Source organism: Lissotriton helveticus, chromosome 3_1, assembly GCF_964261635.1.
Source record: "Lissotriton helveticus chromosome 3_1, aLisHel1.1, whole genome shotgun sequence".
Taxonomy (NCBI): domain Eukaryota; kingdom Metazoa; phylum Chordata; class Amphibia; order Caudata; family Salamandridae; genus Lissotriton; species Lissotriton helveticus.
In genome coordinates this window covers 841798564-841942742 of record NC_136061.1, presented here as the reverse complement: position 1 = coordinate 841942742, position 144179 = coordinate 841798564, and the positions used below count along the sequence as shown (strand labels likewise).

The 144179-nt window shown below is 46.8% G+C and overlaps 1 protein-coding gene across 1 annotated transcript; it reads left to right on the top strand.

The window, feature by feature from the left end:
* Window positions 1–60946: 60946 nt before the first annotated feature.
* TMEM35B (transmembrane protein 35B) lies at window positions 60947–122174 on the top strand. Its single transcript, XM_078681126.1, has 3 exons — window positions 60947–61345; window positions 85588–85768; window positions 120869–122174. The coding sequence occupies exons 1-3, from the start codon at window positions 61238–61240 to the stop codon at window positions 120997–120999; spliced, it is 420 nt and encodes a 139-aa protein (XP_078537252.1). The 5' UTR covers window positions 60947–61237; the 3' UTR covers window positions 121000–122174.
* The last annotated feature ends 22005 nt before the right edge of the window (window positions 122175–144179 follow it).

Below are 144179 nucleotides of genomic sequence, written 5' to 3'. Positions count from 1 at the left end.
ACCTGATGTAACCACTTCAACATAAGGTCCACTCTGGTCTACTGGAACTGACACTACTCCCTCACTTTGTCCTTGGCTGTCCTAGTTATCATTATAACCAGAACTCTCACCTTCGACATAGTAATCCTCAACATAATACTGGGCAGACTGACCACTCGGAACATTCTGTCTGTCAAAATAATTCGCAGAATTCTGTAGGGAAGAGGAACGCTCAGTCTGAGAGATCACACCACGTCCCCTACCCCTAGGAGCTTGCTGAAAACTACCACGACCTCTTTGACCAGATACACCATTCGCACGCTGTAACAAAGCCGGGCAACTATTCTTGTAATGACCTTCCTCTCTGCAATAAGCACACTGATTAGGGCCAGGAAAGAATCGCTGTACATAAGGCTTCTGTAACAATCTCTGAAATTGTGGAGGTTGCTGAAACTGAGGCTGATTCTGACGAGGCGGATAAGCTTGCTGCAAAAGAACTTTTGTCTTTAACTCTTTAGTTTTTTTCTCCACTTTATCCTTCTCATCTTTATCCCTATTCTCGTAATATTGTGCAGTAGCCAATATCTGGGCCGAAGAAGAGACAGCCCATGAACTCTCAGAGTCCTTTAACTTATTAGAAAGTTCAGGAAGCAAATTAAAGACAAATTTATCCACAAACAACCTTTGACCACCCTCCGTACTCATATCCTGACCACTATGATCAATAAACGTCTCTTCAAACCTAGTGAAGAAATCAGATACACTCTCGTCTTTCTTCTGCTTACATGCTGCTAACTTATCCCAATTCACTCGTAAAGCGGGCATCATTGTTTTCATCAAATTAATAATTCTACCTGGTAATTCTGAAACTAGAGGTTCAGGTTTAGCACCTCCCTCCTGTCTACCATCTGCAGCAATAATATTCGCCCAGGTATCACCTAATTCTTGCGCATGATTTTCATGACGAATCTTCTCCCACAAGGGTTGAGGGACTACATTACCCATCAACATATCGATGTCAGCTAAATTCATAATACACGCTTCAACTGTCTGGGACAACTCCTTGTAATAACCAGCAGGATTCTTACGAGGGTCAGGTAAGGTCTGCTTAAGAGCCAAGACCTCTGCTCTCTTCCAAGGGACATGTACCCATACTCGCTGAAAATGAGCCGGAGCGGCAACAATACCCTGATTTACATTTGCCTGAACTGCTTCTTTCCATACTGGAGGAACTTCTCTCATAGGGTACTGTTTCACTTTCCTCCTAACAGAGGAATCAGGTTCATACAATGTCTGAGGCGGAAGTCTAGATCTGAAAGCAAGTATTGTCTCTACGGCATCTGTAACATCAGATTCCACTATTATCCCTTTGGCAAAATCTGACTGAACATCGAGCACATCCTGCGGAATCGGACCCAACTCATTATCTTCCCATTCCTGACGCAGAAAAGTACACATTACATCAAAAACATACCGTTGCTTAGGCGGTTCCCACTGAAAGAAAACATCCATAACTGCTGGCAAATTATACCTCGAAGCATTTAAAATCCACCTACGAGCCAACAAATCCAACACTGTCCGTTCTTCAGAACTAGGAAGCTGACTACGACTCTGCTTACGTTCCGAAACAGGGGTCATATTCAGTGACCCAAACAATGGTGACAACAAATTAGAAACAGTCTCTGTCATTCGTTTTCGAACAGAAGGAGAAGAAGCAGACATAAGAACAGGAGAATAAGTATTCTGAGGCAAGGAAGGTGTAGGGACAAGAACAGTAGAAATCGAAGATGCAGAAGCAGAAGGCAAAGGAGTTTGAGGCAAAGCTGATAACAAAACTGGCGACCCTAGAATGGGCTGCGTAGGAGGAGGCAAAACCATCTGTGGAGCACCAGGTGGCTGAACAACAGCAGGAGGTTGAACAAAGGGTGGAACAACCGGGGGTAATTGAGGCGCAGTAGCACCCTGCACATAGGGAGGAGGCAATCTCAGTAAATGAGAGATCAAAGGATCTTTTTCAGGGTCTTCCATCACTTTCGGAGGAGAAGACGGCAAGGCCGGATAACATTTATCTATGGCCATGCAACGCTGTCTATCTAAGACTTCACTCGCACGCTCTTCTCCATCTTCCTTAAACTGTCTAGCAGCTTGTAGTACTGACATATTTTTATCTTTCCTATCTCTCTTTGCTTGCTTAATTTCTCTCTGTTTGGCTTCCTTACGCCAAAGGCGGAAAGAGTCAAACATTGCCGGCCGGGCTTTCTTCTTAAATAGCTTAATTTCTAGATTGTCCAAAATCTCTGTTTCAAAACTACCATGTGGGGGCCATTGTAAAACACCATCTTTTTTAGTGTAGCAGACCCATACTTCATTATAAGTAATAGGGCCTACTCCATGTTTTGAGTACAATTCATAAGTCGGAGTTCCAACCGGAGGTATCGGACATGAATCCTCCAATCGGGAATCCCTGTTACTACCACAAACAAACCAATTACCAATTTTACCAAAACTAGGCATCTTGCTCACTAGTCTGGTTTCAAACTTCAAAGGGAATCAAAAAAAATGATATACTTTGTAAATATACAAGCCCTTCGGCTTTGGATACTGCAGCAGCCAAATCAAAACCAATCAAATCAAAACCAAGTAACCAGACAAAGCCGTGGGAGCGACCCACTTATACTTAACTAAATATCTGTCACGCCACCAGAAGACAGTCTATCGTCTCGCTTTACAGACATCAATCGGAGGGTCCAAGACAAGGCGACAGTCAGGGCAGCAGTCCTTCGCAGCCGTTGGAAAGCGGGAAGCCTCGCAGAAAAGTCCTTTGGTCCACGCCGACATGCAGGGGTCGATGAAGTGGGGGCCCTCCTCCAGAATTTCCTCACGTGGCTCCTCGCAAACTTCGGGCTTGGACCGGTACCACTGAAGTCGCCCCACGTTGGGCGCCAACTGAAGAACCGGGTTTTCAAGTACCCAGCGGCGTCAGGGACACGCCCAGAGTCCTCTAGGTCCCCTTGCCTTGGTATACAGAGACACGGAATACTTCTTGGTGGCGTCAGAGATTAAATGTATTAGCTGCAGCTAGTAGCAGAAATCCCAGTAATACAGCACGATGTACAACTCAAGAAACTGCTCAATTTTACTAAGGCGAGACATCCCTATTTATACACAAAAAGGTACATTTAAAATGCACACCCCTGCACCAAAATTCAACCAATAGAAAGTACATGACATCACACAGCATCATATAGTAAAGCTCATTTTACAGTGTCCCAACCCACAAGTTAATATTTAGGCATATCTAAAATATTAATCTGAAAAGCCCACACAAACCTTTAATTGAAAGCGTAACCCTTGAAATGAAGGAACAATAAAAAAAAGTAGTTTCAGATAATATGCAAGATTAAGAAAGACGTAAAGAAACTTTAAAAGTTAACAAATGTCTTGAATAGTGATTGGAAAAAGTAAATAACGATCTTGCAGGGAAATTGGCTTGGCAGGGTCAATTCCTAGGTGAAAGGCCAGCTTCTAAAATTAACTCCAGCGCACAAAGAAAATCCCTGGTTAATGTGTACATGTGATTAACAACAGGTCAGATTGCTTGGCTCACAAACTAACTTCTGAAGCCTACATAGAAAGCAACACTAGATGGCAGTCACGACACATAGCAAAAACCCAAGTTTCAGAAGAGAAAGTCTTTGAGGAAAGAATACATTTAGATGTTGTTTAAGATCAAGGAAACTTAATGGTTAACAAGGTCCTAATCAGTAATTGGAAAACTCAGTCAACCATCAGCTAGGGAAATTAGTTTTACAGAAAGGTCAGTTACAGTTGAAAAGGGTTACTCTCTGCAGTTCATTCAGAGACACAGAAACCCAAATTAATATATGCACGAAAAGCCACTTGTTCGCTGGGCCCACAGCACTGGCCTACGTAAGGGCAAGATTAAAATGCAGACAGGTTTGAGAATTTCAGAACCACAAAGGGGGTGGTGATGAACAGAGTGTCTGAATTAAGCAGACCACTCTTACCCAGTCCAAAGATCAGGGCTTGATCCATCACCGTTATTTAGCTCACTGCCCCATCCCAGCTCAGAACCTGACTATATGCAAATTAGTCTGTCCCTGGCCCAGTGCATCATGGGAACAGGGCAGACCAAACTACCAAGCCAATTCTTCACCAGAAAGGAGACAAGCTACCGGGGACCGGTTTCTGGCATTTCAGCCTCGTCGGCCCGGCTTGCTTGAATCCTGATGGAGCAGTGAGCAAGGGACTCATGTCTGAGTATACCCTGCCACACCTATAGTGGCCAAAAACGATTCAGAAAAGGGGGTGGTGATGAACAGAGTGTCTGAATTAAGCAGACCACTCTTACCCAGTCCAAAGATCAGGGCTTGATCCATCACCGTTATTCCTTCCCAGTGTAAGAATTGGCTTGGTAGTTTGGTTTGCCCTGTTCCCATCATGCACTGGGACAGGAACAGACTAATTTGCATACAGCCAGGTTCTGAACTGGGATGGTGCAGTGAGCTAAAAAACGGTGTTGGATCTAGCCCTGATCTCTTGACTGGGTGAGAGTATTCTGCTTAATTCAGAAACTCTGTCCATCACCACCCCTTGTTGTTAAATATTCCAAATTGATAAAGCATGTTTGCATTACTGCTGCTGCCATATCTGATGTGCCATTTCTGGTAGTCTTACATGGGGGGGCCACTAATGTAAACTTGGCTCCCTTGTGCGGTCACCATTACTACACAAGCATTTGCAATGCAATAGGTCTCGCAGTAGTGAAAGTTTGAGCTACTGGCGTTGCAGCTAATAAGAGAGCCGGCGTGGTGACACAAACACACATGGGTGTGTATGATAACACACTCACGTGGCACACCTCGTGTGTGGGCGACATTCTTGCAGGGGTGGGGGATTCCTTTGCATGTGGGGGGGGAGGCAGGCACCGGTGGGTGGGGGGGGGCTTGTCGCCTTGGAGTGCGGGTTTGGCTCCAACCCGCACGCATATGGTTTGGCTCCAACCCGCACGGCTAAGGAGAGGATTCAGGGAGCTGCTGGTGTCCCTCGTGCAGCGGTTAGAAGCCCAGTCTTCATGCCCTCAGCCTTTCATCCTTCTAAGGCCCGTAAGACCGGTTGCAGTTCCGGGTCAGCCGTGGCACCCACAGGCGCCCGAGAGGCGGGGAGGGGGGTTGAGCACGGTCGGGGTAGGGCGGAAAGGGTGTTATGGCGGGAGAAGTGCGGGGAGGGCCAAGGGTTGTTTGTGCAGGTGGCACAGAGCAGTGGTCACCTTCCAAGGAAGCAGGGTATGACACCTGGGTGGGGGGGAGGGGAGGGGGACGATTGGGGCAGAGAGCAGATGCAGTTCCTCTGAGGTGTGGGGGGAGGTTATTGGTTTAAGGTGTGGGTGTCGTGGAACATTTGAGGGGTGGTGGAGATGCGTGCTGCAGCGTGGTCATGCAGGGGGTTTGTGGCTGGGCCGTCAGGATTGACGGGGGCGTAGGGATGTGATTTGGAGTATTGGAGGGCAAAGAGCGGTATACAAGTGCAGGGGACGGTGGGGTGTGGCTACACCCAATGTTTGGCCCGGGTGCCATCTTACAGGCCCAGGAGTAGCGCGCATGCAGGACGGCATTGCCCCCAGCTCGAGGTATGTCCGGCAGTGGGAGTGAAGCAAGGTGTGGGAGATGGTGTGGGTTAATAGTGGGGCTGGTGTGTTGGTGCTGGCCTGGTGGTGGAGGTTTGCAATTCGTGGTGGGCATGCTGGGCACGGAGGGAGACAGGACTGCAGGAGATATGTGTGGGCAGGTGCACATCCTGGGGTTGGAGGACGGGTGTTGTGGTGCTTGTCACGGGCTTGGGCATGCAAGGGGATCGGTCTGGCAGGGTTGAGTTGGTTCCAGAGGGTAGGTGCAAGCTGGTTGCAGTGAAGTGGAGAGCTGCTAGTGGAGCCGTCAAGGCGCTGGTTACAGGAGTCGGTGTCAGCCCAACGCACACAAGGTGCACTCAGCCCCAGCATAGGGTGGGACTTATCCCTGGACCCGAGCAGCGGGAAGGAGGGGGTCGAGGGAGCTGACGTACAGTGATGCAGTACAGCCCCCTGTGGGAATGCACATACTGTAAAATGACAGCCTGCTTCATGGTTTCTCTCCACTGTTCAACAGTTTTTGTTCCCCAACTTTCTGTGTTCAAAGAGGCGGCAGTTTAAGACTTTACCTATTTATTTCTCAACTGTAATCCATTCTCTCTATGAAGTGTTTGCGCGTGCCCCTCTTGTGCTGGGAAGCATCAAAACTATAACCGGTTTCGACGGAACCTATCTCTCCCTCACCAAGCCCATGTCTCACCACGCAGCTGACAGACCCCCTGCATTTAGCCTACAAAGTAGTTACAACGCACGGTCACTCACCTTCCCAAGTAACGAACCCTCATCACCCTCTGGCAGATGACTTTACACCCCCCCTGGTTCAGAAAAAAAAACCACTCGACTGATTGATCATCAGTCGCTCCCCCACCTTACCCCAGGTATGACCTCTCACCTATGAGGTCATAAGTCTTTCTCACCTTGCAGGAGTCACAGCACCTCCTCCGGAATGGCGGGAGCCTGCATGACTGAAGCCTATCGGACACACACAGGACAGGCTAAGACTCCGGTAGGCGCTCGAGGGCATAACTCAAAGACGCCCCGGCTAGTGGGGGGGCTCGGTGGGGTTAAAGGGGCGGGGCCAGTGCAAGTTAGGGGAAAGGACGCGAGCCGTTTGGTTGAGCTGTTGTTCTCACTCTCAGGGCGGCTTTTCAAAGTGTTTGACAGAGGGGTGGTGCATTAAGTCTAATCTTTTGGCGAAAGCGCGACTGAAAACAGATTGGTATAACCCACATGCAGTGTTTCCTGCTGTAGGTTAACTTCTCATGCATGCTTTTATCCACCAACATAGTGCATGCTGGTACTTGTGTTTACTTTATGCGCCGCATTTTCCTAATTAGAATGAGCTAGCTTCGAGAACTAGTGTCTGGTTAGCGTTCATCACATCTTCCCCTAGGAGCGTGCGTGTGTCTCGTGCAACTGCCGTACAAAAAGGGATGCAGCCATGAAGATATACAGTAGCGCAGTAAACGCTGTTTAGTGATTACAGAACATTCAACACACACACATTGAGCTCCCTCCCGAATAGTGTACTGCCATACGCAGCCCTCTGGTGCAGTGGACAGTTAGGTCTCGCTTGAGACAGCTGTTGCTTTAGTTTACAGGGGTTAGAGTCCGCCCGTTAGTCAGCACGTGCCTGCTTCACTTCCGCTTTGTGTGTTTGTCCTCCCCTTAGAGCGTTAACGAAGTACTGCTACCTTGCAGCACACAGTGTCCTTCCACTGTTCGTGTACTTTCAGAGGTACTTTTTCAGTTGATTGACTGAAGGCGGTAGAGGAATTCCAATATCCACCACCCCAAACCAGAAATTTGCTTCAAACTAGGGGGAGTAAAAATAACATACACTCAAATAGTTTTTATAATGGGTCAATGGCAAAGCTAGAATCCTTTGGCAAAGCAAATGCTTTAGAACAAGTCGGCCTGGAGTGCGCCTTGGAAGAGACGCGGAAGGGGAGGAGCGTGACGCCGTGAGCGTGCACGTTGGTGTTCCCTGCTTCTCGCGCGTTCACAGACCGGTGTCTGCTCGTGCACCGGTCTGTATCACTTAGGGAGGCAACACGACGACAATAAGGCTCGCTAGCGGCAGCGCTTCGCGCTGCAACGCTAGGCGAGCCCTAAAAAGAACTTCCATTATAACTTCCTGCCAAAAGAAGCCTCAATTAAAACAGGTGGGACCTGGATATCTTTGGCATGTATTATATCATATGGAACACTCATCTGAGCCCGGAAAATCATTGAGATTATCTGCTCAACATCCTCTTCAGTTTGAATCCGAAATTGTTCTTTCTGCTGTACTATATTGTACAGATACCTCCCACTTTCTTCTTGTCTTCTGAAAAGTTTGCTGTGATGATCCTGACCCCAAACTTTTTTCTCTTCACTGCTAATAGGTTTGTCCATTCTCAGATCCTGGAGAAGAACGGGCACCTTCCCTCGACTCTACCTTTTTATCTCCATGATTATGTAAAAGAATAAGAACATCATGCATCAGAGGATTGATAATTCTCTGCAGCTCTTACTTCTCTCCTAACTCTCAGGTTATGTTCTGCTTGCTCTTCATTGTTACGATAAAGTGTTTCTTTTTAAAACAGACCCGGGGATTTTGCAATCTCCTCATGGGATCGTGCAATCTCCTCATCTGGCTTCCTGTCTTTTAGAAAATATTCATTCTCTGCCCTAATTTCTAACTATGGTCTGTGTGGTCTTACCCCTAGGGTGTATCTCACCATGGAAAGAAATATTTAAGTTATTATCTTTGGCAACTCCCCACTTACTGATCGTGTGGAGTAGCAGCTCAGCATTGCTTTTAATACTAGCGAGAACTATCTCAGGCACTGTGCTGATGTTACTTATGAGCTTCATTTCTAATTTTATACAAGCTAATTCTCCACGTTCTTCCTGTATTTGTTTCAATACCTCTACCAATACCGCAATTGAAGGCATGCCATGTGTAGTGATGTATAGGGTAGCAAATACGTTTCCTCATGACTGACACTGTTGCACCATAAGCATAGGCAAACACACCTTTAATATTCAGTTTTTATCCTGTGGGGTATAGTGAAGGAATATCACCTCTAAGTGATAAATCTTCCTTGCTCACCAAACTGCTATTTCTCTTCCATTCTGTTCGGCTTTGGCCAGGCAACACACTACTATAACATTTATTGTGTGCAGATGTTTGTGTATCTTCTGTTTAAGTGCCTCGGTGCTACAGTATATACTGTCACAATTGGCTGTGTATATTTATGACAACTGCTAGCATCTCCTTAGCATCTGCTATGGGAAGCTGACAGCAGTCAGGGTGCGGTGTATATCTAGCTAAGGCTTGCTATGTCTGTCCTGGCAATGTGAGTGGCTATGAAAGGCGCAGTCTGTATTACATGTGGTAGTTTACCCTGAAACAAGTTTAAGGTCAGGTTTTGAGTTTGGTGGACAGGTACTCCATCATAAATATGATGAATATCCCACCCATCTTATTAATGTGCACTTTATCCTGTGGCACATGTAATAAGGCAATCAGGATATCTGTCTAACTCGAGGCTCTAAGGGTCAGATGTAGGTAGCAAATTAGCGATCGCAAACGCAGAAATTCGCAGAATTTCCATGTTTCGCTAATACACCATGTGAAATGTCGAGGCAGAAACACCGAATCGCTAAATAAGGAATCGCTAAAAACAACGGAAAACAACAGGCTTCACCCAAACACCATCCTGGACCTGATACAGGACCTGCACCCAATCCAGGAGCACCGGACACCAAGGGAGCAAGCAATACCTCCACATGTACAGGTACTCTGTTGCCTGCACCTACTAGTATCCGGCAGTTACCAGGGGGTAATAGCTGTGGCAGGTGGAGTCTCACAGAGTTGCCTGTCACGTTTTTTCAATACATTCTTGGATGCCATGTTGCAAAGGTTGCCACACTATATCCAATTCCTCAGCACACAGGCAGAACTGCATAAGACAAAGATGGACTTTTATCAGAAGGCCCAGTTCCCACATGTCATAGGGTGCATTGACGAGACACATATACCAATCTGCCCGCCCCCCCCCCCCCTGCGACTGAGTACATCTACCGCAACCACAAATCCACACATTCAATCAATGTACAGGTCATATGTGACGCTTCTCACATCATCACCGACATAGTTGCAAAATTCCCAGGGAGCTCACATGATTCCTACATCTTCAGGAACAGTGGGGTCTATACCCGTCTTGTTGGGGGTGAATTTGGAGAAGGATACCTGCTAGGTAAATCCATGAGACACACCCTGATGCAGTGGCGGTTTCTCTTTACGGGCGTCGGGGCTCCGCTCCGTTACATACGGCAATAATAATGCTGAATGCTCATTTATTTGTTTTCATTTAAAAAGATGCCCCCTTTTTGTAATTTAACTTATTTTATGTTGCACACGGAGCACTGTCAGGCAGACACTGTCTGCACTACTCACCATCGACACCAGCATTGTCCAAGTAGCATTGTGGACACAGACAGTCATCACGTGATTGTTTGTTTTCTCCCCGAGCGGGCTGAAAGAAATCTAAGTGTTTGTCGGGCAGACAACCTCGCATCCCTGAAGGCTAAGATGTCATCAGCTCGGCAAAAACTTAGATTCAAAGCCCAGTCTCCACCCCCTGATGGAGTGGAGGTGAAGTTTGCCCCGGGCGTTTTAAATGCAAACCCGGGATAACAAAATCTCCACGTCAATCACGGAGTGAGGAGCCTTGTCACCCCACCCTTTCCCAACTCTTTACAGGGCGTGGGTGGGACACCCCTGGGACGATTCGGGAAAGGGTGTGGCAGTCAGGGACCCAAGGATGGAGTCACCGCAGACTCAACCTCTTGTGAGTGAGCCTGCTTCCCGCATGACTTGACGCCATTTTTTACATACTTCTGCGCAGCGTGACTGACTGCATGTTTGTTGGTCGAGGCAGCAGTATGAATTACTGCTGGGAGGCTGCAGCAGCTAGTCAATGGGCACAAAAGGTTGCTGTCAGGAGAGGGACCTGTGCTGTGCACATCATGACGGTGTGCAGAGTCTGCAGGCAGTGTTATGTGAACTCGAGCAGTTCACCACCATCCGGTAAGGCCCAGGCCCATTTTTTCACTTCACTTTATGATTTATTTTACAAAGGAAAGCAAGAGGTGTGCCATCATATGTAAGCACCGGGACTGTTGCATTTCTTCCTCCATAACTATAGTGATTATATTAGCAAGTTTCTGTGTTTCCTGTTTTTTCCAGTCTCGGTTTTCATGACACTGGGAACTTTCCCAGGAGTCTGAACGTGACAAAGTTATGGGCTTACAGGTGCATGGTTTGCTGATGCACACTGGAGAGACAGTAAGGATGAATAAACATGAAGTTGTTCTGCTCCTGTTTGTATGGATTATAGAAAGTTTTGATTGGATAACTCAATCTGTGTAGACTCATAGGAGTTATAGAGGATGAAGTCAGTTTTCGTTGTTAGTGGCTGCTGTGAATAAGGTAGCAAGGCTGGGGACACCATAATATTTGCGTTGTATGCCTTTAATAAAATCAAGTCTTTCTTTTACTGCCATAGCTAGGAAAATCTCTTTTATTGATAATAAAAAATATATTGATACTTGAGCTCAAATCTGGGACTGTGTGTACTTGAAGTGAACATGGCAACCACTTAACTACAGAAACCTGAGGACTGGGCATTACAGACTGTTGATAAACTGTTTTTATGCGGTGAAGCAGGTGTATAGTCGGTCATACAGCACATTCTGTGTTTTCACCACCTTCATTACTGTTCTAAGTCCTGCCTGTTGATGGGAAGCAGTATTATAAATGTACAATCTGACATCTATGTTCTCCACCATACCAAGCAGACCCTTTTTTAACGTTGATCTACCAGTCTTCTGTGTGCTTGTTAGCTGCAAGGCCTTTGTTTATCATACATGTTCTAGGTTCAGCTTTTAAACACGGTAAATAGTCAGATTTAGAGCTAAGTACTTGACTTTTCCATTTGCCACCAAAGGAGATGCTTTTCTGCCTCGCTTATGAAAGGCTTAAATCTTTAAAAAGACCGCCCTTCGCACCTTGTCACCTTGGTTTTAGAGTTTGCGAAAATTTTCACACCTTCACTGCCAGCTACGTTTACATGGCTGCTTTCTTTTAATTTCTCGACCCTATCCTCTCTGTATAATCACTTTTCTCTCACTTGGACTCTTTTATTTCACAAATTAATCGTGCATTCTCTCTTTGCACTTCTTTATTTCACTCTTTAATTTCCTTTTATGTGCACAGTAGAAGGAAGCAGTGTAATGCTCTCTACGTAATACGTCCCTTCTTTATATAGGAGCCACTGAAGCAGCAATACAACTACGTCATGTACTTAAGGTGGCTCCTCCAATCGTGTGACATCTGCATTGTCAGACGAAACTTTGCTCTCATTTGCATAACCACTTTCCCACACCCAGCCTCTTGGCTGATGGACGTCTCTGTATCTCTGAGCGTCGGAGGTGGGAAGAGGGAGAAGGGAGAGAAAGACAAAGGACATAGCCTGTGAGAGAGTGATGAGAGAAAAAAGGAGAGGTGAGCAGAGAAAGGGCTATCGGACCTTTCAGTACCCCTAAAGCAGATTAAGGTGTGACCAATATTGATATCTTGAGATCCATTTAAGGGACCCTTATGCATGGTTTTTCAAAAAAATTTCTTAGAGGGGAGCCAGAAGGTTTCTTGTCAAAGCTCATTCTGAAGAGAACACGTTAGCGTTCAAAGGACTAACTTGTAATTCTATATGTTAAAGTTCGATACGTACAACCCTTGTCCTATCTATGTTAAGTTTGCAAAGTGGTAAGAGATGCGATCATCTTCTTTGCATTCTGATAAGCGTAGTCCTGTTGATTCCATTTGGAAATCAGGACTAGAAGTCCTAAAATGCAAAGGATAACGCCGAGTAGATGAGCTACTCACGCAAGGATCTTGAAAATGAAAGAATCGTGGAGCATCTGGTAAATCCTGGAGTGGAGCGTCTCAGAGTTTGGAATGGATCTCCCTTGCGCTTCGGCATGACAAGCACAGAGCAGTAATAATAGGGAACGGATCTGTGCCATTTATCACTTGAGGAGCGCACACCTGACTGACTGAGTAAAGTGAGCTGCAGAGAACAGGCAGCGGACTTGAGCTATATCAATGCATATCAATGAGACATAATTGGTGTTAAGTGAACTCGAGCAGTTAAAACAACCAGCCGGTAAGGCCCAGGCCCATTTTTTCACTTCACTTTATGATTTTACAAAGGTATACAAGTGGTGTGCCGTGTGCCGTCATGTGTCTGCACCGGGACTTGCTCTCTTCGACGCGCACATGACCCCTGCCGTCTACCCTTCAAAACCATTCTAGCAATTCCTGTGTCTCTGCTGGTGATCCCAATATCCACTTCAGAATACATGAGAAATGGTCAGAATGTGAGGGAGTGCCTCACGCGTTTTCACCCGTTTAAAAAATTGGGACAATTGTTGCCCTAGACCATGGTTTAGGGGGATCAGCACAGCTCGCACTCCGAAGCACATTTACCAGTATTAGGGCCCAAAGTGCCAAAGTATCCTTAAAAGGGTCAACAGGCACCCATCTGGTACCAGTGCTTTGTTGCTTGGGAATCTATTTAGAGCCGATTATGTTCCCAAGGGAGATTGTTGGCTCTTCTGCACCTCCTAGGCCAATTGAATCCTCAATGGCGATAATCTCAATGGGTTCCAATTTATTAGAATCATAGAAATTCGTAAAGTGTTTGACCCATACATGTTTAGGAATGGTCCCATCTATGCTAATTGCTGAGCTACTTGAAAAGAAAGGTGCATTGGCTTCCTTCCAAAATTGAGACGCATCATTCCTTGCACAGGCAACAATAAGCTGCTCCTAAGCCTCCCTTCTGATCTCCGCTTTCCTTAACCTAATGACTTCTTTATAGAGCGTCCTACAGTTTCTAATTTCTAGCAAAACCCTCAGCAAGCTTTTTAGAGCTTGTATGAGGCTGCTTTGAGCTGGTGAGCATGACTTATCAAACCATTTATTGTGCCTCTGGCATGGTGTTGCTTAAATAATGTTAATTTTAATTGCTCAGTTGGCTTCTTACAAATTTGGCAAAGGCCCCTAGTACCAACCCCAGATCGGGTTCAGCACTGAGATAAAGCTCAAAGTGCTCCCTCTGATTCTCCACAAGCTGGGCTAAGAAGACCTTTGGTTCGTTGTCCCTCCATTTACGGCGCACACCCCTATTTCTCATATATTCGATGTGGCAAACCATCCCATTCATGGACACCAAGGGCGGCCGTAGGTTAAGTCCTAAAACAAGTGGGTTATGGTCATTTAGAACACTCTTTACAATTTAAACCTACACACCTTTCTATCCCAAGCCTTAGATAGTATGATAAAATCAATTAAGGACGTCCTTCCTCTACCCGTGTACGTTACGTGACTCAGGATTTCTTTTGCAACTAAATCAATACCGGGTATGAGGTCATGTGTCTTCAAGAGCCTATTCAATTTGTCACCACATGGGTTATGATCAAAATGTGAGAGGCCACAAAATTCATTGTCCACTAGTAGGATTCCTGCTTCTCCCACTGCACATGCCCCGAGGAGTGTGAGAGGCAAAAAGAGCCCATTCTGCCACTGAGAGTTCAGCATTTACAAGCCTGTACAGTTAACATAAAAAGTTGGCCAGCACTTAGAATTTGTTTGTGATATTTTTTTCTGCTGCTACTTTTCAGGAGAAATTCTTCTGTAACACACATTACAGCTGTGAAATTGTGGCTTCTAGAAGCAGTTACTTAGACAAGGCTATGAATAGACCTAGGCGTCCAGCTCTTGACTTCCGCCACATCTGCACCTTCCTTTATCAATCCAGTCACACCCAGGCACTTGTCCATAACTATTTAGCCATCCATGTACGCTCCCACTCTAAGGCATCCATTGACGCATTATTACAGACACTGGTGCATTAATACATTCACCAGTGTGTGTCTGTGCACGGTCAGTGGCCCCATTGTGTTGTGTCCATACTTTCCTCAATGCACCAGACTTAAACTCGTAACAAAATGGCATAATGTTCTGGGACTTGAAATTTGACTTTCCCTGATCCCAGCATAGCCATGACAATGCAACCTCTCCCCAGATTTCTCTGTTTCATGGAGCTGGGGAAGCCTTTGTTTTCTCTGCCCTCAAAATGGGGAGATAAGGGCAAGCATCCATCTTTTCACACATTCATCTTTTCATCCATGCGCACATGCTTTCATCTTTCCAGCTAAGCACTCGCTCACACGCATGCATTTACACCCTCTCCCTTCAGCCCGCCAAACCCTTAGTAGCCAAATAGTCCCATTCCCCCAATGCAAGGACCTAGGCATTGCCATTCATCTGTTATGTTTAGATCTTGCCTACAGATGCATTTTAGCTGTCTGTGCGTAAAAGACATTCTGTGAACCATATCAAAAACTTCCAGTGGACTTTGTGCCAGCCCATTGCTAATCATTAGTTGCCTGTCTAATTGCTTGTTTGCTTGCTTCTTTCTTGATGTCTTTTCTTCCTCTCGTGTTTGTCATTCCCCTGGAAAATAGCTTCTTTACAATCCCTTTGACTGGATGACATCTATCCTTCCACTGCTTACATTCATATAACTACTTTTTTACGTCTCAGCCTACCAAACCGCATAGCTGTCTGGTTTGCTAAAGGCATTGGGGCCATTCAGAAAGTTGACCCAGGAATGCATTCCGCCCCTTGCTTACCATTAGCTGTGTGGTTTGTAACTCTCATTTTCTGTGTGCTGGCTTTGTTTTAGGCTGTCGGGATTGTCCCTTCCATTACCAAAAGCTTGTATACAGTGACACAAACTCGCTTTCTGTAAACAAGCTTTTAAATCTTGTTCTTATCTTGTCACATTTGCTGTGCAATCAAAGACAGAGAAAAAATGTTAGTCTGTGTCTTCTAGGGAGCTTTGTGTTTATTTTTCTTTCTCTAATTTACCATTTGAATCCATTTTTTTCAAAATGTTCTTGCAGGGGGAGAACCCCCACCCCCCTGCACCCTCCTTTTCCAGTTCGGGGGAATTGGCTGAGTATGATCAAAATAAGTCATAAATTAACCTAAACAACACAAAGGTTAAAGTAATGTTATAGTCAAGTATGACAATAAGATCTTAGTTTATGTTAAGATAAACCTAGAAATTCACTAAAAACAACAAAGTTTAAAGTGACGTTATAGTTAGGTGTTAAAATAAGATAAAAAATAATGTTTAAAAAAGAAAAGATGAGGGGATTTCATTGGCGAGCTGGACCCTCGGACCGGCTCTTCCTTTACACGGATGACCTGCTGGTTTACCAAGGCCAGTCCCAGAATACAGGCCCACTCATTCTTATATTTCTACACTGTTTGGGCAGATGTCAGGTCTGAAAATAAACAGGCTGAAATCAAGCTTTTGTTCACTTGGAGGTGTCTCAGATACCCCCACGTGGAGGAATTCTGGCATTGAAGAATGTATATGCCATTATCATTATCCAGCAAATAGCAAGGTCCCAACCCTCCTCTCCTGGATGCCCTACAGAGAGGCTTAGCCTATTGCAACCTGCTCTCCTTATCCCTAGTGGACCGTAAGTCATTCACTAAAGTGAAATCCCTTCCCAATCTATTATACTCCTTATGACATTATCCCTCTGGCCTCCATCCTTCTTTCGGAAGGGTGGCACTTTGATTCATAGTTTTCTGTGGGAGATTAAAGTCTCCTATAGTGACCATGGGGAAATGTTACAAAAAACTCTTCGATGTAGGGTTGGGGCAGATGGACTACAGATCCTCCACACCTGGTCACCGTCAACCACTGGCACTATAGGGTGACTGCACACTTGCCACTTAGAGATGGGTGATTGACAAATGTTGCCCCTGCACTATTTCTGCTTGGGGCTGTGTTCCCAAGGACATGCCAGCTGCCGCTCAATTGGCAATCCACATTCTACATAACTCTTTATGCTTGATTTAGTGGCACAACAACCTCAAAGTGGAAACCCCTTTCCGGGTGGGAACTAAGCTTGCAGATGTTTCTTCTCTGGAGGGATTCGGGAAATAATTTGCCATAGGAATATTGCAGCTTAATGATGTGGTGTCACAATAGTACCTATGCCCATTTACAGGGCTCCAAGCAGATCATGCCCTGCACAGGTCACACAGTTCTACTCATATCTCCAACTCCGGCCCGCCTTCACCCCACACATCAAGGAAGTAGGTGGAATAGTGGACTTCAACCCACTAGAGTCTTGAGAGAGTATCCTGCACCAGTCCTAGCATCCTGGGCAGCCACTGGAATTAGAAATGTTCATTTGATACTGTTAAAATTGCTTGCTATATTCCCAGCTTTGGAGTGTGTATATTTTATAAATTGTTCTGAAAATATACACTTGGCTCCAATTTTACTATATTTTATTGGAAGAGACTCCACTTTACCCCAAAGACTCATTTGAACGTGTAAGCTTAGTTGCTTGGAAAGACTGGGATCACATTTTTACAAAGGCAGATTTTGCTTAACAATCTGGCACTCAAAGCTGCTTGAAACCCATTTGGATTTTTGACAAGATCGTTTTTTTCCGCCCCTATCATAGTCTCTTCATTTTCTGATTGTGCAGTATGTGGACAGTTGTCTGCAGGCTGTTTTCTTAGTCGGTCGGTCTTTGTGGGAGGCCGAGTGAAACCATTGACTAGGATAACTAGTTCTACTGCTTCGGTTATTGGATATGGGTCAATGTCTCCGAGGTCCAGTGTGTGGAACATGCATTTTCTCTTGATTGTGCTCGATGCAGTCTCTCTCCCAGTGTTGATGTGTTCTTTCTTATCTGCAAGGGTGGTCTGGCCTTTAATCTAAGTGAACCACTGCCTGGTTGGCCAGCTCACTACAGGCTCCTGAGATGTGCCCTGGTTTTTCAGGGCAGTTTTACTGCTTGTCACTGGGTTTCTCTCCAGTCACTCAAGCTTACTTTTTCCAAGCCTCCACTACTCCTTACCTTTCCAGACTTGCAAGCCCTCTCCCTCTGCTGGAAATCCAGGTGTAATATATGAGGTGAGCAGAACAGAGAAATATCCATCTCTGCTACTGCCAAAGTGGCAAGGCATTAGAGAATGAGGCCCAGATTTTTCATATTTTCAGACAGCGTAATGCTGAGAGCCGCCTTGCTGCGCAGCTTGAAAGTGAAAGGGCGGGAATGTGCCATATATAGCATTATACGGTGAATTCCTGTCCTTTCCATGCACTGGTGCACAATGTGCTGCCGTGAGCTAATGCAGACCACCTGGCACCATGGTGCAAGAATGACTGCGCTATAGACAAGATTGTTATTGTGCAGCAAGACACACCTCCGTGCACAAAAACAATCCTCTGAGGCATTTTCCTCCTTCTATGTTTGCTGCATCACACGTAGAAAGAAGTAAAAACAAGAAGAAATAAAGATCTCTCTAATCGTTACTCCTCCTCTGGGGGACATAGCATTTTGCCCCATTCCCAAGTCTATCATTAATGATGAATTTGGGAATGCGCTAAAATCCATGGATGGATGCGTGGGAAACCCCACACTCTACCCATTGAACATCTGTGGGCAGAGAAATACAAGGCAGCAATTTGCACTGCACTACATTGCTCGAGACATATCTAGTCATGCAGGGCCCCCAAAGGTGGCCTTGTGTAACTTGATAAATCTGACTTTAGTGTTGCATCACCCTTGCGCCGCCTTGTGATGCAACACTGTGATAAATATAGTCTCCAATATCTGCGGAAGCTGTCCAAGCTTCCCCTTGCACACAGCCACATGTCTTATAGACGCACTGGCCATTAACAAGGTCACTTACTGTAAGAGTCTCTTGGTTAGCATGCTGCAGTCTGGGCTTAGTCTTGCATTACTGTCTATATAAACCATGTCCTGATGAAACTATATGTTAAATACATTTTGTTGTGTCTTCTGAATAACCAAATACAGTCACACTCCTGTCCCTTGGAAATTACTTTATGAAGCTTTCTACTATGCTTCGCTTCTTTGTTTCAATTACTCACAGTAAAAATCTCATGACTCACATTAGTCTTTAACCAACCGCAACATAAGTTTGTTTCATCTCCATTTGTAACTTTGTGTGAATCTTTGGGGGTATAAATGTATATTGGTTTGTTTTAGCAACAATGTGATTGTATTGCTCTTTATTAACAACACTAAAGGTAAACACGTTTTTAAACCTCTATTGTGCAAAAAGACTTCTGTGTGGCAGCTCCACAACCCTGCTCAGAGCCTTAAACCCTCACCCCCAGAAGAGGGAAAGCCTTGTGGAGTGTTTTTTTCATGCAGTTTTAAAAAGCACATACTCAAACCCGAAAGTATTGGAGTGCTTTACCAGAGCACCAGCTATATTACACAAGGACAGATTCATTTTTAGGTTTCGACTGGGGAACGGAGCGTAAGCTCCGCCCCCAGAGAAAACTGTAGTTTCCAGTAAGGACTCTTGAATACGCCCCTCTGTTCGATTGGCTAGCTCCATAAATGGAGGCTAGCCATTGGAACAGAGAGGCGTCCGTCATGGCCGGACCAGATTCGGGGGCGTTCCCGAGAATTTTTGGCTTTTGGCTACGTCATGCTACGTCAGCCAAAAGCCGGGAACGCCCCCGAATCTGGTCCGGCCGGGCTGTGCTTGCAGCTGTCCTGCCTTCCTCCGTGTCCCTCCTCCCGCCGTCCCCCCTCCCGCTCTCCGTGTGGTCCTGCCTTCCTCGCCGTGCTTGCTCCTGTCCTGCCTTCCTCCGTGTCCCTCCTCCCGCCGTCCCCCCTCCCGCTGTCCTTTACCCCCCCCCGCCGCTGCTGTCCGTGTGCCCTTCCGTCGATGTGACCCTTAGCACCTGCGTTTGAAAACTGCTGGACCCGGCCCACTTAAAGCCCCTCGTAACAGTGGTATATGCGCATTAGCAGTGAAGGCACATGACACCTGACCTGTGACTAAGCAACAATTTCCAAATATCTGACTTCTGGATGGGGCTTCGTGTGCTACCGAGACTTTCCGTGCAGCATGTGCCAGACGAGACCATGACCCAGAGCGGGGCAGGGTTTAGGGAGGGAGGCAGAGGCGGCAACAAAGAGCCAGATATCTGCTCACACGGGTAGAGGGAGGCTATACTGCACATGGGTACGGAGCCGCAAGACCAGAGTGAGGCTGAGGATGGCGTTCCACGCTGCCTGTTTAAGGGGGCGTGCAGTGTACTCATATCCCCCTACGTGTAAAGCTGCCTGTGAAGGAGCGTAGCACATGGCCCTAGAGCTTAGTTAGCCCGCAGCACACCAGGGTCGCTGTGTATTTTCTGCTCTTTGTTGTCACCAGTCGCCACCGACCAGGGAGGGGTGGGTGCTGGGTTAGTGTAGTCACGTGCGGGAGGCAGGTTGGTGACGTGAGGCGGGCACTCCTGGCTATGGCGTAACGGAGGAGGCGGGTGGGCTCCTCAGTGTAAACACGCTCTCTGCTCCTGCTTGCAGCTCATCGTGACACCGTGCTGTTCCCTGATCCACCGCGCTAGAAAGAAAGCTTCATGCGTGGCTGTGCGAGGACGACTATGTTCTGCTGCCACAATAGCAAGCTTCCCAGTCGTGCTGAGCCTACGCGACTCTAGTAGCTGTCATCTTCCTCGTGTCAGCATTACAATAGGCAGGTGTATTTGCCCAACTGACTGTATCTGGCATGCTGGGACTTGTAGTTTTATTTTTGCTCTATAATTAGTTCTAGCTATAATTCCCAACATGCTTTGTGGTTACCTGCAAGAACAGCACAATCATAAGTTTTCCCCCTCGACGTTGGGGAAGTTGCCAACAGTGGAGTGGACTTATCATACCCGACTTGACATACACATTACGCATGTTTATATATTATTTCAATTTTTTTGACAAATCACTGACTTAACACTAACGTTCTATTTCTAGGTTTTCAGAATATTTTCCTACCCTGTCATTAACATGATTAACAATGGAAACAACCCCTAACCCGCTGTCCGTGTGCCCTTCCACCCCAAGGAGGTGAACTAAAGGGAATATGAGAGCAGTCTAAGAGAGCAGGGTTAATTTGTAGGCAGAGAGCACTCCAGCCCTCATCGCCTTGTTTTCATCCCCCTTCCCACTCTCTGGTACAGTACCCAGCTCCCCTCGAGGGCTGGTATTCATTCCCCACCCCCGTCATACAGTAGCCTTATCTCAGATCACTTCCCTCCTTTCAAGTTCCCCATTGGACTCTGGTTTTCTCCTCTCTCTGTAACTTGACCTCCCCTATGAATAAGGGATTTATTAACACCTCATTAACTTTCCACTAAAACTTTCACTCCCCCCTCCCACTCACCCACCTGCCAGCGGCCCCTCCCCTCTCTCTCCCTTTCACTGACCAGCTCCTCTTTTCTCTTACATTGTCCCCTACCCTCCCCCCTCTGCCCTGCTCACCACCAATCACAAAGTCGCCCTTCTCCGCCTGCTTGAGGTCGGATAGGGTCCAGGGAAAAAATCCTTTCTTTCAACTGAACTTGAGCAAAGTTCACCAAACCTCTCATGCTTCTGGCTCTTGCCTGGTCCTCCCAGAGGTGCAACCTCAGGATATATTTCCTGATTGCACTTTCTTTCAGCCAGTACCTGCTCTGACGTGGAATGTGAAGTCCTTCCATCAACGAGACAACGTCACATGGTTTGGCGTTGTGCCGTGTGCAGAGTGGTTGGTCTTTGGTTAAATCACCGTCCTGCCTGTCTGGGATTGGAGAGGAGATAGTCTTGTCCTCCATCTCTCTCTCTCTCCTTCCTGTCCTCTCCTCCTCTAGCCCTCCTTCTCCTTCCTGCCCTCCCTCTCCTACCTGCCGCCCTCTCCTTTCTGCCCTCTCTCACACACTCCTACCTTCCCTCCTGCCCTCCCACTCCTTCTTGCCCTCCCTCTCCTTTCTGCCTCTTTTCCTTCCTGCCCTCCCTCTCTCTCCTGCCCTCTCTTCTTTTTGATCTCTCTTCCTTCATCCTTCTTACTCCTGCTCTCCTTAACTTCTATATCTATCACTTCTTCTCTTGCACTCAGTCTCCATCTCTCTCCCTCTTGCCCTCTCTTTCTTACTCTCTCCTTCTTGCCCTCTCACTCCTGTCTTCTCTCACACTCCTGGCTTCACTAACATGCTAACATGCTTTATGAAATAACTTGTATTCTAATTCACTGTGCATCTGCAACTAATTGCATTATAAATGCAATCCCTATTTCTGTGTAAAGTAAAACGCATCAACGTTTTACACATAATTCAAAGAAGTTAGAAAAGACCATTTGTCAAAAGCAATACCAAAAGCTCAAACTTTAACAAAGGCGAAACCATTGCATTGTAAATGCTTGTTAAGTCTTGCTATGGCAGCGCTTGCTCTGTCGATGCGGGACATGCAGTAGTCAGGATATGGGCTTTAAAAGCTCCGCCCATTTTCAAGGACTCCCCTTTTACTAGTGTTGTTACTCAGAGCTTGTGAGCACTATTTCTTTCTTTAAGCTGGGGCACTCGAGACCAGTGCTTGAGGTTTACAGAGTCTTGTTGCAAACAGGGCCATAAATCTTGCCACATTTGCTGTGCATTCAAAGACTGAGGTCTGTTTTGACTGCATCTGGCCCCTCCTCCCTCCTGCCTTTGAAACGCACTGCATGGAGTCACGGTCTCTGCCTTCTTATGGCTGCTGCTGCCTCAGTCTCAGGGCTTAACAAGCATTTGCAATGCAATAGGTCTTGCATTTGCAAGAGTTTGAGCTATTGGGATTGTAAATGACTATGCCTTCTAATTATGTGTTTTGAAAACCTGCAAGCGGTGCATAAATACACAGTTTGTACTTATAGTTGTTGCTTACGAGAAGCAATGATGGCAGTTACTGCACCTCGCAACTCATTTACACGGTCTTGGATTGATTAAATGCTGAGTTTAACCCTTGCTGTTGATTCTTCTTACCAGGGCTGAAAGTGGGCCAGGCTTTTTTGGGTCTCAGACCCAGCAGCATTTAAAAACAGGGCTTTCAAATGGTCCCCTTTCGGGCCCTGTATTCATGTCCTTAACTTTACAAGCAAAAACAAAATACTGATTGATTTCTTGAACATTGAATGTCAAAAACATGAAGGTAATCCATTTTGTTACTATTTACATTTCATGTGCTTTAATTAATCTTGAATTCCCTAAGAGTGTTTGTGTTTTCCAGGATGTTGTTTTGCGATAATTGTTTTTCTTGCACAATAGGCATGTTAATATTCTATAGTAAATACTTCGAACTGAGTAGCCTCCTGGTGCCTATAATGGACCACGACTGAGAGCTCTGGAGTTGAGGCCAGTGGTGGCTTACACATATCAGGGGTGGCGAGACAGTGTTGTGGTAGAAAGAAAAAAATACACGTACCTGTTTACAGCATCTCTCCTCCATTGTTTCTCTGCGTCTCTTCCGGCTGGAAGGGAAGCAGGAAGCACACAGGCTCCCCTAAGCCAATCACGATGCTGCTGTCAGCAGCGTCTTGATTGGTCTGAGTGCCGTGGTTCAGCCCTCAGATAGGCAGTGGGAGCCTGTGCATGTTCTCCACCCAGGCTGTGCATTACAGCTTGTGGAGAACATGCACAGTGTGTATGACTGTGTGACCAGCCCAAGACAACTGGCCAAACCGTCATGCGCACTGACAGAGTGCACGCACCACTCTCCCTTTGCTCTGTGAGCAGAGCAGCCCAGCCCAGCCCCGCCCTGAAAAACTGCTTCAGCAGGGAAAAATAAAATTATAACAACATTGTGTTATTATAACTTTATTTTAACTTTTTTACACTGCTGAAAAGCAGTGGGGCGATGCTTCTCCACCTTAGCGGAGAAGCCGCACTGATTGAACTCCCACGTTGTGTGTTTGGGGGTTGGTAAAGTCAAGGAGATGCAATGGAGTACATGCAGGTGAGAGTGAAAAGGGTGTGCTGAACAGGAAAGAGATGAGATATGCAGAAAGAGGATTTCAAAAAGATGTGTTGAGAAAGTGGACTTATTCTCTAACAAAGACTGCAGCGGAAAGTGTTGCGTAGGAAAGAATGTGAGTGATTGAGACAATCTGTTGAGTATGGCACCTTCCACATGCCTCAGTAATGTTTAATTCACAGTCTCAATTTCAGAATTGAAACCTTTTCAATATTATTTACAACAAAATAATTTATCTTAAACACCTAACAACCATAGGCAAAGCCGATAGACCTGACTTATTTTAGGTATATGCCAGTTTTTGTGTTATATATTTGGATGCAATAACAGAAAGATCAAAAAGGCACCAAAATACTGATCGAGTGGCACTCCATGGCAAGCACAGAATTTTAATGAGCATGTTTAGGCGATGCCCTTAATTATATTGGCTATGCCCATTTCAGGGTCCTCCCCCTATTTTATCCCACTTTAAGCCCCTCTTATAACCTTAATGCAGAGCAGACATCTGTAATAGTCCAACGAATTTTGTGAGCTGTGCATCAGATACTGCTCTTTTTTCCAAGTACTTATAGGTATGTCCTGCATTAAAATTGAGAAAATCAAATCTACAGACAATGATCGGGTCCCAGGTTAGTAACTGACTCAGGGCGGAATACCCCTCACATGCCCCCTCCCCAAGAAATATTTATTTTGACCCATGGGGCCATTTTATTTAAATATGTGGATATATGGATATATGCATATATGTATCTTCAAAAATCCCACCAAGGCTGCCAAACACTTGAAGCGGGTGCCTCCATCGTGGGAGGTGGGATTCCATGTACAGTAAGCAAAAAACAAAAGTCGGAACACTCCCGGGATGTCCAAATACTTTTAATTGAAGCTCCACACAGAGGTTTTTCGGTGCAATACCTTTCTCAATGTTTGTGGATTTCAACTGACATGAAGAATTCTCACAATTTAAACCCATTGAACGATTCAATAATAAATAAAACAATACCAGAACGACAAATATTCAATCATTAGAACTGGAAATATGCAGTTTTCAATATTTTTGTGAAAATAGCACCTAACAGCATAAAGCGCTACTCGCTGTCATCTTGCCGCTTGCCGGGGTAAAGTCAAAAGTTCAGGTCAACTCTGCTGGAGTGCGGGTCTAATACAAGGACCAGGTTAGTTCCGCTGAAAAGTTACCTTCAAAGTCTGGCACGAAGACTATCTTTCTCATTGGAGGAGGCCAAATGGAGCAGGCTGAGCATTGCTGACAGACATCTGGCCACCAAATCTTTTCTCTTTCCCTCGTACAAAAATTCTGAACCACACTGTATATACTGCACAATTGTTTACCACTAAGCACATATGTCACATGATCACTCTGTATATGTAAATATTTCACCCATTGTAAACAGCCTTAATCTACTGCCGAAGTGAACATACATGAAATGATTTAATTCTGATAAATATGAGCAGTAGATACGTACATACAGTGTTATGGTCGTTATTTTGAGCTGAACCTCTGTGTTCAGGCGTGGGTGAGATTCATGCCCAAAATTGCCAGGGGTATTCCGTATGCGACACTCAGTGCACTGATAAGTAACCTATGAGAACCTGACAGAACCACTTTTTGTTTATGAACAAAACCAGACCAGCAACAAAAGGCACAAATCTGGGGGGTGACACTGACAAAAGGATCAAATCCAACATGTCACCACAGGGAACTATTACCCCATTGGTTAGAGAGTGGCCAGGAGATGCCTCGGCTCACAGGCTGGTGACAGACATAAATGTGGCACCCCAGTACCCTCATCGGACCTCTGATGGACATGAGTAATTTTCAGAAGAGGACTGCCTTGCTGTCTAAAGACCGGAGAAGACTTGTCCTGATTTCCTTGTATTTAGGACCCCGGGAGGGATTTTAAGTGTCATAAGCTGACCTCCTGGGACAAAACAAGCTTCAAGGGTCCTTTTTTCTGCAAAAGCTGACCAATTCCAAGTGGGCCTGTCCAGGACCCTACTGCTGGCCTCTGCTGTAGTGAGTCTTGACTCCACCAAGTGTTGTCTCTCTGGTCCTGGACCCATGGCTGTGGGCTGAGATCAAAGTGTATTACTCCCTGCCTAACCCTAATACCTGGGACTTGGAAACTTTTTGCCAACTTTTTGCAGGGAGATCCATGCAGAGACAGGGTCCAGCCTTCCAAGCCAATCTGACAAAGGTGCATCGCTGCTGGGCCTGAATTCACCCGTAGCTCCCAGTACATTTTTCTCCTCAGCAGCAAATCCTTTTCAGCATTACCCCTCGATGCTTGAATCTGTTGACGTGGAGCCCTCTTCAGCTACAGCCTGCAGTCTTGCCCCACTGTGGAAATCTGAATTCCAGAAAAGTTTCTACGTCTGAATGTAGAAAGTTTCACTAGTGTCACCGTCTAAGGGAATCTGATTGACGTCTAGGACTTTTTGGGCACAAAACCTGAACTTTTCCCACCTTTGTCTACGGCTACATCAAGACCTCACCCTCCAGTGATCCATTGTCGAGGAGTCGGTCTTCGGCTACAGCCTTCTGCCTTTCACCGCAAAAGACTTTCTACCTCTAAAAAAGTGCAAAGATAATGTTTTGACCTGCAGGCTTTTTATAATACACGCTCCAATGCAGTTGGTCTTAACTTTAATGCTTAATTGCCAGTGCCCAAAGCTCTGCTCAGAAGCCCAGCCTTTAAATGTCAGTGCACCCAATGCTGGTCGTTATTCCACCCCAAACCTCTGTAATCCATTACCAGACACACCGCCCCTTTATCTCTTGCTTGCAGATTCCCGATTCCTCCCTTTGTGACGGGTTTTTCATCTTTTACTTCCTCCTATATTTCTTTTTCCCTGATGCACAGGTTTGGTTACAGAGTGATGCTAGGTTAGATAGGTCCATATAAAAGCAGTATCCACCTTTATATATGTTGCCAACAGGAAGACACCTGTACCACTCAATAACACTTTGTAGGCCTCCCTTTAGCTGTCTGGTTGCAAGAGATCTCTTCTGGAGTATCCCAAAAACGTGCAGTGGCCTTAGACATTGATCATTGCATCCCATTGATTGGCTTCAATGCCACACTTAATTCCCTGGTTCTTGCTTATTACGTATGTCCCTCTCTTGAAGCTTAGGGGCACATGCATCAATATTGTATTTTGCGATTCCTTAATTGCGAAAAATAAGGAATCACAATTAAGGAATTGCAAACTGCAATGCATCAAGAAATCGCTATAAAATTAGCAATTTCTTAAAATTCCTTAATTGCGATTCTCTAATTGAGAATCGCAATTAAGGAATACCTCCCCATCCATTCCTATGGGCCTAGAGGCCCATAGGAATGAATGGAAATACATTCTTAATTTGCAATTCACCATTAGAAATTCGCAAATTAAGAATGCAATTTCAAGGGTGCAGGGGTGTCCACAGGACACCCTGTTGCACCCCTGAAATATGCTTAGAAGTACATTTTGCACACTCACATGCCCCAAGGGCATGTGTGTGTGTAAAAGTGCATTTTTCAAAGTTTTCGCAAATTACCATGAAGGTCAACTTCATGGTAATTTGCTCCCCTTATTTGCGAATTCGCAAATTTTTAGAGTTTGATGCATTGCATTTGAGGAATCTCAATTTGAGATTCCTTAAATGCAATCGCAATTTAAGAAATCGCAATTTTGCGATTTCTTAAATTGCGAAAATTACAAAAATGTTAATGCATCCCAAAAATGGAAATTGCATTCGCAAACGGACGAATTTTGCGATTCGCACCATTTGCGAATGCAATTTCCTTTGATGCATGTGCCCCTTAATAACTTCACCATGCTTTTGATTGGGTAGCATGTATGCTTCCACTGATTGGGAACTAATTTTTAATTTTTTTTAAGCACTCTATCAGAGTGCATCTGTTTTCCAGCTGTCTCCTTCGTATGCTTTTCCTCCATGACTACTAACCGACCCCCATGCTCCATGTTGCTGCCTCCCTCGTCTGCTCCGTCTCCCCTCGTTCCTTCTCCGTTCTCCCCACCCAGCATTATCTTTATTTCACCCCCTCCCACTCTTTGTTGCCCCCTTTGACCTGCTCCTCTGTTGTTTGCCCACCCCTTACTGTCCTTTTAATGTTTATTTTTTACGTATCTTCGGGGGCCTAGCAGCTCCCATGTGGTACCGGAGCACTCTCCTTGCACAAATGTGATTTAGTGAAATTGAAAATATGTTTTTATTTACCGCGCCAAATGGTGCCTGCCATCTTGGATCGGTAAATAAAATATACATAATTGTTGCCACATCATTCAGAAGGCATGTGTAGTATGGTGGCAAATGCGCGGGCATACGTGCGTCATCAGGCATGTGCGTGACTACCAAATGATGTGGGCACCAGTAGCGTCATGACATGTACATGCTATACACCTATTGCGCCATGATGCATTCTTTTAATCGTTTTTTGCCTACCTTACACAGCATCACCGGAAAGCATTGAGCATTTTACTCATACTGTAGAGCATCGTCAAAAAGCATTGGCAAAGCCAATAGGTCCCAAATGTGATGCAAACAGTGACACTGCAGGACCAACATCTAAAGCCATACTTGTCATCAGGGGGTAAGTGCCTGTTATAAGATGCTGTGTGAAACCTGCAGGTCAAGAGCTTGAAGATATTCCTCCTGGATTGGCCTTTATTTTAGAAGGGGTAAACTGAGTATCATTGAACTGGGCAATAACACCCATTATTACTTGTCACTGATGATTTAATTTGTGTGTGATTGTGATCAAATCAAATCAACACTATAACACATGAGAAATACAACTAGTGTGTGCACAATCACACAGTTGCTGCACGTGTTCCCATTTCTCCTTTTCAGCCTCTCTAAAGTAAAACATTTTTTAATAGCTGCATTGTGCTGGACAGTTTCTGCTTCTCAGGTACTCCCTCCCAGTCACCAAGTGAACACACGTTGGCCAGTTCTGCACAGCTCATGTTCACAGTGCAAAGGGCTGTGCAAGGCACTTTCATCCAGAAATGATCAATGCAAACTGGACAAATAGTGGAGATTTGAATCGAATTGCACTAGAAATAAAAATGTGGAAGTTAATGCTACATTAAACTCTGGGGAAATGTGGAAACTGGCTTAATAATGCTGTGTTGCATGTAGGAGAAATGTGAAAAGGGTTAATAATATTCGGTTCATACTAGGGAAAATGTCGAAACTGTTTTAGCAATGTGATTACACAAGCAGGGGAAAGGTGAAACTAGCTTTATAATTGTGGAATGCATATTATATTCTGATTAACAGTTGAAATGTGTTTAGTAGCAGTATTTTACAAATGAGAGAAACAGTACTGTTTTATAAACGGAAGGAAGAGAAATGCCCATTAAAGGGCCATTGGGCCGAAGGGATCATGACGGGATATATACCTTTTGAAGTTGGAGGGCAGGGTCTTCATACCAGGATCAGGAGCCATGCAGATATGAGGTAACTTCTTAATTTCATGTTAGGCCCAAAGTTTACAGCAACAATAAGTATGTCCAGTCCCTGTCTCCAGCTCACACTGCAGACCACAGACCAACATTCTATCACATCATTCACTCCCAGCATTCCAGGCACCAGGTCAGATATCCAGGAAGTGGGCACACGCAGCATACTGCATTAACTTAATGGGCAACTCTGCTGCCTGTGGCCTGTGCTTGCGAGGTGGGTAAGCCAAGGAGGGTGTGCATCCTTTAACAGTTGCAGCATCCTGGGCATGCCCTGAAATCAGAATTTATTTTCCTTGCTAACTAAATGCTTATCTCTCAGCATTTTAGCCAACAGAGTTCATAAATGATGCTGTGTACTGCAATGTTTGGCCTCAGTTCAATGTTTTCTTGGAAGCAAGTTTGTTTCCTCCAAGACTTCTCAGACCATGGATTCACTTGCTTGGAACAATATGGGGCTCGTAGCATATTTTCATTAAGGCTGCTATCCTTTCCTATTCCAGCCTTGACTGCTGCTTGTCTACTTTATCTTTTTCCCCCAAAATAGTTGTGTATTTTATGCTATGTGTTTTTATAGCATGGTGTTTGCTACTTCCATAGCCTAGTCACTCCACTAAGTATGCAATATGCGGACTGTTGTCTGCTTTTTTAGGGCTCGCCTGCTGTGCGCATGCGCATAGCTGGGGAAGCTCTATAGGGTCTTAAACAGACTTTAAACAGACTTTACCCAACTTGGCGATTTGGTGCTGTGCCCGTGGCTTTTAGGTCAATGCGCTTGCGCATTGACCTAAAATGCGCGTGCACATCACCAAATCGCCGTCTGTTCCCTCAGCCGCATCCTCCCACACCATTGAAGTGCTCACTTCAAAGGCCCCTGCTGCTTAACACCCTCTCCCCACTCCGCCCCCTCCCCGCCATGTCGCATTTCTCCTCCCCCCTCCCCACAGCAATGCCCTCCGTCTGTTAGCAGTGTTAGCGAAAACGAGCATACTTCAGTGGTGTATCGTGTCATGTTTATCTAATCTCTGTAGTTGTGCACCCTAGTCCGGAAGCATCTGCACTGTGGTGCGTGTGTTAAACCTAAACTCTTTTTGTGTTATTGTTGAATATGGATAAAGCTGGGCAGTCGTCACTTCATTAGGCTCCACCGGATGGTATTTTTTTTCTTTTCTTGATTTGGTATTTTTAGCAGCTGTCAACGTCACCTTTAATTAGCACGGTGATTTGTTCAAACTGCACATGCGCCTAGGTATTTACATTATTTAACAGTCACGTCACTGCGTTTGCTGCAATGTTAAGTAAACATGTGAGCAGCAAAATGCTATAATAAATATATTAAATAAAATCACCAATAAGGCACGTGCCACTGGCGTTTCATTACAGAGCTTACTTGTGCCATAAAGAGAGCAAGAACGTGAGCGAAGTCCCTCCTCTCTACACAGCAACACTACTACATGTTGGCATGTGTGTATCTCGCCCCAACAATAATGCGTCAGGTGTAAGATGCGTACTGCTTTCTTTCGGCCCCATTAATAGCGTCGCTGAGACGTGAATGAAGAGTAAGCGTGAGTGGCACCTTCACGGCAGCTCTTCGTTACTTTTCCAAAGTGCGCTGCGGTAATACGGAATCAGAGATGGGGGATTTCCTCTTTACATTGTGGCCGGGTATTGAGAGCATAGGGCTGGTGGGAACCAAACGGAAATACGCAAAATATGATGCGATTGTTATTCAATGTTGTTCCTCATTCATTAGTCCACACTTAAAAGGCAATGATGTTAAAAAAAAAATCTACAAATGTATAGATAAATATGCAGCTGGGTATTAACCGTACAGGCAACTATTGCCACAATATTTCGAAAATGTCTGAACATTTTGGGGAATAACTGGGTGGATACCTCGTTTCTGGCAGATTTTACTGCAGGTTGCCCCTGGCAGTACGAAATAGTCAGAATTTGTTCAATTAATATCTCAAACCTTTCGTTTTATCTGGACCCCCCTGGTATTCGGTAGCTCCTGGCAATTCTCAGGAATTGTTTCAGTGCTCTAACTTACACTGCAGTGTATTTAGCAAAGTTTGACTAATCCAATAGGGGTCTTTTTAAAGGAGGTGCAATATCCCTGTGGGTTTTGTTGGGGCCAAGTTTGGGAACTCATGAAGGGAATCACGAATATTGAGCTACCTCAATTGGCACATATAACACCTTTGGCCCACCTATCTTGAGGAGGATAAATAAGTAGCCCCAGTCCACCACCTCATCCACCACCGCCACATCCACCACCATCACTTCCACCACCACATCCACCACCACTTTCACCACATCCACAACCACCACATCCACCACATCCACATCCACCATCACCACCACATCCACCATCACATCCACCACCCCCACCACCACCACCACATCCACCATCACATCCACCTCCACCATCACATCCACCTCCACCATGACATCCACTGCCACATCCACCACATCCACCACCACATCCACCACATCTACCACCACCGCATGCACCACCACCACCACACCCACCACCACTACATCCACCACCACATCCACTACAACCACCACCACCGCATCCACCACCGCATTCACCACCGCATCCACCACCACATACACCATCACATCCACCACTTCCACCGCATCCACCACCACCACATCCACCACCACCACCACCACATCCACCACCACCACATCCACCACCACCACATCCACCACCACCACATTCACCACCACCACATCCACCACCACATCCACCACCACATCCACCACCACATCCACCACCACCTCATCCACCACCGCATCCACCACCACTACATCCACCACACCCACCACCATCACTTCCACCACCACCGCATCCACCATCACCACCACATCCACCACCACCACCACATCCACCACCACATCCACCACCACATCCACCACCACATCCACCACCACATCCACCACCACCTCCACATCCACCATGAAATCCACCACCACATCCACCACCACATCCACCACCACATCCACCACCACATCCACCACCACATCCACCACCACCTCCACATCCACCATGAAATCCACCACCACATCCACCACCACATCCACCACCACATCCACCACCACATCCACCACCACATCCACCACCACATCCACCATCACCTCCACATCCACCATGAAATCCACCACCACATCCACCACCACATCCACCACCACATCCACCACCACATCCACCACCACCACATCCACCACCACATCCACCACCACATCCACCACCACCACCACATCCACCACCGCATCCACCACCACCACCACCACATCCACCACCGCATCCACCACCACCACATCCACCAGCACATCCACCACCTCATCCACTACCGCATCCACCACCACCACATCCACCACACCCACCACCATCACTTCCACCACCACATCCACCACCACTTTCACCACATCCACAACCACCACATCCACCACCACCACATCCACCACATCACCACTACCTCCACCACATCCACCCCACATCCACCACCATCACCACCACATCCACCACCACCATATCCCCCAGATCCACCACCACCACATCTATATCTGTGTGTGTGTAGGTGCAAATGCAATGTTCTTGGATTTTCGTCACAATAAAATACACTGAACATAATCTTCACAAAAGTTATTTACAACCGTTTAAGCTATTGCCATTATAAATTACAATAACTTTTATTTAAGTATGAATTATTTACAAAATTAAAAGCCATTGTCATTTGTAATATCAAGACATCTGTCACGTAAATACAACACACATTGCATTACAAATGCTATAGGTGTCACATTTGCAAAAGTTAAAACTATTGACATTGTAACTGACAAAGCTATTAATTTTGCTACTTTCAAAACCAACACATAAATAAAAAAGTGTCATTTACAATACCAATAGCTCAAACTTTCCTAATGCGAGACCTATTGCATTTCCAATGCTTGTTTGTTTTATCCCAGTGGATAGGCATCTGTAGGTGTTTTAGGTCTTACATCCATCCACTAAAACAGTGTGATTGCGATACACAGACCTTGTGTTTCTGTTAGGGGGTACGTGTCAATGTCAACCAGACCCAGTACGTGAAACCTGAATTTCTTCCCTGTGGTCAGTATAGTTTCTTTCCCAGGGTTGGTGTGTTCTCTATCTGTGAGACATTGTAGTGTCTGCAGGGGGGTTTGGTCAATAACCTTAGTGGATAAATCCCCAGTTGGTTGGATACTGAGCAGTATCTGGTGGATTGGGGTGGCTTGAGTGCACATCACTGGATGACTCTTCAATCACTCTAGCGTACTTCTTCCAAGACTGAAATGCTCTGTATTCCAGCCCCTGCTGATTCTTACCCATCCAAGACAACTCAACCCGGACACTCTCAAGCCCTCCTCCTCTGTTGAAAATTTAGGTTTTAATGTTTAAGGCGAGTGGAACCTAGAAAAATGCATCCCTACTAGTGCCGCAGCAACTAGGTACCTGAAAATGAATATCTTCAAAAGCTGTCCAAACCTCCTCTTGCACACAGCCATGAGTCTTACAGAATCCCAGTTCACTCAAAAACTATTTAGTGTAATAGCCTCTTGATCAGATTGCATCTTATATGCTGAGACAAATATGCTCTTGCACCCCTGGACAAAGTAATTCATTGTTCCATTTACACACCACTCAATCTCGTCGTACACTCCCACCACACTTTTCTGTCTCCAAGTGGACTGGCTCTCATCCAAACACAGGGTACTTTGCAAAGTATACTGCTTTTTTTCAGGAAGCATGCACTTTGCATATAAAAGACTCTTGCCATACCAGCTGGCGACTGGTTCATACAGAAAATATTTCCCTGAGAGACGTTTAGTGCTTGAACCAGTCTCTTGCTGGCATTGTGCAAGACTTTTTAGGTCAAGCCTGGGCAGCGCATGCGCTGCTCGGCGATGCATGATGTATTGTGGTAGGGACTTGAAGATCCGTCCACATTTTTCATTGGCGTGTGTCATTGTCCACTGTAAACTGTGGCTGTTCATTGGTCAAAAGCTGTAGTAGTCTCTCCTTAGTACTGCCTTGTCTCATTTAATAACCTCCCACGACGACAACCTCTGTTACGTGTGCTGTTGCTCGGTAGGCTTTAATTACAGCCTCAAGCACTATTTTCTCAATTAGCTTTGTCCTGCCTGCTGTTGCATGCAGGACATGCTCTCTCTCGAACACTGTATTTTTATAGCATGTATTTGCAATGCAATAGGTCTCGCATTTGCGAGAGTTTAAGCTATTTGGCAGTGTAAATGGCAATGCATTTTTATTTATCTTTTTTAAAAACAACACATAAATAAAAAGCATTGTCATTTACAATGCCAATAGCTAAAACTCTCATAAATGCGAGACCTATTGCATTGCAAATGCTAGTTTACACAAGGTGTATGCTTGTTAAAATAAGACACGCGAGATTCTGACAAACCACATTTTGCTCTAAAAGTGTACATTTCGCAAACTGTTCATAGAATTGTGTAAGGAGTCCGGCTGGCCTATAGAACAATCAGGCAGTGCCTAGGGGCTAATCTGAAAGGTCAGTACGTGAAAGCAGTTTTTTGGCTGCTTGTTGGCCTGGTTTATGGTTTGCCGGGACGGATCCAGCTCAAATCCATGCAGGCTTTCATAGTACTTATACAGCGTGTTTTACAGTTCAAACCTTCATTAACTTGCAAACATGGACCACTTTTTTAGCTTTTTAATTCACTAATGGTGATGGCTTTTATTTTGGTGGCAGAGGTCTATTTCTGGCCCAGTCTGACTCTTAATTTTGTGAAATAAAATGTGCAATTTCACACACCCCTGATTGGAACTCCCTTCACAACATACCCAGGGCCACAAAATTACTACTAATTATCAAAATCACCTTGAAGTGCTGTCCATATTGCGCATGCCCTTGTGAAACTGTATTTTAGATGCATTTGTCGCCCTCTCTTGTGGATTACCAATTACTACTTACTATCCTACCACTGAGGGATTGCTTTGTATGTTACTTTGTATTAAGTCTCACTTTTTTCGCAACTCCTTGCACGTATATATCTCAATACTTGTACTTCTTAGACCACCCACTATATACGATCCTTACACCTCTATTTGTAACTTTGTACAAATGTTTCTGGTACGAAGGGTTCATGCTGTGTCCTAGCAGGAATGTAACAATATCCCTCCTGATAAACAGTGCTAAAGGTCAATATGTTTCTAAATCGGTGGTGTGCATCCAACTTTGTGTGCTGCAGCTCCTCACCCCCAGCCACCATGTAAACAAAGCCAGCCAGGATACAGGCTCTTCTGCACAGCACATGCTCAGTGTGCAGGCTGTATGAAAGACATACTGCCTGGCCAAATAAGCAGCGCTTAATTTGTAAAAAAGAAAAAAAGGAGTGCCATGGCCCTCGTCAGGAGGCCACCACAGATTGCACCACCCATTGCCCTGCCAGCGCTGCCAATGACAGTACCTACACAATCTCCTAACCATCTCACAGCTACAAGTGGGGCATTTCAGACTGATCGAGGCCCCCAAAGCTATAAGAATGGCTTGGGTGGCTGGTATTAGTTGCTTTTAATGTATAATGAATTAATAAACACTGTTGTTCTGCTCGTCTTTTAATTGCAGAAACAGCGCCAACAAGTGGCAGCTGGCTTATGTGCTGGTGTTGACAATTAAGTGCCGGTGCCGAGCATTGGAAACCAGCGGCTCAAATTAAGCACTGCAAATAAGGCAGCTGACCCTGGCCTCTAGAGGCATCCCAGTCGTCTCCTGCCTCGCTGTCTCAATGTAGCAAGTGGTACAAGGGCAGACTGCCCTTTAACGTAATCTAGGTGGTGCAAGGGGCCCTGTTGCTTTAAGGCCAGTCACCTTCTGGTTCCTGGTCTCTTCGCTTTAGCAGTGTTCACATTTATCCTCATGAGCATCTCTAAAGGTATAAACATGTTTCTAAAGCTGTATTTAGCAAAGCACCTACTGTATCCCACCCCCTCTTCCTTTTACCATGGAAACACACATGGGCCCCTAGGACTCCCCGCTTCACAGCTCTTGTTCATAATGTTCAGGGCTGCTATCAAGTTTCATCCAGTCTAGGTTTTAGATCTGCATTCTGGAACTTATAGTCAAGATGTTATATGAATAAAACAAGCTGGCTGTCTCTCACTGCTCCCCGACCACCCCCCAACATGGATTTTGTTTGGTACTCCCAGAGTCCCAGCTCTCCAGATGTCTGTTGGAAAGTGGGTTATTAGTAGCGGTAAATACAGTAGCGGCCGGTATGCTGGATGAGTGGTGGTGGTGGTGGGTGGACGGGAGGGAGTGAGGCAGGGAAAGGGTCGCAGGTGATAAAAATAAAACAATTAATTTTTTTTTTTTAAACGTACCTGCATCCGGCTGCGTCGCTCTCTTCTGCTCCTCTTCTCCAGGTGACACAGGCGACCAGAATGCCCTACGGCCAATCCTGAAGCTGCTGTCAAACATGAGAGCAGCTTCATGATTGGCCTGAGCACCCTCAATTTGTGCTCAAGGACAGACTGTGAGTCTGAGCCTGCTGTTTCCAACCCAGCTGTGTTGCTGGGTTGGAGAGAGCTTTCAGTGCGCATGACAGTTGGGCTGAACTGAGACGGCTTGCCAAACCGTCATGCGCAGTGACGGGAGTGCACAACCACTCCCCTCAGAGCCTGTCTTCCCCTAGGCCCGCCCCCAAGACTCAGCAGGAAAGGACAAACAAAACAAGTTTTTATTATCATTTTATTTTCACTTTCCTGACATTTTTTTTTTGGGGGGGGACGTTCCTCTGCCATAGTGGAGGAGCTGCATCTGGGGAAATGTGTATTGACCACTGGCAATAAGGCCACTAACACAGTCTAGGGTTCCGTATAGGTCTCAATAAATTATTCCTGTGCTCAACCCTGGGTGGCTTAGCTGTGAGTAGGCATTCATACCTTAGGAGACAGGTGAGTAAAGAATTTCAAAACACCAATTCAGTAAATAATTAAGACACAACACCCAATAAAAAATCCCACACTAATTTATAAAAATAGGAAATATTTTAATCTTTAAAATGACACCAAAACGATAAAAATTAAATGTAGGGAACCTCAGATATTATTTTTTAAAGATTTAGCACTATATAGCATTTAGAAACCTATAGCGCCACTCTGAGACAACTGGTCGCGCTTGACCAGAACAAAGGCAATGTTTCAGGCCAACTGGATGGAGCCCTGCTCATATACCCCCCGGAGTAGTCCTCGTCGAGATTTTCCCTTCGGACTTAGGAACTTTTCTGGAGCTTTTTCTGCCGGGGTCCCTCGATGCTCTTCACCAGTCTGGATTCAGTGAGGGTTCTCCAGCTTGTTTTCCAGGGAGCTCCCGGTCAAACTCTGAAAGACAGACCTCTAGAGCTTTTCAGCAGGACGAACCAGCAGGACAGGCTAGCTCGTGGTTGAAGGTGGCGGGCTTGGCTCTCGAGGTTGAGTTGCCACCTTATGGAGCTTTTTTCCAAAGTTGCTCCTAACTACCGGAACTTTTTCCTGAAGTTCCTCTTGAGGGTCCAAAGTGTCCAAAACACAATCCAAGGGTCTGGAATCTCCAAGATGGTCTTTGAAAGGTTGTAACCACAATTTCCACTTTGCACCTGGACAAACCCCTTACAAATCCACTAGACGCACTCCAGGCAGGGGCTTCTTAGTGGTGATGATCCAGGTGGGCTCTGTTAACCTGCAGCTGAAAGGAAGTCCACTCGTTATTCCTCTTGAAGCAAGGTACATCCAAAGGCTTGTAATTCCAGATTGGCAAGCCTTCTTCTTCTTTTAGTTTCAAGCAGCAGATCTGAGAGACTCTGCTCCTCTTACAAATGTATTCAGTGTTCTCTGGGGTCAAGCAGGAGAGCACTCTTGTCCAGTGAGGTGCAGGGCAACACCCCAGAGCATGACCACTTCCTCCAAAGTGTATGATCTTCTCCCGGAAAGCACTAGTCCTCCAAAATTTAGTATGGCTGAAATTTCAGCAGAGGAGCAAGAACTAGTTAAACTAGCCTCCAATATGGCTAATTTCCACAGCTCTTCTCCCCCTACCATCTGCAAATTTCTGCCTTAAGCCTGCCACCTGGCTGGATCAGAGCGGTTGGGGAGTAGATGGTCCTGGCAATCCCTGCCTGTCCAATCTCCCTTTGAAGCTCCATGTTTTACAACCCCTCCCCCTGGCATTCCTGTGTAGCTGAGCTCTCTCTACCAGATAGCCTCAACCTGGGTGAGCCACTTATCACTTCATCAAAGCAGCCTGGCTAATCCTGTTAACTCTGACCAATCAGCGAAGATGGCAAAAAGGCTGAATTTTGGCTTACAGACAGGAAAGTCTGGCATATTGCCACAATGGCATATTGTTGGATTTATCAATACCATTATCCAAAGTCCTTCAATTGTATTTATTTAATTCTTAGTGATAGTTATCCATTCATACACTATTGCCATGTTATCCTATGGGGCTAGGCTACAATGGGGGAAATGAAATGTGCAATTTCTGCATAATCAGGGTATTTAAAACCTATTTTATAAGGACCCTGCTTACAGTTACATGAACCCTCATCACTGGGTCACCTAGGTAAGACTTTAGGGATCCTCAATATGCAAAATAATGTATATCCTCACTCCACAGGGCTCCTAGCACCAAAGTCAATTTTGGGAGGCACATTACTACAATGGGGAAAGTGAAATATGCAATGTCTTTATCCCCAGGGTGTATAAAACACATTTTATTGTGGCCCTCCTCATAATGACATGACCCCCCCCCCCCTACCCCTGGGACACCTAGGAGTACCTACAATGCCAAAATATTGTAGTTTATCACTTTTTAAGTGCCCCTGCCAACAAAACCGACTTCGGGCACACAGGGCTGCTTTTAAAATGACCTTGGGCTTTCAGCGGTGCACGCATGCATATGCAACAAAGGCTGCTAGCCTCTAAACTGCCATGCCCTATTATGTACTAGGGACCTAAAGGTAGTTTTTATCCCCTTGCCCTATTATGTTCTAGGGACTTATTGGGTAGGTCATGCCAATCATAGGTGTGCCCTAACACATAGTGTACCCTAATGCATGTGTGTGTTTTCACTGTGTGATCAATATATCACTGGCCCTGGGCCTGCCCAGCAGAGCCCAGGGTACTTTCAGAGTCAGAAAACCAGCATCCTGGGGTCTCTAATTGGTCAAAACGTGTGTGGTGGGATACAGCAGACAAGTCCTGATCTCTAACACAGTCCCTCACCTAAAAAGCAAACAATCTTTCTCTACCCATGAATGTCTGCTGTTCAGTTTTTAACCCCTTGCGTGCTTATGACGAGCTGAGCTCGTCATGAGGCACAGTGGAGCTGTGCTCATGACGAGCTGAGCTCGTGATAACGACCGCGGACGGCCCACGCGGGGCTAACTCCCCACCTGTGCAAGCGTTCCATGGCAGTGGGCGGAGTCGTGACGAGCTCAGCTCGTCATGAGCACAGCTCCACTGTGCAGCACGACGAGCTGGGCTCGTCACAAGCACTGCGGCGCCGCGCGCAGCCCCTCTACCCCGCACCACAGGGGAATTAGCCCCACGTGGAAGGGGTTAACCGAGTCTCAGTTGCTCTATCTCCCTTTATTCATCAATATCAGGTATTTTGCTCATACCACGTTTTCTTTGTTATGATGATGTTTTAGATTTACTGCCGAGATTCTCGTTTTGTTTTTCTTCTCTGTTTCACCTTGCATTGTGTAGTGCTCTAAAGCCCTTCAGGAATGATTGTGCGAAATAAAACAGTTTAAATAAATAAAATGAATTCAAGTCACAGAATGCATTTTTAAAATCTAGTCGTCCTCAGCTACCCACTCCTGCATTTTCGAAACTTGTTTTAAAATGTTTTATATATAAATATATAAATGCCACTCGTGGAGCCTAATTACCGCCAAGACTGCTGTTTGCCCGTTTCCCCTGCTACAGGAGTAGCATAGCTCTCTGTGACAGTGCTGCTGAGTGATTTGCACCAACGCGAGGCCGCAGAGGAGGACGAGGCGCCGGCCCCGGGACTGCGAGGACCAGCAACCACCATCTACAGCTGGTCCTCTTCCCGTGAGCGCCGCGCCCCCTTCCAGTGCCCCGCCCCCAGCCGAGCACTACAACTGCTCGCGGCACCCGCTTCGCGGGTGCCACTCGTGGAGCCTAATTACCGCCAAGACTGCTGTTTGCCCGTTTCCCCTGCTACAGGAGTAGCATAGCTCTCTGTGACAGTGCTGCTGAGTGATTTGCACCAACGCGAGGCCGCAGAGGAGGACGAGGCCCGGCCCCGGGACTGCGAGGACCAGCAACCACCATCTACAGCTGGTCCTCTTCCCGTGAGCGCCGCGCCCCCTTCCAGTGCCCCGCCCCCAGCCGAGCACTACAACTGCTCGCGGCACCTGCTTCGCGGGTGCCACTCGTGGAGCCTAATTACCGCCAAGACTGCTGTTTGCCCGTTTCCCCTGCTACAGGAGTAGCATAGCTCTCTGTGACAGTGCTGCTGAGTGATTTGCACCAACGCGAGGCCGCAGAGGAGGACGAGGCGCCGGCCCCGGGACTGCGAGGACCAGCAACCACCATCTACAGCTGGTCCTCTTCCCGTGAGCGCCGCGCCCCCTTCCAGTGCCCCGCCCCCAGCAGAGCACTACAACTGCTCGCGGCACCCGCTTCGCGGGTGCCACTCGTGGAGCCTAATTACCGCCAAGACTGCTGTTTGCCCGTTTCCCCTGCTACAGGAGTAGCATAGCTCTCTGTGACAGTGCTGCTGAGTGATTTGCACCAACGCGAGGCCGCAGAGGAGGACGAGGCGCCGGCCCCGGGACTGCGAGGACCAGCAACCACCATCTACAGCTGGTCCTCTTCCCGTGAGCGCCGCGCCCCCTTCCAGTGCCCCGCCCCCAGCCGAGCACTACAACTGCTCGCGGCACCCGGTTCGCGGGTGCCACTCGTGGAGCCTAATTACCGCCAAGACTGCTGTTTGCCCGTTTCCCCTGCTACAGGAGTAGCATAGCTCTCTGTGACAGTGCTGCTGAGTGATTTGCACCAACGCGAGGCCGCAGAGGAGGACGAGGCGCCGGCCCCGGGACTGCGAGGACCAGCAACCACCATCTACAGCTGGTCCTCTTCCCGTGAGCGCCGCGCCCCCTTCCAGTGCCCCGCCCCCATAACCTCGCATCTGCCATAAACGCCACCTTGACCGCGCATCGCGGGACGCGCGCGGGGCGAACACCGGGGCAAGACTGGGCAAAGAGCGGGCCGTTTGAGGCCGTTCGAGGACTGAGAGACTGGGCTGGGCCACACCCCCTGTAAGTAGCCATTAACATTATACAAACACTTATTACTGCGTATTTTATCCTTATTTATATCCACAAGAACATTTCCTATTTTCCCGAGTTTTAATCTGACAGAATGGTAGTTACAAGAGGGAAAAAGACCTTAGCTCTAGGGAGTGTCGGAAGCCTAGTGGGCCCCATGGACGAGTTTATTACAAAAGCAAATACGTTCATCGACCAAAGCATTTCCCTTATGGAAAACAGAGTCTCACTAGACCTAGAATTTGCCAAAAGGTCATCCCTGGGAAACTTAGCTCAAGCTAGAACCCCTGTGTCAAAAACCAACACAAAGGCACTAGGGAACGCATGCGAAGGCAGACGCAGCCTCCCAAACAACGTAGATCTCTCAGTATCAGAGCTCATAGATTCTCCTTTGGGCTCAGAACTAGAAAAGACTCCTGAGCTACCTCCCCAATCACCCACTCAAATACCATCAATGGAGGATACTCACGCTAGAGGTAGGAGGGAAGGAGCAATTAGTAAAAACACCTCTACTAAAACAAACTCTACCACATCGATAACAGCTCCTACCCTTATCCCACCACCACTCGACCTTAAGAGGAGCTGGAGAAAGCAAAACTCATTTTGATCTCCCCCCCGAGGCTGCTCTTTACGTAGCGGTAATGATCGGAGTTCCCGAATTAGCTCCTAATACGGTGGAACCTCCATGGTCCTTAAAAAATAAAGTACACCATTGGCTACAGACAAATCGTCCTATGCCACCAAATTGCCATGGAAGGATCTCCTCCTTACGTAGGACCCCGTGGGTGGGGAAAGGCACCAAACAGTTTTCAGGGGACTGTATTATTATTACTTTTGAAGATCCCTGGGCGGCAGACTATATTAGCTCTTGGGACCAACCCAACGAAATTGGAGGTATTAGAATCAAGCCTCTCTCCTTTTTCTACCCCTTTATACAGACCACAAGTAGTAACTTCTTTGAGGACCCAGTTCCCCCCTGGATAGAACGACCTCAGCGCCAACACACAGCTTATGAGACTAGACACTACGTTCCCCCTCCACCCCGAGAGCAGGAACACCCTTGGTATACAATAAATCCACGACATCACGGATCAAATTGGGGAGATTGGGGATACCAACAGCAGAGGATGCCCCGTAGAGAGCCGTCCAGATGGGAATCCTGGTATAACATCCCTGTGGCAAACAGATATAGTTCCCTGGAAATGGTAGACTGACCATCAACAGACACAGAACACACTAACACTACCCTCCCAGTTTCCCCTCCGCCAAGAAACATTACTGCAAAGAGTTTACCAACCATAGTTCCAAAACCCAATCTCCTCGCAATACCCCTCCTATTCTGGAACGTGGCAGGCCTGCGATCTAAGATCGAAGACCCTGTGGCTGTGAATTTCCTAGATCAAGGCAAAATCATCTGTCTTCAAGAGACCTGGATAACCTCAGAGGTCCATCTACTGGGGTACAAAACCTACTCCTCCCCAGCTACTAGTAGTGTAATAGGCAGACCCAAAGGAGGACTAATAACTTATATTGCCAACACCTTATCCCGCTTAAAAGTGACTAATCTTTTCACCGATCCTAATTGCCAGATACTCTCTCTCTCCTTTGCAAAAAAAGATACTACCATCATTCTTGTTAATTCTTACAACAATTTATCGGAAAATGACTTTCTGACCTTTGTTGAAAACATGCAGGAGAGATTAGGATGTCTATTACAGCGGGAGACTACCTCCGAACTGACTCATCTTCTCTGGGGAGGCGATTTTAACCTCCATCCATGTACAACAGCAGCCTCCAAACAGTGTGGGTTTGTGGATGAACAGGAAGTTTCACTAGCCCACTTCGCCCACAACAAATCCGGTAAAGCCATGAATAATATTCTCTCAGAGTTTGATCTAGTGATTGCTAATTCACGAAAGGCGGAAGAACACCAGTTCGACCCAACCTATGTGGGCAGAGGCCACCAGACTACAGTGGACTACATTCTGCTCTCTCAAGGGCTCACCACAATGGTCACAGACCATAAAGTGTTGGCAAACACACTAAGTGATCACTATGCTTTAAGGATAGAACTCCATCTACCAGAACACAAATCCAAGACCCCTCATATAGCCAAAGCTCTCACACAAGAAAGCCTGCAGTTGGGGAAACACAATGGCTACTCCATCAAATGGGAGAAGATCGACCCACAAAAACTCACGAAAAAATTAGTGAACCAGACATACTTGAATATCATTAATTGCCTGGACCTAGTGTGGAAAAGTAAATTTTGCCATGTTCTGTGTCCCTACGCCTCATCCATCATATGTTATGTGTGCATGAACAATATGCATATGTTATTCCCCATGTCTGATTAATGACGCAATTACAGTTGTGTCCACCTCTGGTATGTCAGTTTCCAGTCCTCGTGAATACTACGAATATCAGGCCTATGTAAAGTTATATTGCCACGTTTCCCAGTGTGCACGTTATTTCATTATAAAGTTCCCGTTTCCAGGCCTCAACAGGGCCCGGACCCTAGATTCAGCTCCAGTCTCCTGAAAGCCTCGCTGAGGAGCGATACAGCCCCCACCTGTATCCTCGATCCTTCACTTACTTCCTGCCTCGCAGTGCCCGGTGCAGCTTGGCTCTGCCTCTGAGTCTGCCAAGAGTGTGTTATGTTTCCAGCTATCAGTTCAGTCCTTCTTCTCTGCATTCCTAAGCTACTGAACTGCATCAATAGTTTCCGTCATTGTCTAGCCTATACGGCTCCACGTTAGAGAAATACTGTATTTAAATGGTCATTTAGTATTCTTCATCACGCACTACATGTAGAATAATGCATGCTCCAGTCTTAGAGTCAGTTAGCTTTTCCCCTCATGACTTCTAGTTTATATCAACATGTTCCCTAAACATCAGATACCAGATAGGGTTCAGGCACATGTCGCTCCGACCCTCCAGACTCAAGTCTCTGCTCCTAGCACAGAGTTCGTAGCCCCCAGCTTCTCCTAGTAACACGTCATTGCCAGTTTACGCGCACCATTAGGTTAGAGGTCCCGGCTCCTTAGGTAGCCCCCTCCTATGTTTCCGCCCCATTCATGACATATTCTGTTACGTTTGCACCACATGTCTATGTATACGCCCAGTTACACCCACTTTTACTGTTATCTTTCGCGACTGCTACGCGTCACGCCTTCTGTTCCACCCACTGCTACGCCTACTGCAATGTAATGCTATGTGTTCGCGCTATGTATATATGCCTGTGTATTGTTATGAAAAGTTAGCGCGCTCATCCCAGACCCAACCCCGGCAGCTGCCGGGCCACTCTAGCCCTGCCATTCTGTTCCTATGCAGGTTGTCCTGATCCTGTCCTTTATGCTGTAATAAACCTGCAGAAACTCCTACTACCTCGAATCTTGACTCTTATTTATTGAGCTATCTGTTATGCTATATGCCTAGTCAAAAATAGGGTATTATTTATTTATTTACCACATAATGGCGCCCGAACAGGGACTTGCCCTTTCCCCACGCGTCGGTGAAGCCACGCCGACCCCCTGACCCTCTGCAGTCGTGACGGAACCATACCGTGCACTGGCAGATATTTCTGCTTCAAGTATCCCTCAGGCCCACGGAGGAGACGGAGGAGGCGGTCCAGCATCCAAACGAGACGGTGGAGGAACGCGGCGAGTCCCGACCAGAGCCCAAGCCGAGAGTCCAAGGTCCGAGGTATCCGGAGGCCCACCCGTAACTGAAGTCCGAAGTCCGTCGTCATAGCAGTCCAGTCCGTCCAAGGCCTTCCGTTCCGTGCTGCCCGGTGAGTACCATTGCTGGGGTAGTATCTAGACAGGACCAATCTAAATTGACTCCTGGTCCGTGGGTTGGTGGTGCCCAGACTCACAAACGAAGTGTTCACCTAGGTGGATACGGGTCTTGATGCGTTCCTTTATGGGACCGGTATGTTCCGTACTGTTACAGCAGTGCATCCAGTAATTCTAGTCTGTTCCGTTCTCGAGAAAATTCTTGTATTTTCTGCTCTCAGTATTCCAGGTAATATTCTGTTCAAACTGTTATTTATAATGTTCTTCATGTATTGTAATGTTGTGGTATGAGTGTGACGTGATTTCGTGTTTATTGTGTATTGTATTGTGTCCAGATTACAGTTCAGTCATGCCTATATTTTCCAAGTTACGTCAGTTAAAAACTAGAAAGGGTCTGCTGGAAGCAGCAGTTCCTGTTCCGCCTAGGGACAGTCCAGGTCATTTTATGTATCAGAAACATGGCATAAGCGCCATATTGTATCTAGATTTATGGGTAGAGTATACCAAACAGTTAGAAGAAAAGTATAGATGGCCCGTATCGGGTACATGGGATGCCGAATGTATCATGCGAGTAGAAGAAGCATTATGGAAAAAGAAAGCCAGACAGTCACAGAAAGATGCCATCGAGTTATGGCGTAAAGAAGCGCATAGAAGAACCGAAAAGGAAGTCAGAAAGTCAGAGTTAAGTAGAGAATCCCAGGAACGAGCCCAAGAAAGAGAATTAATCGAGATAGGTGAACAAGTCAAAGCCGAACAGTCAGACAGACAGAGGCATGCCCTTATTAAGGGTATGTATCCTCTTCTTGTCGAGGGCTTGCCAAAAGCGACCCCAGAGGCATCCAGTAATTTCCCGCCACCATTAGTTCCGACCAAGCTACGTCACAAACAGACCGCAGCTGATATTTTTATTTCGTCCTATTTGGACGACACAGTCCCAGAATATGCAAATCCTGTTCGCACTCCGCCAGTCCCTGTAAATCAGGCACTTCCCGCTCTTCCAGACACCGGAGTACCTGCTACGGTACCCCCGGTCCAGCCAGCATTTCAACTTCCCGCTCCGCCACGAAGAATGTCCGTCGATGATTCTAGTTTAGGGGCCGCAGGAGGAGGTCCTCCTCAAACCCCGCCGCCACACAAGCGTTTAACGTTAGCCGAATTACATGCACAAGCATCACAGCGTACGCCTAGATATCAGTCTGTTGCAGAAATAAGAAAATCCCTTGCCGAATGTTGCTATGATCCAGTCCCAGGCGAGGATAATATGGTTTTATATTCATTCCGCGTAAGAAAAGTGGCCGAGTATCTAGTCACCTTACCGAATATGAAAGAAGATCTAGACAGAATATATCGTTTCATCCGTACAGGGGATGATCCGGAAAGTATTAGCGAGACTATGTCTCAAAGGAAAGCCGAGATCCAGCTCATGATATTAAAGTTCCTGATCAATTGTCTAATAAGAGAACAAGACTACCCGTCTAAAGATTCCGCCGAAATGAGAATCCTGACAAGGTGGAGTGATAATATAGCCGAGGGTAAGCACAAGACCGTCGGTGCTATGGAAAGTATGTACAAGAAAATCCGTAAAGAGGTAATAAAGATACACGAACAACGTAAAGCAGCACAAGTAAGCGAGAAAGAAAGTATCTCTGATCCTGAAGAGGAAGACGAGAATCCCGCCAGAATAGCGTATGTAGGAAAATCTAGATTTCCAGATCGCCATTTACGCCTAGAACACAAGTCTATTTTTCATCATTCAGCACCAGAACAAGGTTCTCTAGAACAAGTATTTCAAGCTACCGATCACATTCTGAAATCACGAATCGGTTATAGTGAATTAAGTACCATGCACGAACAAGAACTAGCCCGATCAGCAGTCCGATGGATTACTGATTCTACCACTTTTCCAGACGAAATAGTGGCACAAATGTTTCTGAAACTGCCCCCAGCCGAGCAGCGACTGGTGGGTATGTATATGATTCAGCACCTCATTACTCTGTATGAGGGTCAACACTCTGATCCAGGTCCGTTACATGATGTTCTGAACGAGTTACTCCAGTATAAGTGGAGAGGTCTAGGTACCGATTTAATTAGTGTCATTCTAGAACAGCGCCACAAATATAGAACGTTTCTGAACCCGCATTTTGTTCATGTCTCACCCCCAGAAAGTAAACCGTTTTACATAGACAGACAGAATCCGTTACGAGAAGTCCACCCAGTCAGAGGGACGGGTGGCGAAATGCAACGAGTGTTTGTATACACTCCAATATCAAAGATGGAACTTCTTGAAATGAAGAAATTAATTCCCTGTCATGACAAAGATCCAGCGGGGTTCCATAGAGAATTAAAAGACATGCTCCGTATGGGAGAATATACTTACCCAGATATCATTAAAATGTTAAAGGTCCTGTTGCCCGCAGGGGTATATGAAAAGCTAAAGGAAAAAGAATGGGAGGTGGGAGAGAAAAAGATAGATTGGGCCGCTCTAGAAGCTGAAGACAAGGCACGAGTACCAGGTACCGGTCTTGGAGATAAATGTAAAGAATTACCAGAATTATTGATTCAAGTTTTACCCAGATTATTGACAACGAGAAAGGAAGACTGGGATGCAATCTCAGCCTGTAGACAGAAACAAGATGAAGATATTAGTGATTTTTATTCTAGGTTTGAAAAATGTTTCAGTATCAACAGTGGTCTCAAGACAAGTAGTGAGTCATACCCTCACCTTTTCGTTACTAAATTAGTCGAGAATTCAAGTCCACAAATTAAAAATCGAGTTTTGAAAGTCGAAAGCACCTGGCAAGCAAATACCCCGTCCCAGATGCTCCAGATGCTTCAGTATCACCAGAATAGAATCAGGGAAGAGCAAGAACACGAAAGAAAACGTATGAAAGATACGAAAATGAAAGTGCTAGTTGCACAATCTGTTCCTCAAGACAGTCAGAAGAGGGGTCCGAATCAAGCCAGTCATCCTGCAGCTCCCGTTAAAGGGAACTGCAATTATTGTAAACAGCCAGGTCATTTTATAAACGAGTGTGCAGTTCTGAAACATAACATAGCTACTGGTAAGACTAAAGAAAGACCACGTCCGCCTAGACAAGAACAAGTTTCACAGATTCCTCAGTCACAGAATGCACAACAGACAGTTACAGTACCGCAGCCTATTGCTGCAACACAGCATGTCACATCACAGATGTACCAGTATGCACAGTCCGAGTATCCAGAGTATCAGCCATATTCATGAAACAGCCTAGAGAGGGAGGTAGGCTTGCCTCTCATCGAGATACCTGTAGATCAAGAAGGTCCCTATGTTCACAGTCAAGTATTAGGGAAAGACAGAAAGTTTTTGATCGATACAGGGGCAAGTAGGACCACAATTAGTCATGCCGAAGTTCCAGGGGCTCCGCTCTCAGGCTCAAGAAATGTTTCCCTTGGATTTTCAGGAAAACCAATAGTTAATGAGATTTCAAAGCCAGTTACTCTAGAAGTAGGTCCATTGTCCCGTACTACTGATCTGTTACTTACTAAGTCATGTCCAGAAAATCTGTTAGGCATTAAGACACTGAAAGAATTAGGTGCAGTTATTTGCTGTTCCCCAGAGGGAATACGTCTGTTCCTACGTGACTTTAAGGGTCACTATGTATTACGAGATTTTGATTCAAGACTGTCTAAAGTTCCGCAGCATCTATGGGCGCAAGGTCCAACTGATGTAGGTTATATGCAAATCACACCCTATCGTGTGACTCTCAAGCCAGGTGTAGTGTTACCACGAATCAGACAGTACAGATTGCCACCTGAGGCTGTAGCAGCCTTATCCAAAATTATTGACGAGCTCATGGCTCAAGGAGTAGTTGTAGAAACTGACTCCAATGTATGTAATTCTCCGATCATTCCAGTCATGAAACGTACTGATCCAAATGCACCCCCAGTATATCGATTAGTGATTGATTTACGAGAGCTTAATAAATGTATTATTCCTCAGTACCCAGTTGTCCCAGATATCTCTTCCCTATTGACAGCCATTGATTCCGAAGCCACGTTCTTCACTGTCATAGACCTCAAGAATGCATTTTTTAGTGTTCCAATTCATCCAGACAGCCAGTTTCTTTTTGGATTTTGTTTAAATGGAAGGAGCTATATGTTTACACGCGCTCCTCAAGGTTTCACAGAAAGCCCTAGTATTTACAGTCAAGCACTCAAGAGACAACTAGACAATATTCACATGCCAACTGACACTGCCCTGCTCCAGTATGTCGATGATCTACTGATCACAGCCCGTTCTGAACGTGCATGCGAGCGAGCATCCCTTACAGTTCTGTATTTCCTAGCCGAAATGGGGCACAAGGTGTCCCCTTCGAAGCTTCAATTCTGTGTCCAGCAAGTGGTATACTTAGGACACTTACTGTCCAAGAGGGGTAGGCAGTTGACACCAGACCGTATCCAGTTAATAGCGAGTCTTCCCCAGCCCAGAACCCAGAAGGAGGTACGTGCCTTTATCAGCCTTACTTCTTATTGCAGACAATGGATTCCCCAGTATGCATTTCTAGCCAAGTCACTGATACAGTTAACGACACAGGAGGCAGCCGTATCGACTGTCCTCCCTTGGACATCTGAACATACACTGAGTTTCAACGAGTTAAAGAAAGCTTTATGCCAAGCTCCAGTTCTAGCTACACCGAACTACAGTAAGCCTTTTACACTTTTTGTTACTGAACGCGAAGGTACAGCATTATCTGTTCTCACACAAGATCAAGCAGGACAATACAAGCCCTGTGCTTATTTTTCGAGCACATTAGATCCAGTCGCCCAGGCGTTGCCTGCGTGCCTCAAGTCAGTTGCAGCCACAGCACTAGCTATCAGACAAAGTGATTCCATAGTTTTAGGACATTCCCTGACAGTACAAGTTCCACATTCAGTAGAAGTTCTTTTAAACCGAACACAAACTCAGCACTTGACAATTGCACGTTTAACAGGTTATGAATTGACACTGTTCCAGCCACACATAGAAATTAGACGCTGCAACGTCCTGAATCCTGCTACACTGTTACCATCAGTTAATTCAAATCCAGCCACACATGACTGTGTGGAAGTAGTTAACATTACGACAAAGCCAAGACAAGACCTGACAGACATTCCGTTACCAGACCCCGACCTGACACTTTATGTGGATGGTTCATGTATGAGAACTAGTACAGGAGAACTAGTCGCCGCGTATGCAGTGACTACTGACACTGAAGTTATTGAAACACACCGTATTGATACCCTGTCCGCTCAAGCAGCAGAGCTAGTCGCTCTGACACAAGCCTGTATACATGCCAAGAACCTGAAAGTTAATGTTTACACGGATTCACGTTACGCATTCGGAGTTGTACACGACTTCGGAGTGCTCTGGCAGGAGAGAGGTTTCATGACTTCTCATGGAACCAAGATTCAGCATGGTCTCCTTATTCAAGCCCTGTTAGATGCCATACATTTACCGACATCCATTGCCATCATGAAATGCAAAGCACATACGAAAGTTACTGACATTATTTCCCAAGGTAATGATCTAGCAGATCGCACAGCCAAGCTTACAGCACAGAATCCAGACATTCCAGTTAACATAATACATACTCCAGATCCGATTACATGCATGACAGTTAAGGACCCTACTCAAGATGTCATAGATATCCAGTTACATGCTACTCCCGATGAAATCAAGAAATGGTCTGAACAAGGAGGGGTCCAGACAGATCAAGGATGGTTAACGAAGGGTAGAGCCACATGGTTTCTCCCCGACTCTATGGTTCAAGTCATTATTACTACCGCACATAGTCCAGCACATTTAGGAGAAAAAGCTATGTTAGACAGTATCCAGAACATTTGGTTCAACAAGCATTTACGAGCTGCAGCCAAGCAGAAAGTCCGTACCTGTATGATATGTTGTCAGTTTAATCCAGGTAAAAGTGTCCCGGTGGAACAAGGTGGTTTCCAGCCCCCTGACCACCCTTTTGAGGTCCTCCAGATGGATTATATTCAGATGGAGCGATGTCGAGGTTTCAAGTATGTCCTTGTAGTTGTATGCGCTTTGTCCAGGTGGACAGAAGCATATCCGGTCCCAGATTACACAGCCGCGACCACTGCTAAGCAGTTGGTTCGTGAATTTTTCCCTAGATATGGACTCCCTAGAGTCGTATATTCTGATAACGGTCAGCCATTCTCATCTGAACTCATGAAGCACGTTTCCCTGTTGTTAGGGTACCAGTGGAAGTTCCATTGTGTACGCCATCCTGAAGCAGCCGGTCTAGTCGAGAGACATAATCAGACTCTGAAAATCCGCATTGCCAAAGTTTGTAAAGAAAAGGGTGTGGACTGGCTAGTAGCTCTGCCAGTCGCTTTGTTTTATATGCGTATGGTCGCACATTCCAGATCAGGTCTGTCCCCGTATGAGGTCGTATTCGGCCGCCCCCCTAATATGTGGGGTACTCCTAGACCCCGAAGTATTACCGATGTTTCATGTAATATGCTGACAGATTACCTAGCTTCCTTGATGTCTGCCCTCAACTCATGTCGTTCACAGGTTGCTGCCGCATTTCCAGACAATACCGAGGTGGCACCGCATGAAATCGTTCCAGGTTCCCTAGTGATGGTCCGGAATTTTGACCGATCAAGTCCGCTGGAGCCTCGTTGGAAGGAGCCCCGTCAGGTCCTCCTCACCACCCGTACAGCCGTCAAGTTGGAAGGCAGAAAAGGATGGATCCACCTTTCTCATATTAAACTTTTTAAAGGATTGAAATCCGTTTCTAAAAACATTTCCCAGGATTCGAAAGATTGCCAGAACATTGTTTTAAAGGACTGTCCCGCAAAAGACATTACTACAACCCCTCCCTGGTTAGAGAAAACTCCGCAGCAGGAGTATAAGTTAAAACTAAGGTCTAGTAAAATAAGTCAGTCAGTTTGATTGTATAAGTCCTCCCCTAGGTGAAACGGTTAGACTGTTTCTGACATGTATAAAATAGACCCCCATAGTGAGAGAGTCAGTCGAAGTTCAATTCAATGTATCGTTTTTCTGAGTTTCGTATTATTCATCAGCATTTTGATTTCCTGCACCAGCTATGCGTTCTATCTGTATTTTCCAGTTCCTCATGTAAATATGTCTGCTAATGCTACAGTAGAGCACACGTTTAGTGATCTGCCTCCTCACGAATATTCATACCGCCTCGCTATGCGCAACAACACATTTATCCGTATGTTACATTACTCACACCAGACCAGCAATGCCACTAATTGTTGGGTGTGTGGTCGACTCCCCCCTTTCCAGACACCGAAGGGAGTTCTGCCACTCTTTCCTTATCCTTTTTCACATAATGGTTCGTGTGGAGCATGGTCCACGCTAACGTCATCCTCAACAGATATGTCTTTTCTTAACAGTACATGTTTTTCAGACAAGCAAGGTTTCCCCCACAGAACAGGTTTAGATCTAGAAAATGAAGTGTATAATTTAGGTAATTATTCGTCGAATTTTATGGTCCTGAATGTTCAGTCTGATACTACTCCAGGCTTACCTGCTATTTCAGTACTACCTGTCAAAGGCGAATTATGTGTCCGTAGTTATGGTTCTGTACATGTAGGACATAGTGAATGTACTACTGTTATCCAGTATAGTGACAGTGGGAAATCTGTTTTCAAAGCTTCACGTCATTCTTATTTTATTTGTGGCCAAACCGCATATGTCCGTCTGCCCCTCGATTGGGAGGGAACCTGTTACATTGCTTTCCTACTGCCACCTGTTTTCCTAGCCCCATCTGATTATCACAGAAACACACATCTAGTACACATTAGACATAGAAGGGAGTCCCCAATTGTCGATTATACTGAAACTACTCTAGAACAGTATACAGATTTCAATAAAGGTTTCTTCTTCTTTGTAGGACCTGTCCAGAATAGTAAACTGATCCGTAGGTTAACAAGAACCCTTGAAGCTGTAGTAAATGAGACTGCCTCTGCTCTAGGTAACCTAACCGAAGAACAATCTGCTATGAGATTTGTCGTTTTGCAAAATCGTCTCGTCCTTGACGTCATACTGGCCGATAGGGGCGGGGCCTGTAGAGTCATCGGATCTAGTTGCTGCATTTTCATTCCAAATAACGCGCCGTCTGTTTATTCAGCTATAACCAGACTCCATAAAATTGCCCATCTGTTACATCAAGATCCAGGCACCTGGACATGGTCCGGTTGGTTCTGGAATATAATTTCCGCATGGGGATGGAAAGTCCTGTCCTTTCTAGGTATTGCAGTAGCGATCATATTTAGCTGCTGCCTCTGTATACAATGTGGCCCTGCGATTTGCGGCATTTGCGCTACCTCTTGTATTCCTAGTCCCAAGCCCCGTTCTAAATCCCGTTCCAAGACAATTCGAGACGAGCAAATGGTACTGTATGAAATGATAGATGGTATCATGAATATTGATGTTTCCTGATGGAAACGTAGTGACAAGGAGGGAATGTGGAAAAGTAAATTTTGCCATGTTCTGTGTCCCTACGCCTCATCCATCATATGTTATGTGTGCATGAACAATATGCATATGTTATTCCCCATGTCTGATTAATGACGCAATTACAGTTGTGTCCACCTCTGGTATGTCAGTTTCCAGTCCTCGTGAATACTACGAATATCAGGCCTATGTAAAGTTATATTGCCACGTTTCCCAGTGTGCACGTTATTTCATTATAAAGTTCCCGTTTCCAGGCCTCAACAGGGCCCGGACCCTAGATTCAGCTCCAGTCTCCTGAAAGCCTCGCTGAGGAGCGATACAGCCCCCACCTGTATCCTCGATCCTTCACTTACTTCCTGCCTCGCAGTGCCCGGTGCAGCTTGGCTCTGCCTCTGAGTCTGCCAAGAGTGTGTTATGTTTCCAGCTATCAGTTCAGTCCTTCTTCTCTGCATTCCTAAGCTACTGAACTGCATCAATAGTTTCCGTCATTGTCTAGCCTATACGGCTCCACGTTAGAGAAATACTGTAGTTAAATGGTCATTTAGTATTCTTCATCACGCACTACATGTAGAATAATGCATGCTCCAGTCTTAGAGTCAGTTAGCTTTTCCCCTCATGACTTCTAGTTTATATCAACATGTTCCCTAAACATCAGATACCAGATAGGGTTCAGGCACATGTCGCTCCGACCCTCCAGACTCAAGTCTCTGCTCCTAGCACAGAGTTCGTAGCCCCCAGCTTCTCCTAGTAACACGTCATTGCCAGTTTACGCGCACCATTAGGTTAGAGGTCCCGGCTCCTTAGGTAGCCCCCTCCTATGTTTCCGCCCCATTCATGACATATTCTGTTACGTTTGCACCACATGTCTATGTATACGCCCAGTTACACCCACTTTTACTGTTATCTTTCGCGACTGCTACGCGTCACGCCTTCTGTTCCACCCACTGCTACGCCTACTGCAATGTAATGCTATGTGTTCGCGCTATGTATATATGCCTGTGTATTGTTATGAAAAGTTAGCGCGCTCATCCCAGACCCAACCCCGGCAGCTGCCGGGCCACTCTAGCCCTGCCATTCTGTTCCTATGCAGGTTGTCCTGATCCTGTCCTTTATGCTGTAATAAACCTGCAGAAACTCCTACTACCTCGAATCTTGACTCTTATTTATTGAGCTATCTGTTATGCTATATGCCTAGTCAAAAATAGGGTATTATTTATTTATTTACCACACTAGAAACAAATCATGCAGAGATCCTCTCAAACTTTGGAGAAATTCTGGCCGTGGCCAAGGAGTTGCTCACGGGGAAAGTAACAAATAAACACCTTAAAAAAAAAAGGATGGTTCGATCACAACTGTACGAGGGCCCTAACCGACTTAAAAACTGCCCTTCATAAAAAACCTAGGGATGTGGGCCTCATCCAACGCCTGAGAAGGCAATACAAAAATGATCGTAGGGCAAGACTACAGCAAATGAAAGAGAAATTGTGGAAAGATCTAGACAAGAGCTCCTCATCAAAAAACAGCAAGGACTTTTGGAGAACGGTCAGATCCCCATACCTACTAGATAATAACTCTCCCAAGATAGAGGTGGCCATTGATGAGGGAACTTGGATAGCTCATTTCGGAAATATATTCAAAACCTCCGAAATCACAGACCATCGATCAAGTCATAACAACGAGGTACAATATCCAATCCCAATATCTTTTGACATCACGGAAATCTTGGTTGCCTTGGAAAGAAGTAAGACAGGTAAAGCCCCGGGCCCCGATGGCGTCCCGGTCGATCTTTTCAAATGCAATCAAGATCTTTGGGCACCCATCCTCACAAGAGTCTGCACAGCCGCAGTTAGCGAAGGCATTTTAGATTCCTGGACAAGATCAGTTATGGTCCCCATCTTCAAAAAGGGGGATCGCCAGGATCCGAAGTGCTACCGCCCTATTTCGCTTTTGGACTCTCTTGGCAAAGTAGTGGGGAGGGTCATTCTGGAGAGACTCCAACAGTGGAGTGAGGACAATGCCATCATTTCGGATCTTCAATTCGGCTTCAGAGAAGGCCTTGGGACAGTAGAGCAGGCACTCAATCTTAGTCTTATAATGGCTAAATACATGCACGCCAAGAAAACCACGGTCTACATGGTCTATGTAGACCTGTCTGCCGCCTTTGACTGTGTTTCACACTCCAAACTATGGGCGGTCTTAAGAGAAATGGGTATGGAGCCCTCCCTGTTGGATCTCTTGAGAGAGCTGTATTCTGGGGCCTCGGCGAGAGTTCGCTTTGGAAAGAGTGGTGAGCTGACGGAGTCGTTTGGGGTGGAGCGGGGCGTTAGGCAGGGCTGTGTCCTGGCCCCCCTTCTCTTCTCACTCTACACAAACGGCCTGGAGGAAGAGATGTTGAGGGGGGCTCAGGACATCTCAAAACTGAAACAGAGACCAATCCCAGCGCTCCTATACGCGGATGACGCTGTCATCCTGGCCCGAACTCCTCGTGAACTCCAGTACTCACTCAACAGATATACCTCATTCATGAGCTCACTGGACCTAAAGGTCAATGTAAAGAAAACTTTTGTCATGATTACGGGGGGGGGGGCAAAGAAAGACACAAAAAATATCTTTCTCGACAACCAACCTCTTAAGACGACCACCCAATACCCATATCTTGGGATCATGATAGACCACAAGCTAACATGGAAACCAGCTGTGGATAATAGATGTCATCTCTTTAAGCGCTCAACAGCGGCCTTGCAGTCTTTTTCACGGAAATTGGGAAGGAGGCGTCCAGTAGAACTCCTGAGAATCTACAAAGCTAAGTGCCAGGCTATCGCTCTCTACGGAGCAGGAATTTGGGGCCACACGGAGGTTGGCGCCCTCCAAAAAATTGAAAATAAATTCATTAGATTTCTTCTTGCCACCCCGAAGGGCGCATCAACTTACGCCTCCCACATGGAACTTGGAATTCCCTATCTCCAGGATCTTATCAAAATTCAACCCTTGTTGCTGTGGAGACGTATTTGGGTATCGGCCACAAACACACTAACTCAATTGGCCGTGACCGATACAATGTCACTCGACCATTCCTCTAGTTTGAAATGGCTACGTTACATTAGATCCTTCTTTATTGACCTCGGGCTTGAACAATTTTACCTTCAACCAGCGGCGATTGCATCTCTCCCAAAAAAGGAGCTCAAAGAACTTGCTCTACGACATTTGGAAACATTAAGGCTGTCCGCTGATGCTGCAAAACCATCAGTGATTCAGGCGAATATAGTCCAGCAAACCTTTGGTATTCAACAATATCTTACCTTAGAGACCAAACTATACGAGAGGATGCTGTTGACCAGGCTTAGACTGAACCTTTTTTTCAGACTGGTCGCGTTTCCTACAAATAAGGCCTGGGAACAAAGCTTGCCCCCATGTCCTTGCGATGGGACAGCTATTCAATCAAATATCCACGTTTTTATGTTCTGTAAATTTTACCATCCTCACAGAAAACGTTGGATCCTCCCGATATGCAGGAGGTGGGGTCTTAGACAGTGCCGACCGGCCTTTTATCGTCTGCAATCCTTAGAGTCTGAAGAACTCTGTTATTTAGTCCTAAACTTTTTAAAGTGTATCATGAATCATAGAAAAAACCTTTAGTTATATGTATAAGAAAAAACAATGACTTTTAAAAAATTCAAATGCCCTCGTTTTAACGCATGTCTATTGTATTAACAGTATTTTTTATTGCTGAAATCGTTGTCTTTTATGGTTTTCTCTGTGATTAACCGAATAAAGAATTTATTATTATTATTATAAAATGTTTTCAAGGGTGCTTTTGCTTTCTAGTTTAGTCCTACCAGTCAGCTAATGCATCAAAACTGCTTCTCGAGCAAACCCTGAGTTATATGAAACCACGTGCTCACGATTTTGCCATACAGCAGGTGCATTAAACTACGAGCTACTAAGATATAAAAAAAAATCGCAATCTACCCCCACATATAATGGATACCGTCTTAAAGTTGTGGCACAATGGTCAGAGCTGCCGACTTTGGAGCTAGGAAACCAGGTTCAAGTCTGGGTGTTGGCTCAACATCCTGTGATTCTGGGAAAATCACTTAATCTCCCGGTGCCTACCAAAAATAACTGGTGCTTCGTGTCCAACTCTCGCTATATAAAACTGCAACAAACCCCCCCCCCCCAAAAAAAAGAGATATATATATATATATATATAAAAAATATATATATATATATATATATATATATATATATATATATATATATATATATATCCAAAACTATTGCAGGAACCCTTTCGGGGAACAGCCACACTCGAAATGGATCCAAATTCTTTACTCTTCAGCTTGCTGGCAGGTTTTCAACACTGGTGTCCTCACAAGAATGCTGCCAAACGCGTTTCGAGAGCCCAGGCTCTCTTCGTCAGTGGCAAAGTTCATTAGTCTCTGAAGCTGCCCCATATGTAATGAGTCCCCGCCCCCTGGGCGTGTGCAATCAGGGCGGCGTTTCTGGGCTCTGTAGTCCTATTTTCTGGAAGAGGGGCTTTTTGCTTGAGGTAATGCTGAATAAAAACCCCAGTGGGTGTGAAAGTACATCTATGCTGTCTGCCTGCCCTGCTTCTCAGTTGAAGACGGAGTGTGATGGGGCACCCCTGCAGAGCCCCAGCACGTTTCGTGTCCATGGTAGTCCTCTTACAGTGTCAACTGTTTTGAAGCGTGCTTTAATGTAACAAATTCTTTATGTTTAAGACTGAGCTACTTATACGCCGACGCGGCTCGTAAGAAAACGATACGCCTTCTCTCGCTACAGTCGTTGTGGCCTTACATGATAAGATTTGGGACCAGTAGAGAGTCTGATTAAGAGACCTAAAGAGTGAAAATTATGTTTGTCACATTCTAAGCGCTAAAACGAGATGTTTTAAGTAGGTGAAAAGCAGAGCCTGGCACGAGAAGCTGCACTTCACGATTTTACACGTCAAGGTGCGGAGAGACAGCGATCGCACCTGGGTTGGCGGACGGGCTCGCTCTTCCGAGTTGGAGGAGGAGAGGGCGAGGCTCTCAAAATGGCGGGCGGCACTACGCCGGGGGACTCCCCTGACTGCTGCGGCCGCTGGAGGTAGGGTTGCGTCCTGCGCTACCCCAGCTTGTCGAGACTCTCACCGCAGCAGCTGGCATCATTTCCACTAGTTTTCATTTCGGTGGAGACCCCCACCGAGGGAATCCTCCCAGCGCCTGCCTGACTCTAAGATGGCGGTCGGCGGCGATTCTCGGATAGCGATCGCCGCTTCCACTGGCTCGCCCCAACTTCTCCCTGGCTTCCTGCTAATCCTGCGGCCCCCTCTTGGATTTTTGGCCTGCCTCCTGACCTGCTGCCAGTTTGGGGCCACTGCCAGTGCTGGATTGCCTTGTGGCCCTGCTACACGGGCCAGATCCCCGGACCACTCACCCCTCCCCCCCCACATGGCACCAGGGTTCTGAATGTTGCCGGGAGCCGCTGCTCCCGGAATCCACACCGCCTGCGGTTGAATGCACACACAACCCACCGGCTGCCGTGCAGCGCCTCACGGCCAACGCGTGACCGCACCAACAGCGTCAACATGGCCTTCACCACCTGGCGCACTCTCACCCCCACCGTGATGGCTGACTGCAAGCTCTCCAAGATGGTGACGCGCCTGCGGCTGGCCTCCAGCTTCATCTCCCACCTTCACTCCTGGACTTCTTGACTTTTGCTTTGTCCTGACCGACACTTTGTTGCTGTTTTCGGATAGTTTCTCTGGGCTCTAGCCCTCCTCCCATTCCCCCGTCCTTTTACCCTTTTCCCCGTGGAAGATCCTCAAATGTTCCCTCCCTTTTCTGCTTCCCCCTCTCTCCATACCCTTCCACCCCTCCCACCCTCCCTTTGTGCTGTGACTGTATATTGTATTCACTATAATCAATGGTATTTGCCTTAGACCTTGCACCGTATACCATTCCTATGTGACCCTTAGAGTTTTTCCAGTCATATCCCCTCCCTATGTATATAGAGATAACTCTAATCACTAGTATATGCAGTAGACCTTTGTATTCTCTACCATTCCTATGTGACCATTAGAGTATATCCGGTCTTATCCCTTCCTATGTATATAGAGATAACTCTAATGACTAGTCTCCTATGTGACTTTTAGAGTATATCCATGTGTATCCCTTCCCTATGTATATAGAGATACCTCTAATCACTGGAACATGCAGTAGTCCGCTATGCTCTCTTCCATTCCTATGTGACTTTTAGAGTATATCCAGTCTTACCCCTTCCCTATGTATATAGAGATAACTCTAATCACTAGTCTATGCAGGAGTCCGCTGTGCTCTCTACCATTCCTCTGTGACTCTTAGAGTATATCCATGTGTATCCCCTCCCTAAGTATATAGAGGTATCATTAGTATATGCCTAGAGTTTATCCATTTGTATCTCCTCCTGTGTGACCTTATCTCTTGTACATTTGCAATTTTTTCTGTTTGTACCTTTTTAAAACGCATGTAATCCTAAGTCTGTATGTTTTCAACTGGTTCTTATGTAAGTCAAAAATGTTGCAAATTTGTTCTTCCGATTGTAACCTTCATGCCTTATGGTTGTAACTGGGTCCTATGTAAAGCGCTCTGACACCTTCGGGTAAAGTTCGCGCTATATAAAATTGCATAAATAAACCTCGGTTCTGCCTCAAAGCAGCAGGCTGTATCCCCACGACCGGGACGGCCGTTACATCAAATCCAAAACTGTTGCAGGAACCCTTTCGGGGAACAGCCACACACGAAATGGATCCAAATCCTTTACTCTTCAGCTTGCTGGCAGGTTTTCAACACTGGTGTCCTCACAAGAATGCTGCCAAACGCGTTTCGAGAGCCCAGGCTCTCTTTGTCAGTGGCTGTCAGTGGCAAAGTTCATTAGTCTCTGAAGCTGCCCCATATGTAATGAGTCCCCGCCCCTTACAGCGAGAGCTACAGATATTGGAACTGGGGAACCAGGTCGAGTCGCGGTTTAGGCTCAATATCTATCCTGTTATTCTAGACAAATCACGTAATCTCACTGTGTCTAAAAATGCACGTGATTTGTGTAATACAACTGGTGCTCACATAGCGCTCCGATAATCTCCAATCGAGTTTGCGCTATATTGATGAAGAAACCACACCACGCAGAAGGCGCTAGTTAATGTTGCTGCCGCCCTCTCCCGGGGACCAATGGAAGGCACATGCCTGAACCACATTGTGACACCCCAAAGGGGAAGGACCAAGCGGCCCCTCCCTCCCTGGTACATGCAGTGAAGTCTTCGAACCGTGGTCAGTTGCACGTCCAGCGCCAGGGACCCTGAACTCAAAGCCCAGCTGAGATACCCCAGCCACAGCGCCAAGAAGGCAGCCGTCAGGCCACGAGGGTGCAGGCACCGCAGACAGGAAGCTCAACGCCCACCCCTTTCCCGAGAGGACAGCGGATCAAGCCTCCAGGCAGGAGCTGCTCTAACCTCCCTGCTGCAGCCGAAGCCCCTCCCTGGCTGGACCCCTCCCTGCAGCAGCCGCCATGGCCCTGCTCTACACTGTCATCAGGGTGCTGCTGGGGGTCTTCTTCCTGCTCGCGGGGGCGGTGAAACTGACGGATCACATCTCCGCAGAGATGACCCAGCAGCTGGTGAGTGGAGGGGTGTTGTAATGACGACAGGGGGTCTGCAGCCGATGGGTGTGCCGTGGGGGCGTGGCAGTGTCCCTCCTCGTGGGACTTTTAAAATGCAATTGGCAGCTCTTTCGTTTGCTGGCCTCTCCGAGGGGGCGAGCGTGCTTCAGACATGTTGATCGTGTGTTTTTTAAGTGACTTTTTCCCCTTTAACGCATTTACATCTTAATCCTGCGGGGCTGTATGTCTGTATATTTTTGTCGTGGGGCGGGGCATTAGTTTTTCCCCGCATTTGTTTCAAGGCCGTTATTCTTTCTGGTTTCCCAATTCCCCCATCTGTGCCTCGGTCTTGGCCTGCGTTCCGATCGCTCCTCCTGCCTGTGTTTGAACGGAGCGCTCCGCCGCCCCCACACCTCTTTCCTGGCCGCGCTTCTTGGCTCGATAGCGGGAGGGTCGTAAGGGAGGCGGCGCTGGCTGCTCGAGTCTACCAGTGAGCGTGAGGCTGAACCATGCCGCGCTGCCAGAGCTCGAACACGCCCCCCCATCCACACCCATAAACAAGCTGCCAAGGGTTCAGATTGCTTGTGTGAGATTTTTATAATTTCAGTGTAATTCTGAGTGACATTCAACGACTGTGAGGGACTCTTTCTCGCGGTCAAAAATCAAGCAATGAAGACGAGGGGAACACAAATGTGAGAAATGACACCCTCATTGGATGATCAGACTACATAAGAATGGCATAAAGGTCAGATGTGGCAGGCAACCGGGGACATTGCTACAGTTTTTCTGAATAATCTCACTATGATTACAACTGTGCTCTATGGCGCCCTTTTGGATAGTATTCAATAAGAACTTTAAGATGAGCACTGCAACTTGGCTTAGGAGTTTCATGATGAACCTTGAAGCAGCCACACGCTCCAGAGCAGTGCGTGGTTTGCACTGACATGAGTGCTTAGGAGGCGCACTCGTCCCGCTGCCTCAGCGCCCGTGGTGTCAGAGAGGGGCTATAAATGCGTGACTTAGCATTTTAATGCGGTGATGTGGACCACCACATTAAAAAGCATTAGTCTAACGCTCGATGCATGTTACTTGGCAGGGCTGAACCGATCCATGACAATGCATACATCAGAGCAAACTCAGCAGTTTCTTCCTCACTCGAATGGGTACTTTAAACTTTTTCAGGTGGTGCCCTCACAACTAACTGGTGCCACAATCTGCAGGGGGGGCACTAACGTCGACCCTAACCCCTCACAAAAAAATCAAACTGTTCAAGGACAAGAGGGACCGACCAGGTGCAGAGTTGGTCTCTTCTAGACTTACCCAGTCACTCAGTGTTGGAATGTGCGGCCTCAGGCCAGAGTTGGTATCTGTACTCGAGCCAGAGCTGGTCTCTATAGGCAAATATGGCCCGGTGCCTAGCGATACAATCTGCTGCTGAGGGTCAGGGCTGAGCCCTGCCAGTAGAGGCTACGGCAGGTCTACAGGCGACCATCCAGTGGCAGCCTGGCAAGAAGTGCTATTTGGCTGCAGAGTTTTGTTCTATAATGTTCTGAGGTGCGTATTGGCAACCGTGGTAACTCGTGCAGCCAAGAGGCAGTGCTGGGCTTCAGGAGACCTACGGTGCAGTGTTGGCCCAGAGCTGAGGTCTAGAAGCCTGGGCAGGTGCCTTGTGCGACCTAGAGCCACACAAATGGAGGCTACTGCATGTGCCCAGGGCAGGAGAGTGGCGCCTAAGCCTACAGGTGCGATTTAGGAGACCAATCTAGTAGCCCAGTGATCTGAAGTAAAGCCTTGGCCAGAGGAGAAGCCATAGCACCTGCCCAGAGTGCTACAGCAACAAATGATGGATGGAATGCTGAGTAAATCAAACATTCGCCCCCAGTCAAGAGATCTTGGTTAACTCCATTGTTCTTATGATCACTGCACCACCCCAGTTTAGACCCAGCCATATGCAAATCAGTCTTGACCCTGCTCCTCATGCGAATAGTCCAGTCTGAGCTGCCAAGCCGGGTCCTCACTGGACAGGAAACAAGCCTGTTTTCCCCATGCTGCTGGAGTCAAGCTGTGTATGAAAAAATAAGGGACACTACTCACACAGAACCAGGGTACTTTACAGTTTAACAGAAAACAATGGTCCCTGTGGACAATCAGTCAATGATAGTTAATACATTTGAGCACAATCACAATAATTGAAGGCAAGGAGATGTCGGAAAGAGAAAAGGCCTATAACACGAATTTGGTATGAAATTCCGTTGTTTTATATAATGTAAACACATTATTTTAAATCCAGTGCATGGTGTCCCACGTGATGTGAAACCTATATTTCAAGGTTGGGACTGGTTGTGACATAAAAACAAGGTTTCACGAAAAATTTATAAAAGCAACCATTAAATCAATACATAAGTGCTCGCAGCCTACATATTCAATAATAGTAGCTGACAAATGGTCGCTTCACTTAGTCGATGACGTTTCGACCCACTTGACAATGTGGGGGTCTCATTAGGACCTAGCAATGTAGGGCCACCTGGGGATGACTGTCAGATAACGTGGTGTGCACAGTGTGGAGGTGAAAAGGAAAGAGGGTACTCACATACTGCCCAGCTGGGCGCCTATATTGGGTAGGGTACTGCAGTCAGGATGGTTTACGGTAGAAAGCCTTAATAAGCTGAAAAGGGTGATAAGTGTTGTCATGAATTTCGGTGGTAAACGGGCTGGTTTCTAAGTGAGCCTCACAAGAACATGACAACAATCTTTCTATTAGTTACCCGGTGTGGAGATGGTAATTGAATATGGCGGGCTTCCAAGTTCAGCTGCGGAGATGAATCACGCTCGCCTTGAGGAGAGAACTGCACCGGTCTGTCTCTCCTTGCCTTAAATTATTGTGATTGTGCTAATATGTATTAAGTATCATTGGCCGATTGTCTACAGGAACCATTGTTTTCTGTTAAGCTGGAGTCAAGCTATCCTGGCTGATGAGGGGTGATGACTCGAAACCGGTCCTAGGATGCTTGTTTCCGAATCTGGGAGGCCTGGCCTGGCAGTTCGGTCTGGACGGTACCCATGGGGAGCAGGGTCAAGACTGATTTGTATATGGCTGGGTTTAAACTGGAATGTTATGGAGAGCAAAAAAAGATGCATTTGGGCACAGATCTCTGTACTGTGGTGAATGTTTGACATTGTTCAGCATTCTATCCATCAATTGTTCTTTTTGCAGTGTCAGAGTGGGCAGCATTGATCCAGACCTGGGTACTAGGAGGCCCTGGCTGTTTGTGGCCATGCTTGGCACCCAGGGTACATACTGCCTGAATTTTTGTGAACGTAAAATAAAGTAGGATTTTTGTGCTGGCGGAGTTTTGAAAATAGTCACAAGAGATCGAACGGTTTAATAGTTCACCAGGGGGGCAGTTGACAGGGTTGGACCAAAGATTACGGTTCTCCCAGAAAACACCAGACGCCAGAGTATGACACAATGTGGCTGTGAGTCTGGCCTGCAGTGAACCTGCTGTTCGCCATGTGAGATTCACGACCAATGAATGAAGGTCCAGTTGTCTGATAAAGCCGGGCAAAGGTCGCCAGACACATCCAGGCCACTAACGTGGCAGAGCACAGCCTGCCATAGACCAGAGGGCACTGCTCAGAATAGCGATTATCAAGATGAGAGAGATTACTAGGTTAATGTCTCTGCTGTGGACATCTCTGTAGTGTGCAGGCTGTTTGACAGTGTGTCCGACTCGACATTTCAACCTTCACATGCCAATAAAATATTACTGTTGAGAAATAACCACCAAGCCAAAACACTGTTGTGGCACCCCAGTGCAATTTGGTTGCTCCATTTAAATAATTGCAGGTGATGCCACGTACGCTTTGAGATGCTAATCTCAATTTATTTTTTACACCTCCCTACATTCTGCACAATCTCCTACGGCCAGGACATGAGGTGTTTCCTGTATCACCCTCACTACTCTATTTACATTGTACACCACCTTCACACTGCACCCCTTTCATTCTCACACCATCAACTACACCCCATTAAACGTACTTCATACAGTACCACCTACTCTGTACATCAACTAAGCCCTACTCAACAAACTAAAGCATCCATGCCACGACACAATATTAAATGTTATTGTACTTTAAAGTAAGGCTTCATAAACCCCATAACCAAAAGAAACGCAGAGCTTAATTTAGAGTTCGGCAGATGTGATATCTTTTCCAACTCGTCAAACTGTTAATCAGGCACCCCCACTCCTTTTTAGGTTTCGCCCTGGCCAGGGTGAAATCTTATGTCCTACAGTATGGGGCTTAGTCCCGCCTCTGTCTTCCATTGGCTAGCTCCATAAATGGAGGCTAGTCATTGGAAGAGATTGGCTGTCAATCACGCTTTCCCCGTGAAAACGCGATTCGGGGGCGTTTCCGTGTCTTTTTTAAGTCCCGCCCTCTCCTCTTCCCATTGGCTGGAATTTTACCTTTCAGCCAATGGGAAGGGGAGAGCACGAAAAACACGTAAACACGCCCCCGAATCCCTCCCCCGAATCCCAAAAATGACCTTGTTTTTTTTTTTTTAGACCGAGTTTGTGTGCGAGTCGTTCTTTCAGATCGTGCCCTGGAAACAGTTTGTATACGTTTATTATAACTGTCATATGCTTGGATTGCCGTGTTTGTTTTTATTTGTATTGCCGCGGTGTGTAGAAGCGCCTTGGGCGCATGTTTTATAAATGCGCTCTTTAAAGAGTTTTAACTCGGTTTTGAAGCTTGCTCAGAGCCTTCGGCTCAGCTGCACCTGTTCCCGCTCGTCTTGTTGAAAGGTGTGATTAGCATGGACCCCCACTTCCTGCTTGGCTAAGGATCACTCTGAGGGGGGTGGACGCAGGCCCACCAGGGCCCCACTCCTTTGATTATTAACTTCCTGGCCCTTCACGCCGCCTGCCTCTGTGCCGTGGGTCCAGAGATGTCTCCAGGAGGTGGGAGGCAGCCCGCTGACCCGAGACCAGGAGAGCTCAGGGAGAGAGAGGCTGCCAGAGGGGAGACTGCCGGGGAGAGACTGAGAGACACCAAAGAACAGGCGAACCTGCCATGGAGAGATAGGCAGGGCCGAGGTGCCAACCACAAGGAGGGAGGGAGTACGGGGCAACGGGAGAGAGGGACAAAGACTCAGCGGGGAGGGACTGCCATGTGGGGTTAGAGGAATGACAGGGGCGGAGGAATCCGCAAGGCGCTGGGCGGAGAAGTGCAACATACGAGACCAAACTCATACGTGAGACAGGAGGAGGAGGACTAGCAGGCAAGATGGAGTGCAGGACTGAACAGTGACGAGCGCACGGGTCAAGGGCAAAGGTGAAAGGATCACAGCACATGGCAAGGGTGAACTCAGGGGCGGAAGGTTAGAGGGGTGAAAGAAAGTACTGATCAGGGGGCCGAGAGCAAGGGAGTACAAGCAGGGCTGGAAGTGTAGCGAGGTCTCCGCACAGGGACACAGGCGCCTGAATTACTATGCAGGGTTAGAGGTGAGAGTGTGAGAGTATTGGGACAGATTAAGGGGGTCAGGGTGCAGGCGCGAGATCAAGGCGGAGATGTAATGGTGTTGGAGTGCGAGGGGAAGTTGTAAATGTGGGGATGAAAGTGACAGATGGGCTAAGTGGTCAAGAATGCTTGTTGTCAATTGTACCATGATGACGCCTCGGCCCGGTTGGTTAGTCCTGCTGGCATGTTCCCTTGTTCTCGCTGGGCATCCCTGTAGGGCTCGCTGCATACATGACGACGTTCAGTCTGCAGTCCTCGTGCTCCGAGCCCCAACCCTTGAACCCCCTCCCGCGCTGCCCCCGCCCAGGGGACGGCGGGCAAGCAGCCCGGCAACGCTGCTCCCTATACGCATCCGCGCCTGGTACGTCCCGGCGGAGAGCGCCCGGCTGAGCCCAGAGACCGCCGTCCGGCTGCAGGCCGCCGTGGAGGAGGCCATCTCCAGGATGCGTGCGTGTGTTAACAGGCAAGCCCGTAAATTAATCACACGTGCACGCTCTCCACAATTACATGTTGGCCATGAATTAACCCTCCCGTCCAGCTAATTTTACCGCTGAATGTTTGTTCCAGTACATGTTCTTATATTACCCTTTAAACGTGTGTGTATTATCGGGACACGAGTGGCACAAGGATTTAGAAGGCTTGATTCCGGTCGGAGCCGTGATTCGTGAAACGTGCAAGAGCCCCGGAGAGTGCTGTGCGCCCCGAGCCTGCCCCCAGCACTTCGCTGAGGCAGACGCCGGGGTTTTATGCACGATCGTGCAGAATGCGAGCCCTCCACGTGCAGTAAACATCAGCGTGAAGTGAAAAGCCACTGACATAACATAACTCCCTTTATCATAAATGGTGCTGCGAGTATACCGACATGTAGGATTATTTAATTAACCAAATAAAATGTTGTAGCGATGACATTAAAGAATTAGTTTTAAAAAATATGCTCGTGCATCGGGTCCACGTCTTGGCTCGTTATGCGTGATATATAAATAGTTATTATCTTTAAGGTGAGATGAAAGAACAATAAATTATAAGGCGGTAGAGCGGATGTTAAGACCCAGACCTGAACCGTTAATTTGAGCTAAAAGTGGCGTGGGCAGCCCCTTCTCATCGGGGCGTGGAACTGGAGAGGCGGTTAAACCGAAAGTGAAAGCACAGTTTGGGGTCCCGCTTTCCTCGCGCCCCCTGAGTGTCCGTTTCCACAATAAAGAGGGCTGTTCAGTGGACACCCACGCCTTCACCTAATCCTTGCACTACAATTTCTGTTCATTAGAGAAGGAGCGCTCCGGGTGAGGAATCTTAATGAAGCACGGGGGAGGGGTGGGGAGGAGCGGAGACTTTTGTGTGCGCGCACAGTTGTTGTAATAAACACCTCATAAATGTATTACTAACGTTAAAAGGATAATGTTCAGTTTTTGGTTTTTTTACCATGGTATAGCAGCATTGATGTGAGAAACACTTTTAGTGCCTCAGAATTCATTTAACTATTACCGGCTTACAGAGAGAACCCCATCTCTAGGCACGCGGGCTTTAATGTGCTTTCACTCTGTGTGTGTGTGTGTGTGTGTGTGTGTGGTTCTGTGTGTGTGTGGGTGCAAATGCAACAGGTCACGCATTTGCGAGAGATTAATCTATTGGCATTGTAAATGACGATGCCATTTATTTATCGATTTTCAAAAATAACACACAAATAAAACGTTTGTCATTTACAATGCCAATATCTCTAACTTTTGCAAAGGCGAAACCGTTGCATTGTAAATGCTTGTTATTATATGTTTGGTGACGTTTATGGTAGAATGAACTTCAGTTGAGTCTAAGTTTTTATTAGTTCTAAGTACTATAATGTGGAACCCGAGAACTGTGGAAATTCCTTAACCCAGTGGTTCTTAACCTGTGGACCGATGACCCGAGGGGTCTGTAAGGACTACTCTGGGGTTCCTCAAATGATCTTACAAAAAACAATTAAAAGCTAGATGAAAATTCAAGAAGTGTATACAAATAAAGATGCAAAATGTGAAATTTGAAAGCTTTTTCTAGATTTTATTGTGAATTGAAAAAAATCAACATTTGAGAACTTGTTTGCATACTTGCTTCTATTTTTTTAAAATTGTTTTTATGTTCAAATCATAGAAATTGTTGAGGCCTGGGGTCCTCAGCATCCAATAATGACTCAGTGAGGGTCCCCGGTTTCCAGTAATGACCTGTGGTGATTGATAGGCATTCCCCAGGCCTGTTGCCATTCTAGGGCTTCATTTATTAGTGCCTCGTTAAGTTCCCACTCCAACATGGTTACCATAATATTCAAAGAGCTCCTTTGAGTACTGGTGAGCCAATTCTGGTTTTAGGGGCAAGGATTAACCCGATGATGGAGCATGGCACTACTAGAGTGGGCGAGGGTTATACATAAAAAGACACCTTTTTCTTTGTTCACAAAGGTGGTGAATGTCCATGAGGTGCACTCTAGTTTTGTTTAGGTAGAGGGATACCCTGATTTGTTTTGTAATCTGCACACTGCACTGTTAACACTGCCTTCTCATTTACTCTCTGCTTGTCACATACTTTAAAAGCCCTGAGCACGATTTGTTGGCAGTTTGGCTAACTGGACAACCTCTCTAACAACATTTTGTTGACTTCCTAATAATTGGATGAGACACTGGCCTCACAATGTTTTCAAATCTTTGGGCTGAACAAATGACTTCCTACAAATTGATGTTTTTGACTCGCGTGGTGGCCTTCATAGCTGTGCTGACTTAAGTCCATTGAGTCGCATGCAAGCTCTTTCTGCTTTAGCTCATTGCACTGCATTTCATTGGAAAAAAGATAGTGATGTACTCCAAATTGCTCATAATTGCCAAAAACAGTTCACATTTTTATTTGAACCAGGATGCATTTCCCTTGTTTTCTTTCCTTTGTCAAATAATTCTGGACGAGAGGAGTGATATTAGATATTCTGGATGGAATACTGCTTGTTGTGTTTAGCATTGACCACAAGGAGTTAAGCTCGCTGGGAAACATCATTTACTACGAAGTCTTTACCACGTTTACTACGGTTCACTTACCACGCAAACGTCTTTTCAACGCGGGTGCATTCCACGACCGTCTTTACCACACAACGTTCTTTCCTTCCAGTCTTCGTTCTTTCGTCCTGCGTCTTCATAATTAAGAAAAAGGAACTATAAAAAAAAGGGGGCTTGGGGGGGCTGAGGGGGCTTGGAGGGGGTGGGGGTCTCCCCCCCCCCCCCCCCAAAAAAATAACAAGCGGATTGGAAAAAAAAAAGAAGAAAACTGAGAAAAAAAAAGATATTAAGTGCCTCTGACGATCAAGAAAAGAGCCTCCCCAGCGATGTGGCGTGTACGTCATTATAGTAGTCCTATCTCTATTTTTCAAAACGTGTTTTGACACTCGTTTCCGTGAAGGGCAGCTGGTGAAAGGCGTGGAGAGGTGAGATAAGGATCCAATGTTTATACATAAAAAAATATAATTAAAGCGCATTGTAAATAAAAAAATTAAAAAAAAGGTAATCTGTAGTATTGGTATGTAATAAACATCGATATTTTGCTTTGTTAGGCAGTTTTAAAATTATTTTTTGTAGCCTATCAGTATCATTATGTAAATTTAGAAGGGACGTAAGAGGTTAGTTAACGTAAAATTTGCGGAGTAGAATCCTGCGTTATCATTTGCTGCGTGGTAAAGACATATGCGAAGTAAAATTCGCGTGGTAAAGCCATGCGTGGTACAGGTAAGCGTTGTATAATCATAGATTCAAGCTCTCTACTGGAGGCTGCACTCGTACACACAATTTGTGATTCATAATGCTAAGCACCTTACAGGAAAGTTTGTAAAGCTTCCATTTATGTTGAAAGACGTGTTTATAACTCACTGGTATAAAAGGTTCGACCTTCATTGGTGAAATTCGTTCCTATGACAAGCAACGGCAGATTCCATATGTTTTCATTCAGTATGTGTCTAATTCTCAAAGCTACAGGGTAAGAAGCCATGTTTGCCGTCACGTTTTTTTCAAACTTTGGAAACCACTGGCACTTCTTGTTTCACCAAACAAGATCCTGTAGTATTTGTTAGACTTAAAAAAAAAAAGAGAAGTACATGAGGGGAATAGCCCAGAGACTTGCATGCTTAAACACGAAGAGAAAAGTAGCCCCATAAAAATGAACAGTGAAAAGGACACAAGTAATGTGTCCATGCTCCAGGGGAGGGACCAATACATGAAGAGGAAAGAGGCCTATTGCAGCTGACAAGAAGCAAGTAAGTGAGTGAAAACGAAGCTAATGATAAACAGCAAGTGGTCTCTATTACAGGGTCGGATTGGGATCACAATTTGGCCCGGGCACTGACGAAAAAAGTAGCCCACATTCGCGGGGCGTGGCCCACATTCATGGGCGTGGCCCACATTCACGGGCGTGCACCTTCATGAAACACACAAGGAATGTAAGTGGGAGGATATTGTTCTTGGGAAGGACACAGGGACAAGGTGACCATGGCTTACAAGCTGAGCAACTGAAAAACAGCTAGGCCCCTTTCTATTACAAAATTATTCCCTCGCCCTCCAGCGCAGAAGCACCTGAAAAACAGTGAGGCCCCTTTCTATTACAAAATTATTCCCCAGCCCTCCAGCGCAGGAGCACCTGAAAAACAGCGAGGCCACTTTCTATTACAATATTATTCCCTAGCCCTCCAGCGCAGGGGCACCTGAAAAACAGCGAGGCCACTTTCTATTAAAAAATGAATCCCCAGCCCTCCAGGGCAGGAGCACCTAAATAGCAGCGAGGCCCCTTTCTATTACAAAATTATTCCCCAGCCCTCCAGCGCAAGAGCACCCGAAAAGCAGCGATGCCCCTTTCTATTACAAAATTATTCCCCAGTCCTCCAGCGCAGAAGCACCTGAAAAGGAGCGAGGCTCCTTTCTATTACAAAATTATTCCCCAGCCCTCCAGCGCAGAAGCACCTGAAAAACAGAGAGGGCCATTTCTATTACAAAATTATTCCCCAGCCCTCCAGTGCAGGAGCACCTGAATAGCAGCAAGGCCCCAGCTTTTGTAAATTACTCAGCCCCCCCCAGCCCTTTACTGCCTCAGGACAATGGCATGGCAGAAGAGGGGCTAAAACAAAAACACAGCTGCTGGACAATCAATGGGAGTGGGGGGAGGCTAAGATGGTGTGAGTTCCCAACATCACCTGGCACCCACAGTGAGACCCATTCTTCCTTGCCCACTATGCCCTGAATGAGAAGAGCTGTGGGCGAGGTGTTAATGCAAACACTGTTTCTGGGCTGCGTGGGCCCCAGGGGGGACCAAAGTAAAAATGGCTCAAAGGCCTGAGCAGCACCTGAATCAAAAGGAGGCCAATTCTGGCACACAATCACCCCTCCCCAGCCCACCATCAGCGTGATTGCTTTGCAGTGCAGGGGGTCAAGGAGAGGCCACAGCTGATCATTGCTGAATAGCCGCCCAGAAAAGCTGCGTTAGTCTCCGTTTCAGTGCTCTCTGTGGACTGGGAATGGGGAAAAAACGGCCCACAGAGTTCACTGAGACACCGGCCCTTCGGCCCATGCCCGAGTGCCTGCAGTGCCAATCCGCTCCTGGTCTCTAAGCCCACTGTAAAACCAATGGTCTTGCAAGAGGCAATGCGTGTACTGTGTTAGGTGAGCCCTAAAAAAGTAACATGACATTATCAGTATTAGCACGTGAGTCCGCTTTCCAGTCCTACTCTTGAGAGTTTGTGAATTTGGAATAAATACACAAGTAATTCAGGAAGAGATGTAAATCTCCACATGCACCTTTTCTACTTTTTTTTTTCTTGATAAATTGATGTCAATAAGTAGCCATGTAATTGGTGCCAAGTGAATACTGTGTGTCATTTGGGGAACACTGAATTTGTGTTGTCTGATGTTGCAAACTGCTTGTAGCAGAAGAAAGCTGTGACTGCCGAAGCAAGAAGTAAGGAAGAAAAGAGGAAATGACGTAGGGAAGCAGAACATCAAATTTGACAGATTTGCTTTAAGGAAGATGGTGAGGGACAGCTTCCAGTCTACATCACTTGGCAGAACAAGCATTTGCAATCCAATAGGTCTCGCATTTACTAGAGTTTGAGCTAGTAGCATTGTAAATGACCATGCCTTTTATTTACTTGTTGATTTTTAAAACATAAATAAAAAGCATTGTTATTTACAATGCCAATAGCTTAAACTCTCACAATTGCCAGACCTATTGCATATGGCTAGCTCTAAACTGGGGTGGCATGGTGAGCAAAAGAATGATGGATTTAACCCAGATCTCTTGACTGGGGGTGAATGTTTTGATTTGTTCTGCATTCCGTCCATCAATTGTGTGTCTTTTGCTAGTGAGTAGAGCGCCTTGCGTCTGATATTCATACAGCTCCTCCAGTAGTGAACATAGAGACCATGCTTTTGTTGAATTCTCATAGTGCTTGCACTAGTGAGTAGAGAAACCTTGCGTCTATTCTATTCGTACAGCTCCTCCAGTAGTGAGCAGAGAGACCTTGCTTTGTTGGATTCTCATAGTGCTTGCACTAGTGAATAGAGACACCTTGCTTCTGTTATATTTGTACTACTCCTGGAGTAGTGAAGAGAGAGACCTTGCTTTGTTGGATGCTCACAGTCCTTGCAGTAGTGAGTAGAGAGACCGTGCTTTTGCTGGACGCTCACAGCCCTTGCACTAGTGAACAGAGAGACCATGCTTTTGTTGGATGCTCACATTGCTTGCACTACTGAGGGATGCTCTTCCTGCAGCTTTGAGACGTGAGCACCTTCACATTCAGAGAAGCTTTCCCTTCTGAATGTCAGTGTCAGCAGGCAGCCTTTAGGAAGGCTGGGTTTGCAATTCCTTTCTAGGATGTTGTGAATTAATATTTCAGCCTTAAATGTGGCATAGTAGGCAATGTGCAGATTACACCCAAATTGAGTTTCACATTTGGCGACAGCGCCCCTCTCCCCCAGCTGAACAACGCTGCCCTGACCGTGTCATGGTGTGTGTCCTGAGTGCCAGAGCTCGGCCCATTCTGAGGTGCGCACACACTAAGTGGCTACGCTCTAAACATGCACACGGCCTATGTAAATATTTATTATGTGGTGAGCAAAGAGGATGGCGAGATATGTAATTGCTTATGGGGTAAGCGAGCAGACCTTACCCGCTGATGATTCTCCTCCCACCACTGAGGTATGCTGCATGTTACCACATAATAGAATCCCGCGCACCCAGCAATCCCCCCTCTGCCGAGCAGTCACTCAGTGTACACATCGCCCTGCCCACTGGTGCCAGGTCGGCTCTGCCACTGAGCCCAAGAGGATTCCTCACCACACTGCTACGAAGGAGGTATCTGTATACCTTCATGCGCCAGAATGCATACATGCTTGCATCCGCCCCCTTCCTTACTCTATTTACAAGCCTCCACACAGCTCCTTACATTCATCCAGACAATTGTTTTCAAACATTTCTTTACTGAACTTCTTATAGGATTCAACCTGCTGGGTTCCAAATATCTGCAACTGACACGGGAGACCACACAGAAAACACAGCTGCGAGCATGTGAACGCTAAAGGAACCGCATGGTCTGCGTCTGGAGATCGCTGTCTCAAGAATGGAGGCGAGGGAGAGAAGAAGCCCGGCATCGAAGACCAGTACATGGGCTCTGAACGGAGAGTGGCGGCAAGATACAAAGCCTGTCTGGCCAGAGGCCCAGGGTCGAAGTTGGGCGCTACCAGAGCGACAGAAGTGCAAACATTGCGGCTCGAGGTAAGAGCGAGACGGGACGAACCACAGTCAGTGTGACCGAATCCGGAGAGAAGGTTAGCAGCGAAGGCAAAATTGAGCCCAGGGCATTGCAGTGCTCCAGAGGCCTACAACGATGTGTCCGCATTCGGAGAATCGGTGGGCGGAGTTAGAGGACAGCGCAGTGAAACTCGCTCCCAGGGCGGAAAACTCAACAGGTGTACCGTGGTAAACTGGCGCCGGACATAGTGGCAGGCAGTGAAAGCGAGACAGGAGCGTGGTTGAAATTCAAAAACCGCAGCTCCAAGTAAGAGAGAGACATTCCAAATAGTAGGGCACAAGTCCTAAATGAGTGCGACGCTGGCATTTGTCTTTTAGCTATCTGCATACGTCTCCTCCCGCCTCAGCCGGCTCCTGGAGGAGGCTCGCGGATCCCGTGACGTCCTGGGCAAAGGGAGGGTGCGGGAAGAAGCCAGGGGAGGGAAGGAAGGGGCAGGGGAGGAGGAGGCAGGGAGGTGTTTTCCAGCTTTAACAAGCACGCAAGTGGTGCGCGCGCGCGCCACAGCGAGACATCTATTTTGCATTATCGGGCACGATAATGCAAAACAGATGTCGGCCGTGCGGGTAACAGACACCAATAGGCCATGGTCAGGGCAAATGCGGGACATGCGCTCGCATTTGCCCAATTGCGCGCTGTCTTTGTTAGAAAGACGCACGCAACGCCCAATAACCTGCAAGGAAAACAAAACCACACGCACAAGCATGTGGTCAGCTTCCCAAAGCCCTTTTTCTGATTACATAAAGTTTCGCGCTGCGCGAGAGAAGTGCTGTGCACTGCAACGCTAGGCACAAGACCTAAAAAACTGAGGCTGCACTTGCACACAGTACAGAGTGGGAGAGAGGTGCTAGTTTGAGTCTTTATGTAAATCCAACAAGTTAAAAGTGAGTTAAAAGTTCCATAGGACCTGTCTCTGACCAGCAGATTCAATGTCACAATCCAATACTTTTTACACCGAGGTTCCTCAAAACGCTGTGCCCTGTAGCACAGATTTTCTGTTCATATGGTATAAACCCCCTCCTTTGGATTGCAGCCCTTGATGTGTGAGCCTAGTTAGCGTTGACCTGCATAGGAGCAAGCACATATCCTAATTGTGAGAAGCTGGCCTGGTATATGATAACTAGGAATGTAAGTGGGCACCTTGCACCAGTCCAGACAACCCTGATGGTGATTTAAGAGATCTCAGACAAGCTATCCAAGTGGTAGCTGTGGAGAACAGCCTTCAGGCTTAGTTTTGAAGGAGTGTAAAGCAGCTTGTTTTACCAGAATACAATCTTATAGTATTGATTAAATGAAAGAACTACACAAAGTATTAATAAAAATATATCCGTTACAGTATCTCCCACATGGAGAGAGACACAAAACACACAATACTTTAGCAAATAAATCACAGGAAATAGCACTAATACACAGTGGGCCCCGGGTGGAACAAACCATATACTACGTAAGTAGTATAAGTACCACGACTCAAGTCAGGACAATGTCGAGAGCACGTAGAACTGTTGAGGACCCACAGAACCACCCACGGTAAGTAGTTCGGGACCCCACGGAGAGCGTGTGCAGTGTGTGAACACCCCCACGTGCTTCGTGCAAGTCTTTGTGCAAGTTGCGGTTGGATTTTCAAAGATTAGGGACCCTCCTCAGTGGACCCTGAAGAAACCCAGTGGAAGACAGAAGGTTGGAGAGCCACCCCATCCATGGACACCGTGTTACCCAAGTTACCTATCCTAAGGAAGCCGGGTGCATAGGTGTGAAGTGGCGTCGGAAGCTGCTGTCGAACCCAATGGAGGACTTCAGGGAAGTGCCGCTGCTGGAAGAGGAGGCAGTGTCTGGAGGAATCCAAACGTGAATTCTTGAAGAGGACTACCTGAAAGCTGAGGGGACAGGAGACTTGGAAGACGAATGCCCTTGGATGTTGGGAGCTTCAGGAAAGATGTTGATGACCATGACTCTGCAGCTGTGAGGACCAGGCGACACTGGGGAAGACGAGGACCTGGATACCAGCTGTCACACGAAGGATGTAGAGTGCTGAGGCGTCGGTGTCCTGCGGGAGCACCAACCGGCCTTAGCAAATGCAGCCCATCTGGGAAGTCGAGAAGTTGCAGCGTTGGGAGCAGCAAGATTCAGGTGCTTTACTACAAGCAGGGGAGTCAGGGCAGGCCCAGAGCAATCAGGGGTGCCCAAGGAAAACAAAGGTGACCCTCAAATGGACCCACAGGCCGGAGGCACAGGAGTCACGAGAGGACCTCGAGCAGCTCACCAAAAGGAGCAGGCCACGGTGTCCACGAGGCGGTGTGGCTGAAGATCTTGGTGGAAGAAGTTGCCGGAAGTTGGGGCTACTTGGAGCCCAATGCACTTGTCGCAAAGTTGACAACAAGCATTTGCACTTGCAAAATGACGCAGTGCACAAGGGCTTGGTTAGTGCAGCCCCCACGAGGGATTCTGACCTCAAACTCGGTGAGAGGACAGTTCAGGCCTCGAGGGATGTAGAAAACCACCACCTGTTTTGTTGACCCCTTCGGAATCCGCAGGAGCTTGGTATCTGCAGACCGCATAACAGTGTTGAGGTGCCTGCAAATGCAGGGACGTGACTCCTTCACTTCAAGGGAGATTCCTTCAAGTGTCTTTGATGCTCCACAGGTCCTGCTCGGATCCTGTATGGTGCACAGGCACAGACTATGCAGCAGACTGAAAGGGAGACAGTCGGGCCAAAACTAAGTCCCGCGAAGTCCAGAGTGCCCAGAAAGTAGAAGTGTAGTGGTTTCAGTTCTGAATCTTATCCCATGACTAATCTACAGAACTACACCCAGGTAGGCCCTTAAGTTCCCTAGGTAAAGTGTTAGGAAGGTTCAGGGCAGCCTCACGGGAGGGTCTGAACAGGGGCAAGTTTACTCCCATGTCCTCTGTCCAGTTTTGTGCCAGAGCAGGAGCTAAAGGCTCCCAGGACTGGTTTGAACAGGACTATGCACAGGGACACCAAATGTGCCCCTCATGGAGACTTTCTGGCACTGGCAAGTGCAGCAACCCAGCCCTAATACACTAAATCCTGTCAGGGAGGTGGTCACAACTCCCTGTACCGAGATGCCTTTTGTTCTACCTTCCCCTGCTCAAGCTTGGCTCCGCAACAGGAGGGCAGAAATGTGTCTCTGGTTGGCAGCAACCATTTTGTGCTGTCCAGGACTAGAAGGCTGGTACTCGGAACACTGAGAGCCAAACGGAGGGCTCTTCCAGTGCTTGGAATCATACCTCTCACACCGTTTATAGTGTGCCGGTATGATTACTACACGTTTGATACCAAACATGATGGGATTCGTTTCAGCCGTTTTTGAGATGGTCATCAGGGGATTATGCTGTGCCCCTCCTATATAGTATATGGCTGCTTCACTGACAACCCGGGAGAATTGCCTTTGTAGGCTGCAGGGGTGCCCTGCTCATGCAAGGGCACCTTCTCACTCAGAACCAAGCACCCTGCCTTCAGGATTGTAAAGGCTTGCTGTAGGGGTAACTTATAGGTTTTGAGTGCGGTGACCCGTAGATATAGTAAACCTATATCTTTAGTAATCGGTGCATGCACCAATTTACACAGGCTGCAATGGCAGGCCTGTAGTTCCATTTTGAATGGTCTGTCATGAGTGGCATAAAACATGCTTCACCTATGCCCTGGGTACATGGTTACCATATACTAGGACTTAGAACGGTACCCCAGTATCCAATCTTGGATGTACCCAAGTACTGAACACACACTTTAGGAAGAAAGAAGATAGACTGGGGTCCTGATTAGCAGGATCCCAGTCAGACAATCAAAACGAGCATTTGCAATGCAATCGGTCTCGCCTGTGGGACCTCCTAGGTATTTAGCTATGCAGCACATTAGCCGGGGTGCTGTAACATCTACTGTTCTTTAACATGGAGGGAAAGTAAGCACCAAACTGTGTAACAAGCCAGGTATGGGAACACATGGAGAGAAATATTGCCTTTCAACTGGAAATGGTATAGTCCAAAGCTCTGTTTTTAATATAAAATTAGGGCATTCGGTGGTCATATCACTGAAAATACAAGATTTGAAAAAAATATTATTGTCTACGGGTTCTCGTGGAAGACAACTTCTATGGACTGGAATCTAAAGAATGCTACAGTGATTCTGGTATTTTAGTGACCTCTGTTGGTCGTTTTCTATCACGAAAGTTAAATAGAGGCAGTTGCCAGAATTTTTTTTTGAAAAAGAATTCCCTCCGCAGAAAACAATTCTCATATTTGACTGACCTCTACTGGTCCTTTTCTATTAAGACAGTTAAATAGAGGACGTTGAACAGAAAAAAAGTCCCTAAGCGGAAGCAGACAAGTCCTAGGGCAGATCGCCAGAGCCCACAAAGTACATATACATATAAGTATATTAATATAAGTATATACAAGAGGTCTTGAATACCTGACCTAAACAGCATCACATCAATCAAAAAGAGGGTGTAACCATAAGAAGCTTATCCTACTTTCCTACACCAATACACCTATTGAATGTCCAACAGGGACTGATTGTTATTAATGAGTATTTTTTAACATGAATCTGCCATTAGTATGGCATCCTCATCCTTGCGGTAGTCCAGGTACAACTTTGAAATGTTTCTATCACTGATTGGAGTTGGTACTGCCAGAAGGGGGGATGGCTGTTTTTGTAGATTGTGAGTTTTTGGCAGGTATGATTGACACGCTATATCAAGCAAACTATACATTTTGCTGGCTGATACAGGTACCTACTAATGTGTGGTAAGTGGCTAACACTAGCAAGTGTTGTATCAGGTTCCGTGCATAATTCAAGTGCTTCCATTCCGTTTGTGGGCAGTATTCCCTCAAATGAACTTCTAAGTGTGCAGAAATAAAAGGTTTGTGTGTTAACTGTAAGTTCTCATGCGTGCAAGTGAGGTGCTAGGTCAGCCATTATAATTAAAGCTCGATGTGTGTGTGGGGCAGGCTTCCTCAGAATTGGTTTGGGTATGTAAATAAGTGTATTTTATAGCATATTGTCCCACATACATTGGTTAAAAATAGACTTTGGAGACCGGTCACAAGAAAAGATCATGAAACATATAATAAGCTTTTCTGCTTTCAGTATCTATTTGATGTGAATTCCAGCTGTGTTTCTTTACTGTTTTCTAATATTTTCAAAAATTGTACAAATCAGCAGTTCTGTTAAATCTTTTGCTCTATAAAAACATGGTTGCTGTTTTTTGCAGTGCTGGTAAGCAATTTGTCTTTTATTTCCTTCCTTCCCTCTTTTACTATAGTACATATGCACTATTTATATAGCGCAAACATAGTCTTAAGGCAGTGGAGGGTTGTACAGGATCAGTGACGGATATAAAACCAACACGTTTTAGGAAAGATAGCTGGTTTGTGGTCTTATAATGGATTATGATGTAGTATACCAGGTTAGTCTTCAACTCTTTCCTAAATTGGAGATGCAGTGGGGAGGTCCTAGTGGATACTGGGATGTTGTTCCAGATCCTGGATCCATCGATGGAAAATACCTGCTGCTCTGAAAAAAACATTTTTATTTCTATTTTACATTTCTCAGTCGGATGGTGTCCTGCCTGCGGATGGGTAGAGAACCACCAGAGATGGGGAGTTTCTCTGTAAGATGAGCAAGGATGCTGGCTGTGTTAGCTTTGTAAATGATGCAGCTGGTTATGTAGAAGGTGCGGGCCATTAAGGAAAGCCAATAGATTTCTGTCATGTCCTCGATGAGAAGTGCTGTTGCTTGTCCGATGCTCCTAAGGGGTTCCAATGTGGAGTCTGGGAGGGCATGTAGCGGGGCATTTCAACAATCCAAATGCAAGAGTATGAGAGGTTTTACAGCAATATTGAAGCCACTTTCTGGAAGAGACTGCTTCACTATCTCCAAGAGAGATCTGGTACCAGACTGCCTTTGTCTTTTTTTGGCAATGTGGAGCTTGAGGTTAGTGTCCAGGGTGCATCCAAGTAACTTAGCATTTAATGAAAGTTGGGGTTCAGAGCCATCCAGGTTCATGTAATTAAGCCAGGTGTGTAATGCTTTTTGTTTGTTTGTTATTGTCAACCAATAGGATTTCTGGCTGGGAAGAATGAGTTGAGTGAAGTGCAGGCAGTGTTTGAGGTGTTGGATGTCCGGAGCGGAGGAGGCTTTCAAGTAGTTGTGTATAGGCTGCATACTGGTGAATTCGGATGCTGTTAAGGGAGAGCAGAGCCCCAGTGGCTCCTTTAGGAGGGTGAAGATAACTGAGGACAATACGGAACACTGGAGGACTCCAGAAGTGACAGATATATTTTTGGGACCTGGAGGTGCCTATCTGAACGAGAGCCAGTGAATGACATTGCTAGTGATTCTCATTAGAGACTCGAGTGCATATGAAGGTGGTATTGCCAACGGTGTTCAAGGAATCCTTAGAAGCCCAGTAATGCCAGGAGGCAGGGAACAGCTTCATCTGTGGTCAGGAGGGCTTTTTATTACTTTGTTGAAGGTAGCAGTTCTCTGGCTACAGCATAATCCCAAAACAGATTGGACGTGCGGCACAAGATGGTTAGCAATATTATGTTCTTGGAGTTGACAATAGACTGCTTTTTCAGTAATCATACCATTGAATGGTAGGCGAGCGAAGGGCTGGTACTTGGAGAGGTCATCAGGGTCTAGCATAGGTTTCTTTAGAAGTGGGCGGTCTGGCATGTCTTGAGAGCTTCTGAGAAGATGTCTTGCGTTATGGATGCATTGGTGAGTAGAAGTGAGAGAGTGTCCCTAGAGAGTGTTGATGAAGGAGGGGGGTAAAACATCATCTTCATCAGCAGTGTCTTTGAGGGAGTTGAGCATAATGGCAAGATCTGAAAGAGAAGGCTTTGAAGTATGACCCTTGCGGGGGTTCTACAGGAAGGCCTGGGTTAAAGAAATTAATCAGGCTTGGTATTGTCGATATGTAGTTTTAATTTTCTGTACTTTTAAAGAAATTTCACTGAAGAAGAGGATGACTGCATTGCAATTGTCATTGTAGTGAGGTGTAGGTGGGTCTAGCAGGGAATTGATGCAGTGCTTGACTGTCTTGAAAAGTGTTCTTTGATTTTGTGGTGGCTTTGTTTATGGTGTTCACATAGTTAAATTGTTTTGGCTAACGTTCTGAGGTGTCTGCCTGTTATGAGGTATTTCAGTATCATAATGTAATTGGGAGTTCTGTTTTTCTTTTATTTCCTGTCTGAGGGTGGGTTGTTTGTCATTGAGGGTTTTAAAGTACCTGGGTGCAGAAGGCTAGACCATGCACGTGAGTGTTTTACCTGGGTGTGGATGTTCGCATAGTTTTACAAAAAAGTATTGAAGTTGTTTAGAAGGGTGTTGGTGTCAGATGTGGAGCTGATCGGCTGAGCGATGAGTTCCAGCATTAAATTCTGTGAAGAAGTCTTTGAAGGGTCTGAAGGTTTGGTCTTCTCCTTTAGTTTATTAGTAGGATGTTGAGATAGGAATAGCAAAGTGGTCTGTCAGTCCAGGGGTATGGGTAGTTTGCATTGCATGGTTGATGGTGATCAAAAGACAAGGTCCAGGATGTGGCCTTTGTAGTGGTTTTGTTGTGTGGCAAGCTGTACCATGTTGAATGTGTCCGAGGTTGAGGGGGTGTCCCTTCTGTTTTTTGCCCTCTTCTTGTCTGGGAAGTTGAAGTCGCTCAAAAGGGTAGTGTGGTCATCTTGGATGGACAAGGTGGCTAGGAGATCTAATAATTGCTCCTGTAGCTAAGATGTAAGGTTGTGGTCTGAGATTCAGAGAGTGAGAAATGGCTTGTCAGCAGCTCCTTGGACTGAAGTGTTACTTGTTTGCCTGAGATTCAGAAATCTGAGAATTATGAATGATTGCGAGACCTCCTCCCTCCTTATGTGCCTGGTCCACATGATAGATGGTGTAGCCTGCGGGAAGAACATCTAGGATGTGCGAGCATGAGGGCATGAACCTTGTTTCTGTGATGAAGAGGGTGTCCAGTTTGTGATGGGGTCTGCGATTACTGGTGCTCATAGTACTGCAAAGTTGAGTTGAATGTATTCTGTATTTTTAGGGTGTGTTGTGTGAATGCTATGTGAGTGAATGGGTTATCTAGCTCTGGGTGTGATATTGAAGTTTGGCAGTTTGGGGTGCTGGTTGGGGCAAACTATCATCTTACTTTGTAAGTTTCAGTGGAACAGGTGTTCTAGCCCACAGCCCTTCCTGTCCCTAAAAGGTCAAATAAGTTGATGCCCTGGTCTGTGTCTGCCCTTTGGTGGAGACCCAGGGGTGATGGGAAGGCTTAAAGAGCTGATTAAAGTAGGGAGTAGTCAGGGAGTAATGTCACATTCTGTACCGATGAATGATGAGAAATGCAGCGATGCAACTTCATATAATGAAAGATGATGGGAAATAGTCATGTTGTCTGACTTCTCCTCTTAAGGATGTCAGTTCTTCCTTCCTTCTTGCTTCTAATTCAATTCCCTGTACCTTCTCCTTGAAATAGCTCTTACACATAACTTTTCATTACTTCCCTCAACTCCCTGTCTGTCATTTCCCACCTGTCTAAATGTTCGCTCTAGCAAACCAATCCCACCCATTGTCCAGTATGAGTGTGGAAGCTCACATGTTTTCACATTATTACTATTTAATTGCAGGACGCAAAGGTTAAGCATTTACCACACCTTCCTGCTGCTCTATTCTTTAGATAAATAACAAAGGTAGACTGAGGACTTTTTACTTGGGGCATGACATTTTTATTGTGGTGTGCTGTGTTCTTTTATTGCAAGCCAATGTCACACTACCCTGTCCTTTGTTCCAAGACACCAAGAAAGGATTGGGATGATAAGTGGTTCTACTGTCTGGACTGGTCCTATACCTGTTTTACATGGTCAAAAGTGTGAAGTCTGCTAAGGAATTAATATGCATACTTTTAGCTATAGGATGTTTGGTAACAACAAACTGTGCTGCTTCATAAAGAATCAACTGAGTTAGTGAACGTAATTACATGCAAGATGCTTTGGGCTGTAAGTCTGTGCAGTTCACCCTTTGAATGAAGTTTATTTTAAATTGTTGGGCTATGCATTTGGGATTTTTGGTCATTTTAGAGTCCACGTTAGATTAAGCTTGGATCTTTACAATGCATGTGGCCTTTTGTTTATTTGAATACAACGTGCGACTTTGCGCCTGCTAGGCTTATGTGAATATTGAGCAAGGCGTTGTGTTTTGTGCAGCTTCGCTGTTTTATTGCATTTTCCTTCATTGGGGAAAGAATAAGTGGAGCTCAATATGTTTCCATTAACAAACAACCGTGTTTTCTACAGATTATTTTTGCTGGGTGTCGGGTCTAGTTTCAGGACCATAAGTTCTGCGCTTCATTTCGACTCACAGATAGCAGGACTAAAAGTTGAATTTGGGCATCATGGGTTGTACTATGAACCTTTTGTACTTTGGACTATAGGGTCAGAAAGTGTCCATGCACCTGTTTTTGATACCTGAGCTTTCAGAACAAGGCGCTATGTGGCGCTATGTTAAGGAGGATGACATTACGACGGTGCCTCTTTCACTGGATAGACCCTACTAATAAATAAAATGTGAACCTGCTGGCCATTATACAGCAATGTGCGTGGAACAGTAAGCTGAAGACATATGAGGTCAGTCATGCTACTAAAAGGGGAGCAGGAGTAGGCCCATGGTGCCCTGGGGCTCAAGGGAACTTGTAGATGGTCAAAATAACATATTAAGGTGCTTACTATCGGCCAAGTGGGCGTGTAAGGGGAGCACCCATCACAGGAAAGTGCATGAATGTCGGATCTACACTTACGCTGCTTTGACAGCCGAGCACATCAAAGAAGTAAAAGTACAGCAAAACCTGGTTCTTTTCCAGTTTGTACAGAAAAGCAAATTGTAACTTTGTTGGTTTTTTACCAGTTAAATGTGAAAACCATAAACACTACAAATAACAAAAAAGAACACATTACCAGAAGCACTGTTCCAGAGCAGCAGAAAATGCACGTAGTCGTCCATCAAAAAGATTGTTTACGCTCTAAAAAGACATGTTGGCGAAGTGAACGTAGTTTTATGCTACAGAACTTGCAAAATCTATATATTTGATGTCATTAGTGCATAAGAATATATAGAAATAGGCATTTGTTTCCAATGGGGGGAAAAATCATACATTAAAGGCTGTTTATTAAAAAAAAAAAACTGTGCCCATGGATTTATTTCTCTTTCTGGGTGTGAATTTATAAATCGATTCTTTTCAGCGAGACTAGTTCAGAAAGCTATTTGCACATTCACCTTTAACTTAGACACAAAAGACTTACTTAGGACTTCATGATTGCTTATTGGAGGATTTAATCCTGTTTAACATTACCCTGGGATGACGCAATATTATGCATGAAAAATCGCTCAGGCATGCCGAGATGGGAACGACCTGGAAAACCCCTTTCCTCCACATCCAACCAGTGCTGAAGTAGCCGTTTTCCCATTCTCAGCCTGGGAGTGGGTTTATTTCTGCTTTTGTGTCCCTCATCCGCTCTTGCATCATTCTTCCTGGAGGAGACCTAGTGTTACCTTCCTCCCATGCTTCCGGAATCTTGGCGTGCCTTGTGCTCAACCGCACTGTGCAGACCACAACAGGAAGCTTTTGCACAGTCTAGGACAAGGAAATGCTAGGAATTGCTGCCTATTTAGAAATAACTTAAATCTAGGTTGACTCTGAGAGCTGGACATATAATGTTGGCCGCTTGCACAGCGTACCACACGAGCTATCCTGTTCCTTTTTAACGTATCTTACTAATCAGTACTTACCTCAGAAGAATGCAGTTCTTTTACTGCCTCCCTGGGATTTGTACCCGTTACCCATGCATGAAATCATGTAACCTCTCGTTCTGTCTGGCTACTAGTCTCTTATCTTTGCAGATGATATTCTCATAGGCTTATCCATTCTTTTTCTTTCAGAAACAACAGTTTGTGCAGTTTGTGGAAGTGTTTCCGCTGAAGGATCTCGGTTACAAGCCAGACGCCACGCAGTACATGCTGGCAGTGGGATGGATTGAAGTAGTGACTGGGCTCCTTCTGGCTTTCGGACCCCAGATTCTGCAGGAGATCAGCAATTTTGTCCTCTCGGTCATCATGATAGGTAAGGTGCCGAATGTCCTCCATTCTATTTTTTTTTTTTTTTTTTTTTTTTAAAAACCTTTATTTAGCAAGAAAGAAAATACAAGTACAAGCCTACAACCCTCTGGGCCGGCTAGCGACATATCAAAGATGCAGTATAGCATTACACAGCTCATCAGCCGACAACCAAGGGTCCGGCAGCAATGGTGCACGATATTGATCAAAGCTATAACGATAAGATATGGAAAGGTTTCATTTTTTAAAACAATCAAACAAAAATATCTAAGAAAAAGAAGAAAACGAGGCTGCATCCTAAATTGTTGTCTGTTCCATATGATACGGGGAGAGGCAATCAAGGACAATATGGAAAAACAGGAGAACCTCCAGGAGAGAAAGGAGAGGGTGGGGAAAGGGGGACCCAGAGCCAGAAACATATCAATAATGTGATACAGGAGGGAGCCGAAACGTATACTCAAGGAGAACAAGGAGCGTCAGGGGGACCAGTGAAGGGGGGGATCACCTATCTCCCCACGGTATGAGTTCCAATGGTCCCATATCCTACCCCATTGTTTGGGCCTGCCACGGGAGACATAAACAATCTTCTCTCTGAACATGCACCAGTCCATATTTTCTTCCCATTTGGAAACTGATGGTGCCCTCTGAGGTCACCACAACTGTGCAATGTCCCTTTTCGTGACCATGTTTCCCAGCGTGACCCACCGAGTCTGAGCAACAGTGCAATCGTTCGGTTCCCATATGTTCAAGAGACAGCGCCTGGCTTCAGGCAGGAATGCAACATTCGTCACCTCACTCATCACCGCATGCACTCTAGTCCAGAAAGACACAACTTCCGGACATTCCCATACGATGTGGAGGAAGGTAGCAATCATACCACAGCCACGTCGACACAGCCCATCCTCAGAAAAACCCATATGCATCAATCGCGGACCCGTGACATAGACTCGGTGCAGAATCTTCAGCTGAACGACTCGCAGACGCTCCGGAATCGCGACCTCTTTGGGAGAGGATATCGCAGCCTGCCAATCCTCATCATCCAGTTCCAGCCCATCGTTAGTCCAGGTACCACGAAGCTGAACAAGCAAGTCCGATCGAGTATTGATAAGTGTTTTATAAATAAGGGAGATAGTGCTGTCTGGAATATGTCCGTCCAGCACCCTGTCTTCCAGGGGGGAGCTCTCCGGAATATCAGAACCGGCCGGAAAGACCGACCCAATGGCATGACGAACCTGGAGGTATCGCAAATATTCCGAGTCATTCAAACTGTATTCCTGTTTCAATTCAGCAAAGGTCTTAATTCTATTCTTAACCCAGAGGTCACCTACCTTGCTGATTCCGATGAAGTCCCACCTATCGAAACCCTTTGACGTCACAATTCACCAAGCCTCTCCGCTGCAAACAGAGGGGTCGCCCTGGTCAGCTTATCTACCCATCCAGTAGCCGCGGTCGCGCTGCCCCACACCCGCACAGCCACTGCAGTGGGTCCCGTCAGATTCTTTCTAGCGCCCCGAGAGTAGAGAGCCCTGTAGTAATTTCCCCCGGGCAACAGCCACCGGTCCATCTCGAATGCAGGATTCGGGACTGGACCGCACATGGCATGGTTCACAGCGCTCAGTTGAGATGCCCAGTAGTATCTTCTTATATCAGGTAACGCTATGCCCCCATCGTACCAGGGCAACGTAAGCTTAGCCAACGCAATACGGGGTCGGCCAGCCCAAACTAGCTTTCTCTGGAGGCACTCGATTTCACGAAAGTAGCTAGCCGGCACTAGATCAAGTGTGTTTTGTACGGCATACAAAAAACGGGGGAGAGACATCATTTTGAACAGGGCCGCCCGTCCCAGGGGGGACAAGGGTAGACCACAACATGCAGCGACGTCCGACCGAAGGCGGGCGAGTGGAGGCAGCAAGTTACGCTCATAGCGTATCGCAGGGTCAAGTGAAATATAGATCCCTAAATACTTAAAGCCATCACTAGAAACCGGGATCGGGCATACTCGGGGCAGAGAAAGAGGAGCACCGGTCAGCGGGAAGATACACGACTTGGACCAATTGATAACCAACCCGGAGTTACGTCCAAACGAACTCAAAACATCAAAAAGGACTCCTAGTGACTTACGGGGGGATGTCCGGTACAATAAAATATCATCGGCATACAATGATACACGATCTTCGAAGTCAGGGGACCACCGAATACCCTTTAGTGAAGGCTCCCAACGGAGCCAGGCTGCAAGGGGCTCGAGCGCAAGTGCAAATAATAGCGGTGACAAAGGACATCCCTGCCTCGTGCCTCGCCCGAGAACAAAGGGCTCCGAGGCCCTACCGTTAATCACAACCTGCGCGAACGGCTGCTTATATAGGAGTTTAACCCATGCAATAAACTTCGGACCAAAACCGAATTTGGCAAGAGTAGCCCACAAATATGGCCACTCAACCGTATCAAAGGCCATCGAGGCATCGAGAGAAACCAAGATGGCCGGCTCGCTGAGAGACCCCGCCCTCGCGATGGCGCAGTGAAGACGACGAAGATTGAGCGCAGTATTGCGTTGGGGGATAAAACCAGACTGATCAGGGTGAACCAATTCGCTAATCACCGTGATCAGTCGGTTCGCCAAAAGTTTCGCCAATATTTTGGGTTCAGCATTCAAAAGTGAGATCGGGCGATATGATGAACAGCGCTCGCGGGGTTTGCCATCTTTATGGATAACCACAATAGAGGCCAGCCTCTGGTCCCTGGGAAGGAATCCAAGGTCTCGCGATGCCGCAAACATACTAAGCAGATACGGCGCCATTTTATCCGGGCATAGCTTGTATAACTCAACCGGTATACCGTTGGGACCAGAGGCCTTCCCCGAGCGAAGGGAGCGTATAGCGAGCGCAACCTCATCAATGGAAAAATCAGCCTCCATTAACACCCCGTCTGACTCCGAGAGACTAGGCAACTCAAGATCACGAAGCAGCAAGTGCGAGTCCTCCTCCAGCATGTTCGAAACCGGCGCGTACACAACCCGAAAGTGCTGGGCAAACACCTCAACTATCTCAGCCGGGTCCACGACTCTCGGTCCATCAACTTTCTCAACTACAGGCACAACACGATTCACTCTGTCTCGCCTATCCAGCCAAGCAAGCAACTTCCCTGCTTTATCACCCACATCATACAGACGCCCCTGCTGCACACGATTCATTGCCTCAGCCGAGTCAGTCACCAAGGCCCTGTAATCAGATTGCTTAAGAGCCAAGACATGCAGTTTCTCGGGTGTAACCCCAGCTTCCAACCGTTCCTCCAATACGGCAATCTCAGACTCCAAGTTCTCCACCTCCTCATTTTTGCGCCTCCTCTCAGGGTCAAAAACAGACAGGGTCTGACCACGGATCACAGTTTTATAAGCCTCCCATAGGGAGACCGGGGAGGACACCGATCCCTCATTCTCAGTAAAGTAAAAGTTCATGCACTTGACCACCTCGGATCTGATTTTGGGGTTCTGAAAATGCCATGGATTGATCGGGGCAATCCGGCCCCCAGCCCCCAGATGTATATCGATGTGAAGCCATAGCGGGGAGTGGTCTGAAATTCCTCTAGCCAAATGCTTGATTTCACGCACCGAGACTAACTGCACCACCGGCACGAGGATATAATCCAGTCTCGAGAGACTTCCATGGGCTCCCGAGTGGAAAGTGTACTGAAGCCGGCATGGGTGCATTTGTCTCCAACAGTCTGCCAACCCAAAGGCATCCAAGAATTTCCCCAGCCATAGCTGCGATGTAGGGAGGAGCCTGGGGGGGCTACGATCACTCTCCCCATTCACCACAGAATTAAAGTCGCCACCCACCACTAGCAATCCATCAGGCAAACCCAGAATTACCTCACCCAGGTCGGCGAAGGTAGTAGACTGTAGGCCAGGCGGAACATAAATAGACAGTATGGAAATCAACTTCCCTTCCCATCTCCCCAGAATGGCTGCGTAACGGCCTCTATCGTCCAACACCGTGCCATCTATCTCCAGGGGGAGGGAGTTCCTAACCAGGATACCAACCCCCCTCGATCCAGAGGTGAAGCCGGAATGAGCCACCAAACGGTAACCTCGTCTGTTCAGTGCATGACATGTATTACCCACCAAGTGGGTCTCCTGGAGCAAGACCACATCCGGTGAACATCTCTTCAAGTATTGTAGTACAATCCCACGTTTGATCCTGTCCCCCAGACCATTAACATTCCAGCTCAACACCCTAAGTCCCCTACCCCCATCCCAGAAGAAAACGGACCGCCCTCCCCACCTCGAAACAGACACAGGATAGCAAATGTAAAACAAAGCACAGCCAAGAAACAAACAAAGAGAGAAGAACCCCCCCACCACCCCCAGTGAACCCATCAAACTCAAACCCCCCTCCCTGCACCCCTGCGGTAGACCTAAAAGCCACCCCAACTTGCAGTGTGCCTGTCGCCCCATTAAACTAACCTACACAAAAGAGAGAAAAGTCCCCAGAGGGGGAAGATCCCCTAAAACCCCCCACCCCCGGGCATTCACACCATAACAGGACATAGTCTCTGAGCCACTGCCATAGAATCAGGCTCGCCGATGTAGACTCACTGCTCCTGGTCCTCCGAACCTCCTTCAGCGCCTCTCGAGTACTCCGGGCCCTCATGGCGCGTCGATAAAGTGTCCAACCAGTCACTAGCCACCTCGGGGCGGTCAAAGAAGAACGCACGCTCTTCATGCTCCATTCTCAAGCGGGCCGGGAAAAGCATAGCATATTTCAGTCCCAGTTCTCTGAGGCGCCTCTTCACACCCGTGAAGCCCATTCGTTGTTTCTGGACTGCCTGAGTGAAGTCCGGGTAAAAACCAATCGATACGTTCTCAAATTTAGTGGGTCCACTCGTTCGTGAAGCTTGTAGGATAGCGTCTCTGTCACGGAAATTGAAGAGCCTGGCAATTATGGGCCGCGGAGCGGCACCCAACTTCGGCTTACCACCCGGGACACGATGAGCTCGCTCCACAGCAAAAGAATTCAGCACGAGGTCCTCCACCAGGATATCAACAGGCAAATCAGCAGAGTTCTCCGGGACACCCACGATGCGGACGTTATTGCGTCTGGCCCGGCCCTCGAAATCTTCCAGCCGATTGGCGAACAGTTCGCAAGTAGTCCGAAGATTGCAGACTGTGGTCTGGAGATCTGAGACATCAGTGGTCAAACTAGCCGTCTTGATATCAAGGGATTTGACACGCTCGTTGGTTTCCCCCAGGTCCGCTCTGATGAGGGTGACATCGATCGCCACCGTATCTATCTTGGCCGCCAAGGTTTCATATTGCTGGCCCATGGTGGATTGGACACTCGCAATAGCGCCCATAATGTCCTTCAGAGTTGGCTCCTCGCTTTCAGGAGTACCATCACCAGCTTCCTCTAGGGCACCACTCGACCCGCCCGGGGAGCCCCTAGGTCGAGTAAATCGATCGATGGTCTGAGATTGGGGGACCCCCCCTCGGGACGGGCCTCTAGCGGTGCGCCTCTCGATGACCGCCTTGCCCGCCATGACAGGCAATGAGCTCCAACGGGATCTGTAGAATGTAGCCAAAACGATCTCCGTCTTGGCAAGCTCGGACCGGCGAAAGGATAGGGACACAGCGCTGGCTGAAGGTCGGCAGCGAGAACAGAGCTGGAGCGCCGATCGGCGACTGGGCGTTCACAACAGCGACCAAAATCGAAACCGAAAGTACACCAGGGGCAGAGGGCGTGGCTCATCAGCCGTTGTTGTTCAATTGCCACCTGGGTACCTCGGGGACTCAAGCCCCCGGCTGGCGTACGATGTAGGCCTCAAATTCCAGAATGCAGTAAGTCCGATATCCGGCGGCCAAATCGATTTTTGAAAAAGACATGGACATCAGCAGGGCATCAATAAAAAGTACCCGTCGTCATAATCCGGATCTTTCACAGGATAATCGCGGGAGGCGGAAAGGGTCTCGGGAGCCCTTAGCTCACGCGTCCATCTTGGAATCGCGCGAAGCTCCTCCTCATGTCCTCCATTCTTAAGTGAGGACAAAGTAAGGAAGACCCTTGATGTCTGGAGTCATAGAAAAGGGAATACACAAGAATAAAGCATGGATGCTGGTAGTAGGGGAGTGCACAACAGAAAAAGGGGGGCAATAAGGGGCAAACCCATCTTCCTATCTACCATTTTTTAACAGAACACTCCACCAAGACACGCGGATGGGTGGAAAGTTAGAAGGGACAAGTAAGAACAAATTAGAGCAGAAACAGGCCAGATGATATTCAAACCTATTGAAATTCAAACTGATTGGGGACAAATATAGACTCGTTCTCATGCTATGGTTTGGCTGTTCATGCTTAGATCATGCTCGGTTAATAGTGAACTACACAAGCCTTTTAAATTTCACTACAGATTTCATCCACTCCCCTTGCTCTGAAATGATAATATATATAATATTCACTGTAGAAACCAAAGGTTACAGGGACGTTATAGTTGAACTCCGGTTTCACTCATACAAAACCAGAGCAATTCAGCAGTTATAGTTAGCTGAGCTAACTATAACTTGCTCCCCCAAAATGCACTACTAATGACCTCACATATTACATCACTCATGGCCTTGTTAGTGACATCTCAAATGACATCTCAAATGACATCATTCATGACATCACTGATATTGTCTAGGGACTGAGTGTTTTAAAAAAAGTTTGAGTGTTAACTTGTATACCAAGGTGTATTTTATGAACCCCTGGATGTATGAGTGCCTGATTGGATGATTTTAGTGGGTGCGTGACTTACTGTATAAGTGAGTGATTAGGTGTCTCAGTAAATGTATGGGTGAGTGACTACTTCTGTGAATGTCTGTATCTGTCTGTCAGTTGGTGTCTCCATGGATGCATAGGTGTGTGAGTGGGTACATGTGTGTCTGTATGGGTAAGTGATTGGTTGTCGAAGTACCTCTGTGGGTGGGTGGGTGATGAGTGAGTAAGTGAATCATTGGCTGTGTGAGTTAGTGAGTTCCTTTGTCAGAGGCAGTATGGGTGTGTGTGTGTGTATGACTGTGTTTGCAAGTGAGGGCATGTGTCTGGTATGTGGATGAGTAACTGGGTATGTGAAAGGCTGTATAGGTGAGGGATGAGCTATGTGAGTGACTATGGGTGAGTGAGTTAACATGAGTGTATGTATGGCTGAGTGTGTGCTTGTATCAGTGACTGTATAGCTGAGTGAGTATGTGTTAGTATCTGTATGAGTAAATAAGTGTGTGTAACTATGGGTGAGAAAGTGGCTGTGTGATTGACTGTATGGGTGAGTGAGTAGATATGTGAGTAGCTCTATGGGTGACTGGCTCAGTGTGTGAGATGGCTGCACAGGTGTATGAGTGGATATGTCAGTGTTTCAAATAGTTCTCCCTGAGCACTTAAAATAAATAGATAAATGTCCACATATAAGTAATTCTTTCTTAAAGAAGTATTCCTCCGTTTGGCACAGTCCAGTTCATCAGTTCATATTCTGTATCCGTATAAATTCAGCTCACAAATTCCATGTATTCCAAATAATATTTATTGTTCCAAATCCGTATTTAAAGAAAAAGCAGCCAACCCGTGTTTCGTCGTGCTAAAATTAAGCACTGTGACTTCTTCAGGGCTGTTCCGTAACTAAGCTCCAAACATAAACTCGTCGGTCATCCACATTATTCCTCATAAACCAAAATTCCCCTTTATGGGATATCCACCGCCGTACGGTCACTCAATCCCAGTCTCACTCAGTCAGTTATTAGAAAGCTGCCGGTATATCCCCATAGATTCAAGTATTCAATACACTATATCCTCGTCCTCTCTTCAATTCAAAGTAAGTAAATCACCCTCGAGTACGTGATCCAGTATCGGCACAGGTAACAGCGGTAGGGCGGGCGGGGCTGTTGGCGAAGGAAGTCGACAAACAACAGGATTGGTCAAATTAAATTAAAAGCGAAATAAAACCACTTACCTTGTGCTTGCCGCATCGCTGGCGTGATGCAGCGAGCGCAAGGTAAGTGGTTTTATTTATTTTTTTATTTAATTTTACCAATCCTGTTGTTTGTCGACTTCCTCCCCCCACAGCCCTGCCCGCTTCCCCGATTTACCTCTAACACACCGCGATGTAACCACGATCACCACAAATTCTATTCAGGTTGCATCCAGCTTTCGTGTTTTACTTCAAACACATTGCGATTTCTTTGCGAAGCTGCAGCTAAATATTCACGACCATAGATATCTCTATATTGTTCGGTTTTCATTTCTCAAAAACTACTGAACGGATTTTCACCAAATAACAAAAAGCACAATCTGTGTAACATCTAGTAACATCTACCTTTCTGACAAATTTGGTGTAATTCCATTTAGCAGTTCCGGCTGTAGGTTCGACAACACGTTCCTATAGGAATTAACATTACAAATGCACCCTTATTACGTGCCCCTATTTCTCGGTTCCCATTGTACGGATCACCCCAATCTTTCCATGACACTCAGAACCTATTTTGACACAAAAAAAAAATTTGTCATGCAGATTGGTCAGACGAAGCCAAAGTTGCAGTAGCAGCTGGAAAGTCCATCGATTTAGAGGGGCGGGAATCAGGTTTAACAAACGTAAAAAAAAAGCATATAAATACATTTACATAAACAAAAGGGTATTTACAATGTTTTCCGGAGACACATGCTCCTCACAGTCGTCGTCTTCTCCTCACACCCGGTATAGTCCAGCTGGGCTTAACCAATCCTGGCCCTGCATGTGAGCAGTGCCCCGTTAGGTGGGAATGGCCTCTCTCGCCACGCCCAAGTACACTGGAGGCTTGTGTAGGCTCTCAACCCAGCTGTCTAAGACCGCAGAGTGCCGAGTTGAGACGTTTATATTGAGCATGTCAGACTGGGCGTCGCTAGACGGACGGCTAAAGGACATGCACACTATAAACTAGTGCACAGCCAGGCGGCCCACCACTGCTGCCCCTCAACAGGCCCTGTCCTGACACTTGTTTCAGGACGGGTTGTCAGAAAATAAAATGGTAATGAATTAACTTCATTACCATTTTATTTTTTGTTCTCGAGGGCAATTCAACGGGGCGACGCTCCTCCGGTCAAACGGAGGAGCCGCCCCTGTGGTTGCAGGCAAGTCAAAAAATGCTTTCCCTATGGAAACTAGATCCTAACTAAAGCTACCTACTGGCAACCGCCAGTAGGAAACGGATATATATCTCAGTAGTAAAACCTTTTTGTCTTCCTTGATTAGTGAGTTCTGCTCTGTGTGCAGGTAAGATCCTTTTCTTTTGTGTTTTTACTTTTTTTCCCTGTGCTCTCTGGATCGTGACTGTTTTATTTGCAGGTATGCAGAGAATAATAAAACATGCTCTTGATTTGTTCGGATGGGTACAAGAACTAGTTTAGGTTTTACAAACTCTTGCCATGCAGAGTGATGACTTGAGGCTTCGCTTACTGTGAAGGTTGTTGCTTTTTATAATCGGTTAAGATCTATAACGTTAGTTATTGTATTATTCTAGACCATCTTGGTGTATGTGAAAATGTGAGACTGCTCAAATGTATTGCTATTTGGGGGAATATAGGTCAAATGCTGGTTATACGGCCTGGTGTTTGCAGATGTGGCTGCATTCAGTGGGATATATGGCCTAACACGCTTTCTAACGTGGACATACATAGGCTGGTGATTTCTTTTTTTTTTTTGGAGTGTCTCATTGATCTGGTACATTGGGCCTTATATCTTCCATCCTTACCTGCTGGTGTCACAGCTTGGAACTGTGACTCTGTATGGCCTTTTTCTTGTGTTCCTTACCCTCCTCTAGTTTATTGGTCCCTCTTTGGGCAATGTGTTATTTGAACTTGGAATTTCTATGCATAGATTTTGGTGATATGGTGCCGCCTCGTTTCTTGCCAGTGAAAAACAATTTCCCATATAACTGCAAGGGTCAGATGTACGACCATTGATGTTTGCGACTCGCAAATTGCATAAAATTGTGAGTCGCACACATCAGTGTACAACAGTGTCAGAGACATTGTTTACAATTCCCAATGTAGTCGCAAATTGCATGCATCATGCATATTAATGAGGCAGTCGCAATTTTGGATCCAATTGGGAATGGCTGGCACTCCCAGGGATGGTGGCCTCCTGGGGTCAGCAGACCACATTGTCTGGGACTGCTTTGTCAATAAAGATTTTTTTTAATGCAACAGGTTTTCCTTAAAGGAAAATGCAATGAATTTAATAAAAAAGAAAAATGAAAGTTTTTGTTTCATTTTTTAAGGGCAGGTAGTGGTCCCTGGGAGCACTGCCAGCTCTTAAAAAATGTTTGCGCACGCATTCAAAAATGGGAAGGGGTCCTCTGGGGACCCCCTCCCATTTGCAAATGGTTTACCACCCTCTTGAAGAGGGTGGGAAACTGCAAATGTTTTGCAACCGCAAATGCGAAACATTCCTACATAGAGCTCAGAGTCGCTATTAGGAAGGGACGCCCTTGGAACACCCCTTCCTAAAAGCGAGGCTCTAACCCTATTTTGCGAGTTGCTATTACATTAGCGACTCGCAAATTAGGGTTGGTACATTTGCTAATGTTTTTTGCTGTCGCAAAAGGACAAAACGCCCATCTGTAACCACAAAAACGGTCGTAAATCTGGCCCTTAATCCATGGCAGTCTTGTAGAAAGTATTTTGGAAAATCAAAGTGAAAATGAAGAGAATAGAAGTCTGGAGCACTTTCGTGAAATGCCCACTACTACGGGTTGATGGATATGATGGTTAAGGATTCCCCATGGAGTTTTGCCATGGTGAAATAAAAAAAAAAGGGTGTGCACATAACAAATAACAAAACTTATTTGTAAAAAAGAGAAATTGTGAAATATAAGACATTGACCAAGAGAGTAGCCAGCACATTAAAATACCTCACTTTTGGAACCAAAGATTTGATGGCACCAAGCAAGCAGGCAAGTGAGCCTCAACCTCTTTAAAAATCTCCCTTTTCTCTCGCATTCATACTTTCACCCTTCCATCTACCTATTGGTTGTCACCTTTACATTCTATCATCCATCCATTCATTCTTTCATCTATCATTCAGTCTTTCACCATTTCCCTTCATCCGCTGGCCATTTCGTCCATTCATCTGTTGGCCATTTCATCCATCTATTCATACATCCGTCTTCGAGTTCATTCATTCATCCGTCATTTGACTTTGCCATTGATCAATAAAGCCTTCTATCATCCGCCTATCCTATTAGATTTCCATCTACTCTGCAACATTTTTACCTGACCACTCATTGATCCTCTCAATTTTCTATTCACTCAGCCATACATCCATCCTCTCAGATTTAAATTCATTCTGCCATCCTTTCATCCTCTTACCCTCGCATCCACCCACCTCTTATCCACCCATCTTTTTACCCTCTCATTCCCCATCCTTTCACTCAACCTTTCACCAACCCATCCATTCTGAAAGATGCTGGTGAAGCACAGTTGGTTGATGGGATATAATTGACCAGGCAGAGTATTCATTTTGGACTGGAATATCACCCACATGAGCTCGGCCACCAGAAACATCTCTCCAAGACATGACTTAATGTCCAGATGAATTTCCAACCGCAAACTGTTTACTATCTCGCTCTTCCCCCTTTTCGTAACTAAACCTCATTTTTTACTCCGCCACTGACCATCCACCACCTGCACTGAACCTTAAAACTCTCTAACCACCTTCGTAGCTGGATACAATTTAGACCATGATTTCTTCACATTCCCAGCACGTTTGACCTTTGACCCAGTTCAACAAATAGCTGCTTGGTGTAGCTCTTAGAATCATAATACATCTTACTCATCTCCTCTTTTAATGCTACTCTTTGTCTGACCACCTCCATGTCCATTACCCCACGAGCCAGTTTGTCATACAGCCAAGCGGGGTTCATACTTGAAAGCAGTTTTGAATCCCTCAGCAACATGTACAGAGAATCCCCAGTTGTTTAATGAGGAGTTAAATGATCACTCCAAATCCCCTCATGAACAGTCTCTTCAACGTATAATTTGGACTGCACTGCAAGTTGCACACATTCTTTAAAAATCCTGTTGGCTCTTTCTACCCACCGTTCGAGTTACATAGATAAATAATGATGTGTGAAATTCCCAAAGATTCAAAGTATGTGCTATACTCAGGCTAGACACATCTTACCCTATTATCTGATATGATCCACTTTAGGAAAACCTTTACTGCTAAAAACCAACCTCATAAAATTAGACACAAACCTAAAATCATCCTGCTCAATAAACCTGTAAAAGCCTACTTAGACTGGTAGTCAATGAGAACAGGCAAACTGAAAAATAGGGCCGATGAAATCAATTTCCACCTCCCCCCCCAAGGTGAACTCAGGAACTCTACTGGTGACAAAGTTGCATTTTTAATGACCAAATATGTCAGCATCCTGACACTTAGAACTTGACAACATGAACAAAAGCTTCCATGTCAGGCCCCCAGAATTATAACCTCAACTTCTGCTTCTTTGATGTCATGCCCCCCATGTCAAGAGTGAGACAACCACACCAACCATGTTCCCTAATTCTTGATGGAGACACAACTTTATCACCTTTCAGCAACAGATACATTCAGTTCTCCACTTCTCTCTCACCTTCCTACAGCTCCTGAGTAACCCTGATAACTTTTTCTTTAGATGGATACTTACAAACAATATCTACGAAACCAACAACCCATTAACCTAACCAGCCATCAACACTAACATTCTCCTCTGATGTGACAGGGAAACATAACACATAATGTGCTGTTACATTCTTGCCGCTGGAATGTAATGAATATGCAATGTTACATATCATGCCATTACAACGTGGTCGTTACGATGACGCGTTGTTATATAACATACCTTTACAACGCAAGTCACTTGCTGTAAGGGTTACTGGATGTTGGAATAGTATAATTTACTTTTCCAACTCCAGTGTGTGCAACAGTAGGGAAGGTATTGGATTTTTAATCCAACACCTTGTGCCCCGTACAGCAAGTTGTTGTGACGACTTGAGTTGTAAAGCTATGCGATGTAACAACGCGGTTGTTGTAACTACCACGTTGTACTGGCATGCGATGTATTGCATGCGATGTAAAAGATGTCTCCCGAATATAACGCACATCGAAGCTGAACTCCTGAAGACAAGACAGCAGCCAAAAAAACCTCGGACTTGTGTTGTCACAGCCCCTCTCTCCCAAAAGAAAGGTCAAAGATTTGTGGTTTGTAATCACCTTGGACCTCCTGCCCCACAAAAAAGTTTTGAAATATTTGACAGCCCAAATACTTTCCAAGCCTCCTTTTTCAATTGTACTGTAATGGTATTCCACTTCGTTCAAACATTGGAAAGAAAACCCCAATGTGTGTTTCTTCCCTTCCCACTTATGTTCACACAGCACCAATGCCTAGATTGCTTGCATCAACTGTCACAATGCAGCACAACTCGAAATCAAATGGTTTGAGAGCTGGTGTGCACAGACTCCTCTGTTTCACTCTCTCAAAAGCATTGTTCTTGTCCTCACCCAGACACAAAAGACATATTTTTCTCAGTAATTTCGTAAATGGTTCGACCACTACTGCGATCTTACCAACAAACCGTGCACACTATTCACATCGCCCTAAAAAACAACCTGACTTGGCTTTTGAGCTGGTTTTGTGGCATTTTTTACAGCATGCAAAAAATCTTTTTTTTTTTATTTGATGCTCTCTGGTGTAATGGTGTGCCCCAAATATTCTATAGGGTCCGGAAAGAAGCACAATTTTTCCTTCCTCACTATCATACCATGATGGCTGCGGGTCCCTAAAATGTTGTCTAGCAGTGCTAGATGCTCTACCTTAGTTTTAGAAAACATTAGGCTATCATTCTGTTATTCCCGGATTCCTTTGTCACGCCGATTGGGTCTGGATATTCTGATAGACCACAGACGAAAGCCCAGATGTTATGCCTGAAGCAAAAAGCCCCAAAAGGCGTGAATGAAGTCATGAGTGTTATGGATTGCTTTCCAAGCATGGCCTGGTGGTAAACTGCCTGTAAGTCTTTCAAGGAAAATATTGGGTGGCAAACCATCAGGTTGTTCTTATTCTGTAAATTTAAGCCGCACACAAACTTATTGCCTCCAACTTGCTTTTGGCGACTACTATTGGAGAAATACCTTCCTCGGAGTCAGCATTTTCAACCACCTCTTTCAACAACTCATCCAAATGTGTCTTAGGCTCATTCCTTATGTGCAATGGAACATTTCATACCTTGTGCACCATAGGGCAAGAGTTCTCTTGTAATACAATGTTGTGTTCAAAACCATGCACGCAACTAAGTTTCTCCTGAAACACTTCTGCGTATTTTACAGAAAAATAAGCTTCTGATAGGATTTTCAGTCTCAGGGCTGTGCCCTGGTCACACTGTTGCAACCATGTTGTTCCTGTGCCCCTGTCTCGCTCCATTAACCTTTGCACACAATAGTCTTCCTCAAAATTCCACACCGAATACACAGCAAGATGAATACTTTTCCTATCATATGCAGTAGCCAAAATGTAAGAGGAAAACAACTTGCTGTTCTCAAAAACAGACCCATACACAAAGCATACGAAACTAGCGGGATGGGTGAACCTTATCATCTAGTAGCTGTACCGCCTTTTCACTAATCATGCCCATGAAAGCAGATCTTTTGTTCTGGTACCACAGCCTGTTTTTAATGACCGGACAACCTTGCACCTTTCCATACGACCAGATAATTGTGCTCCACTCACTGCATTCACTTGCTGTTGCCTCTTTGCAAACCCTGGTGTAATGGCCAAAGTATTTTACCCTTCACTGGACATGGCTTTGAATTGGCCTGATGCCCTTTACACCACACTTGTAGAATGGAACATCAATTTTTGAACCACCCGTTTGTGTTTTACTTTTGTTTAAAACCATTGTCCCCCACACGTTAACCGCCATTCCCACCGTTCAGCTCTTTACACAACTAGAATTAGCCTTTCAATCCCTCTGCCCAAAGGTAATGTCTCAAAGTGAGTGATTTGTGCTACATAATTACCTATTCTAGATCTTCTCGGGGTAGCAAAAACGTATGACTTTGTATGTCCATCTAACAGTGCTCCAAAGTCACATTCCGCGACCAACCCGCTTAAAGCAGCTACATACTCACCCAGTAACTCAAGAGCTAATGGCCTTCAAGTAAAAAAAACTTGTGTTTCCATCACCCCACTAGATTCTTCTGAAAACAGTTTACCTCGACAGTTCGCAGCTTCCACTACCCAGTCCCATGCTTCTGGGATGAGATCAGGCACATGATCATATACTTTCTGTACTTTTTAACCCAGTTACGTAATAATGCAACTTTCCTCCTGGATTAAAACTCCTTAGCCTCATTAGCTATTAAGTAGTTGTCAGAAGAACATAACCATTGTTTCCAGGATATACTGGCCTTTTCCGGTTTAGGGAGAAAACATTAAGGGCCAGATGTATCAATATTGGATTTTGTGATTCCATAATAGTGAATTTTACAGATTTGCTATTATGGAATCGCAAAATGCAATGTATGTAGGTTTCGCAATAATAATTACGATTCCTACATATTCCTTATTTGCGACTCTCAAATTGCGAGTTGCAAATAAGGAATGGCTTCCCATTTATTCCTATGGGCCTAGAGGCCAATAGGAATGAATGGGAATTGTATGTGCAATTTGCGAGTACCTAATAGGTACTCGCAAATTGCTCATGTAATTTCAAGGGTGCCAAATGGACACCCTGTTGCACCCCTAAAATATGCATTTGTGCACATGTGGCACACATACATGCCCTAAGGGCATGTATGTATGCCACATGGCACCTATAAAAATGCAAAAAAGTGAATTTTTCTTGGAATTTACAAATTACCACCAACTTGGAGTTGGTGGTAATTTGAGATTCTTTAATGCCAGGTCGCAATTTTTTGTTGCTTCCTGCATTGCATTTAAGGAATTGCAAATTGCGATTCCTGAAATACATTCTCAAAATAGGGAATCGCAAAAATTGCGATTCCCTATTTTGCGAATGCCTTTTGGGATTATACATCCCAAAAGGCTTTTTCCCCGTTCGCAAACGCTTGATTCATCTGGCCCTAAGTTTGTGTTTTCCATTCTGAACACCTCTGTTAACAAAAAAAATCTCTTTAGTTTGAAATGTTTGCAGCACTTGCAGTACAGTACCTGTGGAAAATGATGAAACTACTGACTGCATGCTCCAAACTTTAAGAAGAGTATCATTAATGAACCACATAATAATAAAAGTGACCGCCTTCATAATAAAAACAAAACATTCCTTAAATACACGCACGCAGGTGTGCTAATACCCAGGGTATGAGTCCGAAAAAAAGAAGTGGGGGATTAAGCTAGTTAATCAGAATGCAAGTGGCATCACGGCGCGTGACATCATGGTGTGCAAAATCACGGCGTGTGACATCACTGGACACACAACATCACAGTATGACATCACAGGAAGTGACATCATAAGAAGTGACATCAGATCTTGAGCCCACACATATATGTTTAGCATGTCTATCAGGAGTACATTGGAGCACATTTCGAGTATACACATCAACCCTCCTGATTGAGGCAGAAGATTCACTCTATTGAAAGCTATGCATAAAACAATGTTGTCTTTTGTCAGCACAAACTTCCTCTACCCATAGTGCCTTCCAACAAAAAATAGTGATATTTAAATTATTACAGCGCCTCCCCAGGGGTAGTAAGCACTATATAAAGTACATTTATTTGGGTACCTGCAGGGAAAGACCAATTCATTTGACATTCTTACAGTGCATACATATCTTGTAAACCAGGACTGAACAAAGTGAAAAGCTGCCTCTTTTAAGTATGTGTGAAGTGCTAACAAGGTTGAGCCTTTGTTTCCCCTTTGTTGCTTTTACTTACAAGTGTGAGGCTCCTGACTGCTGCCAGCCAGGAGACTCGAACAAAAGGAGGCCTGATGGCCCCTCAAATTGGGCCTTTGTTCTGGGCCCAGCAGGTGACGGAAATAAGAAAGCCCACTCCCCGCCTGCACGTTGTTGCGATCAAAAGCAGACAACTACTTGCAGGCGCTGTAGTATGTGTCCTGGTGTTTGCAAATAACACTGGGACAAATTCAGCATATATTTTGGTGGGCCCCAACTTCTGGGCAGGGTGGATGGCATCCACCCTATGAAAATAGTTGGCAGACGCCGTCCACCTGCGTTTACCCCCGACTCGAGCCCTGCTAATACCGCAGTCCTATGATGTGTATAACCTGCAGTTAGTTAAATGTGTGCTCAATATTGTACCTCGTCATCCGGTCACAGATCTAGCGGCAAATGAGGCGCCCAACAACGCGCCCCTGTCACATGACCACAGATGAGTACTCGCTTGCAGATACTTCTCACCTGACTGAAGAGTAAACTCTAGCCTCTTCCTCGCTGCTCCCCCCCTTACAAAGTATCTCTTCCATGTGCATTGACGAAGAATAACAAAACAGCAAGCACTGCACCATAGAGGTAAAGTCAGATGCCTAGATCTTTCTCAGCTCAATGTCCTTGTGCCCAAAATAAGCCTAGGAAATGTGGCCCAGTGGTTAGAGCTGCTGACCCAGCCATATTGGGAACCTTCTTCGAAACCCAGCCTTGCTCAACTGACATCCTGTGAATCAAAGGAGAATCACTTAAATCCCTTTGCTGAAAATGCATAAAGTAGTCTGGTTCTTTTCTTAAGTGCTCTTACGTTCTTAGGACAAGTTCAGACTATGACGAACTGCAAAGCATTAACCTTTTAAATGAGAAAGAGATAACTACCTAATGGCTGAATTGATCAGTGTGAAACCCGAAAACCTGCAATCAATCCCAGCTACTCTGCTTGTCAAAATTGTTTGATCCTGGGTGACATTTTTATTTCACCAAGCCTCCTCCTTTTTCTTCATTATCGCATACGAGAACAACTTATAATATGTGAATTCAGGATGTGGGCTGTACAAAACTCCATCTTGTGTTTAAATTGATATGCTTCTTAGCTCACTAATGGCATGGTCATCAGGGCAAGGTGGCAGCAACATTTCTAAGTCATGTTTAAAAAGTACCACTGTTAATAAATACTTGTCAATGCAGTGATATAATTGTATGCACTAAGGGTAAACTCTTCTGCTCAATTCTGGGTAAAGGCTTCAGGAGCAGATTTATCAAGCAGGTACATCGCCTTTGCGCCATGCAATGGGGTGCAAGGGCCACGCAACTACTAAGTGAGATTTATCAAGCCACGTAAGGTCACTTTGCTGGGCCCTGTGTGGCTTGATGAAACTAGAGCAACGCAGCGCAAATCACTGCATTGCGTTACTCTGTCCCAGGGAGGCAGTTTAGGGGTGTAGCTTGGGTGTTCCTAGTAGACCTGGTAATGCCTCAAAATGCCATGCCTCCCATAGAAAGAGGAAAACGCCCCAGAGGATTGTTTTCAAAAGCAATCCTGTTTACAATGCAGGCACCCTTGCACCATTGTGCAAGGGTGCCAGCAATCGGTGCTAGGCAACACCTTGCACGTAAGTGAATGGAAAAGACCGGAATGTGCCGTCTAATGTTAAATACAGTGCATTCCTGCCCCTTCTCAATTACAAACTGCAGCACAGCAAGGTAGCTTGCTGGGCTGCGTGATTTTTTTGGGGGGATACATGTGCCCCCTAATATCCCTGCCTCTTACCATGGCATGGTCTGGTTCTGGTCTTCGGTAATTCAACCCCTCGGGCAAGGGGGTGTGGAGGGGGAAGAGGCAATAAAGAAATGGGGGACATTTTTCATGGGAGCCTGCTGATGGTGTTGCTGTATACCAAGCTGTCTGGTCTTGATTTCAATTTGTGTGCATCACCACCCTCGTTTGCTGTCTATCCCTTGTGCAGGTTGAGGGGAGTCTTTCATGCCTCTCTGACCCAAGTGCACATTCACGAATGGCGAGCACCCAGGCTGTCCCCAGCCTGCCTGGCTGAGTTGCTCCTGCCTTTCACTCTGGCCAAACCTGAGGATGAACACCAAAAGACATCCGCTCCAGCTTTATATGTCTCAAACTCACCCCAAGGACATTAAAGTGCATGACATGAGCATGCAATAAAATTACACAAGGTCTGATTTATGTTTTTAGGCACAAGGAAATTAAGGGGCACATGCATCAACCCATTTTGCGATCGCAATTAGTGCGAATTGCAAAATTTGTCCGTTTGCGATCGTAAAATGGCCTTTTGAGATGCATGTACCTTTTTTGCAATTCACAATTAAGGAAATCGCAATTTTTTGTGATCCCTTAATTGCAAATGCAGTTAGGGAATCGCAAATTGCGATGCATCATGTAATCTCGTTTTCTCAATTTAGAATCGCAAATTACCATCAAGTTGATGGTAAATTTGCAATTCCTTTGAAAAATGCTAATAAATGCATTTGTCAAAGTGCTTTGTGGTGCACACACATGCCCTAAGGGCATGTGTGTGCACCACAAGTGCATACCTACCTTTTTTTGGGGTGCATCAGGGTGGCCTTTTGGCCCCCTTGGACCCCTCAAATTTCATGCGCAATTTGCAAGTACCTGTTTGGTACTTGCAAATTGCGCATGCATTCCCATTTATTCCTATGGGCCTCTGGAATGAATGGAAAGCCATTCCTTCATTGCGAATCGCAATTTGCAAGTCGCAATAAAGGAATGTGTAGAAATCGCAATTTTGTTTTGAGATTCCAACATGCATAAGGAATTGCGATTCCTAAATTGCGATTCCTTAAAAATCACAATTTAGGAATCGTAATTCTTTACTTTGATGCATGTGGCCCTTAGTGATGTGCCAGCATCACAAGATAATGAACAGATGCCAGAACTCAAATCCTGTTCCCCAGTTCAAAGGTTAGAGCACATCACCCCGCTTTCACCTAGAAACATTTGATGGCTGTTTGGATTTAGCATTTGCAGCTTATCTTCCCTAGTTACGAGACACACTGCAGGGATTAAAACAAGCATTAAAAATGCAATAGGTCTCGCCTTTTATTAAGTTAAAGCCATTTGCTTTGCTATACAATATCATAAGCAAAGCAAATGGCTTTAACTTAATCAAAGGCGATACCTATTGCATTTTCAATGCTTGTTTATTTGTGTCTTTCAGGTAGGCGGGCCTGATAGACACAAGTATGATAGAAACAGAAGTATGCTCTTGACAACAGCATAAATCACACAAAAACAGACCTGGCAGGGTGAAAATATGCCTGTCTCATAGAACGTCCCTACTAATAAGCCTTCATTTTGCTTTCAAAACAGGGTAGACAAATTAAACATTTAAATTTTTCGACTAATAAGTAAGATTTCCGTACGACTAGTAATGGTCTGCTGCACAGAATGTTCTTCCTTTCAAGCGGATTTCAAAGCTACCACAGGTTTTGAAAATTTTGCTAACTTTTTGCAGCTTTTTAAAATGTTGATAAATATTATGCACATTTTATACCCTTGTCTAAATATCAAGGCAGAGAAAACGCATGTGGAAACATTAAACGAGGTAAAGCACTGCGCTTAAAAAGGTAATCTACCTCTATCTACTTGACACTGATTTTGCAGTGTCAATGGTGGCAGCTGCGACCCCTAAATGACGTCCATGGCTTCCACCTTGTGAAAATAGTGGCTGGACACGTCTACCGCGTACACCGCTGACTTGTTGCCTGCATGCTTTCACTTCCTGAGGCGGAAAGCCGGGAAGGTTAGAGGACGCTTTTTAAGATTGTGCTTTTAAATTACTTTGTTTTACTTCAGTTATTATTCCAGCCACTGTTGTAGTCTGGTTGCTTCCCTACTCCATCTGGCCCCACGCAGCCGATTAGGAGCTGCCTCGGGGTTACACTCCATCTCAGCCGCCATCTTGGGGGTAGCATTCGGGTTGCGGTGCAGTAGCCTGGCCCCTCCCGCCCTCACCTGCTCCTAAATCGCGCCTGTGACATCGCGCTTCGCTCAGTCAGCTTTCACTTCCTGAGGCAGAAAGCCGGGAAGGTTAGAGGACGCTTTTTAAGATTGTGCTTTTAAGTGACTTTGTTTTACCTCTGTTATTATTCCAGCCACTGTTGTAGAGTCTGGTTGCTTCCCTACTCCATCTGGCCCCCCCGCAGCCGATTAAGAGCTGCCGCGGGGTTACACTCCATCGCTGCCGCCATCTTGGGGGTAGCATTCGGGTTGCAGTGCAGTAGCCTGGCCCCTCCCACCCTCACCTGCTTAAAATGGCCATTACAGCTCGGCCGCGCAGTGGGCGAGCGCAGCGGGCACCCGCGCCGAAGGCGAGCCCGTCTGCACCCGTCCGCGGCCAGGGCAAGAGATGCTGCCCGTTTTAACATCCTTAGCTCGATAACCTACAGGCGGCTGGAACTGCTGTCCCTCAGACCAACTACGTGTTCCCTTTCTCAGCTACATTCTCCTGAATCCTTAATTAAGAACTACTCATGTAAGGCCTGTGGTTTCTCGTGGGACAACTTCCGCGCTAGGCAGGCACAATGTTTGCCGCCTGTCTCCTCGCTGCCCCTTGAACCCGAAGTGATACTAACCCTCACCGCCGGCCTAATAAATTGTCGGTCCTTGGTAAAACACTCATTCGACATCTCCCAGTCTCTTAGCGACAATGACTGGGACTTATTATTTCTGACTGAAACCTGGCTAGGCGAGCAAACTAATCCTGCTCTGACCCTAGCCATTCCCGTTGGCTATAGCATTCTATGTGCCAACCTTCAGAATGGTAAACTCGGAGGTGGTATCGCCATTATTTATAAATCTAAATGGTTAATCACTTCATTCCATTACAAGCTTATCGACACTATTGAGGCCCTTCCTTTTTGCATCAAATTATCCGCATCTATTTCTTGTTCTGGCCTTTTGGTATATCGGCCCCCTGAATCTAGTCCATCGTATTTACCTACCCTTGCGGATTATATTCTGCAAGCGAGTACGCGGTATGCCAATTTTACATTACTAGGAGATTTGAATCTCCATGAGGAAGATGATACCTGCCCTCTTAGCACTAACTTCTTATCTACTCTGGCAAGCTGTGGTCTGATTCAACTAGTCACCCTTCCCACCCACAAAGCCGGCCATATGTTAGACCTTATCTGTTCGAATCTTCCTGATATCTCGGTCAAGGAACGCAGACCAGTCATATGGTCAGATCATTATCTTATTCCTTTTGTCATCCAAATGTTCCACCATGATAGACCTAATGTTCCGGCTAAGGAATGCGGCAGAAATTGGAGTAAGATCTCTCCAGAACTTTTGCATGATCATCTTGCTACTCCCAATCCCCCTTGGGCCCCCGACCGGGACCTGCGTATTTCCCACCTCAACAAAAGGGTGACTAAAGCCATAGATCTAGTGGCCCCTCTTCGGCCTATTAAAACTTATAGATCTGCCCCTGCGGCCCCCTGGTATTCAGATGACCTGAGACAAAAAAAGTCAGTCTGTAAATCCTTAGAACATTGTTGGAGATTGACTTTTTCGGCAGAAAGTAAATTGAAGTACCGGACGGCCCTCAAAGAATATCGGAAACTGATCATAACCCATAAAAGAAGCTACCTATCTGAAAGAATTAATAAAGCTCACAATTCTTCAAGAGAAATATTTAACACGGTCAAATCTTTTACGGACCCTCAGGCTCTCAATCATCGACCGCCAGTATCTCAGTCCCTCTGTACCTTCTCTCTGAGTTCTTCGAAGAGAAAATCGCTCTTATTTACTCTTCCTTTCCCACAACCGATTGCTCTGATATTCAGGAAGATCTGCCAGCCAACCCTGCCATGACACCTGTCTTTGCAGATTTCTTGGAAATTCTGGAAGACCTCTCCCTCCAGGAATTACTTAAATGTAAATCAGGATCTCCCAAAGACCCATGGCCGGCTAAACAATACAAAACCTTAGCAGTTCTCCTAAACCCTCATCTTAATCCCAATTGGAATGCCTCCCTGAGCTCAGGCATTTTCCCAGAAGCGTGGAAACATGCCCTTCTGGTTCCAATTTTGAAAAAGGCCAATGCGGATCCAGAGAATCAGGGCAATTATAGGCCCATCTCCCTTCTCCCTGCCCCGGCCAAGGTTCTCGAAAGGCTTGCTCACAAACAGCTTGCCAACTTTATTGAATCAAATGGCCTGTTAAATAATTCTCAACATGGATTCCGTCCAGGCTACAGCACGGAGTCGGCCTTGATTAAAATGGCCGACTCCGTGCCATGGTCACTGGACTGGGGATCGAGGGCGGTGTTGGTGCTGCTGGACCTCTCGGCGGCATTCGACACCGTCTCTCATCCGATCCTCCTGAATCGTCTCAGAACTATAGGCATTAAAGGCACTGTCCTCAATTGGATTGCCTCTTTCTTGTCTGACCGCAAACAACAAGTTCACACTCCTCCCTTCACTTCTCTCAGTAGGCCACTTAAGTGGGGTGTCCTGCAGGGCCCCTCGTTGAGCCCGCTTCTTTTCAATGTCTACTTCTCCCCTTTGGCCGAATTAGTATCTCTGATGGGAATTAAGATGACATCCTATGCTGATGATATTCAGCTTCTCTTCTCTTATGATGACCCTTCCCTGACTACCTTTGATCCTTTAAAAAATTGTCTCAGGGATATTGTTAGGTGGATGGATCTCAACTTTTTGAGACTCAATGAGGGTGAGACCGAGGTCCTTTTCTTTAATCAACCTTCCCCTCAGGACTCGAAGCTCTGGTGGCCGGTTGACTTGAGCCCCGCTTCCCCCCCTAAAGACTCAGTCAGAAACCTGGGCGTCAGATGGGATAAGTGTCTGTCTCTTCATAATCAAATCCAAACTGTCTCAGCAGCCTGCTTTTGTAAAATAAAGATGATAAAACAAATTAATCAATTACCTGCCCAGCAATACTAGAAAAACAGTAGTCCAAGCACTCATAACATCGCACCTGGACTACGCTAATGGACTGTACCTCGGCCTAACAGCGGGACTGTGCCACAGACTTCAGATAGTCCAAAATGCCGCCGCTCGGCTAGTTTGTGGCATCTCATTTAGAGAACATATTTCCCCATACTTGCGGAAATTACATTGGCTTCCTGTCCATAAAAGGATTGAGTTTAAAGCTATGACCCTGGCTTTCCGGAGCACAAAAGGACTTGGATCAGCCTATCTTGCATCAAGCCTTCGCTCTTACTGCAACTCTCGAGCCCTCCGCTCAAACTCTAAACTGCTACTAGTCGTCCCGAGATTCAAAAAAGCTTGCATGGGAGGCAAAACATTCCAAGTATGCGCCTCCAATCACTGGAATAAACTCCCTATCTCCCTTAGTTTGTCCCAATCGGAGCATGCATTTCGTAGATCCCTGAAAACCTTCCTCTTTTGATAGGACGCCGACCCCTTGCATTACCTAGCTGTCTGAGCTTTAGTGCCGGAACACCCCGTTGGGATAGCTGTGCGCTTTATATAATACACAAATAAATAAATAAATAATGTTTGGCAGCAGCAGAATGCGAAGGGGTGGAGGTAGTCACAGAATAGAAGGTACCCAAAAGGGTGCGAATCGTACAGGGGGCGGCACATGAACAGAATGTCCAGTGTACTTTAAATGCTAAACGTGCAACACATCCTGCAAAGAGCTACCGCTTTAAATGCTGAAAACAACTCGATCGTCATCCAATCAGGAGCCGCTCCATCTGTGTAGTCTTCCCTCACACCCCTATAGATACTTTCTCCCATTCACAGGGTTGCGGCACCAGTTTGGAGTGGGCAAGGAGCAGACCTGTGGCAGCACGGCTCGGCGTTAGTAACTGATTCACCTTAGTCTAACATCCCAATTCTGTTTGCTCCAAACTTCGGCGTGGACAGTGTTTGTATTTTGCAAATGCACGTGCGAGTTCCACAGTCAACGAGTCCCTTAGAATTCTCTGCAGAAACTAAGATTGGCCAGCAGGCCGCCAGTGCTCCAATCAAAGAAAACCTTGCATCTTATGAACCCCTCCTACTCCCAGAAAACGTCTAGGCATACGATTGGATGTTTAGGGAGCCGGAAATGATAAGGTTACTGACCAACATTGTTTTTGCCCGAGTGCCAGCCATGAATCTCATTTCAGCCATGTGTAGTCGCAGCGAATGAAAATTGACTTCTAACGCAATTTTTATCTTCAGCAGCACTTTATAGTACGCTCCCAAGTATGTCTAGCCATACCCGCATTCATTGATGGTCGTACATTCTTTAGAAAACTGATACATGTTTGTTTTGATAACTAATACATATTTATTTTGTGAATTTAATAGGCAATGGCTAAAAACCAATCTAAAAGGCAGAAACCAAAGAACGTATTCCACGTGGCAAACAGCAATACGCTGAAAGCAAAAAACAAAGCAAAACCGGTTACGACCAATCTTAACAAGCGCTCGCCATGACGTATACTTTTCTCTTTTTCTGCCGTCCCACTTGGACGGCCTCGCCTGCTTTCCTTCTGAAGTAAAAGGTTTCTTATCTTTATGGGGCCATGTGTTTGGCCCCATAAAGATAAGAAACCTTTTACTTCAGAAGGAAAGCAGACGAGGCCGTCCAAGTGGGACGGCAGAAAAAGAGAAACATCTACATCAGACAAAACTCTTTCCCAATGGCTGGCGACGCCGGCCAATGGGAAAGAGGGACTGGGCTTAAAGCCCGAATCACAAAGCTCATTTAAATCATAAAATATCGCCAGGGATGCTACGCATGTGCGCCGCCCACGCAGGCGAGACCTAAAAACACAGACCAGCTTCAAGCTCTCAGTCTTTCATTTACTCAATGCAGGGAGGCGCTGCCAGCTGTGGGAAGAGTTAAATCACAGGGCATTTGTGGCCATGTCACCCCTGGCAGTCCCATGACAATACCTGCTGTTCTAATCTGTGCCAGCCAGTATGCCTTGGGGTGGTTGGGATCCAGATGAAATGGAGCAACACAGGATAAACGAGTCTCCGTGTAGTTTTTGTTTTCTTTTCTCTCTGTGTGGCCAGGCAGCGTTTTCATGTCATAAAGCAGTACGAAAAATAAACAAACACTGCACAGAGAACATTACTTTTGTGTTTTGCGGCAGGCTTTAGTAAAATTGTAGGCATCGTGGTAGTCAGCTGATTTCACGGTGAAAATTGTGATTCGCAAAATCGCGAACGGTTGGAAGGTGGTGGGGTCTGACTTAGCTTGTGAGAACTCTTACTCTTGTGTCCCTCCTAATTACCAAAAGAAGACGGAATGGGCTCCCGATCTCTTTGCGGAAAGCCAACAGTCTCTTTACCTTTAGAAAGGAGCTGAAGACGTGGCTCTTTTGTGCGTGATCGCTATGACCACTTATGAGTTGCTGTACGGATATACTGGTCTCTGATCTCTTTGCAAAAGCGCCGGGACACCCGCATGGGTAGCCGTGCGCTATAAAAGAGTATGCACATAACATAACATAACAATCCCTGTACCCATAATGATACCGTCATTAATGGACCATAAACTGCACTTGTGTGCACACTGTGGCACTTAGGCTGTTTTTACACAGGCCCAGTGATGGTAGGTAGGACTTTTTAGCCTATGGCAATTGTTCTCAACAGGATGCCATCTCCAGTGCTTGATGGGATGTTCTGAGGTTGGTGCACAGCACCATATCTGCGTGAGGGACCTTTGAATATTATGATCAATTAAGGCCAGGACCATTTTGGTAGGATATCAAAGCGCTAGAGATATTTTATGATTTTTTTTTCCCTTGACCGGTGTAAACCTCCTTTTCTACCACGAAAGAGGAAGTCAACAGCCACATTTTTAACCACGAGGAAGCATTCAAGGCTCTTTCATTCCATTAAGAGAGGGAATGTTACAGCATAACAAAAGACTTTCTTATTTTGTAAAACCGTGAAATGTATATATTTTCAATAAAATTCCATTAGGCATACTGCTACATGTGTCAGTGATGGTGTTATTCGTTATTTAATTGTAAGATTGATAAGGGCAATTTCTGTGGTATTGTTTATTCATGGTCTTCCGCATTAAACTTTTTAATGACATCCATGTAAAATGTTCAAAAGGGATGGAAGCGAAGAAGCTTCTCCTATATTTGCTCTTACCCTTGCTGGTCCTACGCCTATCTCGAGCGCCTCGTCAAAGTAGACGCCTTAGTTCTTTCTCCCCTCTGAATCTTGACACAGAAAGGTATCCGAACTTCATGTACAGGGAACGAAGGATGGCTGAGTGATAATTGCGCAGGATTCTAACAATATCTGAGATCACAATACAAACAAGCTCCAAGGATAAAGTGATGGCCATCCACCATCAACGAGAAAGGGTAATGAATACTCTATACCCCATATAATCCAAAAAGAAAGTTCTATCCTGAGCTAGTAGCAACAATCAGTAAAAGTTCTTCAAATAAATCACAAGAAAGATGGTCTTCGTCTCTTCAGTTTATTCAGAAGATGTTCTTCTCAAAGAAATCTAGCCGCTAACACGTGTTTCGTCTTTGGTGGTATAGACCACAGACTTCTTCAGGGCTATTGCTAGTCTGCCGCATAATTGTTGAAAGAAATGGTGTCAACGTATAGTAGATAGTGTTATCAGGATTAAAAAAGTTCTGGAGGCTCTTGATTCAGTAAATTAAGACTCGTACATGCGAAAACGGGAACACGCCGGTTCCCGTTTTCGCGTCGGATCACACTTAGTCCGAGATACTCATTTTTTTGGAGCTCTCCTGTGATTTTGATGTTCCGTGTACGAGTCTTAATTTACTGAATCAAGAGCCTCCAGAACTTTTTTATTCCTGATAAAACTATCTACTTCATGGTTGGTGATGTTGGTGCCATGCAAACCAATATTCGTTAAACACAAAGAACTGCCCTTGGTCATGCACCATAACCATTTTTTACCTGCTTTTAAATTAGGCTACTTGCGTAGTGGTGGCGATGCTGCTTCCCCACTTCTATGAGCTGTAGCTTGTCATCTGCTTCGTGCTATCAAAAAGTTGATGGTGCTTTAACTGTCATTCAGAGGTTGGTCTTATTTTCTCTCTGTTGTAAACATCAACTATTTGAGCTCGTTGGTATATCTGGTATTGAAATGAATGCCTGTAAAAAGATATGTCCACGCGTGTCCCAAGATGGATAAATCCCTTAGAAACATGTGTTTCATTTATAGCGCTTCCATGATGTATCATCAAGAAATGAACAAGTATATTATATCTGATTGTTCATTAAGAAATGCTTTTTGTTTGAGGGAGGGGTGTTCGATAATCTGTTTATTGACTTAAACTCAAACTATGGGCAAACGCTCCTTAGATTTCAAAGTACGGCGGCTGAATTAAAACACATCATCTTGTCATTAAGGGGAAATTATTTTAGGGCATTTAGACCCCCTACTCCTCATACCTTCATCTATTCCCCTAAAAGGATTTCTCGTCTGGGCTTTTTGTAGAAATACTAGGGAAAAGCCACCTTCTTATGATCGACCTGTATCTGATCTGACAGTTTTTTAGCAAGTTATTTTATGCCAAACTCCACAGCTATTCCCATTAATGTGTTTTTCTCCGGCAAATCTGCAGATATAAAAAGGCATTGCATACCGTCTCTGGAATGGTTAAAACGTTACGCTTGCCTGAGCCATAACTATCCATTTCTTCAGCTACTCCCTTAAGTTTCCTCCTCAGCATTTCTGTACGAATAGAGGCCTAACACAGTTGCCCCCTGGCATGATGAGGGTCTGCATAGACCCAATCAGTAAATCTTTTTCAGCAGCATTTCGTCTTGTAATATGAAGAAATTACACATTGTGGGTGTTTAAGAAAAGGTGAGAATCACATATGAAGCATCACCTTTAGGGAGGTCTAGAGATGGTCATTTGCCTATTCTGTGTGGAAAACATTTGTGCACTAGGAGTACATTTATCTGTAATTGTAGCCACTTCGCTTTTGAGAAGCTAGATTTAACATCCCATTCACTACAATTGATGCTAGATATTCTGTCTAATCTAATATTGAAAAGCCCCTGCTTCCTAGAGTGGTAGTCCACCCAAAATTCAGTATACATGCAACTCTGCAGACTGCCTCCTCCCAACTTTGTTTGAGGGAGTGAACTCTTAGGCCACTTTCGTCATTCCAAATAAAAACATACTGCCCAATGAATATAACAAAACCGCAAGAATGATCTTAAAATTAAAGTCGGTAACGCCCACAATAAGAACCGCATTTCACAACTTAAGGAGATGAAGGTCAGAAGACTCTGGCTTTCCAGTGGAGGACTGGCTCCGCCAACACACTGGAGCTGTGGCCAATTGTCTGGCCCTGAAGGCCTTGGTACCTCCATTAGGGGAGGCTGGCACATGTTCTTACAGACCACACCACCGTCGCGTAGTACTGCAACAAGCACAGTGTAGTGGGGTCCTGGTGCTGTGTCAGGAGGTGGCTATCTGGACACCAACCACCAGTAGTGTCCCTTATTGCCAGAGCTGATGAACTAAGCAGACGTCGTCTGGCAGATCACAACTGGGATCTACATCCTGAGGTGGCATAGGGCATATTTCACCAGTGGGCAAACCCTAGCTGGAGCTATTCCTTTCTATTGAGACTGTGCAGTGTCAATAGATTTGCACTTTGGAGTATCCTCCCGAGCACTTGTTTGGTGATGCATTGTGGCTGGAATGGAACAAGGGATTCTTCTACGAACATGAATTCACATTTATAGCAATGTGTGCACATATAAAGATGAATTCATGCTTCAGATAGCATGTGCACCTATATACATTAATTTATATTTCACAAATTAGAATTAGTATTTCAAACGGCATGTACACAGATAAACATGACTATGTTTTAGATGCACAGAACTTGTTTGGGTGTTTTTTTTTTATCAAGTTCCTTTTCTAAGCCTTTGTGCAGAGTGACACCTCTCACTGCTGGGTTGTCTCCACCTGGACTACCCACAACAAAGGCAAAAAAGGTGGAAACTACCTGCACTTGCCTATAAACAGCTACATAAACAGCCACATAGACGATCGTCAGGAAAACAGAGACAAAAGGCTGGCCTCGCCTAAAATACTCTTCTCACTCTGAACAACAGAGACTGCAGCTCCAGCCTTCACCCCACCATCCACCAAGCTGCAACCAAGTGGTACACTTACACCGCCTGGGAAAAACAATTTCACGCGTACCTTGTGCACAGGAACAGGCTGCGGCTTTCAAAGTAGAACCCACAGGCCTTCATGACTGATTTACTTATACAAACAATGCACATACCACAACAGCCACATAAACAATGCGTTCAACATACACTTGGGATGCTAATGCTCTGTACCTGTCGTATCAGCGATTGCTCTGCTGTGCCGTAGAAACAACCCAGAAAGGGATTAGGTAACAAAAACGGGTATACGTCTGAATGTGCATTGGTGAGATGCTCCAAGTGTCAAATAACTCATTTTTAGTGAGTGAAACAACCTTTAATGCAGAAAAGTGTGGTAAGATCATTAAGTGAGACATCCGAGCCACCTCCCTTTGTGCAGTGTACAGAAACTGTACTAAGCTGGGGATACTCCAGAATATCAATCAATCAAAAATGTTTATTTAGATTAGACCCTTGGTCCTTAAACATAAAAGAGCATTTCAATCTTTTCATAATACAGTGTCATTAGATAATTTATACATATTAAAAATGCATCCCATTATAGTTATTTCATTTTCGTAATCAAATTCATTTTATCCTAAAATATGGTTCCTAAAATTCCCAATTATAAACCCCTTTAAAACTTTTTTAACTTCAAACATCTTTTTTTGATAATCAACTTTATTAGGTGTAGAAAACAGTAGAATAGAGTTCATTGGTTTCAGCTCACAAATCAACATATACAGCGGATCTGAATCAGTAAGAGAATTAGACGGGCCGGTCCACTCCAGTCCAACATCTCATCCTGTATTACAGTATTGGCAGATCTTAAGACCTTCAATACAACTAGACTTATGGCGGAACCATGTTGAACCATTCCCCCCATACTTTGTGGAACAATTCTGGAGAGCCTCGGGATACGAACAGGGCCTCCTCCTGGGTGCCGCACCAGTACACACTCCCCCCCGCCCCCTCCACCCCTTTACAGTAGGCGCCGCGGCACGTGACCAGTACATCGCTATGTCCCTTTTGGCCACAGCCACTGCCATTCCCAATAGGCGCTTGTCCATTCTGGAACCGTCCAGGCCGTCAAAGATCCCCAACAGCATCCGCAACGGGTCATGTGGTACCTCCCATCCCAGGGCCCGTGTGAGCTCCCGCTCCACCCCCTTCCAGAACCTCCCCAGCACCAGGCAGAGCCATACCATGTGGAAGAAATCAGCGGGGGATGAACCGCATCTCGGGCAGTCTGGGGAGGGTCGCAAGTGGGCACGGAAGAGTCGCTCAGGGTGAGCTAGACCGCATGTAAGTAATATATCTGCACCAGGCGAAGCTTGGAGGACGTGGTAAGAGTTCTGGAAGCCATAAGGGCATTCCTCCAATCTGCCTCCTCTAGGGGGCCCACCCAACCCTCCCATCGAGCGCGCAGCTTATCTAAGGACGCAGGGCCATTATTTACTAGGGAGCGATAAATGCGGGACACTCCTCCCTAACCCAGGTTCCCCATCATCACCTGGGCTGAACTCCGGGAGGGTAACTGGTGTGGGGAGGTGTGTGTGGATGGCGTGGCGCAACTGCAGATATCGAAAGTGTTGGGCGTGGGGTAGGGCATGGCGCTGCTGCAGATCTGCAAAGGCACGGATATGGTCTCCCACCCAGACGTCGCCAAGGACCGAGATGCCAATTAGATCCCAGCGACGGAATCCGTTCAAGGACGCAACCTCCCGGAGCCAGGTGCCGTGCCAGAGCAGCGTCTGGCGAGTGAGTTTACTGTCCCACCCCGCGTGGCGCAGGGCAGCGTACCAGGCCAGGAGGACCGTTCTAGTGATGGGCGCTATGGTCTGTGGGACTGGGCTCCTGTATAGGAACGCCTGGATCTGTGGAAAGTCCGTAGCCTCTAGCTCCACGCTGTACGCCGGGTCGGACCAGCCGTCCGCGTACCAGTCATGGATGACTATCAGTTTGGTGGCAAAGTAGTAGAGGTAAAGGTGAGTCACCCCCAGGCCCCTATCGAAGGGGGGAATGTGGCTGTGCGCCAGGGACATCCGCGGTCGTCCACCTCCCCAGAGTTCTCGGAACCAGGTGCGGGAGAGGGGGATGGAGATGTTTTGTAGGATGTAGAGGAAGCGGGGGAGGACCATCATTTTAAACAGAGCGCTTCGTCCTAGGGGGTTGAGGGGAAGGGTTTGCCATTTTTTAAGGTCCGCCTTCATCCGGGTCACCAGGGGTGTGATATTCAGCGCCCACTCAAGTTCCGACAGGAGGGCCACCCATATTCCCAAATATTTCACCGAGTGGTGTCTGAGGGGAATAGACGACTGCCAGTCAAAGCGTTCCCGTGAGGGGTGCAATGGGACCAGTGTGGATTTGGCCGCGTTGAGCCGGAGCCCGGAAACCCTTTCGAAGTACGCGAGGATCTGCAGGCACCTGGGGCCCAAATTCGCTGGGGCTGCCAAGTATAGGAGCACATTGTCAGCGTAGAGGGCTATTTTGTCTATATGGCTCTCGTTCCAGGCCCATCCCTGGACAAGGGGGTCCTGCTGAATGAGGGCCACTATGGGCTCCATCGCCAGCGCAAACAGGAGTGGGGAGAGGGGGCACCCCTGGCTCGTACCTCTGCAGATCGGAAAGGCCTCGGAGAGCGTCCCGTTGACAAGCACCCGGGCCCTAGGGTTGGCGTAGAGGACCTTGATAAGGCAGCGAAACAACGGGCCGAAGCCCATCACCTCCAGCACATCCTGCAGATAGTCCCAGCCCACCGTGTCAAAGGCCTTCTCGAAGTCGAGAAAAAGGAGGGCCAGATACGGGGACAGGCGGGCACGGTGGGCCAAGGCCAAGTGAAGGCGGCGGATGCAGTGACGGGTGCCCACGTCCGGCATAAAGCCGCATTGGTTGAGATGGACCAGATCCTGCAGGAGAGGCTTAAGCCTATGGGCCAATATCGTGGCAAAGAGCTTGATCTCGGTGTTGATAAGTGAGATTGGACGGTAGTCCGCGCAGCTCGTGGAGGGCGGCTGGGTCTTAGGGATGACCACTATCGTGGCCAGGTCTGATTCAGGGGGAAAGGAGCCATTCTTCGCCACATGCCGGAAGAGGACCAGAAGTTGGCGAGCCAGGATATCTCGGAAGGCAGCGTAATACTCCTGCGGGTATCCGTCCTGGCCGGGCGTCTTGCCAGAGTGGAGAAGGGGGATGGCCTCCAGAATCTCATCCAAGGTAAAGGATCGCTCTAGGGCTTCTGCGGATTCAGGAGAGAGAGAGGGGAGCCGGGCACTATCCCCATCCAGGAGGGTGGTCAGGGGCACGTCTGTCGGTCGCGCCGCGTAGAGGCACGCGTAAAAGTTTGCAACGGTTCTGGCTATGGCCGCGGAGGTCACCTGGAGGGTGCCGTCCGGAGCATGAACCTTTGGGATAAGAGACCAAGTTATGGAGGAGTTTGCCATTTTTATCCAGCCGTACACCCGCGCCACTGACTACCGCCATAGCATTTGGGCCGAGTCCAATGAGATTTGGCAGATTTCTTCCCGAATCAGCGCCAGCTGCCGGGTGGGGTCCGCGCGCCCAGAGGAGGTTTGCTCTGCCTCCAGTTGTGCGGCTTGAGACTCCAACTCCACGAGTCAGGCCAGTTGGTCTGTCCGCTTGGCATGCACAAGCCCCCTTGCCACCCCACGAATCACCGCCTTGCCAGCCTCCCACAGGGTCCCCGGCGAGGGAACTGAACCCTCGTTGGTTGAGAAGTAGTGGGTTAGTTCTTGTCTCAGCGTGTCCACCAGTGTAAGGTCCTGCAGGAACCAAGCGTTGAGACGCCAGATCGCCGCGGACCCGTCGGCACGAAGCCAAGCCGGAGGGAGACTGGGGAATGGTCGGCCAGTCCCCTGGGCAAAATAAGCGCTCCCGAGACCAGGTGACAGTCCGTGGCCGGAAGCAGAAGGTCAATGCGGGAGTGGGTATGGTGGGAGGCTGACGTATGGGTGTACTGTGCTTTGCGGGGATTCCAGACTCGCCATATGTCGCAGAGCCCCAGAGCCGAGAACTTCAAACCTCTTAAAAACTTTTTTAACTTCAGACCTAAAACTCCAGACTATATTTTCAAGAGCTGCTCAAGGCTTGGCACACAGCAAGCCTAGGCTCTGAAGGTTTAAATAATGTACACAATTGGTCTTCCGTTTAGCTGTCTGCTCTTGACATGGAGTACTATATATAATGTTTCTTTCGCCAGATTATATTCTTCGATTGCTTGATATCTCACAAAGCCATCTTCCACATTACCCCTAAAACCCTGCATGAAAAATTGACCTTGACTTCCTTTCGCTGGATTCCTCTCTGTTCTTTCTTCGGTGACTCTCTCCTAACCTTCTACCCTATACATGCTTTCTATTTCTGAGTATAGCCTCTGCTGCCTCTCTGCACGAATCCCTCTTGTAATTCTACAAAAAGATGACCCTGTTTCATAGACCAACCACATACTCTTCTTTTTTAGAATGCTATTTATGCAACCTAAAACTATCTAATCTATGCCAGTCTATCTATCTCACCAACCATTCACCTGAAACCACCTGCCCCCCGCTAATGATCATACCTAACTGGTACTAATATATTCGATCAAAAAGTAACTGGAGTAAAAAAAAAATCACAAAAATCTGAGAGCATATGACTAATAACAATAACCACTAGAATAAGTATTAATCGTGTGTTTCAGATTAGCGTGCTATTCGCCATAAATCACTGCAATGCCTCATCATGGGTAGTAAGCACTATAGGAAGGTAATTTAAATCTCCGGAGGACTCTTAAGCGTAGATTGACCGAATGAACATATTCACGCGTGACCTTGAGTTTTTTTGTTTTTTTTAGTGCTGTCCCACTGAAAAATCAGCAGCTTATTATCCTGTGAGGCTGTTTATGGTCCTTAGGAATGTGAATGCCTCCGTGGTCTCCCTCTTTTGTAAGCAATGCTATTTTTAACGTAATTGGCTTATTTTGTTTTCTGCTTTGTTTCCATAGGCGCCATCTATACCCTGCTGATGCTGAGGGAGCCTCTCGCCATGTGCGCCCCGGCTACCGTGTGTCTGGGCCTGCTGCTGCTCCTTAACGTCCGCGGGAGGATCGGAAGGGGCAAGTCCAAGTTTGAATGACACCCACAGATCGTTGGCACCCCCTGAGACGGGCGCGACGTCACGTCCTGCCACGTGCAGCAGCTGTAGTGAATGAATTTCTTCCAATAGGGCTCATGTTGACCAGTCTGCAGCTTGCGGCAGATGTATTGTGGATGGTTGGGGCGTCAGTGCCGCTGGCAGAAAGAAGTCTGCCTCATACGAAGTGTTTCTCTCTCGCTCTTAACTGCCTGCTGTTAATAAGAGTGTAAATGATATGCATATGGCAACAATAGTTTACATTTCTGCCCGTAATCCTACCAGATCCTGTCGTGCCACCTCCTTTATGAGGACACACCCTGGTGATGGGTGGCTGGGTGGCATCTACTCCTAGGGAGTCCGTGTGGGCATTTATTGCAGCCAAGTGGCTCCTAGAGGTCCCTGTTGCTGTGCATTCAGGTTCCAGCAGGTGGCAGTATTTGTCAAGTTGTAAACGGAAGGCTCTCTTTAAAGACATTCGAGACAGTCACTGTTCATAACAGCACATGCCTGCTTAGCTCACCTCATGCCGCCACTGGATGTCTACCTTGATGTTCAAAACGGAATTTCTGCGGACATTGTGCTTTCTGTTTGAAAAGTGAAGAACACGAAACCATTTATTTGATGTCTAATGTAATCATGCGGCCAGGTTGAGCCCTGGGCTCTTTTTAAGGGGCGTCAAGAATCAGTGCTAAAAGGGTAATTAATAGTCTGGTGCCTGCCCCAGTTTTGCTGCTCAAGTGTATGTACATCATTGTGCCCTGGTTACTTTGCTATATGTAGTGAATGTGTCTAGTCGATATATTGTTGCTGCAGAACCAGGACACTGATTTCTAATCATGGCTTCCACACTTGACCAAAAGGGGTGATCCTGGGCTAAATGGAATGTATGACGGCTTCGTTGTAATGGCCGTTTCCCTTGAAAGGACCTCATATAATGTGGACATCTCACAGGGATCTCTTAGCTCTCGGTCTCCAGACAGCACCTTAATTAGCTTTTAATGAACACCTGCAACTTGATGTACAAATACCCTCTCTTCAGTCTACTCTTCCATATATTTGATGATAGTTTTTCAAAATCATTTTTTTGTGTTCGAGTGGTAGGTTTAGGTTTTACTTTGCTGTCATCTTTTGTATAATTTGTACTTAATTTTGTAATAAAGGCTGTCCTCTTTCAATAAGTTCTATCGCGTTTCTGTGATTTCACCAAGACTGGTTCGATTGGGGCCTCGACCGGAACCCTGCCCCGAGGTATGTGGTGATCTGCATGCATGAGTTCAGTTCCTGGCAAGGCTGACTTCGCCTTTCATGTCTCTGAAGTTAGTAAATTGACTAAAGACAAATACGAGCATCTTTTTACAACTGCAATTCAATAATGCTGGCCTGGCCTGCGTAAACAGGTTTTAAAAAATGCTTACGTACATTTTTATTAAAAGGGCAAATCAAATTTACAGTTTTGTGGTTTTACTTGTTTTAAACTGACTACGTTATTTTATGATGATGATGACGACGACGACTAACCTAAAGGTGGGGCACTGCACAAGCACAATATGAAGCATGACATAAGAACAAGCTATTATAGATGCATGCCTTCCCCCAAACTGAAAAGTCCCAGTCTTCAAAGGATGCCAGCAGAAAAATTCCCTTCCGCTCTGAGAATGTTAATATTTTATTTTAAGACTTCTCTCACAAAACGAAATATTTGCAGATTGTGACACTCTTTTGAGTTTGTACTGCGAGTCCTTTAGAACGTACCTATTCACCACTTCTGGGAGTCTTGGGTGTGGATTGAACTCTCAGGGAGGGCTGCTTTGGATCAGGATGTGCCTAGATGACCTGGGGTAAAATGGATTTTATGCTTTATATTGGGTTGTATGTCCGAGGCACGCATGGCTAAACCACATGTGCCTCCACAATGCAGCCCGAAGAACAAAAGCATCAGAACAATGCATGCCTTTACCGTGCAATTTCGTGGATGTGTGATAAAGATCACACCCCAGCCCTCCTGCCCTGAGCCCTAAAAACTACCAGACACCAAGCCCTCAAAACTACCCCAAACCTTAACCCCTTCCGTGCGGGGGTAATTCCCCCGCTGTGCTGGGGGGCGGGGGGGGGGGCGCGCGCTGCACCCGCATGCTCATGACGAGCTCAGCTCGTCATGAGGTACGGCGCTCGTGTGCTCATGACGAGCTGAGCTCGTCATGAGCAGACCCGCTCCCGTGGAACGCTCAGCACAGCAGGGGAATTATCCCCGCATGCGAGCGTTCCACGGCTCATGAGCACCGAAGGGGTTAAAACTACCCTCTCCAAACCCCAGCCCAGCCCCACTTACCTTCCTCTTCCTGTGCCCGTCAATCCCAGCATCTAGACTGTGCTCTGCCTTAACTATGCATATGTGTGGTTAAGGCATGCATGGTTCCGATTGGGGGAAATGGTACGCGTGGCTCAGCCCGCGTTATAAAGGTCGTTTTCTGCTCACATTGTGGTGTGCATTTCTTAACCTCATTTTTAGGCCCTTGATTTAGGAATAAAGCTGGCAAACAGACCTACTCCTAAATGATCTGGTTGCCTTTGGGTCTTCCCCTTTCGGTCATTGACTTTCTTTGACCAGTCTGTTTTGGCCATTGGCTTGAGGTTGTGTCAATCATTTCTTGGCTCAACCCAGTAAAGCATTTATCTCTCACTAATGCTATTAGCTATTTGTGTGTATCATTTCGCCTCCACTCCAGTGCTTCCATTGAACTGCATGAGGGATTACTTTACAAATATATCCTCCTCTATTCGTTTCTGCTGGCTCCCTCCCAGAGTTTAACTCTCATGTGCTACTCCTGCATGGGTTAGCAGATTGTCAAAACCTATTGGCTTTGTCGGTGCTTGGTGTCTTGAACTAAGATTTGGGTTGTGCTCTCAGATGAAATGCTACCCTCTTTTGTATTTGTTTTTTGTTGGGGCGAAGGGACGAAGCCCGGTATGGTTTCCATGGGTTACCAAGGCTAGCTCTGCCCTTCTCCATCAATACTAGGTGACCCTTCCAAGCTGTGTTTGGCTCAGGTTCACTGATTTGCATATCTGCATAATGGTCAGACCCGGTCGCCCCTCCCGCCGCCGCGTGGCCCACCCGAGTGAGCCCGGCCTTGTTCTGCTGCCGCCGCCGCTGCCTAGCTGTGTTCTGCCCCTGTGTGGATTGACCCCCTGCCCCTGCCCGTTCTGCTGTGCCTGCCAGGTTCTAAGTATTTGTTCGTTTTTATTCTCCTGATCTGATTGTCGCTCCCTCTGCCGTCTGTGCTCCCCTGCCCCTGCCCCTCCGCCTGTTGCTGCCCGTTCTTCTGTGCCTGTGAACGTTTTCTTAAAGTTTTTTTGTGACGCTTCTTGTTAATTGTGCCGTTGTCGCCCCTTCTGCCGCCTTACTGCCAGCTGTCTCCCGGCCCCACCCCGCTCCCTGCCGCTGCTCCCCGGCGGCCCCACCCGCGCTCCCTCCAGCATCACCTCACCGTTCCCCCCCCCCCTCTCGCCACCCCGCTCCCGCCCCCCAGCTGCTCCTCCCTCCCACTAAGAGTACTTAAGGTAGGCTCGCGGGGCGAGGAGCTGTGACCTGACCTGACCTGGTCAGAGCCGGTCGCTCCTCCCACCGCCGCGTGGCCCACCCCGAGTGAGCCCGTCCTTGTCCTGCTGCCGCCGCCGCTGCCTAGCTGTGTTCTGCCCCTGTGTGGATTGACCCCCTGCCCCTGCCCGTTCTGCTGTGCCTGCCAGGTTCTAAGTATTTGTTCGTTGTTCGTTTTTATTCTCCTGATCTGATTGTCGCTCCCTCTGCCGTCTGTGCTCCCCTGCCCCTCCGCCTGTTGCTGCCCGTTCTTCTGTGCCTGCGAACGTTTTCTTAAAGTTTTTTTGTGACGCTTCTTGTTAATTGTGCCGTTGTCGCCCCTTCTGCCGCCTTACTGCCAGCTGTCCCCCGGCCCCACCCCGCTCCCTGCCCCCCCACCCACGCTCCCTCCAGCATCACCTCACCGCTCCCGCCCCTCTCGCCACCCCGCTCCCGCCTCCCAGCTGCTCCTCCCTCGCCCCTCCCCCTCCCCCACCCCACTCTCCATTTATGGCAGAGTGCATGCGTACGCGCAGCGGGCGCGCCGATTGTGCGCCGAAGGCGCGCCAAAGATTAGCCCGTCTGCGCCCGTCCGCGCCTGGACCGCGCCCAGCGCCAGACCCCCTGGCCCCCGAAGATGCCAGCCCACCCGCCGGACCTACGACTACACCACCCTCAACGCACTCAACACCGGCCGAATCCCCGGCTGTCACAGAGCCACCCCCAGGACGCACCCACGGACCCTTCACCTGCCAATCCTGCAAGTTCTCCTGCATCCGGACCTGCACCGCACCCGCCAAGACGAACACCATCAGCAAGCACCTGCAGTGCATCCTGCTCAACACCCGCTCCGTCCACAGACACGCCGTGGAACTCTGGAACCTCCTCGACACCACATCTCCAGACGTCGCCTTCCTCACGGAAACCTGGATGAACGACTCCTCAGCACCCGACATCGCCATCCCGGACGGATACAAGATCACCCGGAGGGACCGCGTCAACCAGACTGGAGGAGGCATCGCCATCGTCCACAAGAACACCATCCGCATCACAACCAACTCCGACGACACCCTCACAACCGCCGAACACCTGCATTTCCAGATACACACCGACCCCAAGACCACCCTCAGAGGCACCCTCATCTACAGCCCCCCGGGACCACGCACACAATTCAGCGAAGACATCGCCGACTTCATCAGCCCGCACGCCCTCCCCTCCGCTGACTACATCCTCCTCTGGGACCTCAACTTCCACCTGGAGAACAGCAACGACCGCAACACCACCACCCTGCTGGACAACCTCGCCAACCTCGGACTCAAGCAACTGGTGAACACCCCCACCCACTACGCCGGCCACACGCTTGACCCCATCTTCTCCTCCAGCAAGGACATCTCCTTCAGCCACACCACCGGACTCCACTGGACAGACCACAGCTGCGTCCACTTCAGCTTCAGAAGGACCACGCACCACCACCACCACCACCCGCAACAGGTCCCACGCAGAAGCTGGAACAAGATCACAGCCGACCAGCTCACCACATCCCTGAGCCAGAACCCTCCCGCCAGCTCAGCGAACCCCAACCAAGCCGCCAACAACCTTACGAGGTGGATCAGCAACTGCGCAGACGACCTCGCTCCACTAAAGACCCCCCCCCCCCGCCGGACCCGGCACCAAGAAAGCATCCTGGTTTACCGAAGAACTGCCGGGCTCGCGAGAAAGCCTGGCGCAGAGACCCAACCACAGACAACATGACCACCCTCAAGCTCGCCACTCGAAAACATCACCAGCTGATCCACACCACCAAGGAAACCGCAGTCAAGGAACGACTAGAAAACAACGCCCACAACAGCAAAGAACTCTTCACCATCGTCAAAGAGCTCTCGAACCCTAGCGCCGGAAACCACGACATCACCCCATCACAAGAACTCTGCAACTCGCTTGCCTCGTTCTTCCACAGCAAAATCGCAGACATCCACAACAGCTTCAGCACACAACCGACGCCCCCACGAATGCACCAACGCCCCCCACCGCCACCCTCCGCGCCTGGACACCGGTCCACACCGACGACGACATCCGCACGATGAACTCCATCCACTCCGGATCACCAACCGACCCCTGCCCTCACCACGTCTTCAACAAGGCCGACACCGCCATCGCACCCCATCTCCGGGACATCATCAACGCCTCCTTCGATACCGCCACCTTCCCAGAGAGCTGGAAACACGCCGAACTCAGCGCCCTACTGAAAAAACCATCAGCGGACCCCACCGACCTCAAGAACTACCGCCCCATCTCGCTCCTTCCCTATCCTGCCAAAGTCATCGAGAAGACAGTCAACAGACAGCTGGCAGCCTTCCTCGAGACGAATGGATCCCTCGACCACTCACAGTCCGGCTTCCGGGCCAACCACAGCACCGAGACCGCCCTCATCGCAGCCACCGACGACATCCGAGCCCTGCTCGACAACGGGGAAACAGCGGCCCTCATCCTCCTGGATCTCTCCGCAGCGTTCGACACTGTCTGCCACCGCACCCTAGTACAGCGCCTACTCAACATCGGAATCCAGGAGAAGGCACTAGAGTGGATCACCTCCTTCCTCGCCGGAAGAACCCAGAGAGTCCGCCTCCCCCCGTTCAGATCAGAGGCCACCGAAGACATCTGCGGCGTACCACAAGGATCATCACTCAGCCCCACGCTGTTCAACATCTACATGAGCCCCCTTGCGGCCATCGCACGCCAACACAACCTCAACATCATCTCCTACGCTGACGACACCCAGCTGATCCTCTCCCTTACCAACGACCCAGCCACCGCCAGAACCAACCTACACGAAGGGATGAAAGACGTAGCCGAGTGGAAGACGAACAGCCGCCTGAAACTGAACTCGGAAGTCCTCATCCTGGGATCATCACCCTCCGCCTGGGACGACTCCTGGTGGCCCCCTGCCCTCGGCAGCGCACCCAAACCAACGGACCACGCACGAAACCTGGGCTTCATCCTGGACTCCTCCCTCTCGATGACCAGACAAGTCAACGCCGTCTTCTCGTCATGCTTCAACATCCTACGCATGCTCCAGAAGATCTTCCGGTGGATCCCCACCGAAACCAGGAAGACGGTCACCCAGGCCCTCGTCACCAGCCGACTGGACTACGGGAACACCCTTTACGCCGGAACAACAGCCAAACTCCAGAAAAAACTCCAGCGCATTCAGAACGCCTCAGCACGACTCATCATGGACGTCCCCCGACACAGCCACATCTCAGGACACCTGAGAGACCTGCACTGGCTCCCCGTCAGCAAGAGAATCACGTTCCGACTCCTCACCCACGCACACAAAGCTCTCCACAACCAAGGCCCCAGATACCTCAACGACCTCCTGACCTTCTACACTCCCACCCGCCAACTACGATCGACCAGCCTCGCCCTCGCCGCCGTTCCCCGCATCCGACGAGCCACAACGGGAGGAAGATCCTTCTCCTACCTGGCTGCCAAGACGTGGAACTCCCTCCCCACCCACCTCCGCCTGACCCAAGACCACCTCGCCTTCAGGAAGCAACTCAAGACCTGGCTGTTCGAGCAGTAGAGGACCCCCCCCCCCCCCCCCCCCAAGCGCCTTGAGACCCTCCGGGTGAGTAGCGCGCTATATAAATGCTTGATTGATTGATACCATAGCAAGAGGACGCTAGATTGATACCATAGCAAGAGGACGCTAGAGTGTAACAAATTATCATGTTGATGTGGACTGAGAACAGCCAAATCGCAAGCTGTTGAGATTGTGGATTCTGAAAATGCTTTTACTGGACCTGTACTGACACTCCTTTCCACCACGTTCTCTGAATGAAGTTTGACTATAAAAGGGGCAGGCACAGTTTGTCTACATGGTGTCTATTGGCTATACTGGTATGTGTCCTAAGAAGGCGGGGGCTATGCCGTACTCCTTAGAGGGATCTTGGGTTACTATAGATGCAAGGTATAACAGTGGTTCCCTAGACTTTTTTTTTTTACCTACTACTAAGTTGTAATTCAAAGGTCAAAGTAGATTTAGACTTTTCTCAAATTGGACATCCTTGTTGGTGAGAACCTTTTCGGCAGTTTAGACATTTATACAAATGGAACCGTAAAGTCCATTCTTGAGAACTGTGAAGGAACAGGAAAACACCAGGAATGTCATTTAGAGAGTTGTATTCTGTAAAGCTACATGACACAATGTCAATGAAATGAAAGAGAGGTGTTTTTTTAATCAGCCACAGTCGCCAGTGTCGGGCAAGCCTAGAGCTCTCCGGAGCCTCCACAGCAAAGCCATTCTGTCTGACCTGTAGACACCACACATCTTTTGACTCTTATACAAACAACTCTGAATGAATAATAGGAAAAAGAAATCAGCACAAGCTTATGTGCACGTTAACATACACATTCTTTACAAACCGCAGAATTGGAAAGATAAAGGCTTAAAAATATCAGTGTTCAATTCTAAACGTAGGCGTAATCTCATAAATAAAATGGTTTATAGAGATTATTTTTCCACCATTCCTGGGGACCCTCCCAGAGATCCCATTATCCATACACTCTCTACTGACCCCTTCTTCTGAACAGTCTTCTCTTGCATCCTCCACACTCGCCTCCCGTGCATCAACTTCACTCGCCACTCTTACCCATTGTCTTCCTGCATATGATACACACCAACACAACCCCAATCCTTATGCTGCTGTCGTTCTTAATCTCCGCATTTCTGAAACTTTTAGTGACTTACAATCGTCTGATGAACTGTATCACCTTTTAGTTTCAATCAATGCTCTTATTATCACCCAATGTCCCAAACATATTGCTGGGCCAGTTGTAACCTTTTTTTAAATTCTAATACAGTTTCACTTTCTCTTGGACCCTGCCCTTGTGCCACTCCACCCATCCAGGAACTAGTCTGTCAGGCTTCCTTCTCTACATAATTCTGTGTCATGCCAGTAGTCAAATGTGTTACCATTCGGTTCTTTGTTTACTTTTTCCAATCAAGCCCATTGATTCTCGCCAATTCTGTGCCTTGTTTGCGGACTTTATCAAATCTTTTAACTTTGCCATTTGTTTTCCAGTGGTGCAAGATATGTCATTTATGGTTGTAACCACACTCCTTAAAAAGCTTTCCACCTCTTTTGAGCACAATTGTATCCCAATGCACATTACAATCTAAGCTGGGAAACCCGGTCTATAAAATACTACTTCCAAAAATGTTATCCCACCGCTAGAACTGGTGTAGCTAACCCACGAGACTTCAGGTGACCTAGAAAATAGGTCAGTCAACACAAATGTATATGGAGTGGGTTGTTCAGTCCTCAGAGAACTTAAAGTGACTACGGCTACTTCTTTCCAAGGTCCACTCAGTAAATTGATTCTTCTCACTCTTTCTGCATTCACTGCAGTTCAGATTATCCTCTCCTTTAAGTTTAAGGCTGGCCACAAATACTCTAATCAAAGCCTTTCCTTGGTCTTTACGGTCCCCAAATGTCCATTATGGGCTACACCGATTATCAACTTTTCCTCACAGAAATGGGAGAGCTCAACTTTGACCTTCTAAGAGTCAGTCCTGCCTTTCTACCATCTCTTCTTTTATTGTCCAATCTGTTGTTGCTTTAGCCAAGCTCTCTATTTGTCAACACTCCGGTCCTTAAGCTGTCTTAAAACTTCTACCAGGATATAATTATTTTCTTCAAAAACTACTCCATTAATAACAGCACACTTTGTTACCCAACTTTCTTATACCTCACTGTCTTCCAAAATCTCGTGTTACTAGTATAGACTATCTACATGTGCATTATCATTCATTGTGGTATGTACTCCGATTTGAAGACATGCTCCTGTTGACTTGGTATGCATTTCCCTATCATTGCTGGGACTTCAGCCAAACCCTTTTTTGTGAAAAAAATCCCATACGGATTTATAGGTTTATGATCTGATTTCACTGTAAGCCCTCGCACACAAAAATCCTGAAATTGTTATTAGTTATCCAGCTTACAGCAAGTCTCCTTTTTCAGTTGCAGACTAGATTATTTCTGCTTCCCTTGAAGATTTAGATGCAAAAGCTATTGTTTACTGTTTAGCCTCTGAAACCGGCATCAAGACCGCACCTCAGACTTTTGAGCTGGTATTGGTGACCACAACGTTGTCCACACCAGGAACAAATGCCCGAAGAGCAGGAGCTTTCTTTAAATTTCCTTTTATCAACTAAAATTCCTTGTTTTCCATCGCTGTCCAATAGGAGATTGGGGCACATGCATCATTTGAAATTGCGATTGCAAAGGGGCAGATTCACAGAATCTGCCCCTTTGCGACCGCAATTTTTGCATTTGGGATGCATCGTCCCAAATACAAAAATCACAATTTGCGATTGCATTTAAGGAATCGCAGATGCAATGCCTTAAATGCAATGCAAGATTGCATTTAAAATAGCAATTTCTCTATTATGGACCGCTAAATACCTATTATTTCAACCTGATGGTATTTTAGCGGAAACTTTGAAAAATGCACTAAAATGCATTTTTCAAAGTTTCAGGTTACACACACACATGCCCTTGGGGCTTGTGTGTGCGCAAGATAAGTGCACATCACAATTTCAGGGGTGCAACAGGGTGTCCTTTTGCACCTATTGGTACTCGCAAATTGCGCATGAAATTTCCAATGGGAAGCCATTCCTTAATTGCGACTCGCAATTTGTGAGAGTTTGCCCACCCCCACATCCTTAAGTTCTCTTAAGCCCACCTGGAGACACATCTCCCATCTTGATATTTTTGGCAACTGCAGCTGGGGCTAATCATTCTGTGTTTTTACCGGTGCTATAATTGCAGTGGTGCACAGTTTCTCTAATTCCTTAGCAACCGTGTCATGCACATTCACAGGTAACCTCCTTACCGTTAAAACCACAGCCAAGCACAGCTCCCTTTTTAAACCTTTTTATGAATAAGAACTCCAAACATTAAAAAAAACAAAAATAACCTGCGTACATCTTCTCCAAGTGAACTCATCCGTCCTCGATCTGTTGCATGTGTGTTTACACTTCGCAGGGAATAATTCCTCCCTGACTTCTGACAACTAAAGCGCTTTGCTGTAAACCGGTTCATTGCACTGATTTTCCCTAAGAAAAAAATCTGGATGTAAGTTATACTTGCCCCATTGTCTGCTAACGAAGCACATAGGAGCCAGTTTTAGAGTGTTAGGTTTTTAGATGGCATTTTAATCATGGCTGAAATGTTCATTTTGTTCTTGTTGTTCACAACATGCATTTGTGGGGTTTGAATTATTCTGTGTCCTAAGCAACAGGGCCAGGTTCTTGAAATAAACGCTTTTACTTATTTAAATCTTTATTTTCATTTTTACTTTCAGCATTACAGGGTTATTCACTGCAGTCATGTAGATTTCTAAAATCAAGCAGACATCGTTTGTGGTCCAACTAAAAGGAAATGCAATGAATATGCACAAGCAAGTATTGATCAACTTCAACAGGGTGGCATATGCTATACATTGAGCCTATAGTATCCGAAAGACCCGGATCCGTGAACTAGCACCAAACATCACATCTCAATCCTCTATAATGTAAGATACACTGTGAAAATAGAAAAATAGGGTGTGACAAAGAAATTATCCCAATCCCGTGGGGACAGACCCAGCAGGCTGTTGTGATTTGGGGCAGAGCTGGTCTCCAATAGATAATTTTTAAGTGGTTCCCAAATATCCTTTGGGCGAGACGCCAGGGGTTGCGTCGCGGCATAGAGTTTTCTGTTAATATTGCAATATGTGAGACTAAAGAGCCAGTCTTTCACCTTGGGAGTGTTCCGGCTACCCCATTTGAGAGCTATTTCCCTCTTAGCAAGTAGTAGTACGATGGCAATAAATTTACACAGCTTCTTCGGGAGCTCTCCTACATAACCCAACAGGGCAACTTAAGGCATGGTGTCCAACTCAAGATGTGTAATTTGTGCTATAACTCTGAAGATGGATCTCCAGAAGTTCTCAATTTTAACGCAGTTCCACTTCAGGTGGGCAAAATCAGCCTGTGAGCCTGTCGACCCTCCACAAATATTTAATATGTAACCGCTTATGTCTGCTGTTTAAAGAGACCTCTTTAGTTTGTGCGCAACAAAAGGACCAATGTGAGTCCTGGATGGGGTGCCCAAGATCCCGCTCCCATGCCTCTCCTACTTTAGAGTCTCTGCTGGGGACCAGGGCCATGCATGCTTTATATAGCTTCGAGATCAGGCGGTCCCCACCGGAACTTGAGATTAGTAGTATGAGCAGGGGGAAGGGCTCAGGCTCCAGTGGATAGCTTGTGATCTCGGCTCGGAGTACCTTTCGGATCCTACTGAAGACAAATTGATCCATAAATGATGCTTCACTGAACTTCCCACCCTCCATACTAGAGAAGACATGTCCCCCCTGAAAAGAAATCCCTAATCTTATTCATAGAGTATGCAGTGAGTGTGCGCTGTACTAGTTTCTCCTCTGTGATGGGGAGCCAAGGGTTAAGGATTGGAATCTCAGGTGAGTACAGAGTGCCCTCTCGCCAACTTCCGCCAGGCCCAGCTAGTAGTGGAAACTGTCTGTATATCCCGGGGATCTCTCTGTAATTCCAGCGGTAATACAATACTCGGTGGCGCTGGGAGCACCAGCTCTGCCTCAGGTCTGGAAGAAGGAATACGGGCATCTCCGTGGTACCAAGAATGAGCAAAGCTGCAAATCGGGGACCCCAAAGCCACCCCTCTCATAAAGCAATGCTGGGGTGTCCCAGCTAACTCGAGGTCTTCCTCCTCCCCAGACCAACTTGATCAGGTGGGATCGCAACCTGAGAAAAAAAGAAATTGGGTGAGGAATGGGGATGTTATAGAACAAATATAGGAATTTTGGGAGCACGATCATTTTCATAAGCGCCACCCGAGCCTCAGCCAGCGCTCAACCTGCTGCTCCAAATTGTGCACCGCTGGGCCACAATTCAGTCTGATAATTTGTTCCGTATCTCTGTGGATCCGAATGCCTAAATATTTGGCAGACTCCTCACAGCACGCGAGTGGGTATGTACTCTCCCACGTGCAGTGCTCGGGTCAAGGGAAAGATCTGAGATTTACTCTAATTGATACCCAACCTTGAAATTTCACCAAACCGGATAATCTTGCGGATAAGCGGTTCCAGATCCAGACAAGGGTTACGGACGTACAGGATAATGTCATCCGCATATAGGGAGATTAAAAGCGTTTTGAATTGAAGGCCCCTGTGCAGGTGTCTTTCCTGGAAGAGGCGAACCCGGGGGTCTCATGCCAGTATGAAGAGCAACGGGGAAAGCGGACTGCCTAGTCCAGTGCCACGAGTGAGGGAGAACGACAAAGGCAATGTGCTGTTAAGGTGGAGTCTGGCTGTAGGCAGGGTATATAATAACGCTGTGATGTCAATGAAACCCTTGGGGATGCTCAACGTCCTCATCACTGCCAAGAAAAAGGGCCACTCCAGGGAGTCGAATGCTTTTTCTGTGTCCAGTAGAACAGCAGCCGCAGGGACCTCCGGGTCAATACTGTGAATAATGTGCGCAGGTTTAACGCAGTTGACACATGGGGGACAAATCCCGACTGCACCGGGGAGATCATGCAATCTAGTAACACCAGTCTCATCGCTATCATTTTAGCCAAGATTTTATAATCCAGGTTTGGCAGTGACAGCAGCCTATAGGAGCCACACATCAGCGGATCTTTCCCAGCTTTTTGAAGAAGAATTATTACGGCCTCACGCAAAGTAGGGGGTAGCACACCACGTTCAAGCTCCTCATTATACACCTCTAATAAATATTGGGACAGAAGATCTTTATACGTTTTGTAGAATAAACCGTCAAGGCCTGGGGCCGTCGAGCCGTTTATAGCGTCAATGGCACTGCTAATGTCCTTGGCAGAGAATGGCTCGGCGAGGAATTGCTGCATAAAACTCTCTAGCCATACCATGGCAATCTCGGCGAGATAGTTGTTACGGTCTTCATCGCTGTGCAACACACTAGTGGCGTACAAGGAGGAATAATATGCTAAGAATTCATCCCAGATCTCAGAGGTGTCGTTTAGAGTCTGGCCAGAGGCGGAGCATATGCCAGTAATATATCAACGCACAGCTGCGGGCCTCAGCAGCCCGGCAACTTGCGGCCAGTTCTATCTCCCTCCCATAGCGCTTCGCAATGGCGTACTTACTTAAATAACTACTCTCCTGCTCCGCTGCCTGTCTGAACTTTGTCAAGAGCGTTAATCGAAGGCTCTGATACGAGGGGTCGGGCTTTATAATTTATGCACTACAGTTTCAAGCTGCTTCTCAATTCACGCAGTAGTATTTCGCAAATCTTTGAGAATCCCAGAAGGCTTGGAGATGCACACTCCGCGCATATAGGCTTTGAATGCCTCCCAGACTGTGGCCCACGAGTCCACTGAAACTTTGTTTAATTCAAACTATTCAACTACGGTCTACCGAAGCTCAGCGAGAAACACTGCATTAGACAGTGCTGTCCCGGGGAATCTCCACACCCCCTCGCATCTCTCAGGCCTCAGAACGCGTACCTGCAACGCCACCGGGGAATGGCCAAAATATGTACTTGGTAGATGTCGGCCTGCCCTGTACCATGTTGCCATATTGAGAGATACAAGCCAAAAGCCCAACCTAGTCCATGTGCCATATTGTGCTGCATAACGAGTGTATGCGGTGTCCGCTAGGTTGCACTGACGCAATACATCAACAAGGCCTATTGACTCACTTATGTGTAACAAAACATTGCGTGTGTTGGGCTTAGTGCCTGGAGTCATGGATGTTCTGTTGTGCACTGGATCCAAGAGGAGATTAAAATCATCACCCATACATATGCAGTCGGCATCTAATTGCAGAAGTTGTGTGCGGAGTCTTGGGAAGAACTCCAGGCTGTCTACATTAGGCGTGTACACGCTAATGAACGCAACTCTATGCCCCATCAATCATCCCTCTACCACAGTGAACCACCCCTCACTATCATTGATTGCTTTTGCAAATTGAAAGGGCAGGTGTTTATGGATCATGACTGCTGTGCTGCCGCATATGTGCTGTATCCCGCAAAGTAGTGATGTGGGCCCCAGCTCTCAGCAAAAGTGGTGGTGGTAACTGTGGGTTGGTGGGTCTCCTGCAGGAGCACAATGTCCGTCCTATTGCGTTGCAAGTAGCTAAGGACTTGCTTCCCTCTCCTGGCATTGTTGAGACCACGGACATTCCAGGTGATCAATGTAAGATCTGAAAATGGTGCCAGCCTATCCTGTCCCACCATCCCAACTTATTGGACATGTCTTTATTCGTGCATTGTAATTAAACCAGATCATGCTGGAGTGAAAATGTGACTTAAAAGCTATGGCAAACCCAACAAACCTAACGTACCTCCACAGCTCCCCCCACCCATCCCTGCTTGCCAGTCGGCAGGGAATATTCCAACTGAACCATTAGGTATTTGCATCATGTAAACACCTGCATAAATAAAGCGGAAGCAATGCTAGATACATTACCCGTAAATTAAAGCAACACAAAGTGATACACAATTGGGGGGTGGCACCGCCACGCCAGGTACCCAACATACAGGAACAATGTAAATTGCGTAATTCACCCAACAGTAAATGCCAAATAAGAAATTCAGCCGCCGTTTGTCTAATAGGGCTGCAACAATTTGCTCATTTGAAAACAAGTCAACGCTAGCCACTGAGCCACTGTGAGGGGGTAATGCCTTGGACGATTCCTTGTTTTTATGTCCGCTGCTGCCCCTTTGGAAGTCTCTGCAAAATTCTTGCATCGGCGTGGGGTTTTCGAAAATGCGAGGCCGGCCATTAATGTCCACACGGAGGCGAGCTGGATACAACATGACGTATCATAGCCCCAAATTTTCCTTCCCTCCATTATACTTGCGCCAGGCCTCCTGCACCATCGCAGTAAAATCCGGGAACAGGGCTAATGTCGAACCTTGCCAGGATACAGATCCCCTCTCTCTCTAAAGCATTAGCACGGTGTCCCAGTCTCTGTAATTCAAGAGTCGAGCAATGATGGGCCTTGGTGGAGATCCCGCGGTAGGGCAGGGGGCCAAGCGAGCGGTGCGCTCTTTCTACGAGAAAGGTAGGAGTGAAGGCATCTTTACCGAAAATGTCTGTGAGCAGGGTCTCCACAAATTGGTCCATATGCCCTGTGTTGATGAGGGACGCCTAAAATGCGGACATTATTGCGCCTACTGCACGCTTCCAGGTCCTCGTTCTTAATGGCCACTTCCTTAAGAGTCTTTTCCATGCGGTCAAACGCTTGGTAGATTGCGCCGCGCCATCTTCAAGATCCAACACTGTGCCCTTTACGGTATCCAGGTGCTTATCGTGCGTATCTAATTTGGCGCACATGCTGTCCAAGCATTTTCCCAAGGTGTCAAATCGACCCTCAAGCGTCCTGAAACCCGCCTTCATTTCCAGTAGTGTAGCCAGCACATCTGTGCGGTCGCTAGGGCCTGCATCTTACAGATCCCCCTCCGCCATGGTGCCGCTGGATTCCGCAGAATGCTCGTGGACCTGCCAAACTGCAATAAACGCTGCTTGGGGTCCTTGCGCCCCATTGCCTCCCAGGACTACAATGGTCGCCAGCCTGTTCTCGGGGCCCCCACAATGCCTACTCAGCCCAGCGGAGTGCGCAGGCCCATTCCTATGTGGCGGTTTACAGCCCCAGGCCTTAGTATTTGCCATGTAGAGCACTGTGTGCTAGTTTTGGCCCACGCAAACCGGAGCGTACCACCACCCAGCAGTACAATCCCCGGGCGTGAGCAATGATAATGTGAGCAGCCCAGTTTGTCCAGAATAGCGCTCTGCAGGGTTCACTTTTCCGGGCAAGGCAAGGCTGAATCAGCTAACCCTCGGCCCCCTCAATCCCCCCTCCCACAGCCTGCCTGACAGCAGGATGGCTGGTCCCCAGGCTCACCCTTGGACCCTCTCACCAAGGGGCCTCCGGGAGCAAAATGGGCTGGTCTCCAGCCACCAACGTGGGCTTGAGGTATTTGTATCGGGTGGGGGCGCAAACAGAGCGAGCTCACCTCATTCAATCGGGGCCTGCCCGCCCCTCTCCTCAATGGGCACAGTCGCTGGAAGTCGCTTGGCGTCTCGGTCCCCGCAGCCCGAGCTCGTCCGCACTCTTCACGCTAGGTCAGCGCCGTCCCCTCAGTCTCGGAGGCTGCGGCTTGCGATCTTACTAGGTGCCCAGACTCCCCAAACGGCTCCGATTCAGGTGGGAGTCATGGTGAAGCTACGCCGATCGTCCCAGTTACGATGCGGCCAGGATGCGAGGCAGGATGGGCAAAGTTGTCGCGAGTGCTGGGGGAGCCTCAACGCTGCGCGGTCATCTTGGTTGGCAACTTGGCCACACCTCCTATGAATGCTATACTTAGTGCTGTGTATGTGTGGTTCACAAATGAACCATTATTACGTCATTACTGAGACGTCCATAGTAATAATCATGGTTACATCCTACAAGGAATAAGGAAGCACATATTGCAATAGGTTTGTCAAGAATTACATTTAAAAGGGTATTCCCCATTGTGTGGGTTTTATAATTCTTTGAATCCATTCCACTTGAATCCCTTCATATGGTGGCACCTATTGTTGAAGTAGGAGCCAATTATCGGGAAGCAATTTCTTAGCATCTCAAGCTTTGAGGTGTCCCGATGTGGGGTAGGGGCAGTTACTTTTGTAATAGGTACTCGCATGGCATATAGCTTTGAGAGGTTTTACTCATGGGTAAAGTTTGAGCCCATTAACGCTGTCTCTGGGCAGTTTCAGTTGTATAGGCTTCTACTGCTGCCTGCACACGATAGGGCTTACCGAGATGTGGGAATTCCTGTGAGTTACCATGAACTTCAGAATAGGTATGCTGGTCATTTACTACAAATGCACAGGAATGCCTGTTTGGGACCCCTGAGCAATGAGGGGGCTATGTTGCCAGTATTATCTGGCAATGCGCCCGTTCCACGTACTTACACACTAGCTTGTTGATGTGGGAATCTTGAAATATGCAGTTGCCCAATAGAGAAGATTTGCACAGTTTGTACCATAAACTCTAGACCTGCTCTCATAGTGGGACCAGCAGTTCAGGGACCGGTATAACCCAATAGTCTGCACACTGTAAACATAATCATGGGAAAGCACCTGCAAAGCATGATGAAATTTCTCTCTAGATTGATCACAAGACCAACCAGTTTGGAGTGGTCTATTCGCACATGACACTTTAAGACAAACCGAATACTACGGGCCTAATGTAGATCTTGGAGAAGGGGAATACTCAGTTACAAACATGACAGAAATCCCAGCCACTGTATTACGATCCCATTATATCCTATGGAGATCGTAATACGGCGGACCGGATATCAGTCACATTTGTGGCAGAGTATTCCATCCGCCGGGATCTAAATAAGGCCCTTTCTTTCTTTCTCTTGGGATGTTGCACCGGCTGAGGAATGAAACACCCAAGGAAGCATAGTTGCATGTATTTACACCAGCACACACGGCCGTTATTCTTCTGAGATACCAAAATAAGCATAGAATGAGCACATGAGTGCATCAGCTCTGGACTTAGGAATGAAAGTAACTGGGAACTCATCCTGAGCAAAATTAAGAGAGAAGTTTTCGTTCTGACCATACGCCAGAGACTGGAAGTGGTTCCAGTTCCAGATTGTGAACTGGAACTGCCAAAAATAATTGTGGAAGATTACACCTTTGTGGGCCATGATGCCTTGGATACATGAGCTGTTAAACCACATTTGAAATCTAAAAGTGACATTGAGGGTTCTGAGAGATCTGCAACGGAAGGAACAGAGGGGTTGAGAGCAAAGATGGACTGGATCTCCCACATCGCTGGAAACTAAAATGGATGATTATAATTTAAGGGACCATGGAAACATGTAAAAAAAGGAACAGTAACAGTATTCTGGTATCAATCAATCAATCAGGGAATTGTAAGCACACTACTCACCCGTGAGGGTCTCAAGGCGCTGAGGGGGTCCGCAGATCTGTTTAGCTGAAGAGCCAGGTCTTGAGGGTCTTCATGAAGGGAGGGGACGCATCTTATGTCTGCCGGTACCTCGTTCCAGTTCTTGGCTGCAATGTGAGAGAAGGATCTTCCGCCTGCTCTGGCTCTGTGGATGTGTGGGGTTTCGGCCAGTGCGAGGTTGGAAGATCGGAGGTTTCTTTTGGGTATGTGGAAGCTGATTCTGTCTCTGAGGTATTTGGTTCCGTTGTTGTGTAGGCATTTGTAGGTGTGAGTGAGGATTTTCGAAAGTGACTCTTTTCTCCATGGGGAGCCAGTGGAAACTTCGTAGGTTTAAGCTGATGTGTTTGTGTCGGAGGATGCCGAGGACCAGTCTGGCGGCGGTGTTTTGTATTGTCTGGAGTTTGCGGAGTGGGGACTTGTTGATGCCGGCGTAAAGTGCGTTTCCATAGTCCAGTCTGCTGGTGATGAGTGCGTGGGTGACTGTGTTCCTTGACTCAAGGGGGATCCACTTGAAAGTCTTGGGGAGGATGCGGAGGGTGTTGAAGCAGCTGGAGGTGACGGGGTTGACCTGTCGGTTCATGGTGAGTGAGGAGTCTAGTACGATGCAGAGGTTCTTGGCGTGGTCTGAGGGGGTAGGTGGGCTTCCAAGGGCAGTTGGCCACCAGGTGCTGTCCCATGCAAAAGGGGTGGTACCAAGGTTGAGGACTTCTGTCTTCTCGTCGTTGAGCTTCAGGCAGCTCGTAGTCATCCAGACTGCGACGCCTTGCATTCCTTTCTGGAAGCTGAGTTTGGCAGTGGCGGGGTCTTTGGTGAGGGAGAGGATGAGCTGGGTGTCGTCGGCATAGGATACGATGTTGAAGCCTTGTTGTCGGACGATGGCTCTGAGGTGGGCCATGTAGATGTTGAAGAGGGTGGGGCTTGGTGATGAACCCTGTGGGACTCCGCAAGTGATTTTCGTGGGGTCAGAGAGGAAGGGTGGGAGTCTGATCCTTTGGCTTCTGCCGGTGAGGAATGATCGGATCCAGTCCAGGGCTGTTCCTTATATGCCTGCGTCGTGTAGTCTGGTGACTAGTGTGCGGTGGGAGACGGTGTCGAAGGCCACTGATAGGTTAAGTAGGATTGGGGCTGCGGAGTGGCCTTGGTCCAGGAGGGTGCAGATGTCATCTGTGGCGGCGAGTAGGGCGGTCACTGTGCTGTGGTTGCTTCAGAATCCAGATTGTGACAGGTCGAGGACGGCGTTCTTTTCAATGAATCGTGTCCGTTTTCTGTTTTCTCTGCAACTTTGTCTGCGAAGGGGAGAAGCGAGATTCGCCTGTAGTTCTTGAAGTCTGTGGGGTCCACTGTGGGCTTCTTGAGAAGGGGTCTGACATCTGCGTGCTTCCAGTCATCTGGGAAGGTGCCTGTTTTGAAGGAGGTGTTGATGGTGCGCTGTAGTTCGGGTGTGATGGCGGCCGCGACTCTGTGGTAGATGTGTGGTGTGTGGGGTGCAGGGGTCGGTGGGGGCCCCTGAGTGGATGCTTTTCAGAGTCAAGGCAGTGTCTTCGGCCATGATCGGTGGCCAGTTGGAGATGGTAGGCTGGCTGGTGTTTCTGGGGGCGGGGGGTCCATCTGTGGCGCCTATTGGATGGTCAATGAAGGTGTCATAAAGGTTCTTGATCTTGAGGTGAAAATAGGTTCCAAGCTTGTTGCAGAGGTCTTGGGATGGGTTGATGTTTGTGGCTTCGCTGCGTGGGTTGGTGAATTCTTGAATGACACTGAAAAGTTTCTTGGCGTTGGCCAGGATTTTGTTGTGGATGAAGTTCTTCTTGGTGGCTCTGATCTGGTTGTGGTAGTCCGTCATGGCATCCTTGTAGGTGGTGTGGTTTTCGGTTGTCTTGGTGTTTCTCCAGGCGTCTGCAGGTGTTTGGCTTCTTGGCGAGCGGTGGTGAACCAGGCGGCTTTCCTGGGGCGTTGTCTGTCGGTGTTAGCAGGGCTAGCTTGTCTGTGCAGTTGGAGATCTAGGTGTGGAGTTCTCTGGCTGCGTCGTTTGCATCATTTCCATCGGGTGCCCAGGTGTGGTTGTCTCGGGTGAGGGTGGAGTTAAGTTGCTAGTCGGTAACCTTGCTCCAATTCCTTCATGGTGGGTGTGGGGCTAGTTTGGGTGCCTTGGGTTTGTTGATGGCAAAGTGTACGCAGTGGTGGTCGGTCCATGGCGGCTGCATTGTGTGGCTGAATTGGATGCTGTTTCCTGCCGCAAAGATGGGGTGGAAGGTGTGTCCTGCTCTGTGGTTCGGTGTGTTGACGAGTTGTTTAAGTCTGATGCTGGTGAGGTTGTCACGAAGGATAGTGGACTTGGGGTCGATTGGGTTGTCGAGGTGGAAGTACATGTCACCAATGAGTATGTAGTTTGTTGAGGCGATGGAGAGGGGTGCAATGAAGTCAGTGATGGTGATGGCGAAGGGTGTTCGGGGCCAGGGGGGTCTGTAGACGAGGGTTCCTCGGAGTGTGGCTTTGGGGGTTGTCTGGATCTGGAAGTGCAGGTGTTCGCTGGAGGGGAAAGTTTCCCTGGAGGTGGTGAGGCCGAGGGTGCTCTTGTGGGTGATGGCGAGGCCCCCTCCTGGGTGGTTGAGGTAGTCTTTTTTTCTGGATCTTGTTTCCATCTGGGATGGCGGTGCTGATATCAAGGGTGGGGGGAGAATGCGTTGGTCCAGGTCTCCGTGAAGAAAGCGATGTCGGGAGAGAGAGAGTCGAGTAGGTTCCAGATTCCCATGGCGATATCCACTCTGCACGTTTATTTTCAGGACACTGATGGTAAACGGGTAGAGAGAGGGAGTCGATCGGAACACTGAAGAAAGGGAGAGTATAGTAGGAAAGGTGAAATAGGATGAGAGGCTGAAGTCAGTGTGAAGAGGGAAAAGAAAGGATTGGACTCCAGTTAAGAAGAAGAAGAAAGTAGCAGGACTTTCCAAGAAATATGCTGATACAGCTATGGATTCTACTACAAAACAAGGATTGGGCGAGACCGCTTCTAGACAACGCAGGAGAAGTCACATAAGACACTTCAGAGGACTGGCCTCCAGTCTTTATTAGGAAATCTCCCATGGGTAGGAAGTAATTAGAGTAGCTCGATCTCCCATAGTAAGGGAGGAAATCAGATGAATTTACACTAGTGAATGGGCTATGAGACTGGCTCGGGCCTTATACAGAAACCCATCCAGGGTGGGATAAATACTCAATTCCGCACGTCATTCACTTACACAGTGAACCTCGCGTGCAGACCCAATACCCTTTAAAGCCAGAAGCAAATCATGGTATCAAAGCAATATTAGATCAGTTGCATGATAATGCCCTTTCTTTCACAGACGAACATGCCTTTTTTTCCCCATCTCCAAACCGGAAGGATTCTTTGAAATAGTTTTAGACTATTCAAATTTAAACTGTGCTGTGGAAAATTCACGTAGTAGAAGTTTAATGACGATGGTGCAGAAAAAAACATTGACCATGGATTTTTTTTTGTCAGAACATTGTGCCTGAAAGTGAATATCTAATCACCTTTATTTTCTACAGGGAGCAGATCATATAACCTTGTCTATGAACTTTAAGAACAGTCCTGGTTTATTTTCTGGGTGCATCAGGGAGATCTTACAATCAGATCCCAAGGTATTCTCATAAATTGATATTAACCATTTTACTGCTGATGACTTAGACATACACCTGGCTAGGGTGGACAGAATTGGAGCACCATTGACATCACATGGCTACAAAATTAATGTTAAAAATCAAGGATTACCTAGCTTACGGTGGACTTCCCCTAATAAGACTTATCTAACGAAGGCTAGGGTATGGCTTTTGATTTTCTACAGAAGTGTGCTACTTTGCAGCCTCCCTAAATACTGAAGAAGTTGCAGTCCCTTCTGGGATTTCTTAGCTTTGGACGTACTTACTTGCCTCACTGTGCTGAGTGAGTGAAACCCTTGTATGACTTGTTTTCTCCCACATTTTCAGCAAAATAATGGACGACGAAACACACTGAGATCTTGTGCGCTCTGCAAGCAGACATGCTAGAGACTTCATGCCTTGGTACTCTCATTACAGAAGGCTAATCCATCAGTTCCCTCAGTCTGAGTGTCTGATTCATACTTCTGGTGCAAGGACACAACGTTGACTTGCAATATTGGTGCTTGAATGGATTCAACGCTTTAAAGGGAAAGCCTATTTAGAATAAACAGCTTGTGTGAAAGGTAGCTGTCTTTCAAAGTAGGCTTCCATTGGTCCATGTGAGGCACACTTTGGGCCATCAGTGAGATGAATTTCATGCCAAAGGGAACTGTGCAGTGGACTTAGCTGCCAAAGTTGCAGTTCAGACTGTTACAGCTGAAAGCAAATCTCAGACAAAGATCAACCCATCTATTTTAGCAGCCATACATACAACCACACTAGGTAGAGAGCCTCCTGCAGGCTTTTCTCCTAAATATTCCTGCACCCTTCATTCAGATAACACTCCTGGTCAAGGAGTAGGAGACAGGATAATTCCTATTAAACTGTCCAGATTAGATTTAATCAGGAAAGCACATGAGGGATTAGCATCTGCCCAGGCTGA

Coding starts and splice junctions, on each gene's coding strand:
- TMEM35B (XM_078681126.1), top strand. CDS start 61,238: ATGGCCCTGCTCTACACTGTCATCAGGGTGCTGCTGGGGGTCTTCTTC. Junction 61,346..85,587: donor CAGAGATGACCCAGCAGCTG/GTGAGTGGAGGG, acceptor TTTTTCTTTCAG/AAACAACAGTTTGTGCAGTT. Junction 85,769..120,868: donor CCTCTCGGTCATCATGATAG/GTAAGGTGCCGA, acceptor TTGTTTCCATAG/GCGCCATCTATACCCTGCTG.